Below are 144,179 nucleotides of genomic sequence, written 5' to 3' on the forward strand. Positions count from 1 at the left end.
GGGAAACCAGTGCAGATTTGGCATGAGATCGACCGACCATCCGGCCATAGGCATGCAGGCCCGGAAAAGGTACCATTGCGCCGGGTTTTAAAGTTTGGTAATTCTGAGGAGGTGATTGACGGCTTTGCACGCATGGGATTCCCCTACTGTACTGGGGCAACCGATGGGAGTCGTGTGCCTACTGTTCAGTTCCTCCCTCCCCAAAACGAAGGCTCAGAATTCATAAACAGAACGGGATGTTTCTCCACGGTGCTCCGACAGTTTGTAGACCACCACGGCAAATTTACGGACATAAATGCTGGTGCTCTGAAAGGGTCCATGATGCTAGGATCGTTTGGAACTGAGCTCTGTTTGAATGAATGGAGAAAGGACTGTTTGCCCCCAGGGACACCAGATATTAATGGTGCAGACATTGCTCCAGTTATCCTGGGGGACCTGGCTTAACCTCTGCTTCCCTGATTAATGAAGCCATTCACAGTCCTCTTGAACAGAGGGAAGAAACTGTCTAACTACTGCTTCCATAGCTGCAGAATGACAGTGGAGTGTGCATGTGGCTGTTTGAAAGGGCGATGGACTGTTTGTGGAATAGGTTGGAAGCAGCAGAAAAAGACACCCCAAAGGTTATAGCAGCATGTTGTGTTTTGCACAATATTTGAGAGAGGAAGAGAGAGAGCTTTAGTGACGGGTGGAAGACTGAGGTGCTGAGACTTGTTCAGCGGTTTGAGCAGCCCACAAGGTGTCCAATACAAAATGCAAACCGCTGGGGCAAGGTTGTCAGGGATGCCTATTCTGCGTCTCAGGTCTGAAACTGTGCAGCTGTTCATCCAGTTATTAATCAGGGGAGAGGAGATGGGGGGAGTGGCTTTTAGTTATGAAACAACATATTTAAAATCTACTAACTACAAGGAACTCTTCCATTAAACCAGCAGTGAAACAAAACAGCAAAGTGCAACAGTGCAGGACAGCATGCAAGGGGCAGGGGGGAGCCTTAAAGTCAGGCGAGGTATGTCTTGGCTCTGCTCTGCCTCTTTTGGTTCATGGGCATTCTGGTGCTTAGTGCTGAAACTGTCAAAGATACTGGGAGCAATAGAGGACTCAAAAGAGCTGTGGTCCCAGGTACCACTGTTCTCAGTGTCCTGAGCTGGGCTCTGGGAGGGGAATGGCATCTGGGAGTACAGCAGGGAGGAGGAGGAGTTGTTTCCAGTACCCTGTATTGTCCAGGGGCTGCATAGCATGGCTGGCTGCTGCCCTAATAGCAACGTGCTGCTACAGGGCATTTTGGCTTTGTATTGCCTCCAGGATGCCTCTGCATCTCCCTGTCTTTTTCCATACTATCTTTGGCCATGATAATGCTTTCCCTGGCAACTGCCATACTGTCCTTTGTCACTGCAATGATCTTCAAACAAAAACTGAGCAATTTCTTAGCTTTAGATTTTGCTTTATCTCCCCTGCCGACATATTGAAAGTGCAGAGAAAAATAGATAGGGGTCTGCAATGATTTCCTGGAGCACAGTGTTACCATCTGCAAGAATGCCTGTTACAGGACATTTACAGGGGTGCTGTACTCTCTGTGGCTTTACGTGCCTGCAGTGTCTCTCTACCCCATGTAAAGTCAGAACGCTAACCAAGCTTCTTTGCCTGTAACCACTGTCCCAAACTTGTGCAGTTCTTACAAAATAATTTTTGACTTATTTGGCGGTGTGCCTGCTTATAAATGCGGGAGGGAGCATCCAGTCAGTCTGACCCCAGAGCCGAGGCGGGCACACAGGCAAACAGGTCAGTAATGGTCTCCTGCAAAACCGTATGGGGAAGGTGCTCGAAGACTGCCAAAATAATTCACAGCAGCATTGTGTGCACACGAATGATTGATCAGACTAACTAACTCACTTCACAGCAGTTAGATCACTTTGAGAGAAGATGCCAGAGTGTGATAAATGTGAAGTCAGTGCACCACAATGAATTGTGTTGTGTGTGTATATAAACCTTTTCAAAGTGATTAACTCAAAAAGCTGCAGATTAACCCCATCCCAGCTCCCCCGTGTAGACAATCCCTTAGTGCCCAGTGTGGTGGCGAGTTTTGAGGTGCAGAACTCTGCTTGCTAAAACTGAGATGATACCAACATTTTTTGCAAGTCACCAAACACTGTTGGAAGCATGCTATATGGCAAATGTCTGTCTGGTAGATGCCCTCTGTCCCAGAGATGGCTGCTTTCAGTGATGAAGTTGTATGAATAAAGTGTGTTTGTGAAATACCTCAGGTACAAAGGCACTGTATGAATGTAAAAGTAATAATATTTGCATATATGTGGCACTTTCATTCCAAATATAGTTTTTCTAATCCAGTGATAACCTCTGTCAGTGCAGTCTCCCTTCCCATTTGCAAAAGAATTTATGTCCTGACCCAATCTCAAGCAAGCACCAGTGGCATCAATTTCCCATCAGTACAGCCCCCAGTGAAGGGACAATATTGCCACTAGAATACTGCAGTTGATAATGACCACTTAATAGTTCTTCATCCACTAAATTTAAATGAGGGGATTGACTTGCAAACCAGATACATGCTCCTACGTGATTGCACCTAATGGAAAGTGAAAGTGCAGGCGCCTGAAATAAATGAACGATGTGAGCTAATACAAGATTCCAACAATCCATGGAAGCTCATTGGATGTAGCAATGGACAATACTCTGAGTCAGGGGTTTTAAAACTAATCTGTGCCCGGCTGGTCCCAAGAATGCAATCCGTGCAGTAGGGGTATTGAGTTTGGCAGGGGCAGTAGAGGGAGTCTCTCTCTAACACTCTGGGCCACAAACTAGAAAAGCTGCAGAATCCCTACCGTCCATTGTTATCGGCTTCCTCCATACTCCATGGCAATCTTTTTCACTTCAATTAATTTCACAGATTAAGAAGATATTCTGAACATATGTCTGTCTAGGTATGTTTATGGTCCCATAAACCCTAGTATCTGAGCACCCCACAACTATTAATGGAGTATCTATTCCCATAGTATAGATGGGAAACTTGAATCACAGACAGGTTTAAATGACTTGCTCAAGGTCACGGGGTAGCTGTAGCAGAGACACAAACTGGATTTAGGAGGTATAGGTTCAAGTCCAGTGGCCAACCATCCATCTTTCACAACAAAGGATTGGATTAATTTACACATCTCAAAATAAAAGCAACAATCCGCTCCGTCCATGGAAGTCATAGCACTGTATCCTGTCCCTATTTCTGGACTGGGAATGGGGGAGAAACGACCTCCCTGCACTTTCTGAATGGGCGACAACAGTAGTGCTCATGCCTGTAAAGGGGAGGGAGTTACGGGTATCTGAAATGTGTTCCTTCCTCTCCCCCTAGCTGGGTGTTATTTCTCCACACCATATTTCCAATTAGCGTGGCACTCCTGGTATCCGGATTCATTCCCCAGCGCCTGCCTGCACCGCTTCACACCAGACAGATGGGATCAATCAGGGCTCTCAGTGCCGCTGTGTTTGCTTTGGGAATGCGGACAGGCTGAGCACGCTGGGGGCTCTGGTGCCCTGGAATCCAGTCAGCAAGAACTTGAGCCCAGGGGAGGAGAGAGACAGGAGAAGAGCCGCTGATCTCACCTGCCCCCTTCCCTTTCACCCCTCAGTAGGCAGCAAGAGGCAGAGAGTGAGCATATACCCACAGCGGTGGTCCCTGCCTCAAAGGGCTCAGTCTGAATATACTAGGGGGGTCAGACAGAGGAAACTGAGGCACAGAGCAGGAAGGTGACTTGCCCAAGGTGACTGGCAGACTGAGGACTCAAACCCAAGTTCTCCTGACTCCTAGCCCAGTGCACTGCTCTCCAGATCTAGCTGTCCCCTTCCTGCCTCTCCCCAGAGCGGTATTTTCAGCCCGCCCTGGAGCCAGACCCTTCTGAGGCTGGAGAAGGGTGGAGGGGGCGGGCACTTCTCTCCTAGCACAGGGACAAGGGGTCAGGTCAGCAAATTTGGAAGGGGGCAAATTGAAAAGTGATCCAAGTTTTTACTCTTTTGCACCAGGCCCAGCTGGTCTGTGGGACATACTGCCACATGATAGAGAGGGCAAGAGCTGAGCAGCGTTCAGAAAACATCTGACATCTACTGCATAAGGAGACTGTGACAGGTTCCCCCTGGGGTGCCACCTAGAACTGAGGTACTACTGAGCCCCCTAACCCACCAGCCTGGGCTCCCTCTCACACTGTGTTGCTGTGACAAGCTGCAAAGCCTTCCAGCCTGCACTTTCACCAGCATTCATACATGTAGGGACACACCCAGCTGCAGCTATATGCAGGCTCTCTAACCACCAGCTTCCCAGCCTGGGACCCTAGAGCAGTACCATCCTGCCCAGGTCAAATCTGGACAGTACACGGGTTTAATACCTAGTCCGCCTCTCCCTCAATGTGAAGAGAACAATGCACATCTGTGGTAACCAAGCAGAGATTTTCCCCAGGCACTCCAGTCAATGCTCACTGGTTTAGATTAAAACATAAGTTTATTAACTACAAAAGGATAGATTTTAAGTGATCATAAGTGATCGAAAACAGATCAAAGCAGATTACCTAGTAAGATTACCTAGGAAATAAACATACCCACATAGGGCCGTATAGGAGTGTTACATACACTTTCAAAAAAAAGAACAGGAGTACTTGTGGCACCTTAGCGACTAACAAATTTATTAGAGCATAAGTTTTCATGGGCTACAGCCCACTTCATCGGATGCATAGAATGGAAAATATAGAAAGAAAGAAAGAAGATATATATATATATACATACAGATAGTTGGAAGTTGCCATACAAACTGTGAGAGGTTAATTAGTTAAGATGAGCTATTATCAGCAGGAGAAAAAAACTTTTGTAGTGATAATCCAGATGGCCCATCTAGACAGTTGACAAGAAGGTGTGAGGATACTTAGGGAAATGGATTCAATATGTGTAATGACCAAGCCACTCCCAGTCTCTATTCAAACCCAAGTTAATGGTATCTAGTTTGCATATTAATTCAAGCTCAGCAGTTTCTCACTGGAGTCTGTTTTTGAAGCTTTTCTGTTGCAAAATTGCCACCCTTAAGTCTTTCACTGAATGGCCAGAGAGGTTGAAGTGTTCTCCTACCAGTTTTAGAATGTTTTATGATTCCTGATGTCAGATTTGTGTCCATTTATTCTTTTGCGTAGAGACTGTCCGATTTGGCCAATGTACATGGCAGAGGGGCATTGCTGGCACATGATGGCATATATCACATTGGTAGATGTGCAGGTGAACGAGCCCCTGATGGCGTGGCTAATGTGATTAGGTCCTATGATGGTGTGATTAGGTCCTATGATTGAATAAATATGTGGACAGAGTTGGCATCAGACTTTGTTGCAAGGATAGGTTTCTGGGTTAGTGTTTTTACTTCTTCAATAGGGATTTTGCCTGCTTGTGGTGCCACTGTGGTGCAAAGAAGCAACATGGAAGTCTCAGTGTCTACTAGCATTCGCTGCTGTATACTGCCAAATCTCCCTGTCAACATGATAGTAGTAGTTGGCCTCCCCTACTTATTGTTTCCTAATGGGGCTACAAAACCTGGGGGGGAGAGAGCTTGGCCTCCTCAGAACGCACGTTGAGAAGATGGTGACCGTTGATTACATTGAGCACCACTCCCTGGTAGCTATCCACCTTTCTCATGCCTTGAGAGCCATTGGAAGAGCTCATCAGTCAGCAGCCCATCTATTTGAGCTCTTGGCTCATAATTCAAGAGTTTTCTCCAGAGCACTTTGCAAAATGACTAGAGCTCCTGTGGAGTGCCCTGAAACAAACTGCTTGTTTCCTCATACACAGGCTTTGTAGGCCCTCCCTTCTTGAAGAACCTTTTCCCTTTATAATTTAAACTAAAACCACAGTTGTTATTTGCATATCCATTTTTAAAGTCATTTGGTTTAGTTACAGGATTTAAAGCTGCCAGTTTCTTTTTGTTACCAGTCCCACATCCTGGATGAGCTTCCCAGTTTAGCTCAAATGCCTCACAGGCTCTAGCCTCTAGCTCTTTGAGGTTTACCGCCTGGATGTTTACCGGTCCCATGGATAACCTGAAAGCCGGTAGTAAACCCTTCATATAAATGTCCTGAAACTCTGGTGTGTCATAACTTACTATACCATTTCCAATGGAAGCAAGTCCAGTGAGCCAGTATAGGAGTCACTTCCTGGCGAGGTACCTCTTGGGGCATTCAGGGTCCTTTTGCCTTTCCGACTATACCTTTCCCATGAGATTATCATACAGGAAATATAATTTTTACACACACAGGTATATATCCACCAACTCGTTAACATTACCCATAGGTATTTCATGGGGTAGCATGTTAAATTCATCATTGTACAGACATTCTCTCATGATTGCCACCATATCTTCTTTATTAAGACCAGGGTACTACTTAGGTGGGCCAGCCAGTCAAGCGCACTCTCTTTCGTGAGAGGACCCATCTGCTTACCCATTGCCCTTATCTGCTTGGGAAACAGAGTCTTAAATTCATATTTAGTCTCTGGCGGCCTATCTGGACCGTACTGGACTATAGTGGTGTTTATTGGTGCAAATGGGGGGTACTGCCTCCCCTCCTGGCTCTCCTCATGGCTGTTGGGTGCCAATGGAATAGAGCCAACATACAGAGAATTGCTGGGTGGATTTTACTATTACATTTTGCATGGCTTAAACCAGACTTATTATTTTTCCTAGCTTCCTTAAGCAGCTCTCTAAGCCTGAAACTCCTCTAATCTCTTATTTCAGAGTAGCAGCCGTGTTAGTCTGTATTCGCAAAAAGAAAAGGAGTACTTGTGGCACCTTAGAGACTAACTAATTTATTTGAGCATGAGCTTTCGTGAGCTACAGCTCACTTCATTGGTATGCATCCGATGAAGTGAGCTGTAGCTCACGGAAGCTTATGCTTAAATAAATTGGTTAGTCTCTAAGGTGCCACTAGTACTCCTTTTCTTTTTTCTAATCTCTTAGTTAACACAATAGACTCTTTCTGCTTTTTATTAAACTCTGTGGTTACTTCTTGAAGCTGCTGCTCCAGCTGACTAACCTGCATAGATTGAGTTAACAACTGTGCTGACAAAGCCTTTTTCCCAGCAGTCAGTTTCTCAGTATCATCTCTCTGTTGCCATATTTGGCAGTTACTGTCCCAGATGCTGGCCCCAAGGAGGGCAAAAAGGAAAAAGGGAAAAAGAATGGAGACAGGCCCTTCAAGGGTCGCGTCAAAGCTCTTAATTCCTGGTGGATGGACATTTGGAGACGGCTCCTAAGGTATGAGTCGAAAGAGAAAATAGATCGGCTGCCCACTTCTTAATTATTGTTAAAGCTGGCTGAGCACGAAGGGAAAACCCCGAGTATGCCACTACCACTGCCACCAGTTGCCTCCCTACAGGGAGGCTGGGGGCCCTCAGCTCCCCCAATAATGGCACATTTAGACACCGATGGGTGGGGGGGAGGTTCATTGTTTATGTAGAGTTTGAAGGAGGGACATTTGGACAAAATTTGTTGCCACTTATTCCCTGATTATTACCCAGAATAAGATCCTGTTTGGCCCTCCGTCTGGAGTTAAGACATTACAGGGGTTCAATGAGGCAGAGAGTATTGTTCCTTTCTGTGGAATGTTTTGTATCAGGAAGGGAAGAGGAGAAATTTGACTTAATGGATCTGGGAGAAGGGATTTTGGGAATTGATGTCTTAAGAGAATTAAGAGTGTTAGGGGATATTGGGGATTTGTCAAGCATTTGGGATTAAGCAGAGATTGAATATAGCAAGACACTCTCAAACTTCAGGCCAGATAGAATGGTCTAACTGCACTCTTTCTCTTTGAAAAAAGTAGTGAACTAGCAGGGTAAGGATTGGGACCAGAGACTGCTGTTTATTCTTATGGTCATAAGGGGCTCTGTGGCCTCCCATGGAGTTACTTCATTCAAGGCAATAACTGGAAGAGACATGTACCTTCCAGAACAATGGTGGGTAGATGTGACAGTGCCTGATAACCTGCAACTCCATGTCCTTATACACCAGTGGATGCAATAGCTGTTAAAAGCTGTTGCTAGTACTCGTAGGCAAGTTACTGTGGCCCTAGGAGCCAATGTTTAAAAAATGGATCAAAGAATGAGTCCAATCTTGAATCCCCAGGAGTGGCAGATAGGGAATATGGTTATGTCCCGACTGGTTAAAGAGAGAGCCCATACTCTAAGTCCACTCTGGGTAGGACCTGTGAGAATTTGCAATAAAGCAAGTCCCACTGATTATCAAATCCGTTTGGGGAAGAAAACCACATTAAAATGGTTTCACTCCTCACAGCTGAAATGCTGGAAAAGGAATAGCCCTGACCAACTCCAAACAAATTAAGATAATTGCACATACTGTACCCCAAGAGAGTGCTTGGAGCACAGTGAAAATTTCAAGAGCCCAATCCTGAGAAGTGGGGCGGGGGGGAAAGGAGGTAGGAGGGGAGGGGACACAGGGGACTCAGGCCCGGCTGGGTCTGAGTACAAGTTATAAGTTTAGTTTTAAATGTTCATGTACAACTCCTGCTGTATAAGGAGGGCACATTTTTTGTTTTGGATTGTGTTTCAGATTACTAATCACGTGGATGCTGGAAGATTTTGGAGACGATGCAGTCCTGTGTGCTGTTTCTGCTGGCGTTTGGATTGCAGATCTGGTCCTTTGATGGTGTGAATCCAGAACCTGTTGTATTCAAGGTGTAGGGAGCCTTTCTGTGGATGGCAGTGGAATATAAAGTTAACAACACCCTCGACATTACTACTGATCCCAATGTCCTGGGAGAATGAATCACTCTTTTAGGCCCCTTGGACTGATATGATCCCACTTCAGTAAAACTGAAAGACTTGGACAAAGTAAAAATTAGTGTGGGAATGAGCGAGTACTGGCAATATATCATGGTTTGGATTGCAAAGGATCTACATTGGCGACTACCAGAATCCCTACCACTTTGGTGGCAACATCACAGGGGTTTGGTGGAGGAGCAGATTTGTTAGTGGGAGGAATTGGAGGCTACCCGGGTGGGTATGGTTGTCACTGGGTGGGAACTGACAGATTGTTATTTAATTGTAGTAAGCCCAAGTGTGTTCACTTGTGGAATGACATCTCTAAGCGGACAGCTCCAAGGGGAAAAAAGACAATTCTTTTTAGGCTGAAACACTCCTACTGGATGAGAAGATTTGGGGGAGGCAAAATTATAGACAGTGACACTAGGAGAGGAATGGGAAATTCTTTTGCCTTGCACTTGGGAGGCCCCGGGTTCTCAGGAAATTTACAGTAGGGACAAAGGATGTTTGGATAATAGGGTAGTTAAATGATGCCTTGGTAAAATAGTTATTAACATGCAAATCAATAAGACAGGGAAATGGCTCCTTCAGGGACCGCATAGAGTAAAAGGCATAGAGGTGTGGATTCTGGAACCACCTGTAATTAATTTGATTGGAGAATATGTGGTTCAAACCAAAGTAAAGAAGCAGTTGGTGACTAATTCAACTCATACCCTGAAACAGGTTATTGTGAACCTCACCTTAGCAAACATTTTGGTAATAGAACCCCATTGTGGAAAGTTGTCCAACCATTATATAAGGGCTGGAGGAATTGGATGAATCTTCATGATATTCCCACACCCCACAAGGACTGAAAGAAAAGAGATATTCTGGGAACAATTGGTACCTGGGTAGGAGTTGTTAATAGCATAAATGAGGAGGTGGTTGCAAATAAACTGAACGTAATGGGTCAACACCTAAAGGATTTAGCAGCTCCTCTGAAGGTATCCTTAGATCAGCTAAGCTCCATAGAGAATGGGGTGGCACAGGTTTTAGAGAAATGGGAGCAATCCCAAGAAGAGGACCACTCCACCTTTTGCAGGCTGTTGGTGTCCTCAAGAGCAGGGATCTCAAACTCAAATCACCACAAGGGTCACATGAGGACTAGTACATTGGCCCGAGGGCCGCATCACTGAAACCTTTTCATACAAAGATGAAGGGATGAAAGAATACTTTCTATCCCTGGCCCTGCAGCACTCTCCTCTGATTAGCTTGTTTACTCAGGAAGTTTTCAGGGACTGAGATTTTGGCCACTGGCAGGTCTAGGTAGTGAGCTAGCAGAGGGACTTTGTTATTATTTGATTTCATGAGCAGCTGCAACAGAACTGCACAGAACCTGTCCCAGTGACAATCTGAACAGTAGCTAATGTGAATCACAGACTCCTTGTTTCTAACTGGGCCCATGAGCAGATTAACTCCTATCCCGATCTCTCTAGCCCAGTGTCATATTTTGACTCCCAAATATCTATTTCCTCCCCAGTATATCCTGCAGAAGAGTTTTACTTTCACACTTTATGGAGATACAGGCCTTTATGAAACCTCTTGGGAAGGAGGCAAAGGCCATTATCAGAAGGCACAGGATATTAAATATAGTTCCCATGAAAACAAACCACAAAGTAGTTAGGGCCTCATCCAAAGACCATCAAAAACTATGGGAGTCTTTCCACTGATTTTAGTGGGCTTTGGATCAGCCCTTACTTGAATTTGCTTCATTAACCCACAGATGGAACTTCACAAAAAATATACATACCTAGGCCTTTCCTACACCATTACATTTGTTTACATCAGTGGTTTGAATCTCAGGGTCACATAGGTGTTTTCTGGGGATGGGGGTACAACATTTTATGTGAAAGAGGGGAAGTGACTTTAGCCTTTATTACTATTAATTATTATTATGTAGCCCTAAGTGTGTGCCATGCCCTTTACAGACAAATGCAAAGACAAGGTACCTGCCTAGAAGAGGCTGAAAATTTAACTTTCCAAGTGTACATTGCTGACTGAATTAGTTGTATTTAATTTACAGTACAGCATGTTATTTCATGGACTTGCAGATAGACCATATTTTAGAATGGGTAAAAACTATAGGTATACGCGCCAAAAGCTCTGGCACCTCTGGGCTTACCACATCAGATATGAAAGTAAAAAAATTGCGTGAGCCCCAGCACCTAATTGCTTTAACCCCTGGCACCTCTTTCATTACAAATTAGGCTCTGGTTACAATTCCCCCTTCCGCTCCCCGGGGGGCAGTACAGCTACCCTTATATTCAGGCCAGTGACTAAATGCTGAAATTGGGTCCTGAATGCACCTGGAAACCTAATTGTCTTTCAAGATCTATAAGTTGTCCCTCCAGATCAGAGTGGAGGCTCATGAACAAGACAGCATAATGGGGCTTGCAGTGCTGCTGACGGTATCCGTGTTCTGTAGATAAAGGAAGGAATGCAACCTCCTAGTCTGTCAATCTATGCCTAAAAGAAGATTGTAAAAAGAGGAGGATGGTGCGAGCTGGAGAGGATGACTGCAGTCAAAGCTGACAGTGAGATATGGAGAGAGACACAGAGGCGATTCAGAATGTGCAGAAGTCTAAATATTTTGGCAGCATGCACTGACAGTTAGCAAGCAGGCATGACAGTTGGCTTCCTAATAGTTTGGTTAATACTATCGGTGTGTGGGTTCAGTGCGTCCACACTTTCAGGGGTGTTTGGAATCTGAATGAGGATGATTTCACAGCTATCTCCTACTTCCATACCCAGCCAAGTCAGAGCCCTTGGTCTGAACACCTCTGAACTTTGTGGGTGGTTAGTAATCTGGATCTGGATTCTGCAGCATGGGACTGCACCCTCCAACTCAAAGCAATGATTTGGTTGCCTTGCATTGAACTCTATGCACTGAGTTTCCAAAAGGTTTTCAACCAGTCAACTATAGATTTTTTTCATCCTTCCCATCCCCCCTGATATGTTATCTCTGTGACAAATAAGGCAATCTCCTGGATAAACCTTACTGAATTAAGTTTAATACCGGTGGTGTCCATTGTATTAAAGATGTAATTGTTTATGTGTTACTGTATGTAACTTTTCTAGGATACATGGCTAATGTAAACCTTGGTAAATGATAAGATCTATAAAGGACTTTTTGAAACAAGGTGAACTTTTAAAATTAAGTGGGTTTCTTAGGAAATCTCTAAGACAGTGGTCCCCAAACTGTAGGGTGCACCCCCGTAGGGGGTGTGGAGGAACATTTAGGAGGGCCTGGCAGGGCCCGGGCCAGCCCCCACGCAGGGCAGAGAGGGAACGCCACCCAACTCCACTCCAGCCCTGCCCCAGCTCCTGGCCCCAACCATGGCTTCACTCCTAGCCTTGGCCCCAAGTTCCTGGACCCAGCTGCAGCCCCACCCCCAACCACGGCTCCCATCTCCCAGCCCGGCCATGGCCCCTGGCCCCAGCTGCATGACTGATAACTACTCTCTGGAACAGTTTTCTAACCAATTGTGCACCCACCTTATAGTAGCTCCATCTAGGTTGCATTTCTCTAGTTTCTTCATGAGGTCATGTGAGACAGTATTGAAAGCTTTACTATAGTCAAGATATACCTCGTCTACTGCTTCCCCCCATCCACAAGGCTTGTTACCCTGTCAAAGAAAGCTATCAGGTTGGTATGGCACGATTTGTTCTTGACAAATCCATGCTGACTGTTACTTATCACCTTATCATCTTCTAAATGTTTGCAAATTGATTGCTTAATTATTTGCTTCGTTTTCTTTCCAGGTACAGAAATTAAGCTGCCTGGTCTGTAATTCCCCAGGTTGTCCTTTTTTCCCTTTTTATAGATTTGCACTATATTTGCCCTTTTTCAGTCTTCTGGAATCTCTCCCGTCTTCCATGACTTTTCAAAGATAATCGTTAATGGCTCAGATATCTCCTGAGTCAGCCCTTTGAGTATTCTAGGATGCATTTAATCAGGTCCTGGTGATTTGAAGACATCTAACTTATTTCATTTTCAACAGAACCCTGCCTGCTGGTCAGGTTTTGAAACCAGCTTGGTTTTCACTGAAATTTCATCACAGTTGACACTTTACCACAGAATATTTGATTTTCACAGATGAACATTTTCTGACAGAAAAATATTCCGTCCAAAAATTTCTGACCAGCTCTAAAAATTTGGTTTCTGTGATTGCTCTCATGAGCAACTTTGAACTTGACCATTCAAGCGAGTGCATCTTGAATTTTTGAAGCAAAGGGAATACAAGGGACAGAAACACAGAAACACACTTGACCAAATAGTGGAACATTATTACAGTATTCTCCCGGCTCCAAGATTTACCAATTGCTGTAAAAAAATGTCATATACCAAAACCAGATTGTGGCTATGTAATTGTCCTCCAGACATGACACCGGTGCTCATTTCCTTTAACTAAAAATCAGAATTTGGGGGGTTGGGCTGCTTGAGTTTAATTGTTTTCTATAAAGTTTGGCAACACTATTTGGTGATACAGAATTGTAGGATTGTTATAAGATTGAATAAGAATTGATCTGGGGGTCAGAGTGGACCATAAGCTGGCAGGGCATAACGAGTGGTGTCTCACAGGGATCAGTTCTGGATCTAGCTCTGTTCAATATCTTCATCAATGATTTAGATAATAGTATAGAGAGTACACTTATAAAGTTTGTGTATGATACCAAGCTGGGAGAGGTTGCAAATGCTTTGGGGGATAACATTAAAATTCAAAATGATCTGGACAAACTGGAGAAATGGTCTGAAGTAAATAGGATGACATTCAATAAGAACAAATGCAAAGTACTCCATTTAGGAAGGAACAATCAGTTGCACACATACAAAATGGGAAATGACTGCCTAGGAAGGAGTACTGCGGAAAGGGATCTGAGGGCCATAGTGGACCATAAGCTAAATATGAGTCAACAGTGTAACACTGTTGGAAAACAAGCGAACATCATTTTGGGATATATTAGCAGGAGTGTTGTAAGTAAGACATGAGAAGTAATTCTTCCGCTCTACTCCGTGCTGATTAGGCCTCAACTGGAATATTGTGTCGATTTCTGGATGCCACATTTCAGGTAAGATGTGAACAAATTGGAGAAAGTCCAGAGAAGAGCAACAAAAAATGATTAAAGGTCTAGAAAACATGACCTATGAGGGAAGATTGAAAAAACTGGGTTTGTTTAGTCTGGAAAAGAGAAGACTGAGGGGACAAGATAACAGTTTTCAAGTACATAAAAGGTTGTTACAAGGAGGAGGGAGAAAAATTGTTCTTCTTAGCCTCTGAGAATAGGACTTAAATTGCAGCAAGGGAGGTTTAGGTTGGACATAAGGAAAAACTTCCTAACTGTCAGGGTGGTTAAGCAATGGAATAAATTGCCTAGGGAGGTTGTGGAATCTCCATCACTGGAGATTTTTAAGAGCAGGTTACACAAACACCTGTTAGGAATGGTCCAGATAATACCTAGTCCTGCCAGGAGTACAGGGGACTGGACTAGATAATCTCTTGAGGTCCCTTCCAGTCTTATGATTCTATGAGTTGTTCCATTTCATAACAATTTTTGTTGGAAATTTGAGAATTCCCCTCTAAATGGGAATGCCAGTTTCTGGACAGCTCTTCAGATTTTATATTTGCAACAGCAGTGTTGGTATTTTTATCCAATCAGGAAACAGAATCAATAACATGTGACTTATTCATCCAAGTCCAATGAACTGCCACAGCTCACATGGGGCTTGATCCAAAGCCCATTGAAAACAATGGAAACATTCTCATTGCCATCCAAGGACTTTAGATCACTCACAACCATAGTAAATACTCAGAGAAAAGTTCCACAGTCTACAAAGTAAAAATAAATAATCAACAAAACTGTGAGATGTTATTAATTGTGGGTACTTAGGAGGAAATACTGATCTCTTCAGCAATATTCATGAGCAGGAAAGGGGGCTAAATTTGAATACATAATTTAATAGGAATTATTTTCTCAGCTACCAAAAGAAACATTTCAGTGTGAAATAGTGCCCATTTTCATCATGGTTATTTTAATTCTGGAAAGAATCTCCTGACTTTAGCTTTAAAAAGCATAGAGAGGGGTGTTTTCCCTTCATTTTTAAAGTAACATAACCAGAAGGGAGTGAGCTGGATAAAGCAGGTAGATCCCTGGCCCTTTAAGACAAACTCCTGGTGTCATGATGGTGAATGATCTCACTCACTTCTCAGCTCTTGGCACATTCTTTAAAGCACTTTTGGGTGGGTGGGTAGGGGTTATTTTATGTGTAAAAATTATTATAAAACTTAATTTTAGTAGTACTGATATATTTTAATTTCAAGATTTTTGAACATTTGTATTTCCACTGGCATATAACACAGATACAAATTTACAGAAGTGCAGATTGGGCCAAGTCTATTATTATTTATTTGTATTGTAGTAGCACTTCAGAGCCCCAGTTGTTGACCATTGTGCTAGGTGCTGTAAAAACATACACAAAAAATGATCCTCTGTCCCAAAGAACTTACAATGTACATTTCTACAAAGATATGTCAGTCTATGTGAGCAAAAAGGAAAGGGTGGGACAGTTTAAAAGGGAAATGTTTCATGTTTCAATTTGGTCTCAGGTGGTTTTTATTGTTTAGGGAGATAAAAATAGAAAGTGACAGAATAAAAACAGGTAAAGTATCTGTGATGTTACTGACATGAACTGTGACCGTACAGATCATTGTTGCAACCAGGGTCCTATGGTTGCACCAGGTCTTGTACAGAGGAGGTCAAGTGGGGTGTCTATGGAAAGGTTGTAGTTTGCTGTTTATGATTATGCTGTCTTTATGTGTGTATCATTTTTGTATTTGAAGTATGAATATTGGCTATGCACTTGTATCTCAATGTGTTTGATACTAAATAGCCTCAGTGAAGCATTTGGTCAGCTTCTTTAGAAAGGACTATTCTCAGTAAGTGCGCAATCAAGAAACACTTAATTGACAATGGACTTTGGGCAACTCCAATCCACATCTGAGCTTTCGTGGGAATGTTCAAACTAACATGTAAACAATGGCGTCGGTCTATAAAAGCTGAATCATTCATGGACATGTGACTTGCCCAGGTGGCTCCAAACTCCATCTTGTTGCTGTGACTTTGCACAGAAGAACAAAGGGGTTTCCGCCCACAAGAGAGAGAATATAAAAGGCCCTGGAAGCCTCTCCATTTTGTCTTCAGCTGGCTCAAGAGATGGCCTCTCCACCCCAAATAGATGCTGGAAAAAAACTGGAACAAAGGACAGTAACTATGGGGGTGTGAGTGATTGCTGGACCCAGACTAGGAAGGAGTCCTGTCTGTGAAAGAAGCTTATTGGAACATCTCTGGGGTGAGATTTCATCTATAATCAGTTTCTTAATGTATTAGGCTTAGATTTGCGTGTTTTGTTTTATTTTGCTTGGTAATTTACTTTGTTCTGTCTGTTATTACTTGGAACCACTTAAATTCTACTTTTTATGCTTAATAAAATCACTTTTGCTTATTAATTAACCCTGAGTAAGTAATTAATACCTGGGGGAGCAAACAGCTGTGCATATCTCTCTATCAGTGTTATAGAGGGCGGAAAATTTATGAGTTTACCCTGTATAAGCTTTATAAAGAGTAAAACAGATATATTTGGGGTTTGGATCCCATTGGAAGCTGAGTGCATGGGTGCTAGAGACAGAAGCACTTCTTAAGGTGTTTTCCGTTAAGTCTGCAGCTTTGGGACACATGGTTCAGACCATGTCTAGCTCAACAAGACAGGGTTCTGGAGCCCCAAACCAGCAGAGAAAATGGGCTTAGAGGTAGTCTCAGCATATCAGGTGACAGTCTAAAGGGGGTTTCTGTGACCCAACCTGTCACAGTATCGTTGTACTGGAGTGACACAGGTTAATGATATTCAGTTAACACTTTATGGGTCTATCTGACAAAAATGCAGAGGAGGAAAGATAAGATGACACTGAGATTCAGAAAGGAAAGAGAGTGAGAGAGGAGAAAGACGCAGAGTGGGAGGGTGATGAGCCACCAAGGAAGGGTCAATTTTATCTGAGCGATGAGGAGCTACAATAAAATGGAATTATAAAGAGCCTTTATGGCACGAAAATATCTTGCAAGTATTTCCCAGGACTAGGTGGTTGCCTGTCTCAGAGAGGGTGATTTTTTTTTCCAGGAAGAAGATAGGTTCCCAAGTTCATTCATAGGGATTCCCTATCTGGCACTATGTGAAATGCAATTAATATTTGCTTTGGGTCACATGTGGATTGGCCAAAGTATTGGACAGATTCCGTGGGACGCCAGCCAGTTACAGGGTGTGAGTTTCACAGGACCTGCAAATTGCTGTAGTTCACATGAATCACTATCACACCTCCTTCGGTCCTGCCAGAAAACAGACCCTACATGGACAGCCCTGTGCACCCATATTTGAGAAACACTAAACTACTCCATTATCCCATCCTTTACACTCTGCATCCTTGGCTTTGATGAGGGAGGTCCCATACTACAGAATCATAGAAATGTAGGGCTGGAAGGGACGTCAAGATAGCATCTGGTCCATCTTGCATGGAGGAAAAATGCACCCTCTTACTAAGCAGTGTGGCCTTACAGACGGAGCACTCAGCTGGGATTCAGGAGACATGGGTTTTATTCACAGCCTTGCCACTGGCCTACAGGGTGACATTGGGCAAGTCATTTCGCTTCTCTGTGCCTCAGTGTTCCCATCTGTAAAATGGGTATAATGACCCTGGCCTCCCTTTGTAAAGCACTTTGAGATCTACTGATGAAAAGCACTATGTGTAGTATTATTATCATTGTACAAAACACTAGTACTGAGACATCAGATAGATCCACAACACAGCCAGGAAGTCAGACTCATCATCCAACCCCAGACTAGTTTTGTTTTCAAAGCTTTAAACACTGTTCTTATTGACACTCAATAAATCAGAGCTAGACTTCAAAAAGGAAGTTCCTTCACTATAAAATATACACTGACATTTCCAGAGCTTTAAAGGAATTAGGGGCAGCACAGTTCAGAAGGTCTTTTCTGGCCTCATACTCTCATGGAAGAGTGTATGATTTTCCTTCATCAACAGACAGTAAGCCTGATAAATGGAATTTGGAGAACTTTTCAGGGCTTCTCATTTTACCATGGCCTGGAGTGTTTGCCTTAATCTCTTTCCCACCTCCACCGCATTCATGCTTTTCAAGCTCTCATTTCCTTTTAGGGGCAATATCTTTTCTTCTCTTGAAGTGCCAATTAAATTCATCTGTATACATGAAGAAGAGCCTATCCCCATTCTATCACAACTTTGGGGGTGGGGAAGTGTTAAACTCTCTGATCTTTTAAAAAACAACAACTACAAATTGAATCCAATATAAGGACCTTTGGGAATTTGTACAAGTTTTTAAAAAGCACAGCATAAATCCATTGGCACTAAATGAACAAACAAACAGCCGCCCTCTTCGCTGAGTAAAACAAACACCAGTCTCACACAGACCCATCCTCTCCATCAGGCAAAACCCTGAGAAGGAATGGGCCTTACGTCTGTTTGTTTGCCTATCCACAGTACTTATATTACCCCCCATCACTGTGGTGTCCAAGTGCCTCAATCTGCAGCATATTTATCCTCACAACTCACCTGTTTCTTAGGTGCTAAGAAATTCCATTATCTTCATTTTACAGATGGGGAAGTGGGGCACAGAGAGAGTAAGGCCCAGATCCACAAAGGAATTTAGTCACTTAATTCCCATTTAAGTATCTGGGCCTAAGTGATTTGCCCAGGGTCACACAGAAACTCTGTAGCAGAGCAGAGAATTGAATCTGGGTCTCCCCAGAAGGCCAAGATAGCACCTTAACCTATCGGCCTAACTTTCCACCCATCATTTGCCAACAATCAACAGACTTGGGGAAAGTGAATTTCAGACCTGCACTCTCAAGACTGAGCTGAATTGAAACACTTGAGTTCATCTGTGATGGTGGTGAATGGGGAGAAAGGCAACCTCTCAGACAGCCAGGCATGAGCCACTTATGTTGGCCGAGTTAATTGCTTTGAATTGGGTTTGCTAGAGAAGAGGAAGTTGATGCCATTGACAGAGGACTGGTCTAATACATTCCCAGCAGCTAATGCGCCAAGGGAACAGGCAGGGAACTGCAATCTGGCCCAAGTAAAGCTTGCAAAGGGTCTCCAGGCAGACTGATGAAGAGAACCTTGCAGTGATCCTTTCTAAAACAATTTCTTGAAGATCTGCTCGAGCACAACCAGAAGTTATGGGGCTTGATGCAGAAATCACAAACCTAACGCTCGTGTTATTTAGGAGGTCAGACTAGTTCAGGGGTAGTCAATTATTTTTTGTCAAGGTCAAAATTTCTTGGTCAAGGTATAGTCAAGGTCCAGAGTCCAGAGAAACATTTTTCACACCACAATGACAATATGTAAATAAAAAGATTTTGCAGTCCGTTCAAAGTATCTGGTGGTCCGGACTTGGCCTGCGATCCACCTATTGACTACCTCTGGACTAGATGATCAAAATGGCTCCTTCTGGCCTTAAAACCTATGAATGTAAAAGTCACAAAAGCATGGGTAAGTGTGGCATGATGCAGATCCAAGGAAAATGGTCACAACTGTTTTACCAGATGTAGATGAGTAAAGATGCTTTGGGTCAACAAATCCACCAGGAAACCTGGAGCAGATGGGGAATCCTAGAGTGCCCCAAATAGCAACTCTCTAGGGCAAAGTGCAGGCAAACACCTTACCAGAAAGTAAAACACTATCCCCACTCCATGTCCTCAGTTGTGCCAACATCATTTCCTTGGAACTCCATTTCAGTGCAGCCCAGCTAATGTGAACCACTACTCCAGCTGTGTCCAGAATCACCGAGGCCTTGTCTAGATCAGGGATTTGCCCCAATTACAGCAATTGGTATAGTAATAGCTGTGCCACTGCAAATAGCAGCTTTGCCTGCCTACACTAGGCATTGCACCAGCATAACTATCACAATGCCTACAGTCAGGGAAATCCGCAGACTAGACAATGCATTAGTAAGCCTCTCTATTCAGTATCTTCATCCCCTTAGGGTCAATTGCAGTGGAAAAGCACACACTAATATTTGCAGACCAGTCAAGCCAGCTGAGAGACTCAAGTATGTGCAATATAACCTACTATTCAGTCCATGGGATATCTTTTAGTCGCATCTACAATATGGCTGCTTTATAATGCAAGTATCTGGAAAGTCTAAGATCAAAGCGGCAAGATGGTGCTGGAGCATTGCCCCTACTTTTCAGCAAGATCTCCGTCTTGAAGTAAAATGACTTTCAGAAGAGAAAAACCCGTTTCATGCTCAGTACTTTTTAAGTCCCCACCAACACCATACATTTTGTTTCTTATCCTTAGGGGGCAGTGGGAAGAGGGAAAATAGAAGTTTTGTTATAAGTGGCCCTCAGATAACACTCCAGCCTCCCAGGGAAGTGATCTGTTATTAAGCAGATGTGATGTAACTGATTATTTCAGTTGCTGTTGCCTTGTAAGGTATCCAGAACACTGTGTACCATGTGAGCAACATCCCCTGGCATCCCCATTTTGGCAATAAGCCACTTCTGCTCTTGATGCCAGCCCTGCCCTCGCTTTGCCAATTTTAGCCCTATTGTGAATTGAGACCAAGAAATTAATTTGATTAGCAGAGCCTATTATCTTTCTCATTTTCACTTGAGAATGATCAGGCTGGCAAGTGATGATTGATAGGGCCAATAGTAATAGTAAGATAATGACAATACTTTGCCCTTCTATAGCGTTGGTCATTTGAGGATTACAAATATTAATTTGTTAAGCCGCACAACAATCCTCTGAGTTAGACGAGGAATATATAAGGATCACTTCATGCACCACTGAAATGTACTCACCTTTGGGGGAATGGAGCAGCTGTTTAATAGTGCACTGCAGAACAAATTTAGGTTAAGAACTGAAGAACACCTTAATTAATTCAATCTTTGGGGGAATTTAGGAAGGCAGAAAGTAATTACCTGAGTTCAAATCTGTCCAGCGGACTAAGCAATAACCCTATTCTTGCAGAAAGTACAATGACATCTTTCATCACCATGAATGATTGATTATGAAAATTTTAATCAGTGACAAAAGCACCTCAAGTGTTGGGTTGGTGCTTTTTGTATGGTTATTATACATCAACATGAATAAATGGCCAGGAACTCACTTTTCTGTTTCATTGAAACCATGATGCTGCATATTTCACACGAATGAGCTGGATCTGTGGATGGTGCAGATCAGTATAGCTCCATTGACTTCACTGGGTGAATTCAACCAGCTGAGGATCTGGTCTATGCATGTTTACAATTTGCTTATAACTTCTTAGTGTTCTTTCAAAGGATTGAGTACTAGTCCCTTAGAGGTTTTGAGTAACCTAAGAGTATTTGGGTAATTATCATCTGATAATTACTTGGTGGCCTATGAGTCTTGAGGTCTCAATCCAGTAGCTAATGAGCACAGATCCTCTTAAATACCATCCCCACGTGTGGCACTATTTGGCACCTTTGTGACAATCTTATTAGAAGGACCTGGGACTGAAAACTAGTTTACACACAAATTTGGACCAGTTTAAATTAAGGAGGGTTTAATTAAACTAGTGCCACTTTGTGCTTAGACTCTCTTATTAGAGTTTAAGAGTGGTTTATTCTGATTGAACTTAATCTGATTAAAACGTAAATGAAATAAGCCATTCTTAAACCAAAGGAAGAATGTCTACATGCAAACTTACACAAGTTCAACTAAATCAGTTTAAAAACGGATACAAGTTACACCAGTACAACTTATGTGTAGACAAGATCTGCTGACTTGGCACAAAGGCTAAAGTACCAATTCCACCCTAGACCTTCCAGGTCAAGGAATGTTAGTGAGACACTGTCGGGAAGCATGTGGTGCTTGTTCATGCTGTGCCTATTCTTATCAACATTTCTTTGGGAGCATGGCAGTTCAGTAGCTTCAGATTTGGCTCTAAATGCACTTGAAGATTTTTAAAAAATAGTTTTGAACACCAGAAAGGTCAATAATAGAAAGCCCAGCAGAGTATGGCAAGATCTGGAGCAGCCAGGTATAAGATGGTCCTTGGTCTGACTTTGCAAGAACCTAAGGTGAGTGGCTAAAATCTAAAATAAGCTAAAACTAGTTAGCATTCCAGGCGAAACTAAAACTTTGTTCCCAAAAGAGAGAGAGATTTGCTCAAGCTCATCACTAGGACAAACAAACTGTGTTCTACTGTCCTTGTGAGCTGCCTCTGGTGTAGCCTTCATCCTATGTCTTTCTACCATCTTGTTCCTCTTCAGCAATGAAGGCTGCCTCTTCATACCTGAACTCCGTGTCATCACGGTCTGGACTTTTCTCTATGTACGTTCAAAGAAAGAGATATATCTGTGAGAATTTCTAACCTGCTTTCCACCAGACTCCATTCACATGCTAGCAAGTAACTTGATTGTTTGAGACTAGAGACAAACCAAAACCACACAGGTTCACTTTTCTAGAGTTCAGAAGTGTGAAGATCAGAGTGTGTGTCTGTGTGTGTGTGAAAGGGGGTGAGGGTGGAGTTGGGGGTCCGCCCCTATTGGAGATCATTATTTAGCAGCAAGACAGAGCCATAATCCTGTGCAGGGAACTTTTGGGCTGGGATATATCAGATGCTGATAGTTTTATCTTTAAGCCTCACTAGGGCAACTTATTCCTGTACTTAAACTTGCTCCTTCTGCACAAGCCAATTTCTGTCATTAAGCATGCTGGCATTTCCCTCACCATAGCTAGTCCTTCATTTTTCTGAGCACAGGAGCAGAACCTGACAACAATACGTTGGTATAAAACTATATGCACAAATTGCCACGGCTACTGAGGAATAATGTTGGTCAGTCACACGACGTGGATTCTAGCAGGGCTATGAAATGATCCCTCATTAGAGGGCTGCTATCTGTTGAATGCTTGAAATTAATAGGAATTTTAGGCTTATGTTAATGACTTCTGCCACATTTTGTTTTTAACACAAATGGATGTCCCATTCATTATTTCAAATCTCAAATGCACATTTAACTGGATCAAAGCTTTTAAATATACATGATCCAGGAAACGTTTCCCTGGGATGTATGTGTTAACAAAGCTGAGGACACTGTCCTAAATTGTCTCAGTGGCAGTGGGGGGCAGCTGTTACACAACACAGCACAGAAAGCCGATCTTGTTTCCTCTGCCGCCAGCCAGGGACTTGCCTGACCCCAGAACATTCCAGTGAAGAGGACTTTGGATTGCAGCCAAAGGAAATGAGAAGGTGATTGGCATGGAGATACAGATCCTTTTAGGTTTTATAGAGGATGATGGAATGAATATAAACACAGAGATAGCTCTTTATGCAAAAGCCTTGCTTTCATGAATGACTAGGCATTTTCTCCCCAAAGCAAACCTCTGACAGGCAATTTACATTTCCCATGGTTCACCCCACACAGAAAATTATGCGATTTATCTATGGTATGTTTGAAATACTGGGCAAAATTCTGTTCTGGCATAATGTAGCGAAGCGACAATTTCCATTGACACAATGATTGCACCTGCTTAGCCCAGGGCTGAATTTGGCCCACTGTCTCAAGAAATGGCATTACTGGCATTTTTTTCAAGAACACAGCAGTCTTGTGACATATTCCTTTTGCTAGCCTGAAGTAAAGACCAAAAAAAAATCCATCATACAGACAAACAGAAAGTCCTATAGAAATAAAATGGAAAAAATAGAATGTAGAAAATTCAACTTAAGGTTCCACTTAAAAAATAAAACCCAAACATTATAAGATATGGAAATGCTCAATTAAGATCACCCAAACAACCTTTACTCTGCACCCTTTATTACCACAACCTTCATTGTCCAATCAGTGTGCATTTTGTTCTTAGTTTCTAGTACGGAGAGGTGAGTAAATACTACAAGAAGTGATCCATGGATAAATGTAGCAAGTTCACTCTGTTGTTATCCTGGGGATCGTATTATGTTATTTGTCAGGGTGAGGTACAGGCAGGGCCATAGCACGATCCTGGCCCACACCTCACCCTGGCTCACAGAACTGGTCATTGCCGGGAAGCAGGCAGCAAGTGCTCTTCCATGCACCAAAGAGGAGGAGGAGGCAGGAATTTTGCATTCACCAGCACAATCCCTCTTGCGGCATCCCTTGGGGTGGAAGAGAAAGGAAGCAGGAACCAACAACCTTTTTGGAGAATAACAGTTAAGGGGGACCCTGTCCCAGAATGTCTCAGGCCAAGCCCAAGCCCCATGCTCTGTGCACATCTCCGAGAGCAATTCACTTTCTCTTTTGGCCACAGTCTGCTCTGCTCTCAAGGTGATGGCATCCTCTCATTTCATTAGAGGTAGCCACAAAGTGCTTAATAAACTGAACACAAGTGCCAGGAGCTATGATATAGAACATCCCAATTATCTGTGAGTTATCCCTAAGAGATGCTCAGAGAGAGGACAACGCTGCATAATTATGAAGAGTACATTATTGTTGTTTTTTAGAGTCTTATACAAACATATGCCTGTGAGAGGCCTTGAAAAACCCTGAGGCATCCACTGTGCTTTGGTGGCTCAGGGGCTTCCTAGGGAAGGGTGATAGATATCCTAGAGTGCAAGCATACCCTGTACTCAGGTATCAAATCCATCAACATCTCTTAGCACAAAGGAGGAGACAATTTACATTTCTGGATTTAAGCACACACTGGAAGCTATTCAGCATTCCGGAAAGCATCTCTTTCATGTGGCAATAAGACAGCTGATTCTTTTCATAGCAGAGTGGAGTACTGCTGTACTGGCCACATGCAAAGTCCGGGCTGAAGAAATGTGCCTTGAGCTCACCTGCTGGATGCAATCAGCTTGTAAATTTAGCTAAGCAGTGTGAGGTCAATAGGGTGGAGCTGAAGGAAGCCAGGACTGACTAGGCAAAGATTACAAGGTGAGCCACATTGCTGTGCCACAGATTAGTTATTTAAGGGTTGCTCATAGAAAATGTCATTGAGAGGAACGCCTTGATTTATTAGGAGCCTGGGAGGCTTCAGGGCAAAACACAGGGACAGATCCTCAGGTGGTGTAAATCAGAGTCTCTCCATTGAGGTCAGTGGAGCTGTAACAGCTCTGGTTTTGAAAGCACATTTTGTTTCACAAGCTATTATTGAAGCATCTGCTCAGAATTGCACGGTATGCATTGCGGCACAATTGCTTTAAACCTTTGCTGCCTTCTGGCTACTAGCACTCCACTTAAAAAAGAATACTTGTCTGTGCAGCTATCCTATGCTCCATGATGCCTTTAGCTTGAGGAAATGAGTCACCAGTGTCCCAAAGTCCAGCCATAAAGAAAGTCATAAGTAGCTTTAAGAAAGAAAAAAGAGAAAAGACAGCTGTGTCCACAGACAAAAGCAGCATTTGATGTCCATGGAGGCTGCTGACATCTGAAATAAGACAGGCAGAATTGTTAAGTAAAAGCACCTACTTTGCCAATATACAGCAGGTGGCAAAGATCACAATGTATCCTACTCCGAGGAGCCTCCACAACACAGCACTGTTACCATGGAACAAGGAAACTATTTCAGCTCCCAGTGAAGGGCGACTGCTAGAAAAGCAAAGGCCGGAGAAGGGTAGACGCAGTAATTCCACTGTGGCTTTTGCAGCTCTAGAAAGTGAGTTTAGACCAGCAGATTTTGCATCCTAGCTCATAGGCAATGTTTCAAGAAGGAAAGTGTGGACATGTTCCTCTTTCACAACAAATATAAACTAGCTGGACAGTGACCTTTGAGGATTCTCAGTGGAGCAGCCTTAATTCCAATATATTTTCAGTTAAATGGTGCTTAGCAGCTAGCTGAAAACTATATAGCTGGTTTTTTACTACTGCTATGGATGGATCGATTTCCACTACAGACCTTCCAATTTATGCTGTTGGTTATTCTCCCTCTCACTTCTTCAGACACTAAATTTCTCTCTCTGCTCTCTGTTCTATTATTTCAAACCTCTCTCAGCTATAGTGCTCTCCCATTATATTTCCAGCTCTTATTTTATCTGTAATATTCAAATATTTATTAGCTCCTCACTGTGCAACCAACTTAATGCAAGGGTTTTCATGAAGGAGGGCAGAATTTGCCCCAAGGTATTTCCTAACTTGTGTTTGCCCACTAGTGCCAGATACTCAAGCTGACTCAATCAATGAGTGGAATCCCACATCCAGTGACTAAACTCCCTGCATGTGCATATCACGCTTTACCGTGGCTAAGTCTCAATCTAGGACTCCTGTGACTATTATCACATAATCCTAAAGGGGAATGTCACACACCCACAGTATTTCCCTAGCTTCATACTTGACATTTCAAAGTTAACTTGTGGGGGAAGCAAGGTCTAATGGTGAGAACACTGGACTCAGATCAAAGAGATCTGGGATCCTCTCCTGGTTTTATTACAGACATCATGCATAACCTTGGGCAAGTCACTTAACCATGCTGCCAGTCAGTTCCCTCAATCTGCAAAACAACAATGATAATACTTCACACCTGCATGGGGTTGGCATGAGACTTCATTCTTAAATGTTTGTAAAAGTGCTTTGAGAGCCCCAATTGGCAGATACTATAGAAGGACAATTTGTAGGCCAGATTATGCCACCCTTACTCAAATTGAGGAGCACCTTACCCTGCAAATAGCTCCACTGATTTGAATGATACTCTTCAAGCTGTAAGGTATTACTCAAGGTGAATAAAGGTATCAGAATCTGGCCCTGTAATCCTTTGCTAAAAATCATGTTTTTCATTGTCACCTTCATCAGTTTTCAAAGTCCCTGGAACTGGACTAAACGATTATGTGAGTCAATACCATGGCACCAGGCTTAGAAGGAAGCAAGTGTTTTCCCCTGATACAATTCTAGCACTCTAAAGCAATATCGTTTTGGCACTAAGTAGCTGAAAATTTGAAATGTCTGTTCAAGCTCCTGTGATTTCTCCCACAAATTACTGTAATTAGTCCCCGGTGAAACAAACTACTTAAAAAGCCATTGTTAATTTGTTCCAAAGTAAATGATTATCTGAAATATACACAGTAGAGGTTCTTAATTAGCCTGTCATCAGCTGGGACAGTAAGTGCCCATGGCAGCGAGAGCCTAATTAATTACTCATATCGCCACATTGCAGCTTTTTGTCTCGCCATAGATGCTCTTCAGTCTGCATAGACAGTCTGTAGTTCTTTATGGAACAGCCTTGAGAATAGCACACAATAGGTTTTCCTGATCCTGCACTCAGCAGGGTTGCCTCATCATTGCTACGCATGCCTGGAATGAGATCCCTTCCAGGTTACCGGGCTCACAGCAAGGATGAATTTAGCTCCCGCAGGACAAGATGCCCTGATTGTGCCTATGGAAGGCAACCCTTTGTACTGCTGTGCTGGAACTTGGCATTTGACAACTGTTCACTGAGCTGGATGGAAAATAAGGAGGCCTGGGAAGTGGGTACTCAAGGTCAGCTTTAAGCACAAGCCAGCATCTGCCTAAAGCTCCACATCTCATGCAGAATTCATAGAGTTTAAGGCTTGAAGGGACCATTAGATCATCTAGTCTGACCTGTATACCACAGGCCCTTAAATTTCAGCCAGTTACCCTTGTAATTAGTCCAATAACTAGTGTCCAACCAAAACATGGAAAGGAAGCCAGTCTTGATCTAAAGACATCAAGAGATGGAAAATCCACCACTCCCCTAGATAGTTTTGCCCAATGGTTAATCACCCTCACTGTTAAAATGGTGCCTTATTTCCAATTTGAATTATCTGGCTTCAGCTTCCAGCCATTGGTTCTTGATATGCATTTCTCCTCTAGATTAAAGAACACTTTAGTACTCAGTTTCTTTCCCTGTGAAGGTACTCCTACACATAATCAAATAATTAGGTCCCTACCAAATCCACGGTCCATTCTGGTCAATTTCATAGGATTTTAAAAATCAAATTTCATGATTTCAGATATTTAAATCTGAAATTTCACGGTGTTGTAATTCTAGGGGTCCTGACCAAAAAGGTGTTCTGGGGGGTTGCAAGGTTATTGTAGGGGGGTTGCGGTACTGCTACCCTTACTTCTGTGTCACTGCTGATGGCAGCACGGCTTTCATAGCTGGGTGGCCAGAGAGCAGCAGCTGCTGGCTTGGAGCCCATCTCTGAAGGCTGAGCCGCCACCAGCAGCAGCGCAGAAGTGAGGATGGCCTGGTATGATACTGCCGCCCTGACTTCTGCGCTGCTGCCTTCAGAACTGGGCCCTCAGTGAGCAGCCAGCACTCTCCGGCTCCCCAGCTGTGAAGCCAGTAGCGCAGAAGTAAGGGTGGTATGGCATGGTTTTGCCACCCTTACTTCTGCACTGCTGCTGGCGGGGCTCTGCCTTCAGAGCTGGGTGCCTGGCCAACAGCCACTGCCCTCTGGCCACCCAGCTCTGAAGGCATCACAGAAATAGGGTGGCAATACCACGACCCCCATAAAATAACCTTGCGACTCCCCCCTGCAACTCCCTTTTGGGTCAGGGCACCCAATTTGAGAAATACTGGTCTCCCCCCATGAAATCTCTAACGTATAAGGTAAAAGCACACAAAAGACCAGATTTCACGGCGTGACGCGTTTTTCATGGCTGTGAATTTGGTAGGGCCCTACAGATAATCTCTCAATCTTTATTCTGACAAACTAAACAGATTGAGCGCATTAATGGTCTCCCTATAAGGCATTGTCTAGGCCCTTGAATAATTTTTATGGTTCTTTTAGGCACCCTCTCCAATTTTTCAACATCCTTTTAAAAACATTGACACCAGAGCTGTACTCAGTATTCCAGTATCTCTCTCACTAATGCCATATACACAGGTTAAATCACCTCCCTAATTCTACTCACTACACCCCAGTTTACACATCCAAGGCTCATATTAGTCCCTCTTAGCCAGTGAGATACTGAAAGCTCATGTTCAGTTGTTCGTCACTGTGACCCTGTGATAGGGTGTCTACCCCATACTCACCCTACAGGATTTAATGCAGGCCAGATGGACCAATTAACCAATTAGGATGCTAATTAAGGAGGCTGAGCTGGACAGGAATAGGCAGGGCCTATAAAACCCAGGAGCTGACAGCAGAAGGGCTTGCTGGGAAAAGGCAGGCACTCCCAGGAGAAAGGGAGGCGTGAGTAGAGACTGCAGGCTGCAGTCATAGATTCATAGATATTTAGGTCAGAAGGGACCATTATGATCATCTAGTCTGACCTCCTGCACAACGCAGGCCACAGAATTTCACCCACCGTTCCTGCAAAAAACCTCACACCTATATCTGTGCTATTGAAGTCCTCAAATTGTAGTTTAAAGACTTCAAGGAGCAGAGAATCCTCCAGCAAGTGACCCGTGCCCCATGCTACAGAGGAAGGCGAAAAACCTCCACGGCCTCTTCCAATCTGCCCTGGAGGAAAATTCCTTCCCGACCCCAAATATGGCGATCAGCTAAACCCTGAGCATATGGGCAAGATTCATCAGCCAGATACTACAGAAAATTCTTTCCTGGGTAACTCAGATCCCACCCCATCTAATAGCCCATCACAGGCCATTGGGCCTATTTACCATGAATATTTAATTACCAAAACCATGTTATCCCATCATACCATCTCCTCCATAAACTTATCGAGTTTAATCTTAAAGCCAGATAGATCTTTTGCCCCCACTGCTTCCCTTGGAAGGTTATTCCAAAACTTCACTCCTCTGATGGTTAGAAACCTTCGTCTAATTTCTAGTCTAAATTTCCTGGTGGCCAGTTTATATCCATTTGTTCTTGTGTCCACATTGGTACTGAGATTAAAGAATTCCTCTCCCTCTCCGGTATTTATCCCTCTGATATATTTATAGAGAGCAATCATATCTCCCCTCAACCTCCTTTTAGTTAGGCTAAACAAGCCAAGCTCCTTGAGTCCCCTTTCATAAGACAAGTTTTCCATTCCTCGGATCATCTTAGTAGCCCTTCTCTGTACCTGTTCCAGTTTGAATTCATCCTTCTTAAACATGGGAGACCAGACCTGCACACAGTATTCCAGGTGAGGTCTCACCAGTGCCTTGTATAACGGTACTAAAACCTCCTTATCCCTACTGGAAATACCTCTCCTGATGCATCCCAAGACTTCATTAGCTTTTTTCACGGCCACATCACATTGGCGGCTCATAGTCATCCTATGATCAACCAATACTCCAAGGTCCTTTTCCTCCTCTTTTACTTCTAATTGATGCGTCCCTAGCTTATAACTTAAATTCTTGTTATTAATCCCTAAATGCATGACCTTACACTTCTCACTATTAAATTGCATCCTATTACTATTACTCCAGTTTACAAGGTCATCCAGATCCTCCTGTAGGGTATCCCTATCCTTCTCTAAATTGGCAATACCTCCCAGCTTTGTATCATCCGCAAACTTTATTAGCACACTCCCACTTTTTGTGCCAAGATCAGTAATAAAAAGATTAAATAAGATTGGTCCCAAAACCAATCCTTGAGGAACTCCACTGGTAACCTCCCTCCAGCCTAACAGTTCACCATTCACTAGGACCCGTTGTAGTCTCCCCTTTAACCAATTCCTTATCCACCTTTCAATTTTCCTATTGATCCCCATCTTATCCAATTTAACTAATAAGTCCCCATGTGGCACGGTATCAAATGCCTTATTAAAATCTAGGTAAATTAGACCCACTGCGTTTCTTTTGTCTAAAAAATCTGTTACTTTCTCAAAGAAGGAGATCAGGTTGGTTTGGCACGATCTACCTTTTGTAAAACCATGTTGTATTTTGTCCCATTTACCATTGACTTCAATGTCCTTTACCTTCTGCTTCAAAATTTTTTCCAAGACCTTGCATACTACAGATGTCAAACTAACAGGCCTATAATTACCCGGATCACTTTTTTTCCCTTTCTTAAAAATAGGAACTATGTTAGCAATTCTCCAATCATATGGTACAACCCCTGAGTTTACAGATTCATTAAAAATTCTTGCTAATGGACTTGCAATTCATGTGCCAATTCCTTTAATATTCTTGGATGAAGATTATCTGGGCCCCCCGATTTAGTCCCATTAAGCTGTTTGAGTTTCACTTCTACCTCAAATATGGTAATGTCTACCTCCATATCCTCATTCCCATTTGTCATGCTACCATTATCCCTAAGATCCTCTTTAGTCTTATCAAAGACTGAAGCAAAGTATTTGTTTAGATATTGGGCCATGCCTAGATTATCCTTGACCTCCACTCCATCCTCAGTGTTTAGTGGTCCCACTTCTTCTTTCTTTGTTTTCTTCCTATTTATATGACTATAGAACCTTTTACTATTGGTTTTAATTCCCTTTGCAAGGTCCAACTCTACTTGACTTTTAGCCTGTCTCACTTTATCCCTACATGTTCTGACCTCAATAAGGTAGCTTTCCTTGCTGATCCCTCCCTTCTTCTACTCCCTGTATGCTTTCTGCTTTTTCTTAATCACCTTTCTGAGATGCTTGCTCATCCAGCTTGGTCTACAACTCCTGCCTATGAATTTTTTCCCCTTTCTTGAGATGCAGGCTTCCGATAGCTTCTGCAGCTTTAATTTAAAATAATCCCAGGCCTCCTCTACCTTTAGATCCATAAATTCTTCAGTCCAATCCACTTCCCTAACGAATTTCCTTAATTTTTGAAAGTCAGCCCTTTTGAAATCAAAAACCTTAGTTGCAGATTTATTTTTGTTAATCCTTCTGTTCAGTTTGAACTGAATTAGCTCATGATCACTTGAGCCAAGATTATCCCCTACAACCATTTCTTCTATGAGGTCCTCACTACCCACCAAAACCAAATCTACACTGGCATCCCCTCTAGTCGGTTCAGCAACTACTTGATGAAGGAATCCATCAGCTATCGCATCTAGGAAAATCTGAGCCCTATTATTATTACTAGCACTTGTCCTCCAGTCTATATCTGGGAAGTTAAAGTCTCCCATGATCACACAGTTTCCATTAGTATTTATTAAAAAGGGCTCTATCCATACCCAAATTAGATCCCGGCGGTCTATAGCACACCCCAAGCACTATCCCAGGGGAGGCTCTAATAGTTTTCTTCCCCAATTTAATTTTTGCCCAGATGGACTCAGTCATATCCATTTCATCGCTTCTTATTTCTTTACGTTCTACCTCATCATTCATATACAATGCTACTCCACCACCTTTACCTTTATTTTGGTCTTTCCTAAACAGCACAAACCCTTCAATACCTGTAGTCCAGTCATGACTACTATTCCACCATGTTTCTGTTATCCCTATAATACCTGGTTTCACTTCCTGCACCAGTAGCTCTAGTTCCTCCATTTTGTTGCCTAGGCTCCTCGCATTAGTGTACAAACATCTTAATTTTTGCTGTTTGTCCTCACTCACATTCTGTACCCTATTAGGCACAGTCATTTTACTGCCAGTGTAACCTATTAGACTTGTATCTACACTGCCCTTCCTTCTACCCACGACTGTATCCCCTTTTACTTCATTTTCTTTCCTCTCAATGCTAAATTCCAGCGTGGAGATTACCTGGACATCTCCCAACCATCTCCCCCAAATTCCTAGTTTAAAGCTCTCTTAATCAGTTGTGCCAGCCTCCATCCTAGAAGTCTATTTCCTTCTCTACTCAGATGAAGTCCATCCCGAGAGAACTGTCCTCTATCCATGAATGCCTCCCAGTGGCCATACATCCCAAAGCCCTCCTTATAGCACCACTGCCTAAGCCATCTGTTGATAGTCATAATCTTGTCACACCTTTGTTGCCCTTCTCTAGGAACAGGAAGAATCCCACTAAAGATCACCTGAGCCTCAATTTCCTTAAGTGTCTTCCCCAGCCTAGCATACTCTCCCTTAATACTTTCCAGCGAGAATCTAGCCGTATCATTTGTTCCCACATGAAGGATAATTAGGAGATTCTTTCCTGCTCCCTTTAGAATCCTTTTCAACCTCAGATCTACATCCCGTATCTTAGCACCTAGAAGGCAGCACACCCTTCTATTCTCTGGATCAGCTCTGGTTACAGGCCTATCTATTCTTCTCAGTAAAGAGTCCCCAATCACATAGACCAGCCTTTTCCTGGTGACGGTGCTATTCTCCAATCTATTCCCTGTTCCCTCTGGCTGCAAGTTCTTTCCATTCCTATTCTCCCTTGTAATCCTCTTTAACCCATCCTGTATCCTCCTGGGGATCATATTTGGTGTAATCTCCATTAACTCTTCCCCTTTTCCTATAGGACTAGCCGCTCTTCTCTTCTTCCTTGCCCTTCCACCTTCAGTGACTACCTGCTGAGCCCCTTCTTCATTTTCCAACTCTGCAAACCTATTCTTGAGCTCTATTTTTCCTTCATTAGCCCGTCTTTTCCTCTGCCTGGTTCTTTTAGTCGCATGCTTCCACTGACCACTTTCCTCACCCAGTCTCCCCTCAGAATTCCCCAGTCCTGCTTCCATCTGCAAGTCTGAGCTTTTCCCTTCAGATACCTCATGTCTTTGCTCCATAATCTGCTCAAACCCCTTCCTAAACTCAACCAGACTTCCCACCTGCATCTCCAAACCTCGGATCTTTTCCTCCATCAGCTCTATCAGACGGCATTTCACACAGACAAAACTCTTAACAGGTGCCCCTTCCAGGATCATGTACATACCACAGCTTCCACAACCAGTCATCTTCATTGTGTCTTCCACTACATGGGTCACTCCCACTGCTGCCTCTGTATCTGTCATCGCCTTCCTACCTAAATCCTGTTAATCTGGGAAACACAAACCACACCCAAAACACCACCCCCTACAGCAAAAAAAAAAAAAAAATAAAGGAGAAAAGAGAGGAGGCTTTGGGAACTGGTAGTCTCAGGAAGCAAAGGGGAACCAATAGTAGGAAGCAGCCCAGGGATAGAGCAGTGATGCCAGAGAGAGACGGATCAGACTGCTGAGTTGAGGGTCTCTGGGCTGGACCCCAGAGAAGAGGGCAGGCCCAGGTTCCCCTACCAGCCACTGGTACACGGATAGTGCTTTGCCCTGTGATATACCTCTAGATCTTTTTTAGTGTCACTGCTTTTCAAGATTCATTCCTCCATTCTGCAAGCTTTGCAACACATGAGCTATGCCTATCTACATCTGGCATTAGGAAGAGAGGAGGCAGCTAATAATTTCTCCCCCAGCTGCTTGCAGTCCCACAAATTGTAAGGACAGTCATGAAGATGACAGCTGCCCTGCTATAATAAAAACTTCTCGATCTGATGTATAGTACAGTACATGGGTAGTACATTGGGTAAAAGGAGTGTTTAAAAGGTTTGTTTAGGGTTTTTCTTCTGAGGAAAAAGAAAAGATTGATGATAAAATCAACTGTTATACATCATTGTGTAACCCAGAGAGGGTTGGCGTATACGGTAATGAATTATATTTTGATGAAGGTACTTTAGTATATTCATGCAGTTTTTTGGCTAAAATTCTCAAATTTTATAACTGACTGGTCTCTATATAGCAACATGGAAAATGCTACATATACCAACAACCTTCCCTACAGCCTGAACAACCTTAGATCTCAGGTGTAACCACAAGATGGGGTTTCTTATACCTGGATGGCAGTGCAAACTTTGATTTAGGCCTATAGCCTTTTGGGGAATTTAATCTATTAATTTGGGAGCCAATTTTTTATTTCACTAAGGGAAAGTGTGTAGTGAAGGCTGCTGAGGAGCAGCTACGTGGTCTTTTTGGAATGCATTTGAATTAAATAGTTTTTCCTTTTTAATGGAGTAGAAGATTTAAAATCTTCTGGTTAGGGGATTATAGGGAATCTCCTGATATAGAGGTCTGATTTGAACAGCCAGAGGCTGCATCTTCTAGCAGAGTTCATGCAGTGCTAAAGGTGATATAAAGACACCAAGAAGACTCGCTTTAGCTGTGAGATCTAGGCCAAGAGTAAGAATGCTTGATTATGCTGTAATTTAAACTCCTTCGAGCTGACTGCAGTTGTTCATTTTTGTATTTCAACCATTTCCCCCACTTTTTACATTTTAACATAACTAGAAGCTAATATGACAGGTTTCAGAGTAACAGCTGTGTTAGTCTGTATTCGCAAAAAGAAAAGGAGTACTTGTGGCACCTTAGAGACTAACCAATTTATTTGAGCATGAGCTTTCATGAGCTACAGCTCACTTCATCGGATACAACATCCAATGAAGTGAGCTGTAGCTCACGAAAGCTTATGCTCAAATAAATTCGTTAGTCTCTAAGGTGCCACAAGTACTCCTTTTCTTTTTAGAAGCTAATATAAAATCCTTCTGCATTTCTTATATAAGATAGCCTCTCCCCTTTCTTCAGTGTCTGAACAGCCCGCATACACACTCAGGAATGATAGTGTGTCTTGTGATGGATACCTAAGATTTTGCCAGTTGTGAGTAATGCAGTCATCCTGAACATGCAGCAACATAAACCTTACAGCATACTTTTAGTACAGAATACTTTTGATACATGTCTCTGCACAATGTCTACTTAAATGGAGGCCGTCTAACAGCCCATTTGTTTTTCGTTTCCAATAAATTATTCTTTTACTAGTAATTATTACAGTGCAACCAGCTTTCCTTTCTAAATTCAATAGCGATACTTGCATTTCCAGTAATAAACACAAGTAACCCTTTCCTATTTGGACCTGTATACAGAGACATGTATAACATAATATAGCATGACTGATTTTTCAGAGTCCTTATGGATATTGTTTAATGAAATGCTCTTCCATTATTTGGCTTTTTAACAGACCTGTAGATAAGGATTTAAGAAAATCATGTTAATTTCCTAATGAGGAAACATTACATTCAAAGAGGACATACTCTTAAATCTTAGTCCATTGTAGACTAGTTAGATGATCTCAGAAGCATATTTTAGCTCCTCTAAAGTGAGAGCAAAGATAGGTTTGCACGGGATAAGATTTTATATATTTGCTGTGAAAAGCTAGAGTGTACATCAGCCACAGTGTGGGAAGCTTCTGAGAGACTGATTTTTCCCTTGAGTATCTGATCCTCTCCTTGTTATTCCCAGGCTTGTTTCTGTGCAGTTCTCCAAACAACCATGCCCTACCCCCATGTTCCATATATATATTATCCATACCGGGGAAGAAAAGTAAAGAAAGGACAGACATCCTTATATCTTACCAAGAACAGCCTCCCAAGGCAAGGGCTGGAAGACTGAATGCTTGAGACATTTAAAGCTAGAATAGAAAACACACTATTAAATCTCCGCTGGGCCAGGTCCCTCAGATGATGTCAGTGTAGCTCATTTACTCCAATGGAGTTGCACCAATTTACACCAGCTGAGTATCTGGCCCATTGGAGGGATGAATCCAGAGTTTGCAGGGGAATGAACTGCATGCCATAGGTAGTGGTGCAAGTAGAATTCATTTCTTACCGGTACATTGCAATCATGGGAGGGACACGAAGGGGGGACACATGACCTCCCCACATGACTCCTCCCTGCCCCTGCACTCTCCCCATCCCCTCCCCATGATCCATCCCATGTTACTGGAGGGAGAGAGGGGCTCTGCCCTCCTCCCGCTGTGCCAGAGACTTCTGAACCGCAAGGCTCTCCCGAACTGCAGCGGCGAAAGGAGCAGAACATGGGGTCGCTGGGCAGCCCCACACCAGCAGCTCCTCTGGCATGGCTGTACCGCCCCCAGCCCTTCCATGCAGCTGCGTCTCCTGAGTCGTGCCTGGGGTCTGCACAGCAGCCCCACCGGAGGACAGGGCTGGGGGAGGTACAACCACGCCAGAGGAGCTGCACATTCTGCTCCTTTCGCCGCTGTGGTTCCCGGGAGAGCCCTAAAATTCAAAAAGGTAATAGAAGCTTCTATAATAAGCAAGCTCTATATGTCTTTTAGGGTTAACCCTGGCCAATCACTGGGGAACTCTTGCTTATGCTTAGAAAACTTCGCTCCTCAGCATTCAAGCAGCATAGAGATAATTTCTTCTTGACTGTGATCTTTATTCCTTTTTCGCAGCATTCAAGCTGATGGGAGAACTGCTTGTGGATGTTTCCTCTTCATGAATGTGGGGGTGCGGTGGGGGGGGAGGAGGAGAGCAATCAACAAGGTCTTTTGCCCTCTGGTGTTCCAAAATGGTTCATCTGGTGTCTAAGGGACTTCTTTTATGGGCAGGAGATAACATCTCTTATGGCAAGCTAGTATTACATCAGAATGGCCACACTGGGTCAGACCAATGGTCCATCTAGCCCAGTGTCCTGTCTGCCGACCCTGATGCCTCAGAGAAAACTAACAGAACAGGCAATAGTCAAGTCATCCATCCCCTGTCATCCACTCCCAGCTTCTGGCAAACAGAGGCTAGGGACCCTCAGAGCATGGTGGTGCATCCCGGCCCATCCTGTCTAAGGTCCATTGATGGACCTGTCCTCCATGAGCTTATCTAGTTCTTTTTTGAACCCTTGCTATAGTCTTGGCCTTCATAACATCCTCTGGCAAAGCGTTCCACAGGTTGACTGTGCGTTGTGTGATGAAGTATTTCCTTTTGTTTGTTTTAAACCTGCTGCCTATTCATTTCATTGGATGACTCCTAATTCTTGTTCTATGTAAAGGATTAAATAACATTTCCTTATTCACTTTCTCCACACTAGTCGTGATTTTATAGACCATCTATCATCTATCTATCTATCATATCCTTCCTTAGTCGTCTCTTTTCCAAGCTTAAAAGTCCCAGTCTTTTTAATCTCTCCTCATACGAAAGTTGTTCCACACCCCTAATCATTTTGTTGCCCTTCTTTGTACCTTTTCCAATTCCAATATATCGTTTTGAGATGGGATGACCAGATCTGCATACAGTATTCAAGATATAGGCAGACCATAAATTTACAGAGAGACATTATGATATTTTCTGCCTTGTTACCTATCCCTTCCCTAATGGCTCCTAATGTTCTATTAGCTTTTTTGACTGCTGCTGCACCATTGAATGGATGTTTCAGAGAACTATCCACAATGACTCCAAGATCTCTTTCTTGAGTGGTAACAGCTAATTTAGACCCCATCATTTTGTATGTATAGTTGGGCTTATGTTTTTCAATGAGCATTACTTTGCATTTATCAACATTGAATTTCATCTGCCATTTTGTCGCCCAGTCACCCTGTTGTGTGAGATCCCTTTATAACTCTTCACAGTCTGCTTTGGACTTAACAATTTCACACTTGTTAACGTGTCTCTCCTGATTGTGGGGATTTACAGTTTCAGAGCAAACACTTGTAGTTATAGAGCAAATACTTAAATATTATCTTACAACATGTGATAGAGATATTATAAATGAGATTAATGCAATGCAGCAATTTACAAGCATTGCAGAGTCTAAATACATTTTATAAATCTAATACCTATTTTACCAATACTAACCCACAGATGAACCAGGCTTATTTACAGCTGTGCATTTGTCAGTATTCATTGAGGCCTAGGGGCTTTGGCATGAGCTGGCACCTGGTCAGCCCGAGTCACAGACTGCATCTGCACAGCATCTATCTAATCCCACTGGCTGCCCACACATCTGAGGATCCCACAGGACCTGTGGGGCTTCGTCCTTGGCAATCAATCAGTTGGGGACAATGAATGGCCACCATGACTGAAGAGCAATGTTCAGCTAACAAGTCTGATTTGAAGCTGTCATGCAGGGCCTGTTTCAGAGCAAGGTATTACACAACATAAGTAAGGGTGTCAGAATCTGTCCCAATATGATGATCCCTGCAAATATGTGGTGATTTAAACTATGAGCAGGTATAGTCTCCCTATGGCTAGCACCTTACCAAATTCACACTCCATTTTGGTCAATTTCTTGGTCATAGGATTTTAAAAATAATAAATGTCATGATTTCAGCTATTTAAATCTGAAATGACATGGTGTTGTAATTGTAGGGGTTCTGACCCAAAAAGGAGTTGTGGGTCACAAGGTTATTGTAAGGGGGGTTGCAATATTGCCACCCTTACTTCTGCACTGCTGCTGGTAGCGGCGGTGCCTTCAGAGCTGGGCAGCTAGAGCGTGGCAGCTGCTGGCCGGGAGCCCATCTCTGAAGGCCGAGCCGCCGTCAGCAGCAGCACAGAAGTAAGGATGACATGGTATGGTATTTGCCACCCTTACTTCTGCGCTGTGGCCTGCAGAGCTGGGCCCTCAGTCAGCAGCTGCCACTCTCCAGCCGCCCAGCTCTGAAGGCCGCAGCACAGAAGTAAGGGTGGCATAATATGGTATTGCAGTCCTTATTTCTGCACTGCTGCTGGCGGGATGCTGCCTTCAGAGCTGGGTGCCCGGCCAACAGCTGCCACTCTCCAGCCACCCAGCTCTGAAGGCAGCGCAGAAGTAGGAGTGGCAATACCGCAAGCCCCCTAAAATAACCTTGCAACCCCCTGCAACTTCCTTTTGGATCAGGACCCCCAATTTGAGAAATGCTGGTCTCCCCCATAAAATCTGTATAGTATAGGGTAAAAGCACACAAAAGACCAGCTTTCACGGGGGGAGACCAGATTTCACAGTCCGTGACATGTTTTTTCTTGGCTGTGAATTGGTAGGGCCCTACATATGGCACACTGTGGATACAGGCACCCTATTCAATGTGGGATGGGTGGCAAGGGAGGTAGGTTGCCAGGAAGGTGATGAAATAACGTGCAAGATAAGCAAAGAGGGAATGAGACCCAATGAGTGCTGAAATGAAGAAGGGAAGGAAAGAGGGTCAGAAGAAAAGATGATGCTCTGAGAGAAAGCCAGTGAAACAGAGAGATGCACATGTCAGAGGATTAAGGAAACAGAGGCTTTCTGGAGGAGCTGGGGAAATCAGGCAAGATCCATTTTGATCTGTGATTGGAGGAGCAGAGAGATGCAGGCAGATGAAATGGCAGATACATCCAGAGATGAAGAGGAAGTGGTGCACAGAAAGCCAGAGGAGCTGTAAGAGATGTGGCTGGAAGCTATGGGAGCCATAGCTAGAAGAGCTGCGAGAGATGCATTGGAAGAGCAGACAATAGCAGACCTGATGACAGACACAGCTAACACAAACCAGACTCACTGCAACAGTGACAGATGGGAAGATTTGACAGATACAGTCAGACAAGGTATCTCTTTGAAAACAACTTCCAAATTAATTAGGAATACAACTGCAAAGTTAGTCATGATTATGCCTCAATTGCTTCAAATTATCATCCAGAACAAAATGAGCACTCTTCTCTTTTCAATACATTCTGTGCTTGCCTGCTCTCTCCCAGACAGACATACACTCATGCACTGCTGTTGCTCGTCCCTCCAGTACTACACATATTATGAGGCTACCTTCCCCCTCCACTCATACCAGTGGAGCCTTGCACTCATATGGACAAATACTCTTCCTGTGCCCTTCCCGCACAGAGAGAAAGAACAGAGAAGCCCTGGGGGTGGCCCTGTCCAACTCCCACTACACAATTATCTCACTGACAGCTGCTAATGGAGGAATGAAGGTAGACATTTTACTGTTAACTGTTGCAAACACATCAGAAGTACAGAAACCAGGCCTGCAGCTCTTCAGACCTTGAGGGTCTGCCTTCAGATCAATGCAAGTAGTGATATCATTGTTGAAAAAAATCTGATGAATATGAATGGTATCAGAAAGAAGACATCTTTGCAGTGTTAAATTAACAGAATTCTTGATTGTTTACATTAATCCAGAAGATTAATTGAGAGTCACTGCTTTTTATTTTCTGTGTTCAGTGTGCTGTATTGGTTACACTCAATAATTCTTACCAGCATCTTCATTTGCTTTATGCTTAATTGGTTTTGGAAGCTCTGATCTTCCAAAGCTTCTACGTAAAATGAGTTATTTAGACTCTTTAAATCATAATCATTCACGTTATTGCTAATTTTCCCCATCAGACATGAAGAGAACAAACAACAGTGATCCCAGAGTCACCAGGCTCAGAAATGATTAGTGATTTTGGATGCCTCCATATTTGAGGACACCCCCCTGCCCACTCTTAAAATCAGATCCCTTTAAAGGTGTCTCAAACTTGGGTCTCCAAAGTCACTAGCCCTTTCTGAAAACTTAGACCAAGGCATCTTGAGCTGGGCTCTCAAACACTAAAATTAGTGACCATTTTAGAAAGTTTGAGCCTAAGTTTGTAAAACTCTTTGGGTTGAAATGTACTGTGTTAATGTCAGATACTGCTTAACAATTCATTACTATTCTATCATAGACCTTGCATGTTATTTCCATATAATTGCTACATTTTTGTATGAATAATGTTGAACAAAAAATTGGCTTTTTCTGTTACATGCAGTGTATGACGGGCCAGGTGCAGCATGGCAGACTCCTGGGGAGAAATCCTGCTCTTATTGAAGTCAATGACAAACTCTCCTATTGAGTTCAATGCAGCCAGGATTGAGGCTCGAGTGCAAGTTTAAGGCCAGATTCTGACACAACTCATTTGGGTAATATCTTCTCCACAAGTAGCTCTACTGAAATCAATGAGGTCACTTGAAGAGTAAAGTATCACTCAATATCAGGGTATCAGAATCTGGTTCCTGGAGTGGACAACCTATTCTTAAACTTGTTCTGCAGAACCTGTAAGCTAAGCAGGACTCAGTTGTGTACATTTTGTCATTGGTTTGTTGCAAGGATTTTCATCAGAAAATTACTTTAATCAACAACACTTCTTCATGTCCTGCCTCAAGGACACTGTGCCAGCAAACAGCAGTCAAGCTCAGTTGATTTGTGGTGAAGATTCAGACTGAAGGGAGCTATTAAACTGTAAAGCCCTGAACATTTCTCCCCAGGTTGAACTCAGGAAGCGTCAGAATCAGATGAAGTCTTCAGAGGCAAGCCCAGGTCTCTTGAAAGAATTGCAGAGCCACAGAGTTAGAATAGAAGTCATAAACAATGCAGGTATGGGCATTTCTATGACCTGGAACATCAGCTGAATGGGTCACTGCTTTTTCAAATGGAGGAAGAGCCTGATAGACTGAAGAACATAAGGATGGAACCTGTATCCTTGCAATACATCAAGGGACACCAGTGAGCACTTTCCTTTTTAGTCATGGCTGAGACACCATGAAAGAAGAGTGAACTGGAAGATGGATGCTGCAGTCTGCATTCGCCTCCAGGGATGAGATGAAGGCTACGAAGAAAAACTTTCTGAGACAAATCTTCAGCTGGTGTAAACTGGCATAGTTCCGCTGACTTCAGCTGCGTTGATCTGTGTTTGACAAAATCATCAACCCACATACCAAATCTAGGAATAGCTTGCAATCTAGACTTCCCAACACACAGAGAGTGCCACAAGATCAGCCAACATGCTAAACCTCCTAATTGGACAAAGAAATGGAATTTCACCAGCACAAGGCCTATGCGCCACTTAAGCCCCATCTTGAGGGCGGAAATGTGTGTTTGCTAGGATAGATTTCACTCAGACCAAACGGAGTGGCAAGATGTGTCAAATTGTATTGATTTTGCTGACCTCCGCTGGGTACCTTTAGAAGTTGGAAAAGCATATTCAGTGTCATCCATGCTAACTTTGATAAGTACTGTGAATTTGGCTTATGGAGTCTTGATACTTGTGGGGGCGATGTGAGATGCTGTATCTGGGCCCACTGCCAATTGCAACAGCATAGCTTAAAACTTCATCTATTATAACTGCTTCTCATCAGGGACTTGTGGAAACACATTAAGCTGAGTACAGTTGGTTTACATGGTTTTGCCAAGTCAGCGGTATATGGGGGTTATTAATTCCATTTTCATAATATCCTAATGAGATTCAGTAGTAGCTAAAATTGAAATCAGAACTGTGAAACAAAGGTTAAGATGAGGAAAAAGCATGCAGGAGGAGATAGGAAAAGGTAAACAAATCCTTCACTCAACCAATATCCCTTTTCATTACATCTACTTCTTTTTCCCCATGTACCATAAACCGAGCATACTAGTGCAGTCAAAAATATGAGCAGTGCAACATTTATAAAGAGAATATTGGTGTTTCCTGTAGACAGCTTGAATCAAATAATTAAGAAGCAGTTTGCCATTTGGTCCAGTGCACAAGTTAAAATTGAAACAATAATGATTTGGAGCTGATTACTCTGTTCAGTTCCTCAGTGTTTCAGTAAGGTTATAGTTGACGAGAAAATGTACTTTTGATAAAATGTGTATGTTTATTCATCTGGGAACTGACAACAGTGCACTGTATATTATATAAGAGTATGTGGTCCCTGCCTCAAGAATCTTATAATCTAGATAAAAAAAAAAAAAGAGGCAAATCAAACACAAATTACTCTGGTCCAGGCTCTCAGTACCTTGCAGGACTGACTCCTCAGATGATTGTAAGGTCCTTGTCATCCTCAGATAGGTGTCCAAAAGCTTTTATTTTAGGTGGGTCAACTTTGGTAGACCAAAAGCAGTATCCCAAGATGGAATTTACTCAGAACACAAGAGCTAATATCTCCACCAGAGCAAAACATCTATGGGGTCTTTAAGGACCGCAAGTGTCAAGACCTTAGTTTTACTTCTCCAAAAGCAATTTTCTTCGAATGGCGTACTGGGACATTGCTGCACTGAACCACCAATACCACTTCCTGCAGAACTCTGGGTTTTCTTTGGACATCTGTCTTCCAAGCACAGACCCAGTCCAACCTGACTTAGTCTGGAAGAGCTGGCAAGATCACAGTCTGAAGTATGAACTTTTATTTCTGTAATGTCCCATTTCATTTTTTCCCTGTGGCTCCCTCTAATAATAAGCAACAATCAATTACTTGTATTGCAGGATGACAAGCCCCTGTAATGCCATGGGACCCGAAGGTGCTAGGATTTGTACAAAAAATGAACAAAAAGACAGTCCCTACCCCAAAGAGCTTACTTTTCTTCTTAGGTGTAACCCCAAGAGTAATTTAATAAACAATCTCAGTTACTGTCACTTGTGTGAGAGATCAATGAGCCCTCCCCCCAATTTCTAGGTTAAAAATTCTTGGATAAATTTAGCAATTTGATCAGGGATGGTTTCTGAACAGTCTTTTGGGTCTCCCTCTCTACCCCATCTGGGAAAGCTATGATCTTTATGCTGTTGTCCCTTCTTTGAACTGTATTCTGAATTAAATTTGTCCTGCTTAGTTCCATCTTTGTTCTGACACTTTCTATAAGGGTTTTTCTGCTAAAAGGATCCTTGTCCTCTAAAGTGGCTATTCTCTTTCCATCTCAGTAACCCTGTCCCTTAAATTTGAAGGGTCAATTTTGTTTGTTTCATCTTCTGACATCCTCTGCATTTCTTGCAGTATTCTGATAACATTTTTTTTTTGCTGAGATCACTAATAGTGTCTAGATTTCTGCAAGTCTTCTGCTCCTTTGATGCAGTTTTTCAGTTTTCCCTTTTTAAGAATCCCAGCCAAGTGGGTAGATAGGATAGGATCATGGCCAAGTTGTCATTCACAGAGAGTTTTGTTTTGCTTTGTGTTAGTATTTTCTACATTAGGTGCTTTCAGCTCTGGCGACTAATAACCGTGAAATCTTAACAGCCATTCAATATATATATTGTATATAATACTGGGCCACATTCCCAACAACTGTATATGGGTACAGCTCCATGCATAATGTATTGGCTTCAAGTCAATGGGACTGCTTGCATGCTAAAAGGTAACTATGTGCTTGTTTTTTATGTGTCTCTATTGGTTTTAACAATGAAGTAAAAGTTCTGTGTAAGAATACTATAGGATACAAACAAGTAACAAATACGTGCTTTGCAAAAATGTGAGCGAAGGGATTGGGTTCTTGTTTACAGTGCCAGAGGTTCAAATCCCGTGAAACTCCTGGTAGCAGAAGTGAAAATTAACTTACCTTGATACATGGTAGATTCTCCATCATTCGAAGGCTCTGAATGAACACTGATGTCTTCCTAAAAGATATGCTCTAGCTCAGCCAGAAGTTACCAGCTAGCTCTAAGAACTACTGAGTGAGATTCCATGGCCTGTGTTATGCAGGTCAGACTAGATGTTCAGAATGGTCCATTCTGGACTTACAATCTATGAAAAACAAAGTTCTGGATCACTGCATGAGTTTCCTCCATAGAGATCTCATGAACCTCTCACTTGTAATCCATGTTTCCTTTAGATAAGAGAAAAGTTCTTCCCATGTCATGTGAAATTCTTCTGCTTCATCAACCCTATACAGAAGATATTCACATGATCAAATCAGGTATAATAATGAACTACTTTGATGGGTGCAAACCATGTGGAAGAATTTTGTAATTAATGTATGTTTCACACAAGCCTATAATCTCAGTTTTGTCTACACTATATCACAGAATCATAGAAGATTAGGGTTGGAAGAGACCTTAGGAGGTCATCTAGTCCAGCCCCCTGCTCAAAGCAGGACCAACACCAACTAAATCATCCCAGCCAGGGCTTTATCAAGCCGGGCCTTAAAAACCTCTGAGGATGGAGATTCCACCACCTCCCTAGGTAACCCATTCCAGTGCTTCACCACCCTCCTAGTGAAATAGTGTTTCCTAATATCCAACCTAGACCTCCCACACTGCAACTTGAGACCATTGCTCCTTGTTCTGTTAGCTGCCACCGCTGAGAACAGCCGAGCTCCATCCTCTTTGAAACCCCCCTTCAGGTAGTGGAAGGCTGCTATCAAATCCCCCTTCACTCTTCTCTTCTGCAGACTAAATAAGCCCAGTTTCTTCAGCCTCTCCTCGTAAGTCATGTGCCCCAGTCCCCTAACCATTTTCGTTGCCCTCCGCTGGACTTTCTCCAATTTGTCCACAGCCTTTCTGTAGTGGGGGGCCCAAAACTGGACTCACTATCCAGATGTGGCCTCACCAGTGTCAAATTGAGGGAAGTGATTATTCCCCTCTATCTGCTGGCAATGCTCCTACTAGTGCAGACCAATATGCCGTTAGCCTTCTTGGCAACAAGGGCACACTGTTGACTCATATCCAGGTAGTGTCTAAATTTTGTTTCTTCATACACATCTCCAGGAGCCTTTCTTTCAGCTCTACCCACACTGTGTAAGTCCTAATCATCTTACGCTTTGAATACATTGATATCTTCCTGCCTGACCTCGATATCTGAAAATCTGCCCCTGTCAATTCAATTCAAAATGCTGCTGCCACTATCATCTTCCACCCTTGCTATGTTAATCCCTCTTCAAGTCTTTCCACTGAGTCCCCCTCTTCTAATGCATCATACACAACCTTCTCGTCCTAGCCTTCAAAGACAGCCACAGTTTAGGCCTGAGCTATCTATCCTATTAGCTTAGCACTGCCAACCTTTGCTCTGCCAGTGATACTAGCCCAATCCCGCATTTGTCCACATTTCTTACAAGCACTTTCATGCTTTCTCCCATGCTGCCCTTTGCACGCCAGACAAACTCCAAGTCATTTCTTACCAAGTACTACTTTCTTTATGGCCCTATGTCACAGTACGTAGAGAAGACTGCCATCTGATAATGGCTGGGCAGGTGGTGAGTTGCGGTTCCTACTACAGCCTGGCTAAGCACAGCAGCCATAAGCTTGTGTGGGCCAAAAATCAGCCTTTTATCTTGTTTTATCTTGTCCTGTCCTCCCCACCCCCACCTTCTTGTTTGTCTCATCCACCTAGAGTTGCCAGGTGTCTGGTTTTCAACTGGAACACCCAGTTGAAAAGGGACTCTCCCCAGCCTGGTGAAAATGAGCAAGTGAGGGTGGGGGAGAGCGAGCGACAAATAATCATACCGCTGGGTGGGCTTTTCAAAAGCCTTCAGCCTTGACACAGTATCTGCTCCCATTGAAGTCCACGGCAAGACTCCCACTGATTGTCATGGGATCAGTGTTCAGTCAGTGCTGTGTGCTTTTGCAAAATCACACCAGGCGTTTTCAGGGAAGGAGGTTCACTCAGCCATGGGGGTGGTGGGAGGGAGATATGCCCAGCCATTGTGGCACCAGCCTGGAAGCTGAGATGGTGCATCTATGCAGCAAAGTCAGGCTGGCCTCGCAGCATGATCGAACAATATTAATGCCAATCTAGTTCTAGCAGCATAAGGAGGCACAACTGTTGCCAAAGCCAGTACATTAAAGGCCACGGAGGTCCCAGGCCGTTGTACCCAAGTAAAGACTGCCCGGTTGGACCCCCCCAGTCCCATGAATTCCTCAGGGGGCTCCCTTGACAGAAGTGGGTCAGCACGGAGGGAGGGGGGATCCCACAGCCAGGCTGTATCAGGAGCTCATTGGGATCACTGCCTATTGTACTGGTAGCTCCCCTGGCCCCACTTGGCTGTGTTTTGCAGAGTTCTGAGCCACCCACCAAAGCAGGCAGGAGCCAGCCCCCCACAGGCAGGCGGGACGCCCCCAGGGAAAGTGACTAAGGGTGCCTCTGGGACTAGAGCCTCCATTGTCTGTGCTGGTGGGGAGAGGGGGCAGAGCTGAAGAGCTCTGTGGGGCTGGAAAGCTTCTCCCTCTCTCTCTCTCCATCAAATTGGTCCAAGGGAAGATACCAGCGCATCCCCCTTGCCTCTCTCATACCCCTTGGCACAGGGCTGAAGCAAGTGCCCCTCCCCCATTTTCTTTGTGGGGGGGTTCATGCTTCAGAGGAGACTGAGGATGGAATTCGGGGGGTGGTGGGGGGTACAGCCCCAACTCCCCCCTCAGCGCATACCTTCGTCCCGTCCCTTCCCTCCCCCAGTTCCCCCCGCAGGCAGCCTGCGCTGAGCGCTGCACCAGACCTCAGTCTCTGCCATGGCCGGGGCACCTGGCGGAGGTGAGCCCTGCACGCGCAGGGCGCGCGGGGCCGGGGGGGGGGGGAGGGGCAGGCACGCGCCTTGTCACTGACACACCTGCGCTGGGGCTCCGGGGCTGCGCCCCGCGCCGCTGCCCTGCCGCTGAGCCGGTCTCGCGGCGGCGGGGGCCGGGCAGCGCCCCGGGCCGCCCCGCTGGCTGGGCAGGCGGGATTCCCCGGCTGCATTTCGGGTCGCTGAGCTGGGGCTCCCACCCCAGCAGTGCCACGAGGCAGCGCTTCCCGGGGAGAGAGGCGTGCGGGGCGGGCTGTCCTTCGTCTCCCGCTCCCTCCCTCCCTCCGGCGCGTTTGCCACCCCCCTGAGCCCGCGGGCGGGCAGCACCTAACCTCTGGGTGGGGGCGAGGGGGACACGTGGAGGGCAGCGGAGCGACCCCTTGGCTCCTGCCGTCGCTCGCTGCTCGTTGGTTTGAAAACTAACCAGCTTGGGGGGGAATCTCGGATCTTGAGCTGCACTTAATGAAACAGGCTGGGGGAGGGGGGAATCCTACTCAAGCAAAGCTCCCAGACTCTAGTGGGAATTTGCAGGGTCTCACCCACACACACACCCCTCTAGTGGGAACTTGCAGGAACCCCCCCCCCCCACCGCCAGTGGGAATTTGCAGAGACACACAAACACACAACCCAGTGGGCATTTGCAGGGATTCCCCCCTCCAGTGGGAATTTGCAGGGACACACACACACACACAACCCAGTGGGCATTTGCATGGACACCCCCCCGCCCCCCAAGTGGGAATTTGCAGGGACACACACACACACAGTGGGAATTTGCAGGGACACACACGCACACACACACACACACACACACACAGTGGGAATTTGCAGGGACACCCTCCCGGTGGGAACTTGAAGGGACACAGGAGCGCGAGCTCAGGGTGCCCAGGGCGCCGCGCGGCTAGCAGGCTGCAAAGGTCACATGCCCGTCCGCTGCCCCATTGTGGGTGCGTTGGCTCGGAAAGGGCAGCGATCATCTCTCTCTCAACGGGATCGTGGCACCCGCGGACAGCCCGGCTCCCCCCTTTGGAAAAGCAAAGCTTTGGGAGGAATTCGCAGTGTTTTCCTTGCCGATGAGCACCTGCTCATTGCGGTACAACTCCGCTGATTTATGAACTCCCCTGAGGGGCTAGTAAGCACCCTCCCATACCCATGTGATGGAAGCTCCTGGGAGACTTCTATTTCCTGACCCATTTCTCCCAGTCCTTAGCCCGTTCCTGGGCTTTTCTTTCATCGGCTGTAACACTAGAAGCCCGGAGTCTCTGTCTCTTTCCAGGATCTAAGTCCATCCCCCTCTGTCTCTGGCATGCACGCACATATGCCCTATAACTCACTGCTTCGGTTTTTTATGCACTACAATTGCTCTTAATGCATCTCCTCTTGGTTGATCTGGCCTAGGATCCAAAAAAGAGCCTCAGAGGCCCACGGGACTGTCCGGGTAAGATTACAACGAGCCCTTTTAGCCTGGTGCAGCATCCTCACTCGGGGGAAGCCAGCCAGCCCTGCCTGGCAGAAGCGCTGGGATATTTTTAGGGGGACTGCATGGGATTTCCCCATTGACCCATTTCTCCCGGGAAGACGGTGGCGAGAGAAATAGGATCTGCTTTTGGTTTTTTATGGAAACTTTTTAATTGTGTGTTTATTGCAGCAAATCCCTCCAGAGGAAAGCTCTCAAAGGCAGGCTCATAAGCCTCATCAGCTTTGCACTGCCTTTGAAGGAGAGCGGTCGGATGATCTGCATGGTGTGAGGAGCCATGAGACCAGACGACATTAACCCTAGGACGGGACTAGTGGTGGCTTTGGTCAGCGTCTTCCTTGTTTTTGGCTTCATGTTTACCGTTTCTGGGATGAAAGGGGAGACCCTGGGAGACATCCCCCTCCTGGCAATAGGACCTGCTATTTGCTTGCCGGGCATCGCTGCCATTGCACTAACGAGGAAAACAGATGGCTGCACCAAATGGCCTGACAACAAGCGACCCTGCAGCAAGAAGGCGAAAGACAAGGAAGTGGTGGAGCTGCTGAGAACGCCCTCGGATCTGGAATCGGGCAAAAGCAGCTGCGATGAGCTAGCCAAGAAGGCATACCTGAAGGACAGGAAAGTGCCGAAGGGAGAGGACTCTGTGTCCATCTGCACCACCACCACAACCACCACCACCACGGGAGAATGCAAGAGCCTGATCAAAAGGGTGGACCAGGAGGAGATGCTGAGATACCTGGAGACCTGCTCCACGGAGATGCCAGGGAACGTGCTAGTGGGAGAGGGTCCCACTTACAGTGCCTTGGAAAAGAAGAGTTCTCCTCCCTGGGACAGTGTTGCCTGCCCTGACACAGAGGACAACATTTTTGTGGCTCCAAAAGACAGTATAATTGTCTGTTCCTACAACGAGAATAGCCCTTACGACAGATATTGTTGTTATATAAACCCTACTAGAGTCAGCTCGGACCATGAGACTATAGTTTGAATGATGCACATTTTATATATCTCTATGTATTTTTACAGACTCTACGTCTTTCAGCTCTTAATAGGGAAAAGTAGCTGATTGCACTGCATGGAACACTCCTCATACTATTACAAATGTAACCTGGTATGTGACTGATGCTCAAACCTTTTGTGCCTGAAATACTTTCTGTAAGTAAATAAGCATGTTTAAGGCTAAGAACTCCTTCTTCTTTGTGAAAATCGATTTTGATTTTTTAAAAAAATGTCAGTGCTGAATATTTTGTCTAGACACCCTCTCTCCCAAGACCCCAGCTCTTGGACAAGTTGGCAAGATGAAGGCATTGACTGTCAGCTAAAATCAAGGCAAGAATCAAAAGTCTGGAGCTCCCTGTGTAAAATAACATGCAATATGGATGAGTGGATCTTAGGAATAGTGTCACTTCCTTTATTTCTGAAGGAATTGATAGAAGCCAACATGCAGTTGAATTAGTTGCCTGTCTGATGTTAAGCTTTCAGAAAAGCTTTTCAGTTCAATCAGTCTTCAGGCAGGCAAAAACTGACTTCAGTTTTCCGCTCTTATTAGATTTTACATGACCTTGTTTTAGGAAATCAAAGAGCAACATTGTAGGCTATTACCCTGCAAGCCTCCTGAGTCGAGGAAGGGGACTAGGATAGAGAGAATTTTTGAAGGCAAATCTACCAGCAGTCATATCAAAGGTACAAGTGTTCGGCTATTTTGCTTCATTCTTATTTGTTAATGAATCCACCAAAGTCTTTCTAATAGGCGTGGCACTTACAGCTGTACTTTATAACAAGATATTGATAAAATCATTGCAGAGACTTAGCAGCAGGGGTAACTGGATTTGGGAGATTATATATATATATATACATATAATCACTTGGAGATTTAGGGCCTGATCCAACTCCCACTGAAGTCAACAGACTCCTATTGGCTGTAACAGAAGCTGGATCAGGCTCTTTGCGGGGGAGGGATAGCTCAGTGGTTTGAGCATTGGCCTGCTAAACCCAGGTTGTGAGTTCAGTCTTTGAGGGGGCCATTTGGGATCTGGGGCAAAAATTGGGGATTGGTCCTGCTTTGAGCAGGGGGTTGGACTAGATGACTTCCTGAGGTCCCTTCCAACCCTGATATTCTATGAAGTGTCATCCTCACATACCTTTTCAAAAACTCCAGATGTTTATCTATGGATCTTGAATAATGATATTTTATTCAATATTATGAAAGCCATTTTTAAGGTGGGGGAGACTAGAGAAATATGGTTGGCATGATTTTTCCACAACCATGCGGTATGTTTTGTTAACTAGTTCACTGATCACAGATGCATAATACTGGAACCATGACCTGACTGATGTGAAAGCATAGTGGTTAACCCTTCAGAACCTGCAGACTGCACACACATATATAATACAAATTACATAAACGTACTACAGATTACACATATTCTAACGTGTATATTACCATATGAGATAGTATAGATATAATATATATATATATATATACATGTAGTCTATACAGCCAATCTAAGGGTTAAACTTTTAGAAAAAAATGTTTGCTGAAGCATAAAATAATTTGTTAGCATTTCACAGACAAAGCCTTGATTTCCATAACAAAATGCTCAACAACCGCTCTAAAAAGTCTTGCCCTGTTGGAAGTCTTAATAACAGTTCTTGCTTTAGTTATTTTTAATAAACCATAATTTGCACCAGACAGACTTATTGACCTACCAGTGTAAAAAGAAGCCATCCCTGGCTAACAGGACCCTGGGAATATTCTGCAGAAACTGCTCTGGAATTTTCCACTGAGAGATTGAAAGCTGAACAACTCCTCATTATGTCTGTGCAATTATTTGGAAAATGAAAGGAAACCTCAGGCATCCTGAGGGTCCATCCATTTGGAAACTGCTCTCAAATTGTTACAGACAACCAGCTCAAAGGAGATTGCCAAAGGGAGGTTTCGGAAGATTTCCCAGCATGGGCATTCTCTGCTTCTCTCTGGTGCACTAAACGTAACATTGTTTATTTTATTTACACATTTATGTACTGATTTTTCACAGATTGCCCATTGCTGTGGCATCTGGGTGCTATTCAAACAAATAAAACAAATGCAGGTTAGTCTCAGTCAAGTACAGCCAGTTAATATTAATACACCATAGGTCTTGCTGCTGTGGTGTGTAGTTCAGGGACTCATATTTGCAAAACTCGAGCTTTTGTCAGAGTAAATGAGTCCCACAGAGAGAGACCCTCAACTGAATATGTTCAACTTCCAGCCCTAGACAAAGACATTCCAGGGATTGTCTCCAAGAATAGCTCAAGAGATCTTAATCACCATAACAGAATATAGGGCCTGATCTTGCAAGGTGCTGAGCATCTCCTGGATGGTGCTGAAAGCCAGATCCTGCTCCCATTAAAGTCAATAGCTAAAATCCAACTGACTCCCATGGTGCAGAATATGGCATTCTGAGTGCCTTCAGCCCCCATCAGTGGTAGTTGAGGATGTTCAATATAGTGCAAGAGGTGCTTAGCACCACTTGAGATCAGGCCCAGCAGCAGAAAGGCAACCTCTCAGATAACTGAGTCCTGAATTGTAGAGACTACAATGTAAACAACCTTTTGCATTGTGTTTGGTAGCAAATAAGTAGCCCATGCAGAACACCGATTAGGACAGTTCTGCAAATATGTATGAAGAAGAGGTTGAATGTTTTTTTTTGCTTAGGTTTAAATGCTGTCTGCCAAACCACACATTTGAAACATATTAGAAAGGTCTCTCATAAGGCTAGGCAATAAATTCTAATGGCAAATGGCATGACAAAGATATAATATGCAATCAAGCAACTCTGAGTCATGAACTATATTCCATTCATACTGTTAGACCTCAGGGTTTTGCTTTTTCATTAATGAAAGCAGATTTTTATGGCAGTGAAAGTTACTCACAATTTTAAAAAATTGAATGTTAAAAATAGTGAAGATTATATGGAATCCTGGCTCCATTGAAGTCAATGGGTCCAGGATTTTACATGTTAAGTTTAAAGAGTATTTATAGGTCATTTAACATAAGCACAAATAGGAATTTGAAACCAAAGGAATATGGACAAACCTTCTCTGAAATCTCTCTACTTGAGAATCTTTCCTTTTCCCATGTTCAGTATTACTTTTAATTAACGGAATAGAGTGAAATCAGGGATAAATTGGCCATTTAAAAAAAAAGTGTCTCTAGGGTCTGATCCAAAACTCATTGGACTGACTGTGACCCTTTCCACTGACTTTGGTAAGCTTTGGTTCAAGCCCTTAGTGTCCATGAAAAGCGCCAAACTGATAATCCTGGAGATTAAAGCCCTCTGTTTACACACAAGACAAGCAGAGCATAGGCAAATTGTCTTTGTAGAGATCAGGTGATAAAGCACTCAAGACAGATTTTTAAGATTTATAAAATCTAATTTTTATTGTAGCATTTATTGTAACTTCTGCACTGATGGGTATTATTTTTTTCTGAAGTAATGTAAAAGTGATGCACAAATCAACTGTGTTCATTATATAGTCTGAAGTGTTGCTTTATTTTATTTTATTTTGTTTGTTTGCAGCATTTTTATCCACACAGATTACATTACAAAAAAAAAAATGCAGTTTCTTTAACAGAAAACCAGGAAACCTTTTCAGCAGCCATAATTCTCTATTAATTTTCTAGTCTCTGCTCAAGTGTAATTGCATTTTCACCTCATCATTGTCTAGAAAGCAAACAAAGGAAACAAAAACACAATGTGTGGCCTGATCCTAGCAAGTGCTGAGCGCCCTTCGCTCCAAGTTGACTTCAGTGGTGACAGTGCTGAGTCCTGCTCAGGACTGGATCCATACAACTGATCTGAGTTTTATAGAAATATGATGTTGTCCCAATGGCACTTTTCCCTTTCCCTTGGTGATTTTTGTTTTTGTTTGTTAATGTAATTTCTTCTCCTTCCCTCATCCCACGCCTTTGTTTTGAGCAGTCTAATTTGGCTTATTACATTAAGGACCAGTTTCTGACACTTACTCATGTTGAGTGACACCTTAGTTTGTGAACAGCCCCAGTGATTTCTAGCTGACTACTCATAGAATAAGGGACTACTCAATGTCGGGGTGGCAGAATCTGTCCCTACATCATCAGCCTAATTGAGACGGTGATATAAATCATCACTCTGGTTGAGATGGTCACTCCTTGGAGCATGGGCTTTGTATTTTCCATGTGTGTGAAGCATCATAGAATCATAGAAGATTAGGGATGGAAGAGACCTCAGGAGTCTAAGTCCAACCCCCTGCTCAAAGCAGGACCAATCCCCAACTAAATTATCCCAGCCAGGGCTTTGTCAAGCCTGACCTTAAAAACCTCTAAGGAAGGAGATTCCACTACCTCCCTAGGTAACCCATTCCAGTGCTTCACCACCCTCCTAGTGAAACAGCTTTTCCTAATATCCAACCTAAACCTCCCCCGCTGCAATTTGAGACCATTACTCCTTGTTCTGTCATTATTCACAGCGATGCTCCTATGGACATTTTAATCACAAATACTAACTAACAATCAAAATAAATAGATAAATTATGATCAGTAATTAAGTCACTTTAGGTCTCGTTTTCAAAATGGTCATAACCATGCCTCATTAGGGGCCGGATTTTATGAGGTACTGAGCACCATTTGTTAGGGTTGAGCACCTTCAGTAATCACTGAAGTCGCCTCCACGCCATGTTACTAAGCTTGAGCTACATCGTGTTGATAGAAACCATTGGCCTGAAATGATCCAGCTTTGTCCTCCCAGCTGTAAAGGGGTTTTCAAGTTGCTAATATCAGTGCTTTAAAAGAAGGGTTTTCTATCAAATGTAATAGGACTTTTTTTTAGAAAGTATTGTCTCAACTCCCTGCGTGGGGTTTTTGTCACATGCCTCATATTTCTAATCTGATTCTAATCTGCAGACACTGTACATGGAGTTCCCATGGGGACAGATATATGTTGTGTTGATGTTTGTTACTTGTCTTTCCCATGGGATTATGACACCAGGATGCTCTTGCATTCTGCATCCATTTTCAACGAGTGCAAAAATCCAGTCCAGGATTTATTTATGATATTCAGAGGCGATGTTTTTTCTAGTGATGCCTGAGGTTACCCTGAGTCTGTCAGCCCCGTAGAATGCAGAGGAGACAGAACTACATTTCCTTTACCAGCCAAGTGGATTCTAGCTCCCTTTGTTTTTAAATGCACAGAAGGTAACACACTGAGGAGCAAGCTCTGAAGGTTATGGGTATTGGCCTGATTCTGCTGTCAGATGCACTCACAGACCTTTATGCTTGCATAGAGTCCCATTGACTTCAGGGATGTTCCATACAAGTGTAAGGGTCTACACTGATGCATCTGTTTGTAAGACCAGGGTCATATGATGCAACACAGTGACATTCATTAGAGATGGGCTCAGATAACACTACCCCACCCCTTAGATCTGAACTCCCCCAAGATTTGGGGAAGTTTAAATACACATCCAGAATTCATCGCAACACTCCTGGTGCTTTAAAACCCCACTTGTCATTTAGGAAAGGAGAATCTCCTTGTAGGAATTCAAATGTTATTCAACAGCATATGCCTTGTTAGGCAGAATATCTCCTGCAAGACCTGTGGAATTTAAAGGCTGCAGGACTGTACTATTATAACCAGCGGTGAAATACTGGCCTCACTGAAGCCAATGGCAAGACTCCTGTTTTCTTCAGTGGGGCCAAGATTTCACTCAAGATCTTCTAAAGTGCTTAGCGCCCAGCAATTCCTCGGAAAACCAATCCCCACATTGCCCCATTGAGAACACTGGGAGCTGCTGAAGGTTTTGGAAAACCTGGCCACTTGATTTAGGGGCCTGAATGGGAACTGAGCTCTTTGAAAATCTGGCCTTTAATGTACTGTCCAGGTGGGCCAAAACCTGGAGCAAGCATAAATAGGGGCAACGTCCATCCACTAAGTGAAAGAAAGGGATACACGGCTTCATCATTTTTTCTATTTTCATTGTGTCGGTTTCATTGTGTTCCACTCCAGTCAGTGTATTTTTGTGTATACTTTCTATCTCTTTGCCAGATTCAGCAGCATCCGTATGCCTTTCTGGGCCGGGGCAAGGCCTTTCTTTTTGCCCTTAGGTAGAATTGGCTGGGGCAGGCCCCATTTTTCATCTATTCCCAGGGTGACAGGAAGGGTTAATACATCACAGATTGAATGTAAAATATGCATCTGATCCGCAGAAAGTGTGCCTCTTCCTTACTCCCATTTAAGTAAACTGAAATTGGGGGTGCTCAGCACCTCTAGGATCAGTCTCTAAGCCAACAACTGGTGCATCATGAAGCACCCGATGCAAAAACACACAAGAAACCAAATTCTTTTTAAAATTCAGGGGTGAAGACATTTTGTTTTTCAGAACTCATAAATACAGCAAATGGATTCCTATGCTTTAATTCAGTGTCAAAACTTAATCTGTAAAAAAAACCCCAACCCCTTGATACACTTATGGAACAGCCTGCACTGATACTCCTTCTTCTAGAGCCTTGTGGCTTTACAAAGCATTTTGCTGCTCAGGGCTTTCAAGCCAACCAAACTCACACAGCTGTTTTGAATTGATTTATAACTCCGAGGAGAAAAAGTGCATTTGATTATTTGTTTTAAACCTAGGGATCAAAGCTCATGCCAGGGGTGTCAGTTCGGGCCAGTTGCTCAGGGAGAAGAAAGGGAAAACATAGGAGGCAAGCGTACTGGGATAGCTGGAAGGAAGGAAGCAGCTATTTACAAAACAACCAATGTAGGGCTGCCGGTCCTTAGCTCTGCCAGATGTAAAGGATGCCCTGCCCCCCGAAAGGTATGCTGAGAAAAGGTTCTGAGGCAAGGACTGATAGTGACCAGGAAGTTACTGGGGAGGGAGCGAGTGAGTGATCTGCATAGCACCTCAGGTCTGACCTTCTGGCTGTCCATGTAGGGAAAGCCCACTGACTCCTGTCTCAGGAGCTATCCACACAGAAATGGGGGTCCGTCCTGCATGATTGAAGCCAATGGGAGTATTACCATGGAATAGTATGAGAGCAGGATCGGACTTGTACTGCATAATCAGGTTCAGTCTGGCTCTGTAAAGTGTCCCAGAATGGTTGGAAGGCTCTTGACATTGGGTCCCTTCCTCCTGAGCAGCTGCTTCAGCCTCCTTAGTTTGAGAGCTGCAGATCTGCTGGGGAGGCGCTCTAGGCTAGGTCTACCTACATATCCCAGGAGCTAATCTTTGATTTCATAGTACCTCTAGAAAATATAAACACAACCTTAAATGTTAGGTAGTTGCTACCAAGTCTTCAGTGGAAGCTAGGTGCTCCGTTTCAAGAAAAAAAGAAAGTTTTCCCAGTGTTAGGTTTGACTGAATAAACTCTGGGAACTACTAAACCTGGAAAATTGACTTACCAATAAAGTTACAACATTGGTGATTATTTTATAGTTTGATTGTTCCATCCAGTCTTTGGCAGTCAGACAGTTTAGTTAAATATTACATAATTTTGTAATTCTTTTTCAGCTTTGTATCATCCTATTGATTTCCGATGCCTGTGTGCATCATTACCTGTACATAGCCTGTATTGAAATGAAATTGTAATAAATAGTAACCAGAATATCAACACTTCATAAAAACAGAGTGGTATTCTTGTTGTCCACATATGCTGTTTTCCTATGACTGCAAACACTGAGGGCCCAATCCTGTGAAGGGCTGAGAGCCCCCAGTAACAATGGAGCACCTTCACCTCCCACTTGGGAGAGAGTGTGGAGGGTGCTGAGCACCTTGCAGGGGGTACTCCACCCCTCTCAGGATCAGGCCCTAACACTGGAAATACTCACTATCCACTACTACTTTCAAATTTAAAGACGGAATAGATATTTTAAAAAAGAGGAGGAAAATATCACCAATCTACATAAGTGTAACATCTATTGTATCCCCTTTCTACACAAAAGCTTCTGCACCAGCTGATTGTTCACAGATCTGTGTCATAGGAGAGCACTTAGCTCTTCAGAGCTTTACAGAGTCTCATATCCTGGTGATTGCTTGGTAATTTGAGTTCTGATTGGTCACACTGGTCCCAGGGCCTTTGAGAGAAATTTGGGGCCCTGGTACATGACATTCACTAGGGCCCCACCCCTCCCATTTCACCTCAGTTACAGATGTTTAGAGGGCCTCCCTGAGCTTGGGGCCTGGTACAATTGTCCTCCCTCTCATCAGCCCTACCTGCACTACTGCAGCCAGTGGGACATTAGCCATTGAGTTGAGTGGGAACTGGATCAAGTCCTATGGCTATACTATCTGGTGGTGTGAATCATCTTGCACAGGAGATGTTAGCTCTTTGGTGAAAGCTGTAATTGAATTACCCTGACTTTTTCTTGCAGTAACTTTACTCATGTGTTCAGCCCTATTTAACTCAATGGAAATAGAGCTAGGTTTGCGTGGTTTGCAATGAAAAATTTTGCGTGGTTTGCAATGACTTTTTAAGAAATACAAAAACTTTTATTTTTGTTTACATTTTTTTTGTGGAAAATTTTCATTGTTACAACCAATCCTAAATAGAACTACTTCATGTGTGCATGAATCTACCCAAGTTTTTACGTGTTTGCAGGATCGGGGCCCTATGAGTTTATAGTATGATTTTCCGCAATTTTGTAAAATGCTGAATGTAACATTTTCAACCAGATCATCCCAAAGCAGGATAGATCCCACAAGGCATCATGCTGCTGCCTAATTAATTTTTAATTGGCTTGAGTGCTCAGCAGCTCCATTAGTTGCTCAGCACCCTGCAGGACTGGGTCCTATGTAACTTCCAATAAAAATGTGGTCTCATATAAGATTGAATGTTACAACAGGGTCATGAGCAGCCAGGCCTAGTAGTTGGAGGCAGAGTCCACAGTCATGAGACAGGAGTCAAGAGTCAGGAGCTCGGAAGATCAAAAGCAAGAGACAAACTGGAGATCAGAACCACAAGTTGGGAACCAGAGACAGGACAGCTCAGGATATCAGGGGGTCAGAGGCAGGCGACAAACTGGAGGTCAGGAATCACAAGTCAAGCCGGGTCTGGATGCCAGGAAATCGAGCAGCAAGACCAGGAAGTGTGGGGTGAGGCGAGCCCACTTGTTCAGACAGCAGCCTGTTCCTGCTGCTGGTTTAAGCAGCGCCAGTCAACTGCTCTGGGACTCCACCAATTGGGCCTCAGGGGCAGAGCCTTACACTGGGTGAGGCTTCATGGGTCCCAGATAAGTCATTGTTAGCAGGCTACCTGGGGGAGGGTTGGAGTGTGGAGTGTTGTTTGGGTTGGAGTGTTGGGAGGGTTGGAGTGTTGTTTCCATGAACTCTGTGAATGTGCATTTGAGACCTGTCAGTCATGATAATAAAACAGATCTTTTGAGGGCGGTGAGGGGAGCTAGGTGGCAATGCAGTTTTGGCCAGATCCATTAAACATTGTTATCAAGGTATGTCTGTAAACCCCGTGTACCTGCCAAATCATCTGAGAACACTGCAACTTGTATTTCGCATAGTACTGTACATTCATTTCACAATAGACAAATACCCACTTCACCAGATCCATTTGCATAAATGACACTAATCAAGATAGGTTTCAGAGTAGCAGCCGTGTTAGTCTGTATTTGCAAAACTAGCTCACGAAAGCTTATGCTCAAATAAATTGGTTAGTCTCTAAGGTGCCACAAGTACTCCTTTTCTTTTTGCTAATCAAGATGCCATCAGCACAATTGATACTAATCAAAGCCTTTCTAGACGTCTCACCAGACATTCAACGAGCTATGGAAAACTATCACTGCAGAGATGGTCCATCCAAGATAGCGGTGAGAGCCATTGACAAAGCAACAGAGGGATGCTTACAGTGGTGTTGTCCATGATCATCTTCTTCTGCAAGTAAACAGCCCAATCCAAAGCCTTCATGAAGACACCATAACTCTCATTAACTTCATTAGGCTTTGGACCAGATCCAAAGATATGCCCTCAATAGCCACGGCCGTCAGTTCAAGAATTTTCCTAAGCACTGTCACACAAACATTTTACAAAACTAAAATGCTCATACCACTGACTTATATTTAGAATAACCTGGACTCAGAAAATGTTCATTATAATGTCCTTTAATCCTAGCAGTCTACATTAGCATAACATAGATGAGCAACAATTGCAACTTTTCTACAAATGACTATGCAATAGATAGAGCGAATGATAACAAATTCACATTTCCTAAAAGGCCTGTGATCTGTCCCTTTCTGTCATTTCTAAAACCAATTTTTAATATGTTTGAAAAATGACTGTTAATTCAGTGACAGTGTAATGCCAGATATATAATGCGTGATGCAATGGTGTAGATCAAAGTGTTTCAGGAACATACATGGTATTCAATTTGGTATGGCTGTTAGCTCCTCTTTTTTTATATTCTGTATGCGGAAAAGAAGAATGAGGGGGGATTTGATAGCTGCTTTCAACTACCTGAAAGGGGGTTCCAAAGAGGATGGATCTAGACTGTTCTCAGTGGTAGCAGATGACAGAACGAGGAGTAATGGTCTCAAGTTGCAGTGGGGGAGGTTTAGGTTGGATATTAGGAAAAACTTTTTCACTAGGAGGGTGGTGAAACACTGGAATGGGTTACCTAGGGAGGTGGTGGAATCTCCTTCCCTAGAAGTTTTTAAGGTCAGGCTTGACAAAGCCCTGGCTGGGATGATTTAATTGGGGATCGGTCCTGCTTTGAGCAGGGGGTTGGACTAGATGACCTCCTGAGGTCCCTTCCAACCCTGATATTCTATGATTCTATGATCACTGGGGGTTTAGCTGACCAGCAGAGGAACTCAATGTGCTGAAGGATGTTACAATGCTGTGGTTGACTTGGAGTTTGAGTTTATTGGTGGTTATATTATAACATTTGGAACATATGCAAATTTAACATTTAAAGTTTAGATAAATGGAAAAATAGACTTTAAAAAATGGAATTTAGTCAGACTGTAGATTGTAATCTCATCCAGTAAAGCCAGTTGCTATTCCTATTGCATGTGCTTTCCAATTAAATAAGGGATTTCAGTATCAGCAATACCTTTTAACTTTAATCTCAGTGATCACACAGTACATATTTAATATAAAAATATGCTCATTACATGGGGGCATGAGCCAGTAAATTAATCTAAATGGATGTACACTGGTTTAAGTCCACTTTCTGTAGGGTTTTGCACTGGTGTATCTAGACTGATTTGGAATAAATTTAATTACACCGGTGAAACTTTTCTAAGGCCTAATAGCCCTGACCGAGAGAAAATCTGCTGCCATTTTAAATAAATCTGCCATCTGGAAAAAAGAAAAACTGCAGCGTCCCAAACAGCATACAGCACACAGGGTTCGGCGTACTTTGCATTCAGAGAAAATAACCTCTGACGGAGCTTGAGTGAGAAGCCACTCACATAAACCCATCACCACCAGCAAACATGGAGATTTATAGCGTTTCCTCTTCGGGCTTCTCTACACTTACAGCGCAGCAGCAACGCAGATGTGCCACGGTAGCGCTTAGTGAAGACACGACCTATGACAATGGGAAAGCTTCTCCCATTGGCTTAGAGAGGTGGTAGCTATGTCAACGGGAGAAACTCTCTATGTCAACACAGCACTGTCCACACAAGGGGTTAGGTCGGTATAACTGTGTTGCTCGGGGTGTGGATTTTGACCCAAGCGTGTCAGACCAGCATTCCAGAGAGGGCCTACAGCAGCCTAAGACATGAACTGTTTAAACAGTCTTTCTCCTATTCAATAATTCCCAGCTCTTTTCATCCCTAGATCCTAAAGCACTTTACAAAGGAGGTTAGTATCATCCATGCTTTACAGATGGGGAAACCGAGGCACAGACAGGTGAACTGATTTACCCAAAGTCACTCCAATGGCTAATGACAAGAAACCAGACCCCCTGAGTTCTTTTAGTCCAATGCTTTATCCACTAGGCCAGATTGTTCCCTCCTACTCTACCTGGCCTTCAGTTCTAGCAAAGTCCACATTTCAATCCCTCTTTCAAAACGTTAAACAAATTAATCCCATGAGGCTTATCACCACCCTGGGCACTAAATAGCACGGCCTCCCCTTTCGCCTTCTCACCACGAGAGGAGTTAATATGCTGACATCTCCAGCCTGCTGCTTGTGCCAAGTCTGATAATGGGGGCTGTTTGCAGGGCTTTCCCCCCCAAAACCTAAGTGACAGCTGTACAGGTCTGATCCCGGTCTCTGGATAGCTGGTGACACAGAAGAATCCATTTAATTCCTTGGGTATCCACACATTTGTCGTCGCCAGTGATTTGTTTTACTTCTTTATTTTTGTTCCCGTCAGACTAAGGGAGAGAGCTATGATTAATGACTGTCCTTGCATCCAGATAGGCTATGGGGGAGCAGCATCTATTTCTTGCTTTGCCTCTAGGCGTGGCATGGCAATGGAAGCTTTCAAAGATCTCAGGCCCTTCTGGATCACATGAGAAGTTTGGCAGGTAGATCTAAAAGACTGAAAACAAGGAGAAACTGGAACAACGAAACATCTATCCATGCCCTTTAAGCTGGGCTTGAGAGAGGATCATTGGGCAAGACTCCTGGAATCAAACTAAAAGTAGTTCCATCAGGGTCTTGAGAGGCTGTGGTAGTGATGGGTGCTCTCTTCTGGATGGCAGTATTCTGCTTTCCTTCTAGCCAGTATGTTACCATGTCTCCTTTCCCCTAAGGAGGAAAGTAAGTCAAGATGTAATAATAATACCACCTTGCTCTTATATAGTGCTTTTCATTAGTAGATCTCAACATGCTTTATAAAGGAGGTCAGTATCATTACCTCATTCTACAGAAAGGGAAACTGAGGCATGGAGAGACAAAATGACTTGCCAAGATCCCCCAGCAGCCTATGGCAGAGCTAGAAATAGAACTCAGATCCCCTGAGTCCCAGACAAGTGCTCTAGCCACTCCTACTGCGTCTATTAATGATGGAAAAAACACTTCATCTCTGATAAAGTTTCACTAATTTTAATTATGGGTCTGTCAACACTACAAATACAAATACAAATGAATCAGGCGATGCCATTATCACAATTTTTTCTCCTGACCCACTTACAAGACAACAACAATCTATAGTGTGGATTGGATCTAATTGTGTTTTTACCATATTCCATTACTGAGGTCAAAGCCTTAGCTAAAGTCCTAAGGTCAGGCCAGAGCTTTAATCTGGTTGTGAGACATGGTTACAACATAGTGAGGTCCTACCCACAGTACAAACTGTAATTGTGTTGTCATTGGGTCAGTGGGAAATTGTGTGGTAACTGGGTCCCCGGATTCAGTTGTACATGTGGTGTAGATAGGCATGCGACTGTTTCAGAGAGTGGCCATGGAAATAAATTGTTTTCACAAAGCAAAACTGTGTGACGCTTCGGCATTGACCTGCATGCTTCACATGGCAGGACAATGAGCCAGACAGATAGGGACCCAAAATGAAAAAATGGGTTCTAGATTTCACACCCTTCAAAGTCCAGGGCCAAGTTTTCTATCAGCCCCTTACAGAGCGAGAGATGCTGCGTGCAACATTCAGTGTGAGGTCTGGCTTCAGATTCCTCCCAAATGTTGTGATTATTCAAGGTCCATTTTCACCACAAAGAAAAAAATCCCACCGAGAATGAAATTACTTCCCAAAATGTGGGCCATTAGGATTGACAGATTCCAAACACAAAGTTTGTGTTCATTTATTGTTTATCGCTATTTTAAAGTCTCGTGTTTGATTTTAAGCAGTCAAGCAGGGTGGCTTGCCAAGCTGTGAATCTGAGTGTGGATCCCATGTTTGGGCCCTCGCTCCCGGAGTTGGCTGGGCCTGGGAGCAGCTTATGTCACCCTTGAGCAAACTCCTCCAAGTGATCCTCCCATGGAACTCCATCCAGGCCCCTTCAGCTGGAGGCACCGCTCAGACTCAGTAAAGCCCTTCCCTGAGAGAGGAGGGTATGAAGGGTTAAAACAACGGTGTTCAGGAAGACAGTTCACACTTTCCCCCTCTGAAAAGCTGAGCACAAATGCTGCCTATTTACCTTGACTTGCAAATTCCCACGACACACTAATATGTACTCTCCAATATGCTCCAACAGCTGGTATGTATTTGAACTGCATTGTATTTTAAGAGCTGGATGGGGGAGAAATTGCCATATTATTGTAACCATTTATCCACTGAAGACATAGCCAGCAATGAATAGCGACTAAACTTCCATCTGCCCCCCAGGCTGCGTCATTATTATTGAATTGACACCTACCTCTTTTCATTTCTTGGCTGTCACTACCATGTTATTTTAAATGCTCACAGATGAACCAAAAGGTCCTTGGTCTCTTTGTAGGCCATCTCAGGACACGTATGTGACTGTCAACAAACACTTCACATCACATCCTGTATCCGATATTACTTTTCGGCTCTTTATAGCTGCCTGGCTGGAGTTGCTTGACAACTGACCCTTTTATCTCACATGGAAGAAATCCATATGGAGTTTTAGCCAGTGGCCACTGAACAGCCACTGCCTTCTCCGTGTACTCACTTTTGAACAAAGACTAAAGCTAAGAGAAATTTCCACCCACCCACTGCCTCCAAGCCTATAAATAAATAAAGAGAGAGGGAAGGTGCCATTTCCTGTAACTGTATAAATACTTCTACTGAATTATTCTGGCAACATGATCTTTTCTTTAACCAAGGAAGGATTTATACTCATGCAAAATGCTTATTGTCTCATCCATTGCAGGAGACTGGGAGCCAGGACTCATGGGTTCTATTCCCATTTCTGCTACTAATTCTCTGTGGGACAAGATACTTAATTTACTTTTTTGTAAAAATGGGGATGATTCGTGAGCTGGGGGGGGGGTTTCCACTGAACGATTTTTTGACAGAAAAAGCAGTTTCCTTAACATCAACATTTTCCACAGCATTTTGATTCAGAAATCTCAGAACATTTAATTTAGATTGAAAAATGCTGAAATAAAAGGTTTCCATAATTTCCAGATGAAAAATTTTCTGAACTATTTGTCCCACAAAAAGTTTTGATATTTTGACATTTCATCCTGATTTGGGACAGAAACAAATGTTATGTCCACACAGGATGGAAACTCTGGATTTCACTGAAGTTAATACTTTTAACCTATCACTGTGAGGTCCTCCGGGTTAGTTATCTACAGTATGTAAAGCTATTTGAAATCCTCAGATGAATATTTCAAAAGAAGCATGGAAAGAGGAGAGAATTAAGGTTATAAGATAAGCTTTTTCATAGCACACTGTGTTAGAAGTGTTGATAAGACATCCAGAAGGAGAGGTGAGAGATAAGCAGAGATACATGACTGAAGAGAAGATGAAATGTGAGGGATGGAGGAAAAGATTTGGGAATCATCAGCATAAAAGTTTTAGCTGAGGCTATGGTATCAAATGAGTTCACTTCAGGAGAGTGCAAAGGGAGAAGAGGAAGGGAGCAGACTGGGAGGTTGACAGAAGGCTAATGAGGTTGCACACATAACTGAGAGCATGAGTTGAGGACGATGGGGGTGAACAGATGTCACTGAGGGCATAATTTGTTCTGCAGAGTCTTCAGACTAGTGATGATGAGTGAGAAGGAAAGAACCCAGCCTGACTCTCAGACCCACAAGTGGAGTTTGCAATGCCAGCAGTTAGGATGGGGGAGGAAATACACTTTCAATTTGAAAATTGGTCAAATTTGATATGGAATCAGTAAGGCACAATGGACATATTAAACCCCATCATGACAATTTTGAGAGTCACTTTTCAGAGCGGAACAGCCCTTTAAAACATATTGAAAAATTGCCCTGTTTTAATACATTTGAAAAGCATTGTAGCCCCATCCAACAAACTATGTAACCTTCTTTCTCTTATGGATTAGAGGAACAAATATATGTCTAAAAAAAAAAGCCCAGTTTTGGCTCATTCAGCTTTTTCTGGCCCCTGGAGCTCAGATCAAATCAAATTTCAGATCCTGAGCTTTTAATTATCAGCTCGGCTAAAGATAAAGCTTGCTAACCAAACTCGGGTCCCCGTCAGTCCCTGGGAGGAGCCGAAGAAGAACTCTTCCTGAAGATTTTCTCATGAAGATTTCTCCCTAATCATTCTGCTGGACAATAGGGTTTGCTTCCCCATGCAACACACTGCCCCCACCTCCACTGACTGGGGGTGCAGCTCCAATGGAGCCAGGCTGTCAAACTTTCTGCAGTCACTAGCAGTCTCCTAGACTCCACATTTAAAGGGAAGTTACACTGAGGAGGGTGGGCCATGGAACATATTATAGTTCTTCTATAGCTCCGCTGAGTGCAGGGAAGGAGGAACAATGAACATTCCCTGCTAATCCTGTGCTGCTCCGGGGCCTGATTGCAGCCTGCCCCATCTCCTAAGGAACTCTGGACCCTTGGAGACCCCTCTCTTGGGCCTGGAGGAAGAGGGGAGGCTGTCACAAGGCAGTGGAGCCCCCTTTTTCACAAGAGGGGAAAGCCATGCATGTACATTCCCCTCTTCGTGTGTGGATCTTGGCTGCACAATTGAGCCCTCAAGTCAAAAGCCTCCTGAGGTTGGGAGTTGCACCCACTTAAGCCAGGGTTGGACTCAGAACTCAGCCTTCCACAACTCATTAAAATGTGCTAAGCATTGCCCCAGCATTTGGCTGTTCTTTACCCTCACTGGTGGACTCCATCCTGGAAGCTGTGTTGACAGTGTCTCCAAACAAGCAGTACCGGGGCATTTTGGTTCCAACGACTCCAGCTACGACTGGCCCTATTGAAGAAAAGAAAGCCAACTATTCTGGGAGATGTTTTTAACTCACACTCAGAATGGCCCTTAGGCTTATGTAATCTCCGTGGTTGCACAGGGCCCAGCACCACACACAGCTCTGGTCCAGTGTCCCCAGTTCCCAATTTGCGGTCCTGTCTGGTTGCATTGCACCATAACAAGGTATAAATGCCGATACTATCCTAACCATCCCCTGCATTTGACAAGTTGTGCTTCAGCTCCACTACTGACTTCCAGGTCTATGTAGGTGAGTCACCAGAAGCCCAAGAGCCTCATAAGAGGGGAGGGCTGGGATGGAGGGATCACAGGCAGGCAGGAGTTGCTATGGGTACATAGAAAGGTGTGGGGAGGAGGGCCTGGTCATAGGTGAGCAGAGAGCTAGATGGGTCTTTGATGGAGTGTCTGCCCTACACTGGCATGTAAGGGGTTAAAAGAGGCCGAGGGAGGCTGCGTGAGGAAGTGGCCAATAGGAGGGAGGCTGTGAGGAGCAGCCAATCCAGGCCCAGCAGGCCTATATAAGAAGGGCCAGGGAGCAGAGCAGGGTGTGTAACTATCTGGAGCTCAAGGAGGGAAGATTGTGTTCCTAGTTAGAGGAAGGAGTGCTAGTACCTGGATGGAGCAGTGCCTGAAGGCCCTGAGGGCAGAGCAGGTGCTGGGGGCCAGGGGAAGAGGCCCAGGAAAGCATAGCAGTCATAAGGGGAGTTGAGGAGATGCAGCATGTGGTTGCCATTGACAGGGTCCCTGGGCTGGGACCCGGAGTAGTGGGTGGGCCTGAGTCCCCACCACTCGCCACTGGGGAAGTGGCTGGACTACTGACAGAGATACTTCCGCCCGGAAAGGGGAAACATGGACGGTGACGTGGCCAGAGAGCCGAGTCATGAAGAGGACTCTGCAGTACTTGGATTGAGGGGGATCTGCAAGCTGAGACAACGACGGGAGAGACACCATAAGGAGAGGGCATACTGGCTGGCGGAGCTAGTCCCTGTGAGGAGGTGCCACTGTGGTAAGTGGACCCATGACAGGGTCTCCACAGGATCTGTTCAAACTAGGCCCCACAAAAAATACTTTAGGCTGGCCCTGCACACACTAAGCAGCTGGAAAAGCAAGAGCAGGAACCAAGCTCATATATTGCTGACAATAGCTGAGGAGCTTTCTATTCCTAGGCATCTCCATTGAATCTTAGCTTTGGGTCTGTGATGTCAGCCCATTCTGCTTTAAAATGAGAAGAGTTTGCTCTGCTGTTGAGATAACAAGGGCTAATGGTCTTGTTGGGGCCGCATGCCACAGTGCTGAGCATCACAACATGTGTGCTGGTCTAATCCAGACTCCGTATTGCCAACCAGGCATGTGGATGAGTCGGAAAATCAGATGGTGACCCAGATCAGGGAGCAGAGAAAGCGTAAGTGTGGGGGCTGAGTCAAGGATGTGAGAAAACGCTCTTTTGGGATCACGAACAACTAACTGGGACTAGCAATGGCAACAGAATTACCATCCCCAGCCTGTATTAGCATCAGCTTTCTCTCTCCTTCTGTGAGGCACAAGTGTGGATCTGCTCCACCCAGTCTGGTTGGTGGGGCACTCTTTGCAAAAGCATCCATGTCAGAGGGATGGTGAGGGCCCTTTAAAACTCAGCAGTTGCCACTCAGCAGTAACTGCCTTGTCACAGGATCTTGGATTCTCAGGATAAGGTGATACTGCAGCTACCTGGGGCTATGAACGTTAAATGGGATGCTCAGCCCATGGCTGAAAATTCAGCTCACTCTTTACATAGACAAGATGCTATTACAAACATTTGCCAGATGGCAGCCTACCCACATACCTGAGTGGATTCCTGCTCGTATCTTTAGCTGGGTGTTGGGTTTGTGCGGAATCCTAAATGTCTTGCACACGGCCACCAGGTCTAGAGCCATACTTGCTATTTCACTAGCGTGACGAATACCATTCTCTTTGGGTACCCCCGACACTACCATGTCTCAAAACAAAAATACAGCCTCATCAGCCTTCAACACGAGTCATTTTAAGCAGGCATTTGCTAGAAGGATGCTGGCCTTAGCTAAAAAATGCTATTTCCCTTTCACACACTGGGCTAGTTCTGAGTTTAGCGCAAAGACCTCCAGAAACAAATCCAGGACAGGAAACACAGTACAATATTTTGAGTGGTTAATTTCTAGAGCTGTGCAAAACTTTGCACTTCCCTCTTACCCTTCCCCACATTCAAGGACTCTGGAGAAGGGGCACAGGGCCTCATGAAGGGTATCAGCTCTTCTAGCTTAAGGTGCGTGTCACCAGGAAATGGCAAGGAACCACAAATCCCTCAGGAGTCTTCCCCCATTCCTTCTGAAACTGGCTCCTACACTGAGCAGCAAAGGCAGAGATAGTCTATAGACTAGCTCTCTGGCTAGGGAATCCATTTGAGTACTCTAGAAACCAAATGATAGCTAAGATGCTTGGGATCCCTAACGTGTGCAACAGCTGCTGCAGCAAGAGGCGTTTCATCACTACCATTAACATTGAAGGGTTCAGAATCCATTGCCCCCAAAATCCTGGAGGATTTGGTGCAAGAGTAGTTTTAGTGGCAGCCACCCCTTGCAAACCTACAAAATGGGGGAAAGAACCCAGAGAGAGAGCCTCCAGCCCCATACAGAGTCGGAAGGAGGATAAGGCTACCACTCCCTGCTTGAGAAGACAGCAATGATAACATTTAGGAGAAGGAGTCTTGGGCAGAAGGTGTGGGGATGGGATGGGTTGCTGGCATTGGTTCATCTGAGAGTCACACATTTCTGTAAAGCGCAAGCCATCAAGTGAACCAGCCACGATTGGTCTGTTGCCAACATCTAAGACTGGACCCTGCAGGGCACAGAAATCAAACACAGAAGGATTTGTTCATCTCCACCTACTTCTCTCCTTTCATTGAGTTTAATGGAATACTATGAACATGTAGGGGGGGAAATGAACCGTCTTCATTAGGGCAGTGTTAGGACTCTCCCCTCTCAGAATGTAATTATTCTGGTCCTTAATGTGGTAATGAGCTATTCATATCCCCTGGACTGGTTATTCTTATGCTTTGAGCCCTTCTTCTCCTAAGCCTCTTATGAAATCCCCACTTGCCCACAGCACAGGGAACTTACAGGCATCTCCTATCGTCTCCACCTTGTAGACATCATAGTTGTCTATGATTTCATCAAAGGTAGTGTAGAGTTTGTTTAAGAAGTCCACTACTTGGTAAGGTGTGCTGGTGCTGGATAGCTGAGTGAAGCCAACAATGTCACTGGTAAGGCACAACAAGAGAACAAACACTGTCCAGTCAGGTTTTTGGCTAAACACCATCCAGTCAGGTGTTCTGGTTAAACATGAACACAATGACACATCTTCCCATGCAGTACTATTTTCTCAGCTGGAGGTATTGACCCCACCACAACCACAACCCATCCCTGAATTTGTTTTTTCAGTTTGTTTTGAAGTCTCTCTTTCTGGCTGGGGATCTTCCTCTTTAAAACATTTGCTTGGGCTGAGAAGAGATCCCTTCAGTACCAAAGACCGGATAAAACTAAGTCAGCTTCACTTTCCAACGGAGCAGACAATTTTTCATTTGTGGATAAAAGGTCCTTGGTTTTAGACTATGCACACAAGAAAAAGTGGATGTAATATCCTACCTCTGTCATGGATTGAGCAGCTGGCTCTTTAAATTGTTGGACAGCGACTCACCTCTGTACCTTTTACCATGCTGTTCAATGGCGAAAGCCAAATAAAGTCTGTAAAAACATGTTTGATGTATGTATTGTTTTTCCACCTTAGGGACCAATCCTGATGTCTTTACTTGGGCACTAAATATTTCTTTTAACTGCTAGAGGTGATGTATTACCGAGTGTTAGACTTCCAGCCATGTGATAGTCTCACTTTCCACTTCATTCATTTTAACATAAAAAGGGCAATTTTGTGACCTTTCATAGAAATTCACAAATTTGCCCTGAGGAAAATTTTGCCATTTTTCCACCAGTGATCACAGCTTTGACAGAAATTATGTGCCTGGAACAAAGGTTTTATCCACTGCATTTTAACAGCACTCCTTTCCACAGGTGGAAATTCGCAAACGTCCATTATGGTCTCACTCAAATAAAAAGTTTAATGTTTGTGTTTCATGGACATTATTTGCCTCCTCTCTAAAAGTGACTTGACCACAATTGTTTTGTGCAGGTAAGTTATAGTCCTAAATCCACCCATTCCCACTTACCTGAAAAAGATGGTGGCAATTACGTAACTTTGGGCTTGTGAAGGTTTTCCTTGCCTCAGATCATCTGCTACTTGCTTGGGTAACATACCTATTTTAGAGCACAAAGCGAGATTGTCAACTATTATTGTAGGGTGAGAAATGCATGAAAAGGATAAAATTAGCTTAATCTGATTTTTCCCCACTCAGATATAGAAAGCAAAAGAAATGTTTATGAATGTAAAATGCTTTGACATTGGAAAAAACGTAGGGATAAAATCTGCCCTCACTTACAGCCTGGTAAATCCAGAGTAACTCTGTGGAAATCAATGAAGTTATAGCAGTTTGACACCAGTGTAACTTATGTCAGAACTTGTCCATATGTGCTGCTTGTTATGAATTCTAATTATTATTACAACTAGTGTTACTATTATAGGCTTGAATTGGAATCACACATCCTATCTGAATCCTAGTGTAGCTGGCCCATGGATCGATACAGGGCTAGAAGAAAGCTTGGGAGCTAAACATTCCAAAGTCAGGGGAAGTCTAGATGTAACCAGGCCCATCTCTGATTCTGTCTGTCTTTACCTCTCTTTTGTTTTCCTCTGTCTTTTCTTTCCTGCCTTCTGTCTCCTCTCCTCCTCTGTGTTTCATCTCTGGTCTTTTCTCTTCTCCCTCATTTCTCTCTCCTTTCCCCTTTCTCTCCTTCCTGATTTCTCTCCCTTGTTGTCTCTGTCTTTCCTCTCATTCCCATCCTCTTGTGGAATTCTATAGTGCACAATCTACAAAAGAACCCAACTCCTCTATGAGCTCCGCAGGATCCTCCAGCATGCCTAGAACTGCACAAGATGACATTCTCAGCAACAGAAGAGGGTCTCAGAACGTTGAGGAAGCTGGAATATTAACTAGTCAATGTAAAAGTATTTATTTTCTGGGGCGGGGGGGAGAACTATGAAGAAATGATAAATATCTATTGAATCTTGCATGGAGGAACTATATTAAAGGATGACCTATAAAAAGGTAGTTTCTTCCATTGCTTGCCCCTAGGAAAGCTAAATTGCAATTACTACTGCTCAGAATATCCTATATTTTCTGTAATATGATTGACTTACTATATAATAAACGATCAGTCTTCTGCTTTTCATGCATTAAGTCCTGGGTTCGTTCTGCAACTACTACTTCCAGGTGTTTGCTGTATTTCTCCATCTAAGCAGGACAAACAGATTCCATAATATAATCCATTCACTAAGGTGTTCATGTTTATAAACAGCAGGGAGTTCAGCATTTTGCTGGTTCTGGTTTGGTAACATTTAGATGGGCACAGGTCAAAAGTTGGTCTAGATTATTTTTTTCTAGACCAAATTCAGTCCTTAGGTACATTCATGGCTCCCACAGGAAATCAGTAAGATCTCATGCTTCTGAAGGCAGAATTTGCCCCATTGCTTTCGAATTCTACATAATCATTGGGAGCCAAGTCCTGGATATCAGTGCACAGTACCAGTTGTGGAGATGTGCATTGAGACCCTCTCCAGGGACCACATAAGAATCCAAGTCTCAAGCCTCCACCAACAGATCACAGAGCTGCATTAGGCCATGCTGTGGCTTGTGCACCCCTACTCTGAGTGGCACTAGATGATGGAACCACAAGCCCCATTCCCACCACCAAAGCCTTGCACAATAGCACTCAAGATGCCTCTGGAGAGCTGTGCTCTTGATATATAGTAAACTCGGCTTCAACTGCAGCTGCACCTGGGAAGCCGTGCACCCGAGGAGGGAGGACAGGATTTCCACCACCTGCATTTTTAAGAAACAATTGTTATCACATTATTTTTTTTAATTCAGCCCTAAACAAAATTGAGAACTGAACTGAAGGAAAGGGGCTAGATTGGAACCTGGGACTCAAAGTTAACTATAGCTTCCACAAAAACAACAAGGAGTCTGGCTAATTCTACTAGAGGTCAATGAGTATTTGTTATTCGTCTTGGCAAACAATGGGCATGACATCAAAGGACAAGACCATTCCAAGTGATTAGAAGGGAGAGCTGGCAGCAGGTGGGTATGTTAAGTCCTGCCTGGCTTGTTTTCTGGTTTGATTAAGAATCTATTAAGCTTACCAGAGTCATCATCATGTCGACTGGACTAACTTTGTTCGGATTCATCTTGTACAATAACTTCTTGACTTGCTCAAATGTAGGCCTTTGGGTTGGGTTGGTTTTCCTGCACCTCCTGATTAGCTGAAACAGGGAAAGGGAGAAAGAAAGCAAATGGCCCTTAATAGTTCAAGGTACAGATAGGTTTTCCTTCGAGTTGTATATCTTGGACCATTTGTGAACTTGGAGCCAGATTATCAACTGGCGTAAAATGACATAGCTACGTTGAAGTCTCTGGAGCTACACTGATTTACACTGACTGATAATCTGGCCCATGTAATTCAATAGCATTAGTAAATGAATGTGCTACTGGGAGAAACACTGGAATGTTCAAAAGCGATGCTTGGTTTCCTCTGTCAAATACTTTTGAAACTTTGGGCCCAATTCTTATTTACAGTAGGCCACTTTACGCTGCCGGAGTGGTAGAAATTGGCTTTAGGGCTTATCTATTCACAGAAGTTGTGCTGGTTTAACTTAACTTGGTTTAAAAACTGATTTTGTTAAATCGATGTAAAACTCAGTGTAGACAATCTTATTTCCGTTTAAGGGTAGCTTGGTTTTATTTACGTTGGGAAGCTAAGCTATGACGCTCTTAAAGTGAACTAAGAGTGCCTGCACAAAAGCTTGAACCAGTTTAACTAAATTGGTTTAAAGACACATTTTTTAGTAAACCGGCGCAATTGTGCGGGCAGACCAGCACTTAGTGTCAACGAGACTCAGGCCTTTAATCTCATTGAAAAAACAGACATTGCCCCAGACACATACTGTAATTTACTAACTGACTTTCAAATGCTAACAATAAAGCTTCACTGATATTAAATATGTAGATGGACTTGACACTTGATAACAAAATTAAAAGCCATACAATTCCAGTGACTGAATATTGAAACATTACTGCCCTGAAACTTTTGGGGGACAAACTGAAATTTTCCATTTGGCAGAATAATGGCTCCTTCATAGGGCTGGTCACACTGAAAGCTTACATCAGCATAGCTCCATTTCTCAAGGGTGTGAAAAATACACACCTTTGAGAGATGTAACTATGCCGACCTAACCTCTGGTGTAGACAGGGCTAGGTTGATGAAAGAATTATTCCACCGAGCTAGCTACCACCTACTGGGGAGCTGGATTAACTACAGTGATGGGAAAACTCCTCCCGTTACGGGCGTGAGTGTGTACACCGAAGTACTGCAGCTGTGCCACGATAGCATTGTAAGTGTAGACATACCTGTAGTGGCTATTAAAGCTAAAGAGCATTTTATGGTGCCATGCTTAAAAAGTACACTCTTAACTCTGCATTTCCTGGGCTTCTAAGTTAAAAATAATGTTTACATTCCTCAAAGGAATATTGCACTGAAACCACTGTCATGTGCCTGCAATCTGAAGTTCACCTCAATGAAGATTTTTGTGGGAGAGACTATATAACCTTATTTACCTCCACATAGTCTGTAGGGCATGGACAGGAATTCTCAGACTTTCCTGAAATTAATTCTGTCAGAGGCAGGCACGATGAATATTCCGCTGAATGAGAATCATCCTTGAGAAAACAATGTTGGGAGAACAGGAATGGGGACAGCAGTGAAAAGAAATCCATAATAACGATGTAAAGCACTGAATACACCAATCAAGGAAAGAGAGAATAGCTGGTAGTTTTCTCATCCACCATGTTGAAAATACACCCCTATTGTCATGTTTGGGACATATTCTTGCCTATCGCTTCCTGTACAGATGCCTTCCTTTTATCTCTCCATTGGAAATATTCCAGATTAGGGCTTTTATGTCTGAGTACAGAAGAGGCCTACATATCTCACTGTGCCACAGACAGCTGTCTCCAAGCTCTCACTCAGCTGACAAGATCTGAGCTCAGCCTATATTGAAGGGGAGCAGCTCTTGAAATTATGGAAAACATCAGACACAGCAAGAGCCCCCTGTGAAGCTGAAGGACCACATTGGGCCACTGGCATGAACAGTTAACAGTAGAAGAACCATAATCATAAGTGCAGGTCACTAGAGTTATTTTTAAGCCAAATTGTTTTATGGAGCCAGAGTTGTTACACGGGTTTTTTTCAGGTCACTTTATGTTGATTTTGATGCACATAGAATCATAGACCTCAGGAGGTCATCTAGTCCAACCCCCTGCTCAAAGCAGGGCCCATACCCACCCCCAACTCGTCATCCCAATTCCCCCTCCCCCATTTCCCCCAGATCTCTAAATGGCCCCTTCAACGACTGAACTCACAACTCTAGGTTTAGCAGGCCAATGCTCAAACCACTGAGCTATCCCTCCCCATCATTTATGCAAACAGTTTCGCATAGATCATTTACCCTGAATCCATGTATAGACAACACCTTCCCCATAGATGGAGGTTCAACAGCTACCCCATCACTGTCCCCCCAGCTTTGGATCCTATCAAGGTGCTTTGTGGGTCTGGGGCTGTATTGTGGGAGGACTGGAAACTGAGCAGGCCACAGGACGGGTGGGCAGGCCAATGGTAAGGCTGGGAGTGACATACCTCATCCTCACTCCAGCCCCACAGAGCGTACCCAGAAAAAAAGAATAGAGCAGAAGCTGTATTATCTTTTCCACTGCATTTCTCTCGGGGATCCCAGGGGTTGGTGGGGCCAGGAGGAATCTTACACTGGTAACGTGGCTCCACTGGAACTGGCTTTAAACCAATGTAATCAAAATAAAGATCCAGCCCTGAGTAAGCACTGAAGATTTTGATCCATGATGGGAATATATACCCTTGTGAACACAGTACTGTGAGCCCAGTCCGGCTCCCACTGAAGTCAACTGGAGTTTTGAGAATAACTTCAATGGCAGCAGAATCAAAATTATGAGGAACTTCACAAATAGCTCTTCAACTCTTACCTGCACAGGGTCACTTCTTGTTGCGATCGCTAATAAAATGATGGAATAACTGCAATATTACAGACAAATAATTGGAGTGAATATATTGCAAACGGAGCCTTTTGAAGAACAGGATGACATTTTTGCACATCTCCCTCACTCCCTGCTTTTTTTTTTTCTTTTTCTTCTTTTTCCCCCCAGTCACTAATCCATCCTTATTTGGGACACATTCTCAGGAAAATCAATGGACCTTTTGAATGCCTAAGGACTGCAGGATTGGGCCCAGGGTGTTTTGGCCAGCAATACACACGGTCACATGCTGGGGTGGCTAAGGGCCTTCTCATAGTGTCAAACACCAGGTCTATTACAGCATAGATGCCAAGCACTAGTGAACCCGGGCTAGATGGACAGCGCTCGCAGTCTCTTTTGGAGGAACTCTCCTGCTGGGTTGCTTGGGATCTCTGGTGCTACGTTCCTCTATCTGATTTCACCGGTTGCCGTGTATTTGCCAAGGAAGGGTTGTCTGCCCTGTAGCACAGACAGACTTTGCAGGCACTTCGGGTTGGCAGGTTGAGCTGTAACAGGGATCTCAGTAACCTTTTAAGTTCAGTGCAGTGTTCAGTTGCCGAAGGCATGAACAATGTACCCCCCGGCACTCTGTTTTAAGGAAATGTCTTGGCAAGATGTGGCTCCAAGAGGCAAGCTCAGTCACAAATTTACAGCTACGAAGCCTAAACCTGTGCACTTTGCCCGCTGCAAGCTGAAAGCATATCAAACTAAGGCAGCATTACTGGGAAACGTGATGCTGTTTGGATGGGAGGCAGTGACGAAACAAAAGGCATGAGACACGGCTGCGAAACAGCGGCTTGCGTGGAGCACCATAACTCAAGGAGCACTGGCGCTCAAGCACTCAATCGCTCTGTAGTCAGGCCCAGCACAGAAATAGAACAGCACAGGTGGGTTCAATCTTCAGACAGCCAAGCCATTTTGGGCCAGATTTGTAAAGGTATTTAGGCACTTAAAAATGCAGAGAGGCAGCTAGTGGGATTTTCAAAAGCACCTAACTCCCACTGAAGTTAAAAATCTGGCTTGAAATGGCTAATGGTCATTAGCAGCGTCCTGGCAGGTCTCAGCGTAATACATGTATGATTCTGCAGAAGACAGTAATACACATGAATCCAAGAGATAAACTAACAAACCTCTCTGCAGAATATTTCCTTTTTGGTGGGTGTTTAGTGATAACAGGGGGAAGAATTTATTGAAATCATTTGATGTTAGCGTGCTTCCCCACACTGGCCCTGCAAAAGATAAGTTAGGCCAGGTAGACCAAATCAGCTAATTAGGCTGCAAACAGGGGATCTTGAGTTGGAGGCAGCTAATTAGAGAGACGCTCACCTGTGAGGGACAGGTGGGGCTTCTACAAAAGACAGGAAATTGAGAGCAGAGGAGACAGAAGGGTGAAGTCTATAGTTACTCCCTGGGAGAAATGTTTGGGGGGCTTCAGAGACAAGTTGCCTACAATTACTTGCTGGGAGGAGGGAGTGAAGAGACTGGCAAATCTCAAAGAGTAGGGAAGGCCCTAGCAAACCCCTAGCAGGTGTGGGATTGGCTCAGGGAAAGGCAGCAAGGGAACAGACCTCGGCTGCTGTGTAGAGGGTGTCTGAGTTGGAACCTGGAGTAGAGGGTGGGCCCAGGTTCTCCTGCTCGCTGCTGTGGGAGTGGCACTGTGCGGCAGTGAAGCAGAGGACTGGTCTGGGGAGCAAGCACCTCAATGCATGGCCCCCCCACACACACACAGCCCCCTGGAATGGGAAACCACAATAGTGACCTGGCTGGAGGGCTGAGTCACGAAAAGGATGCTATTGTTCCTGTAGTGAGAGAGGGGCTGCATAGGAGAAACTGACTGGGTGTAAGTGCTGGAAGGGGTGTTGGCCTGACTGAACTAATCCCGAAAATCGCCAAGAGGCAGCGTCATCTAGCAGTGAGTAGCACAACCCTGTCGTCGTTAACAATGAATTCATAAAAATGTCCCCAAACAGCCATCAGAAGGTATTGCAAGGTATTTACATGCCAGATATGCTAAACATTCGTATGCCCCTTCATGCTTCAGCCACCATTCCAGAGGACATGCTTCCATGCTGATGACGCTTGTTAAAAAAATGTGTTAATTAAATTTGTGACTGAACTCCTTGGGGCAGAATTGTATGTCCCCTGCTCTGTTTTACCCGCATTCTGCCATGTATTTCGTGTTATAGCAGACTCAGATGGGAACCCAGCACATGTTGTTCATTTTAAGAACACTTTCACTGCAGCTTTCACAAAACGCAAAGAGTGAGATTTCTAAAGATAACTACAGCACTCGACCCAAGGTTTAAGAATCTGAAGTGCCTTCCAAAATCTGAGAGGGACGAGGTGTGGAGCATGCTTTCAGATGTTTTAAAAGAGCAACATTCTGATGTGGAAACTACAGAAGTCGAACCACCAAAGAAGAAAATCAACCTTCTGTTGGTGGCATCTGACTCAGATAATGAACATGCGTCAGTCTGCACTGCTTTGGATCATTATCAGCATGGACGCATGTCCCCTGGAATGGTGGTTGAAGCATGAATGGACATATGAATCTTTAGTTCATCTGGAGCATAAATATCTTGTGATGCTGGCTACAACAGTGCCATGTGAACACCTGTTCTCACTTTCAGGAGACATTGTAAACAAGAAGCAGGCAGCATTATCTCCTGCAAATGTAAACAGACTTGTTTGTCTGAGCAATTGGCTGAACAAGAAGTAGGACTGAGTGGACTTGTAGGCTCTAAAATTGTACATTGTTTTGTTTTTTGAATGCAGTTATGAAACAAAAAATCTACATTTGTAAATTGTATTTTCATGATAAAGGGATTGCACTACAGTACTTGTATGAGGTGAATTGAAAAAATACTATTTTTGAGGTTTTTACAGTGCAAATACTTGTAATAAAAAATAAATATAAAGTGAGCACTGTACACTTCAGCATTGTAATTGAAATCAATATATTTGAAAATGTAGAAAATATAAAAACATTTAAACGGTATTCTATTTAACAGTGCGATTAATTGCACTATAAATGTTTTTAATCGTGCAATATTGTGGATAGCTTTCTTCCACTGTGGGAGTGCATTTGGCTGTTTTGTCTCTTAAAAATTCCTTGTTGCTCAAATGCTCTGGCTGGGTCAAAGAGATGGAAATACAAAAGCAGACCTCTGCACACCACAGCCTTTATTCCTTCACTACCCCTAATTATTTATTATTCCAGTAGCCCCTAGAAGGCCCAACCAAGATCAGGGCCCCATTGTGCTAAGCACTGTACAAAGACTAGGTAAGAGACCATCTCTGCCACAGAGCTCTCACAGTCCAAAAAGACTAAATAGTACTGTCATTTACTCATGGGATACAGAGGGAATAAATGACTTGCCTAAGGCTACACAGGAATTCTGTGATAGAACAAGGGAGTAAACCTAGGTTTCCAGATTCCTAATCCAGTTCCTGAACCACAGAACCGTTCTTCTCCTTGCAACCCTCCTAGTAAACCCCTGTACATGTTTGAATAGGAGGAGGGGTAGACTAGAACCTGGCATGAGAGCATCCTCTGGGCAGATGAGTGATTGTGAAGTATTGCCCTCTGGGTTCTCTCAGAAAGAAAGGCACAGAGTTTACTCAAGAGCATTCTTCTCCTCGAAGTAGCTGTTTTTTCTCTCCATATAAAATATAGCCATCCAGTGTATTCAGCAAAACCACTCTGTTCTCATTGCATATGGAAATATACTATGGATGAGTTTTGCTGACCCACTGGAAAACTGCTCCATTTTAAGTCTTAGAATATTGCCATTAGCTAAGTAGTAATTTTTTTTCAACAGGGAAAACACAAGGGAGGAAGTGATTTAAAAAAAAAACACCATAGACCCAGGGCTAGTTTTTTATATCCATTTACCTGGATTCAAATCCAGAATAGCTCCATAAAAACAAATGGAGTTACTCTGGATTTACACCAGCATTACCGAGCTGAGATTTTGGCTCCCAATCTTGGAAGGGTAGATCCTGGCATCTAAATTATTCTCTAAATAAGAATCAATTTTTAATCACAATCCACCAAATTCACCCTGGTATAGCTTTGGAATTTAGCTAAACTATTTATTTGGTCACCTGAGAGAGAAAGAGACTGGAAGTTTATCGTCACCTGTACACATCTGCCATGGAAGTGGGGACATAGTCTGACAATGAATGGGCCTCAGGAGCCAAGTAGATCTGCATCAAACGCTGCTGATATGTGCTAGCACCCTCACAAGAATCCTCTTTTCGGTAGGACTGTAATCCATAGTCTTGATGGAAGAAAGAAGGAAACAGGTACTCAGTAAGGGTTATGTTCACTCCTGAAACTCTTCCATTATTAAGTAGCAATATTAATGGTTTAAAGGCGTTTGCTCTGTATGGGGAGATGAGACTTGGTTTAAAAAATAGCACTATGTTGCTCTGATTTGTACCCAAGTATAGTTGTGTATACTGGAATGGTAGCTTGAATATTGGGAGAGAGTGTCTGGTGAAGTATGACTGCTTCTTGGTACCCCTGTGGTGGTGGTTCTGGCCCAGCGTATCCAGCCACAGTAGGCTCATGGCAGTGCAAGACAGAGCCAGCATACTTGCTTCTTTTCTGCACCTCCCTGCTGCTAGTGTGGGGGTGTGCCCAAAGAAAGGGGGGTGTGGTTGGGACACCCCGCAGCTGTGATGATCTCCAGCTGTGGTTTCAGTGTCTTGGAGTACATAGATGCCAGGGTAAGTCAGAGCAGCTCTCAGGCTCCTCCAATTTACACTGGGGCCTGGACCTACACACAGAGGCCACAATATTGTGGGAGTGTAAAGCGGAAGTTTCCACCAGCTTTGTACCCCCCCTTCCAACCTGCTTTGTATGAAGCTCGTCTGGACTCCCGGATCTGACCCAGTGTCCAGGTGCTGAGCTGTGTTCAGAGAACAGCATGATAAAAATTCTCTGACTTCTATTTCCTAGATCCAGACAGCACTGAAATTTGGTGTGTGGAGGCAGGGGTTCAGGTTTGGGGTTTTGGTTCAGACCAGTCTCTAATTGGGACACTCCAAGGATCTCATTCTTTAGACTGGAAGCCCATCTTTTCACCTAGCTGTGAAAGGGCACTGTGTTTATTGTCTGAAAGGAGGATTTGACTTATGTCAAAGAATGGCATCAGGCAAAGAATTCATAGGTAATGACATGGATACTGCTAGGTCTGATTGACGCCATCATTTGTGTCAGATAATTGGTAAAAGGTAACGCATGTTAAATTGTAGGATAGACGGGATAATGTAATGGGATGTTTGCTCTGGCATAGTTTCCTTTTAATGAAGGCTGCTGCAGTTAGCATTTCCACCTGAAAACGTTGGCTCACAGTCCTGCTGGAGCAGTGAAGGATGTGAAATCAACTTGCATTAGTAGTTGGCCATGTTTCAGATTTCCATCTCTCTTCATTACCTGAAATTTTACAGACCCAGCGGTCGTCTATCACACAGTTATTAGACTTTAAGCATCCATGATAGATTTTATGCTGGTGAAGATAAGCCATTCCATGGGCAATGTCTCCAGCAAAGGAAAACCTGAAAGGCACACAATCATTATGAAGAGGTTAGTATTCCACTGAACCAGACACTCAGGAAGGGATTCATCCAAAGACTATTGAAATCAGTGGAAAGACTCCCACTGACTTAAATGGCCTTTGAATCAGTCCTCAGGGACTCAATCCTGCAAAGTGCTGAGGACTCCCGTGAGTTGCTGAATGCCCTCAGTTCCCATGCAGTTGGATGGGAGTGGAGGGTCCTGGGCCCCTTGCAGGAATGCACAGCGTCTTGTGGGAGTTCTCAGCGATTTGCAGGATTGAGCCGTGTGTGCAGATATTTACGAGATGAGCAAAGTACTCAACTTTCTTAGTCTGTGTGGCGTGTCGACTTGGACCATTTTTTGTTGTTGCCTAGAAGCAAGGCAAATATAAGGCAGAGACAGAAGGGATAAGGGACAATTTGCAATTATACATGATGAAGTAGTTCATATGGGAGTTCCTTTGAAATCCTGAGCCAGTTTTGTGTACATCTGTTTTTATGGGTAACGCTAATGATGGACTTCTAGTTGTACTAATCTTTTCATGGTTGGCCTACCATGAATGTGGCCGTGCTGCTCTTTTACTCATCTTAAACCAGAACATCAAAGTGTACTAAGTACAGATGGCCACTGTGGGGCCGGCGGGGGGGAAGGCGGCTGAAGAGGAGCCAAGGTTTAAAATGGTGTTGCAGCATACTAGAGATGGGATGAAAAGGTTTGGGTGTTACATGGGGAGTGCTAAATTCAGGGGTGTCAGGATGTCCATGGGACAGGCCAAATCAGAAACTTGGATCCTCTTAACCAATGGGTCTCTCTCTTTCTCCTTGTGTCTCAGAAGCATGGTATCCTCTGGTATACATCACAGCACTGTTGCGTCTACCAATGACTTTGTCTGAAGAGGGATGTTAATTGTAGATAAAGTGTCACCTGGGATGCTACGTGTATCTTATTTCACAGGTCTGTTTTTTTTTGTTTTGTTTTTTTTACCTGAAGCCCCAGTTGAGAGGAATGTCTTCATTGAGCAGCACATCACTCAGGCTACCTTTCGGACAGTATTCTGTCACAATGGCAACGTTTGGCATCTCTGTACAACCTCCGATGAATTTGCAGAGGTTGGGATGATCGAGTTCTCTGTGAAAATGAACAGGAATCACATCCTTTCTAAGTCTTCCCTCTACACCTTTTGGAACTGGAAAGTTTAGGGCTTTTGCCACTGGGTTGAGAGGAAAAGCTAAATATGCATAGAAACATGTTCAGACAGGTTCAAAGAAATGTTTTCGGCAGTGTTTGGGAGAGAAAAACATGGAAACAAGTAACGATGGGGCAGGTTCCATTACACTGGTGTAAATGTGGAATGGCACCCAATGTGCAGGTTTTGTTGTTTACCTGACTTGCTTTACTTCCTTGCGTATGGATTTGGACAAGGTGAATGTCATCTTCCTTATTTTCTTGATGGCGACTGTTCTACCATCACTGCAACAAGACAAAGACTTTTCTAAGTGCTGGAATCCCACATGGTGAGTATGCAGTATTCTCTATATAGGAGCTTTGGCTCTCTGGGAAAGGTGCATAGATGTGGATTTTGTCAAAATCTGGATGGGAACCTGGGTCTGAATCATGAAACTGTGGGGATGCAGGGAATGAAAACCCAAAGATCACTACAAATTGTGCAGCTCAGGTCAATTTATCTCTGTGTATATTAGGATGTTCCCCAATCAAAGAAGTGAAGTCTTCTGTTTTCTGCAGGGGAGCACCAGACTAGTATGGAGTAGATGAGAGTGGTGTGGGCAGGGGAAAGAACCAGTGGGGGTAGAGAAAGCTGCAAACCCCTAATAAAAGGGCAAGACAAAATAGCAGGTGATTCCTTGGATCCCTCCCTTTCCCTCCCTCCACCTGGAGCAACTTTGAATGCAGCCAGCTGGGGAGTAGCTCATGTGTACAGGGCTGCAGTTTTAAGGCAACAGCCTGCCAGTCCAAGGTCTCCTCTGTGCTTCCATGTGGCACTCAGCTAAGTTGTATAAGCATAACAGTGTAGCCACACAAAGCCATCGGTGGATTCTTGCCTCCGGCCAGAGCACGGCCTTCCAGTGAGTGAGAGTACAGGGGAAGGGGAGCCATTGTGGAAAGGGGATGACCCACCTTAGTAGGAGGAGCAAAAAACAAGAAGGAAAGTAAAAGGAAATAAGGAGAGAGAACAAAAGAAGAATGGGTGGGGCAAGAAAGAAGAAAGAAAAGCTCTGCTGGACAAAGGGGAGATGGCAGCAACTTTCCTGGGACATGAGGGGACTTTGTGGAGGGGGTTGAAGTGTCCATCAATCTGTTAGGAGCCATGGATACATCTATGTGTACAAGTAGGTCACTACCAGCTAGGGGTGTATTCCAAACCAGTGATCTAGAGAGGAAATGAGCCATTCCTAGTCTTGTGAGCTGGTTTAAGGGCATAGATCATAATGGGCTGTTGTACAGTACATAATTTTCTGTGCCAAAGAGCTTATTTGTGTTTTACATTCATATTAGAGATGGGCCTGATTCAAAACCTAGCTCCAAATAAGCTTGAATGCTGTGGATGTTCGGAGGCAGAGCCAAGTTTGCAGCTCAGTCCCATGAGCATTGAAATCTCAGCACGAGAAGGAAAAGGGGCATCCAAATATAGAAAACATCTGAGAATCTTTCAGCCTGAGTGTGCTAGGAAGGCCAAGTTAGTCCCCTAGCATTCCTGGCCCTGGCCCAAGCAGAGGAAAACTAGCCTTCACATTATTTCTAGGTGATAATACAGCAAGAACTGAAAGTCTCCCTCTTGCACGGGTGTGACTACAATACACAACATAACACAAAGACTGACTGATAGATAAGCCTACTATATCCCTGTCTGGGTGAAGTGCTGTTTCCTGGACGAGTTGACAGCTGCTGTGCAAGAACTCAAGGCAGTGATACAGCTGGCATTGGAGTCACTGGGTGCATGGGCCACGCTAACGATGCTGCCCATTGCAGTCCGTAGCAAGCGATCTAGTAAAAAAAAGCCATTGAGATGCACATTATAGGCGGGTGCCCATGTAGAAGACTCCTGAATCATATAAGCATAGGAAGCTCTGCTGCTCATGGCACCAGAGCGCAGGCTCATTTATGCTTGCAGTAGGGATGCTTTACTTTAGGATTCAGCTGTTAAAATGGAACCTCGTGACTGTGGCTGACAGCCACAGCCAGTGGCCTCTCCCACTAACATCAGTAGCTGAAGTCAGTTTTGAAAGCAAAGGCAAACTGTCAGCCCTCAATGGAACAATTTCTAACACAGTGAGTGTCATTTTATGCAAGGGACAAAGCCAATAAGGGAAGAGACAGTACAAAAAACTCCCAAACCTATGATGTTACAAATCTATTTAGGACTCCTTGAAGAATTTAAATTTATTATTGTGGGAAGTGATTCTGACATTAAAGGGAATTCAAAGCAAAGCAACAATCCAGCTGGTTGAAAAATCTAGAATATCAACATTTGTCATGTCTTTTTTGGGGGGGGGGGGAGGAAGGTGATGCCTTTTGTCCAGCTCAAAGCAACGAAACTACATATGGGGCAGATTAGACTGACTCATGGAAAAATGTACACAGATTGGATCCTATGTTGATGAGAGCTGTAGAGATAGTTAGAGAGAGGGATTATAAGTAGATATGAATTCTGCCCTACAATACCTGAATCTAGAAATGGAAGAGACCTGTTAGGTTTCCAGTTAATTTGCATGCCAATGCAGGAATGTTCTCTAGTGTGTCTTTACTAGCATTCTGCCAAGTTTCATTTTAAATGTGCCCGTGCAATGGGTGATTATTCCACTGCCTGATAGATCTGTCACAAAGTTTTTCCTGGTATTCAACCTAAATATTCCCTTCCTTGATTTCATTGTTACTGTAACAGCCTTCTTGCCGTGATGTTTACACTCCAAGTCTGTCTGTTAGACATATGGCCTCACTTAGACATCATTCTACCCTTCTCTCAATATATCTCTAACGCTTCAAATATTTCCAAAAAAAGTCAGTCTATCCTGCCACCTAGTTGCTTTTGTTTCTCTTCTCTGAACTCTGTCTAGTGCTAATCTTTCTAGTCAAGGGTTACACAGAAATGAACTCAGTATCCCAGCTGAGGTCACCTCAGAGCTATAGAGAGAGACACTTTTATGCAGAAGCATAATGCCATGGAACAGGGACATAACTCAGAACTGCATTGGCATTTTGTTGCTATATCCCATTGCAAACTCAGGCCATCTCACTTTAATCGGCTATCCATTATTAGCTCTAGATCTCTTTCAGCTTGATTTCCCTCCAGGCTTCTTTCTCCCACTGAATACCTGTTTCCATTTCTGCATTCTTCCAGGCTGATTCTAATTTTGTTTTTTTCTGCCCATGCTTCTAATCACTCTGTCCCTTTGCATTGTTTCTCTGCCTTCTGTGGAGTTCATAACTCCTCCCAATTTAGTACCAGTTGTGAATTTCATTGACATGCTGTTTTACTATACTCATTTTAAAATATTAGTTCTCTGAACACTTACTGTCTGTCTCAATAAATTTTATTTTGTGTGTCTCTCCCCCCTCCCCAACTATCTTGGCTGCTTTTAGTAAATTAGACTCCTTATTAACCTGATATCTGTTCCTTAAGACCATGAAGGTATCTCATTACACTACTTAGAAATGAACACAGAGCTCCAAGTATCTGTACTAAATTAATGCAATAGAGTCTTATCCCATTTACTTGTACTGAACATGATATTATATATTTAAAGCAGATGGGACCTTTTCGGCAATACCTTATGGAGGCAGAACTACAATTATAAAGGCAGATCCTCAGCTAGTGTAAATCAATGTAGTTCCAATGACTTCAGTGGAGCTACATTAATCTATACCAGCCAGTGATCTGGCCCATATATTTCTCTAGAATATGATAGCAATAAATGACATGGTAAATACAGCAAATGTACATACTGTATGATAAACTGTACAGTAATGCTCCAATGTTAAAATGTCCAGGTGGAAAACGAATATAATTACAGTTTTGCACATTAGATAAATTGAAGAAAATTCAAGTCATGATGAATTACTTCAGCTACGGATAACACACAATGGGACAAATTAAGCTCTCGGTTACATCTATGCAAATCCAACGTAGCTCCATTGAAGTCACTTAAAAAGAGCATGCTGGATCAAAAAGCAACTCGGGCCACCACCATCTGTTGTTCCCCTTTTCACATAAATCCCATCTGGAAATATGTAGTTTTGATCCGTTCCTTTGTCTTTTATTTGTAAATCACCATAAATTATAGGAAAAAAGCCCCCAAACCGTGTGTGTGGAGGGGGGTGTAGGGGGGGAAACCCTGACCTTTACGCTATGTCTACACGACTACTTATGTTGGTATAATTTATGTCACTCGGGGGGTGAATAAGCCACCCTCCCACCCCCGAGTGACATACATTACACCGACCTAAGCACCAGTGTGGACAGCGCTGTGTCGGCAGGAGAGCTCTGTCTCCTGTCCGTGTAGAGCAGCTACACTAGAAGCGCTGTAGGAGTCAGTGCAGCTGCACCCTGTAAGCTCTCAAGTGTAGCCAAAGCCAAAGGGTTCAAGTTAAAATAACACCCTTAAAGGAAAACTCCAGTGATCAGCTCACAGACGCTGTGGTGACAGGCACCTATCAAAGATAGATCCTCCTCCTTCAGGTCAGACCCTTATGAAATATGGATATATTTCCACGTGTGCTTCATTTACACAACAGGATAAGAGCATCAGAATTACAGCATTTACTAACCTTGTTTGATGCGGGAGAAGTCTATAATCCAGCTTTCATCCCAAAACATCTTTTGCTTCTGGTATTGAAACCACTGCAGAAAGCATAACAGGCCAAATTCATTCCTGGGGCAACTCTATTGGCTTCAGTGGAGTTGCACTAGGGATGAGGGTAGCCAATCAATGATTAGTTGTATGGATATTTTCAAATAGAAAATCTACAGGTGTCTGAACAAGAATCACCATTTTAGCCTCCATCCTCTCTCAACGTCTTACTGACTGACTCAGAGGTAACGGATCTGGATCAAACACCAAAATACAAACATCAGTAATTCTGAAGACTAAAGAACATGACATTTTGTAGTAGACAGTCTGATAGTTTCAGTCCATGTTTGCATTTTTGTGCACTGCACTTAGAACCCAGCTCTTACCCAGCGATGTGGTGAACATCACTTCACATCTTGGAAACATCCAATGTGTAAACAAATGTCATTCTCCCCTCCCTCCCACCCCCACCCCCAACCCCACCGGATCAGACCATATGAGAGAGAGGATCATTGGAGCATTATGATCTTGCTGTATGCTGAAAACTGGATACAAGTGACCTTTCCAGCTCTGTTTGTAAAAACAAGTTTATACATGGACTAAGCAACAAGCAGCAGAGAATGCTAAGTAGCATCTACCTGCAGAAGCTAGGTAGATGCTACTTAGCATGCACTCCAGCATAAGAGGAAAAACAACATAATCCCTGCAAAACAAAGAATATCTGAGACAATAGGTAAATTAGGTTTATTCTGGAGACTCACAGCTAATACATGCATAAGTGAGAAGGGGGCTAGCTGTTTCCCTAACTGGTATGATGACTTTAAAGTTATCCACGGAAATCTGGAGCTTGATTGAACTCCAGCCTGTCTTGCAAAGAAGTGGGAAATGGAAGGTGAAGTCGCCTGATGTGTATTATGTTGGAAGATCCTCAATAAAAATGTTTGAGTAACAAACCGACATTGAATCAACATGTGGGGTCAGATCCTCCTGGTGGATCTCTGCAATGCCTATTTGCACCACCAGGAGAACTGGCCCACTGTAATGGGCTTAGGAAACCTCAAGATGCTCATCTAGTTGCAATAGTTCAAGGGTCCAATGCTGTACTCCACATACCGACCCTCTCACTGTGATAAGAGTTTTGTCCAAGGAAGGCATGCAGGATCAAGTCTACTTGATGTTAATACATTTGATACTGCAACATGTAAAGAGGCTTAACAGCTGTGTAACTGATACTTTTCTATTATTTAATTAATTCATTACATTGGGGTGTTTTATCTTAGGAAGTAAAATATTCCACTGTCCACCAGAGACTCTGGACACATTTACACGGAACAACAATTTCCTTCCGTGAAAATGCCCTTCAGAAAAGTAGTCACAATTCTCCAGTTCCCATCCAGAGTCTCTCAATGCTCTTCCCAGCAATTTCTCTCTTGCCCCTAGAAAAAGCTGGCAAGAACAAAGAGGTCTTGCATTGTAACTGGAAAGGTAACAGATCTGGGCTGTGGCAATCTGAAGCAGGAAGCTAATTCCACAGTTTTATCTAATTATATGGCCTTCAGCATGGTAGTATCTAAGTGTCTCCCAGGGCTGTGACTTTAGATTTATTCTCACAAGAGCTCTATGAAATAGGTACCTATTATCCCTATTTTACAAGTAGGGAACTGAGGCACACAGAGACTGTGACTTGCCCAAGTTCGCATAGGAAGTGTATGATAGGAGGAACTGAATCCCAACCCAGTGCCTTAACCATAAGATCATCCTTCTTCCTCTGAGCAAGAGCATTCTGTCTTCATTCCCTTGCAATTAACCAGGAGGTGTTAGATTGAGCGCTCCAGATATCTCAACCACAGCAGTGTGACATGAGGAGAGACGTGATCCTTGCCATAACAAAGAGCCAATGCTCATATGGGTTAAAACCAAGCAAGTTATTCATAATGTACACAATCAATACCATGACTATACATCTGAAAATATTTCCCTGGGAACAGCTTTCCATAATGTTCAGAAATTAATTTATGTACCTTCAGATACAAAGGAATCTATATGAATGCAAACAATAGAAAGGCCTATTCTGCAGAAATATAGTAAAAGAGTAAGTAAAAATAATACATCCTCTTTTCTTTATCCAGCACTTTCCATCCCAAAGGATCACAAAGCATTTTCCTTATATTGATCTATCCTTGTGAGCCATTCTCCAGCAATGTGGGCCTGCTCTAAACTATACCAGGACTGGTGTAGAATGGGCCCCAGAATCAAGATGCAAGTTTTCCTCCCATTTCTCTTCTTCCCCCTTGGATCTACCCAGGGGGTTCTCTGTCTAGCAGAGAACCTATTCTTATGCTTGTAAAAAGCTGTGTTGTAAACAATAAAATAATGAAGAAACCATGATGGAAATAAAAGAAGAGAAAGAAGATTTCATTTGACACTTACCACTATTGTCAGAATGAAGCCAGCACAGACTAAACATATTGGTAAGGCAATTGCTATCCTCGCGTCAGCTGTCAGTGGGCATTCCCCACAGTCAGCTGGACATGTGGAACAGCCTTCACCATCTTCACAAACACCATCTCCGCAGACTGGGCAAAAAGGGATGTAGAGAGCAAAATACTTGAAAATAGCTCTATCCACTCTTAGGACTCAATTCAGTAACAAATACATATGGCTCCTGAGCTGGGGATCCCCATGAGAGGCCACAAAATATCTGAAGGAACAGGTTTTGAGGAATTCTAGGATCTTTGTGCTGCAGTTGAAAGATGTGGATTTTAAATGTAATCTAGGGACCCAAAAAATACACTGACCTTAGACTAACTGTGGACATCAGTGCTTTTGCCATGTTGTTGCAGATGGGTTGCTTGGTTGTTACCTTTTGTCTATTTATTTCTCGTTGCCTGTCTTGCCTGTTTAGACTGTATGTTCTTGAAGACAGGGACTGTCCCTTACTCTGTATACTCAGCCTAACCCTTGGGAGACCTAGGGGTCAGGAGAACAGAAAGCCATCTTTTCCCCCTTTCCTTTCAATCAGCAGGACTGGTATTCACTAGTGTGAATAACTTCAGGCAAAATGAACAAACCAACCCATGCTAGGAGGTGTTTCAAACAAATGCTCATGAAAATTAGAACCGATATCAGATGTAATGTAATCTATATGGAAGTGTCTCTGTTTGAGAAGCCAAACATCAGCAAATGCTCACAAAGTTGAAAAGTATCCCTGAAAGACATGATTTTTACAGATGAGATGTTCAAAGAGATGAAAGATCGGTAATAGCTGTCTGTTTTGTTTTGTAGGCAATAAGGCCAATGGCAAATGGTAACTTCATTAAAAAAATCACTGTTTTCTCATTTCATTTACTAAAACATAATCCCAGTGGGAATTTCTTTAGATACTTTAGAGTGAAAGTCAATGGCAAAACTTCCATTAATTCCAATGGGGTCTGTATTTCACTCATGGATCTTCACTACTAGAATGCTGTACCTCAGCCACGTCTACACTACCCGCCGGATCGGCGGGTTGTGATTGATCTATTGGGGATCGATTTATCGCGTCTAGCGTGGACACAAAGTAAGTGATTCTAAGTCAATCTAAGATACGTCGACTTCAGCTACGCTATTCTCATAGCTGAAGTTGCATATCTTAGATCGATCCCCCCCACAGTGTAGACCAGGCTTCAGATTCTCAAGCAAGAGAAAACTTAGTGCCACTGAGATGAGCAAAAGCACAGATCTCCTAAATACCAAAATGTTTTGGAAAAAAATTGGTAATAATTCTGCCTGCTTCAGGTCTATTCCATTGTAATCTGCATTCCAGTACCATGCCCATCACAGAGGTCTCTGAATGCCTAACAATGATATTAAAATGAACACAAGAGTACTACATTGGGCAGTGTTTTTAAGGTTTATATGAACAGTAGCACCAGGCTCAAGGATCACTTGTGTTTGCAAGTTAGCTGTCATGCCTCAGGCTAGCCTGCTTCATGTCTGATGATGAATGTCCATATACTAGAAAGAAACCATGTGGTAGAACAGTTTTGCATCCCTATGACACCCCAATAAGCCTTGTAGTGCCTGAAGCTGCTGGTTCTGGCATTTGATTTCAGCTGTTTGACCAAGTGCAGCCTTTTACGGTTCTCATTTCCTACACAGGCAACGAGAAGCTGGAGAAACTTTAGAGATTTCAAATGGTTTGAAAAAGAATTGTAGAAACATTTGATGGGATATATTCACTTGTAAAGGGGCTATGAGTGCTTTTTCTAGCCTATCAATACAATTGGAAGGGCTGTGAAATTCCTGTCTAACATACGAGAAGTCTTTATTTCATACCATACCTACTGCAGGGAGCACAGTGGTTTTGGCTTCCAGAGCAACTTGCATTTTCCCAACCCTGATGTGTGCGATGAGAGAGGTCACACCCACATGAACCAAAACTACCTGCCAAACAAACAGCCATTGCTTTAAATTTCATACATTGGACTTTTTTCAATACCAATAATCTAATCTCTTTTCCCCTAGATTTATTTTCACCTTCTTCCTATTCGCAGGCAATAGAGGTCTTATAATCTTCCTGTCAGCCCATGTGGTAACAAGATCAATTGTCTCCAAACCTCATGAGATATTGTTACCAGAATGGATGCTAAATGGCCGCTCAAGACCTCTGTCTCTCTATGAGGGAATCTGTAACTCCACCCAACCCTACTGCAGCACATACAATTCTGTTGAATAGGTCAGCCTCTGGGAGAGGCAAAGTCTATGTTCTTCCAAGGCTTTTGGGGGGCAGATAGCCTCAGCTATTTCCATAAATGTTTTCGATACATGTTGGCAACCCTCACGGAGCTGTCATGAAGTGAGTGAAGTGAGACAAACCGAAGTATCATCCAGTCCTCTGGAAACAAGATGCTAGGTGCACTCAGTTCCCAGTAACATCAGTTGGGAGCTGAAAGCACTCAGCACCTCGCAGTATCAGGCCTTTATCCTGCAGCCTTTATATGCACATAACGCTGAATGAAATAAGTGGGTGGATTTCCTATATAAGGACTGCAGGATCTGGCCTGCTAGTAAAAAGGTCTAGAGCATAGTATGCCGTAAATGTACTATACCTTGGCAGTCCAGTTTGCCTGACTCATTTTGCCAGCTGTAGATAAGGTGTGAGTAAATATCTGGCCATCATCCGGAATCCACGGACCACATATTCCACCTTTCCCCTTTACCAAACAGAGCAGTTATTTCAATAGATAATAAAACAAGGAAAATTCCAGGCCTTAATACTCTTAAATTTAGTACTCTTTGGGGGCCTTGTGCTTTATTCCAATAACTAGCAACATATTATTCATTATGACAATGCTCAATCATAAATGACACTATTGTGTGCTAAAATAAAACACAAACAAATAGAAGGGAGCACCTGGACTGATAGTCCAGTTTAAAATTCCACAAAACTCTCACTCACTTAAAGTCCATGAGCCATATTCTGTCCTCATCTCATTTAGGCACCTAAATCTGGAATAACTCTATTGAAGTTAATGGAGTTATTCTGTATTTATTTCACTGTAACTAAAAGTAGAATTTCGTCCACAAGTTTTTATTCTCTACATGGTAGATTCACTGCAGCTCTGCTTTTGACAACTATGGGGTATGGTGTTTCTTTCATGAAAGTTCCTATTTCCAGAGCATTTCTCATTAAGATTGAATAGACTTTAATTTCCCAGCAGCTGCAGCACTGCGAATTATAATGGCTGTCTGAGGATCATGGGTTTTTAAATGGCATAATCCTGATTGCTAAATTTCAGATATGTATTCACGCATTTCTATTCACGCACTTTAAAATACAGTACACAAAAAAGAAATGGATTGCTCATGCTAGCTGAGGTAAAACCGACCTGAAAAGATGACACCATATTGAAAGCTACTGCTTAATGGAAAGAGCTTTATTTGTAACTATCCATTCAGTAGCACGAACCCACTTTCCTGCAGCAATTTTGCTCTATGGGGGCTACTTTATAGAGGCTTGCCTTGTCTAAGCAGGAAAGCTCAAAAATATTTCCAACTTTAAAAGCGAGAGGCGGGGTGGTGCCTTTGCGCTAGAATCACTCACTGATCTCACCCTCCCCACAAGGATCTGGGGGTAGAACACCTCCACAACAGCGTACCCTCTCTCTTCCCACAGAGGGTGGTGTGCGGACACAGGAGTGATCCTGAGGGACGTGGCAGCCAGTGGGCAGACTGAGGGAGGACTGGGCATGCTGGCAGGATGCATATTGTGCTGTGCCGTGCCAGTGGAGATTCCAGCCAAAAGATTACACAGCCACAGGCTGGATGATATTTCTGTAGCCCCCTTCCTTCAAGGGGAAGTTCTGAGGTCAGCCGGGGAACCCCTAACAGAGTGGCTCCAATGGAGCTGTCCTGGCAAGGAGCAGGGCTGCAGCTGCTGTGAAGACACAAGATGCAGCTGGGTGAGATGAACGTGATTCATGGGCTAGACATGTGCTTTCCCCTGTGAAGCCTTCTCTCCTGCTGAAAGAATACATTAAAAATGTCATGAGTGGAATCTTGTAGAACTTCCTGTCCTTTCAGGTCCTATGGGTACTATCTGGCCCTCCGTAAATACAAACAGACTAAACTGTTCTAACACGTCATTCCAGTGCCACCATTTTAAATATGTTAAGTACACAAAGTGAAGAGGAACAGACTGTCCCCCTCTGCAATTTAGCACAAACACCCTCCTTGACTTCCGTGAGCTAGGATTTCACCCAGTATGTTTGAGTACAAGTACTCTAACAGAGTCCAGAAGAAATGGATGGATTCTGCTTCCAGTGCAAAGTCAGCCATCAGGAGCTTATTGTCTGGCCTTTGAATTCTTTTCTACCTTGATCAAATATGATAAAACCAGTTCATATACTGCCCAACTCTGCAAGTCACTGAGCAACTCCCATTGATTTTAATGGAAACAGCTGAATGTTCAGAACTTCTGGAAATCAGGCTCTTCGTTTGGTCTCTAGCAGCCTGCTCCAAAGCCTGCTGAAATCAATGGGAGTCCTTCTGTTGGCTTTAATGAACTTTGGATCAGGCCCTAATATGGACTTAGGGGCCTAATTTTAGGCCTCCATTTTTCATTATTTTGATCCTGGCTATTAAAGTGTCTCATCTAGCATGCAGAACAGACACACCAATTGTACTAACCATGAAGGCCAAAGGGCAGGAGTGGATGTTAGCGTGATGGACACAGCAGTTCTCTCCATTTGCATCTTTCCAGTTGGAAGGGCACTCTTGTTCTTCACAGAACTTCTTGGCTGCTGCAGCATTGCTAACCATTTTTTTAAAATACAAAGATAATTTTATATTCATTTCTCATTCCTAAAAAAATTTAACGGGCATGTAATGAAGTCCTGTTTTTTACACTGCACAGATATACACAGCAGGAGACACATTGCTATTTCTTTATATTGTTTTGCTGTGTGTGGAAATAACCCCACAGCGATGGATCTCTGCTATCAACTGGGCCATCGTCTGGTCCAGAAAAGGTCTGGCAGCTGTTAATCCTCCAGCAGTTGCCAACACCTCAACCTGGCCCTCCACCCTGACAACACCACCAGATGGGGTATCTTGGCCGCACAACCCTGGCTCAGATCCTAATGCCACTTCTGATGATGTCCATCTTACTTATAGTCTCTGCACCATCTCAAATGAGTGATTGTCTGTCTGAACTTCAAGGCATTCCATTGTAAACATTCTTTACTTCAAAATAACGTAACTGATTGTTTTCAAGTGTGGCTTACTTTGTAGATATGACTGAGACTTAAAATCTAAAGACTTTATATAGTGTACTGTTACTGGATTCAAAGCTCTATTTAAAAGAACAGTTTTTATCCTATTGCAAATTGTATTAACTGACAAGTAATTAGTAGTGTTATAAAAGGAGAATACATTTTAAAGAGACAGAGTTAAGGTTCACCTAGGGTAAATTTTTCAAGAGTGTCTTAAGGGCAGATTTACAAAGGGGTTTAGGCACCTAAAGATGCAGTTAGGTGGCTAGTAGCATTCATAAAAGTGCTGAAGCACCTAACTCACATTGACTTCCCCTAGCTCCAAACTTGGAGTTAGGCGCCTGACCTGCTTAGGCACTTATGAAAATCCCACTAGCCACCTATCTGTGTTTTCAGGCACCTAAATACTTTTGAAAATCTTGCGCATTTTTTAACATTTTACCCCTAAACTCTAAGATCTCCATTCAGCGAAGCGCTTAAGTACTTGTCTCATTTTGGGCCCAATCCAAAGCCCTGGGAATTCTATAGAATGACTCCTGTTGACTCCAATGGCCTTGGGATCAGGTACTTTAAGCAAGGCAGCATCCCACTGATGCTAATCGGACTACTTCCCTATTTAAAAAGAGGCGTCTTGTTGAACTGGTGCCTAAGGGTCCTGTCTTCGAGTGTTTGATACCTGTGTGTATTATTAATGCATTCAGAGTGAGATTTTCAAGCGTTCCTAAATGATATAGGAGCACAAGTCCCATTGGAAAGACTGTAGCAATAATCCTATTTCCAGCTATTGAAGAAAGTTTATTTTATGGCTATATAATCACAATGCTATAATTTACTGCTATGACATTATAGCTATGAATATTTTGGGGAAAATGAAGAAAAGTTTTACCATTATTATTACAGATCATTACTAAAGTTTATGCAAAAGCCCTCAGTACCCACATGAACAAAATACAACTTCATGATTAAAGCCGCCTATGCTGTCAAAATTCCTCCCCACCTAACAATCTTGAATATCAGCTTTAAATATTAAAGAACATGTAAAAACTATTCTCTCTGAAGAACTACTCTCACAAATCGGATCTTGTAAAAATGAACACGTAGGAGGGCACGGGAACATTTTCTGTGTAATTTGAATTTTTGCATTTACCATCTTTTTTAATCCACCAAATACCTAAAAACAACATAGAAAATGGTGAAATGAGGTTAAGGCCCCAATCCTACATTGCTCTGCATGGATCATAGTACATGATTGGGGCCTAAATATGCATCTCAGTGATCCAATGTCACAAGCTGCTTAGCTTTAATACTTGTCATTACAATGGCATCATGTTAATCCCTCGATTTTGCCTTATTATACAAAGTTACATTTGTAGAAGTTTCTGTAAGTGTGTTGATCTAGATACACTAGGAAAATTCTGGCCCCATTGAAGTCAATCAGAAATTTGTCATTGACTTCAACAGGCACAGGCCTGGGTCCATACTGTAGTTAATGTGTGTGTTGTGCATTAACAATTATTATTGGTATTATTATTCATATTGAGACCTATAGGCCACAACCAAGCTGGGTCCCAGTGTGCTAGACACTGAACAAACATATCCATGCCCCAGTGATCTCAGTATGTAAAAGGTAAGACGTAATAGTGGGATGAAACAAGCAGTCTGGGTTGAGGATGGGAGAGATGAATAACAAATATTATAGCCTGTGCACCACCCAACTATTCAGCAGCAGTGATTATTATTACTAATACAAATTATTGTTTGTAGTACCATAGCATGTTTGAGCCCCAGTCATGGACCAAGGCCCCATTGTGCTAGGCACTGTACAAACACAGAACAAAAAGGTCGTCCCTGCTCCAGAGAACTTGCAATATGAATACAAGACAAGAAACAGCAGATGGACATAGAGAACGCAAAGGGGGAGTACAAGTAAACAATGGGACAATATTGGTCAACGTGATCGGCAGTGGTCTCAGTACACCAGTGGCCTACCCATTCCCAGGAGCTTAATCCATTGACACCTTGTCTACACACAAACCTGCACCAGGAGGTGGTACCTGTAAGAGAGGATTCCGTTTTGCACAGCATAGTGGTAAAAGTGATCTGAAGCAAAGACTGCATAAGTTACATTGAAGAATTCCCCACTCACAGCCTTCTCTGGAGGTCTTTGGACCCAGGCCATCTCAAGACCTAGAAATAACACACAGTTATGGGTCAACATGTTTGGTTTAACCTACTACAGCTACATGCAACTGGACAGATTGTTCTGGAGTAGAAATCCAATTGAAATGTAAATGTTTTTACAAATATTCTTCCGGTCATTACTGCTGGCCAAAGGATTTCCCCATGTATAGTGTACAGGTAGTTCCAAAATAACACCTATTGGAGAAGAATGTTTTTCTTTTAAAAAAAATCCCTACAGTGTGCAAGCTAACTAATCAGAGCACTTGGAAATTTAGGACCAAACCCTACTCACTTTGCTCAGGTGGGCCTGATCCTCTTCTGACTTGTATCAATTTCACTCCAGTGTAACGCAGCTGACTGCAGTGCAGTTATTCCTGATTTACACTGTTTTCCTGCTAGTAACAGTTAAGAACATAAGAACGGCCATACTGGGTCAGACCAAAGGTCCATCTAGCCCAGTATCCTGTCTTCTGACAGTGGCCAATGCCAGATGCCCATCCCCTGTTGCCCATTCTCAGCTTCTGGCAAACAGAGACTAGGGACACCATCCCTGCCCATCCTGGCTAATACCCATTGATGGACCTATCCTCCATGAACTTATCTAGTTCTTTTTTGAACCCTGTTATGGTCCTGGCCTTCACAACATCCTCTGACAATGAGTTCCACAGGTTGACTGCGTGTTGTGTGAAGAAGTACTTCCTTTTGTTTGTTTTAAATCTGCTGCCTATTAATTTCATTTGGTGACCCCTAGTTCTTGTGTTATGAGGAGTAAATAACACTTCCTTATTTACTTTCTCCACACCAGTCGTGATTTTATAGACCTCTATCATATCTCTCCTTAGTCTCTTTTCCAAGCTGGAAAGTCCCAGTCTTATTAATCTCTTGGTTATGTCAAGCCATAAATACAGTCCTCCTTTCTCAGAGGGTATATCACTGAACAAAGCATAGGAATCAGTACACACAGAGCCAATTCCTGAAAACCCTTAATCACATGAGTAGTCCTTACTTAAGCAAGTAGTCTTCTTAAACACGACTACTCATGTGAGTAAGTGTTACTATTCAGTAGTGATTTCCTTTTCCTTATAATTAGATGTGATTAGAACTTCTCTTCTATTACACTGGAGTTTTCCTTTATCAGAATATTCTTCATTTGGATACCGTATGGTAATCTAAACGATTTGTTTCTGCACATAATTCCCTTTTCAGATATAAAAGGGTTAATTATAAAAGAAACAATCCTTTTGGGTCAACAGCATTAGAAGAACAATCATAACAAATCATTAAAAGGTAAAATAATTGTTTAGGTTGAGAGTATTTCATGGCAGCTAGGTGAGCGGTCAAAATAAATTTCTTAGAGCAAAAGGCTTTATTTCCTTGAAAAGGATTCACAACAGCAGCAAATCCCTTTATTTAAGTCTATTCACTAATAGATACATATGCACACCAAAGGAATCGTGGATAACAGAGATGTGAAATCCAGTTTATAGTCAATACTCTTTGAACTTCACCATTTGATCTGAACTTTGAGGCAATGTTAACATTATTATGTTACATTCTGAGCCTGAGCCTTCAGTCTGTACCCAGACTTCAATGGAAGTTTTACCAGTTTATAGCTTGTCGTATTGGGTCCTGTTATTTCTCTTTGCAGCAGTACGTCAGAAGTTGTTGCATTTCATCCCTAACCTTTTCCAGCATTTATATAACTGCTTATTTGAATTCATCATTTCGATTCTTATTTCTGATTACTTCTAAACGCTTTAAAAAAACACTTTGAGTTTCAAACAAGTAGCCTTTACATTTCTGATTCTTTTGCACTAGAAACTCATCTTTCGAAGTATTATTTGTAGGTGTATAAAGATCTAAGATTCATTATTTGTGTCTATTGAATAGAGGTGGGGGGGGAATCAAAGCATGAAAATACATATGGAGAGGCTCCACTTTTTGACTTAGTGTTTAAATAAATCCCATCCAATCTGAAACAGGCATGGTAAAATTGAAGCAAGTACTAAATACTATCTGGCTGCAATGCAGGGCTGATTGTTTGTTTTGTTTAGGCTGTTTGTTTATTTTTTTTCTAATGTCAAACAAAATTCCTTGCTTGAAGACAATGATTTCATTCTTTTTTAATCATTCTAATTATGTTCCCTTTGGAACAGATGTGCTCCAGACAAATATTTATTCTGAAGTACATGTGTGCTGGCCACTTTCCTTGACTTAATTCATCTGGAAAGAGATGTTGCTGCTGACTGAAATATTTTCCACTAGGATTGAGACCTGAGATGTATTAGGAATTATTCTCATTACTTAAATTTTCACATTCTCATCCATTTCCTTAGCAGGCAGAGATGATCTTCCCTGAGCAACTATGGAACCCACTCACCTCCACAGTCAAGCATGTTATACTCATCCGGTTTTTCCAGGGGCCAGCAATCATAGTCGCTGTTATCCAGGTCGTGCCACCCGTCAACTAATATCACCTGCCATGGAAAAAAACATACCAATAATCCTGTAAAACAGAGGAATTTTTGTCTACAAAGTCTGGTCTCTTAAAATAGAAAGTCTCTCCAACTTTCTGGACCAAAGATCACAGCCAGGAATAACCTAAATGCTCAAAAACTAGATTACGGGTTCATTATACTCCCACATGACCCCCCAGAAATTATTTCTAAAACAATAAGAGGAACTCAGCTAATCCAGTTGTGCTCTGGGTTTAAACAGAACTCAGCTTGTGTGCTTTTTAAATGTCATTCTCCAGCCAAATCTTCTCTTCCTTTTCTTTTTAATTTTAAATCATTTTTATATAAAATAGCCTTAATAAATACATATAAACATGTTTTATAACATGTAAAAGTTATACTGAATTTTTTTAGAATTTCTTTTTTCTTAATAGTATTTTATTAATGCATACTATGTTCTATTAATAAAAGTAGAATATATTAATCACAACTGATGGGACACAAAGTATATAGCAGAAAAACAGCAGGATATATTATAAGATATATTATACTTTGTAAACAAGAATAGAATAGTCCGCTTTTTTCTAGGTATTAGTAAAAGAATATGATAGAACATGTTCTTCTAATGTATTCTGCTATTCTATATATTGGAAGAATAGAATAAAATACAATATGATATATTCTTCTTATGTATTCTATTATATTCTGCATATTAGTAAAACAGTAAATAGAATACAATATAGTCTTCTAATGTGTTCTCTAATGATTGTTCCATACATTTAGTGGAATAGAATGCAACATATTCTCCTAATTAGTTTCCTATATATTAGCAGAATAGAATATTTTCTTCCAATAGATTCTGCCATTTGTCTTCTGCATACGAGTGGAGGAGAGTAGAACCAACTGTTCCTATCTATATTAGTGAAATAGAATATATTAGGAACAATCCGTAATTCAGAAGTAGTAATAGCAACCACTGCAATACAATATCATTAATTCTTGACTACGCACCATATAGGAGAAGGATCTATGCAGTTTACCTACCAGTAAACTGAGGAGGCTTCGGAGCCCAGGGGCAGGTGTTTTGGCAGCTCCCATGGTCCCAAATAGGCATCAAGCCCAGTTAGCTTCAGGGCTGCTGCTGCTGCAGCTCAGCTGGGTTCTCCCCTCCCCACAGGTTGCCAGCCAGCCAGGGTTGATCACAGCTCTAGCTGCTGCAGTTATTTGTCCTCCTTCCTTTCCCCTTCCCTTTGTGCAGTGGGAATCTCCCCACTATCCCAAGCAAAGCACCTGTGAGGAGGCACCAGATTGTTATCTCAGCCACAGAGCCGCTCCCCTCCAAGTACCCAGGCGCTGCGGGAAGGAAACAGCGCCGGGAAGGAACAGGAGTGTGAAGACTTTAGCCCCTCGCCCATGTGGCTCCTGACCCTCAGGTCTTCTCTTGTTCCCTGTTGGGAAATTTCCCCGAAGGCCTGCTAAGAGAGTTGCAGAAGAATGCAGGCTCGGTGTGGGGTAAAATGGATTCATAGATTCTAAGCACAGAAGGGAGCATTTTGATCTAGTCTCACCTCCTGTATAACCCCGGCCATAGAGTTCCACCCGGTTACCTCTGCATTCAGCACGATAACTTGTGTTGGATCGCGAACACACTGCCTCTGCACATGCAGTATTGCTGTCTATTGGTTTGGTAGGCCGCAGGCTGTATTAAAGCTCATTTCTGCTGTACTCAGTTTCACTCTGTGTTTCACTTTAAATTCTGTTTGCAAGCCCAATAGCTCAGAATGAAATCTGGTCATCTAAGGTTTGAAAATTCTTAAAAGAAAATTTTTGTGAGCAATCTCAGAATTCAAATCCATACTTGAAGGTGAAAAGAAAAAAGGGCCTTGAGAGAAATCTCAACAACATGCTTCACACATCATTCTATTTATCTTTTAAAAAAACCAGAGAGACAGAGAGACGTGTACACAGTAGGATTGTCTATCCAATGTGTTTTGCTCCTTATTCTGGTTGTAAATAATCTGTAAAGAGACTGATTTTTGTTAACTTGTTCAAGTTGTTTGACTCAAAGCTGTTTGATTATCATTAGCAGAGCCAGCTCCTCTGCTGGTGTGAATCAGCAGAGAACCATTGACTTCATTTAGTGACACCAGTCACTACTATACTGTAATGCAGTTAAGGTGACCAGATGTCCCAATTTTACAGGTACAGTCCCGATATTTGGGGCTTTTTCTTATATAGACTCCTATTGCCCCCCACCCTCTGTCCCGATTTTTCACACGTGCTATGTGGTCACCCTAAATGTAGTCATTCAGCTCGGTCCGTTTAAAGGGCCTCTGAATGATTCAATGGAAAAAGATACTTAGAGTGACTTCAATGGAATTACACCGATTCACACCAGCTGACCTCTATGTTGACATATTTATGTCTATGGGTTGTTTGCAAACTGCTTGCTGTGTCTTTGGGTATTAACTATTCATTATTTGTGGAATGCAGCTGGTCACTTAGGTCACATGGCACTGCTTCAGTTTCCTAATTGGATGGCTAACTTTTCGAATCAAACAGAAGGTAATTAAAGAGATTTCAAGATTGAAGTCTGAGTAAGTCCTTGTAAATCTTTGTGTGGACACATTCACATCAGTATTCATGGGACTCAGAATATTCTTGTGAACAAAGCGACATGCATACAAATGTTTGCAAAAAAACAATAAAAAGGGTTATCAACATTGCTGAAGGAAGTTTGTGATGTATTTTAACACACACATTGTGCTTCCTTAGAAGATTTATCTTAGAGGATTCAGTTGAAATAAGACATGCTATACTGGTACATTCAAATTTTGGAATATTTGTAATTCTACAGGTATCAACATTTAGTCTGCAGCTTGCAATGTTGCAGTCACATGTAAAAGAGAGGGTAAGTACTCCCGCCTAGTGGCTTTAGACCAGAACAACAGCATACAGAAAAGTACAGTTTGACTTGGGTATAGATTAGAGCTTCCTGCTGCTTCAGATGCCAGGCAAATGGAATGATTAGAACTTCAGCTGCAGGCAAGTGATAAGCGCTATGCATCAGCTGGACTGTGTGGATTCAGGAAGGCTGTGTTTAGGGGTTGCATAGCACCCATTTGAGAGAGACAGTGTGGTCCAGTGCAGAGGGCTGGAGACCTAAGGTAACATTTTAGTCACCTAAGTGATTTGGGAGACCAAAGGTAACATTTTAGTCACTTAAGTGATTTAGGAATGTACAGTCCATTTTCCAGATTTAGGAGCCTGTCTAATTGGAAGTCAATGGGACTTAGGGTCCTAGGTGCCTAAGTCCCTTTGGAAAATGGGATTTAGGATTCCAAATCCCTTAAGTATTTTTGAAATTTGTACCCTGGGACACTATTCCTGGCTCAGCCTCTAAGCTTGTGCAAGTCCATCCAGCTCTCTGTGCCTCTGTTTCCCCTCCAATCCTTTATCTGTCCTGTCGATCTAGACTGCAGATTGCTCAGGTCAAGGACCTTCTCTCACTATGGGCAATGCCTGGCAGAATGGTATTCTTGGCTGGGACCTCTAGATGCTGTTGAAACACAAAAAATAGTGACAGCTAGAGCCACAAATGTGATTAGATTTCTTACATGTTTCTTGGCAGATACATTTTTTAAAGACTTAATAGATTGGGGTAAATTACATATTAAATGGATAAATGAGGTCTTGCTCCTGGGGGAGGGACATTGGGGGACTCAAGTGCTCTCCCCCCCCCCAGATTGGCCTGCCGGGGATGGGGAGGGAGAAGGGCTCTACCTTCTATCCCTGCACTCCTCCCCCGCCCCCCATCTTTGGCTAAATTGGCTGCTCTCCCTGGCAGCCGGGCGGGGAGCAGGACAGAGCCACATCTGCCTGAGACAGCCTGGCTGGGAGGCAGCGGTGGCCCGCTCCCTGCCTGGGCTCAGCTGTGGAGAAAGGGGACTCTAGCTCACTCGGCTCCTGTCCCCACAGCAGGGCCCAGGCAGGGGGCAGCCTGCTGCCACCCCAGCTGCCAGGGACAGGGGCCGAGCGAGCCAGAAACATGCTGGGGAGGGGGAGAGGGGACTCTGGCTCGCTCACCCCTATCCCTGGCAACTGGGGTGGCAGTGAGTCACCCCCGATCCGGGTCCTGTTGCAGGGAAAGGGCCGAGCGAGCTGGAGCCCCACTCCCTCCCCCCAGCAGCTGAGCCCAGGCTGCCTCCTAGCCAGGCTCTCTCACCTCAGCCTGCAGGAGGTGCTGAGCAGCTCACAGGATTAGGCACCAAGCGCACTGTGGGATAGCAGCCATCCTCATAAACCGCATTAAAGCACTGTTGGGCCCAGATCCACAAGAGGACTTTAATCCCCACTTTTAAGTCCAAAATGTAGGTGCCACTGAGATCATCAAAACACCTGTTCAGTTGCCATGTAACTCTGGAGGCACCTAAATTTTGCCATAAAGGTCCCCTCCATGTCTGTAATTCCATTGCTGGGCATGCACACAACACGTCAGTCAAGGCATCTATCTCAGTCCTAAGCCCCAGTGCCCATCTTCCCCTGGTGTGAGGAACGCGCTACCCCATCTATCTCACCTGCGGGGCCTGACCGGCCGGCGTTCTCAAAACATGCCGAACTCCACACAAAGCAGCAGCAGCAGCTGCCCTCCCTTATAACCTCTAGCCCGACAATTAGCTCACTCACCGTGAACATGGGAAAGCCTGACAATTCCTCCCTCTTCCTTATGGGGAGAAGGAATCTGAACATGGGTTTTTCACCTCTCAGGTGAGTGCCCTAACCACGGGACTACAAAAACATATTCACTCTCTCTGCCCCACCCCATATTATTTCAGTATTTATAGACAGTGGAACAGCTTTAACACATGAGATTGCAAGAGGCCTATATCAGACTACCCCAGAGCAGAGTGGTTCGGGCACTCACCTGAGAGGCGGAAAACCCATGCTGAAATCCCTTCCCTTTAGGTAGAGGACGGAAATGAACTGGGGTTTCCCACATCATTGGTGAGTGACCTAACCACTAGGCGAAAGTTATAAGGGAGAAGGAGGCATGTGTCACTACCTCTCCCCCACATCCTCTTATTTATTTTGTGAAGAGTTAGGCGTGAGCTGCCACCGTTCATGCAAGAAGCAGTCTGACTCCAGGAGAGCATTCCCAGCTGTGGATCCCAACCAGAGATAGGTGCTTCCCTCCTGCCTGGACTCAGGTGCCTAACTCCCTGAGGCTACGTCTACACTACCGCGGTAAGTTGACCTACACTACGCAACTCCAGCTACGTGAATAACGTAGCTGGAGTTGACGTACCTTAGGTCGAGTTACCACAGGGTCTACACAGCGGCGGGTTGATGGGAGAAAATCTCCCATCAACTTACCTTATTCTTCTCATCGGGGGTAGAGTACAGGGGTCGACTGGAGAGCGATCTGCTGTCCATTCTTCACTAGACGTGCTAAATCAACCGCCGGTGGATCCATCTCAGAGTGTCGATCCCGGCTGTAGTGTAGACCTGCCCTGAGAGGGGCAAGGTCTAGGAAACACCCTTCTCAACAACCTCTGTTTTTGGCTAGGCTTAGACAGCTCCTGTCCCAGCATGTGGCTTCAGTGGATCCCATTCTTTGGCCCTTATCTCTCTCCATGCATTGTATAGGGAGCCTGGGCACCTAACTCAGGCTTTGTGGATTTGGCTGGGTGCCTAAAGGTTAGGCATTGTGATACTCCGTCCTAAATCTGCAACGCCAAGGTGCTTGTGTGGATTTGGGCTTTGAACACTTAAACTTGCAGCTTATTTATTTCTCTCTCTCAAATGTGTGTATATGGGGGGAAGGCGGTTGCCCTGGGGAAGCTCAAAGGAAAGAAGCAACCATACCTTAAGAATGAGAAATAAAAACACACCCACAAACGCTCCCAGTTGTTCCAAGAGATCTGAAATCTTGGTTTTAGCTGATGAATGTTTGATGACAGTTTAACTCAACTGTAGCAGAAGGAACTGAGTACTTAATCAAGCTTGCAAATAGTACATGTTTTACACAAAGGAATAAAGCTGACAGGCAGTAAGCCAACATGACAGCTCAAAATAAGGGCTTGTGAAGAGATAATTAAAGAAATTCAAGATTGTGGGAAACCTGAACTAAGCAAAACAAAGCAAGGAAGGTAAATATGCAGTATGGCACCCAGGATATCATATATATAAATATAATGTGTAGTTATAGACTTCAGAACGATTCAGACTTGGACCTGCATTGGTATGCTGCACCAACAATTAACAACAACAATAACAATAATAATATCTAGCTCTGATCCAGCATTTTTTTTTTGTTCATTGATCTCAAAGTGCTTCACAAAGAAGGTAAGTATCATTATCCTCATTTTACAGATGGAGAACTGAGACACGGGGAGGTGAAACAACTTGCCCAAGATCACCCATAAATCCAATGGCAGAGCTAGTCCTAACAGATTTGTGCCCCATTGTGCCAGGCACTGTACAACACATGGTAAGAGACAGTCCCAGCCCTGAAAAGCTTGCAGTCTAAATACACAAGACAAACTTAAGGGTAGGAGAATAAGATCCCACAGGGTGTCTGTGGCAGAGCCACAAACAGAGCCTTGATCTTCCAAAACCCACTCAAGTGTCTTAACCACAAGACTATTCTTCCTCTTCACCTCCAGTTTGGTAGAACAAATTCAATCCTAGGTGCTGGTGGCGGGAGGATATTTCAGTCTAACAGTTCTTTGCTCATGTACATATGTGACACATGACCAGAAACAGCGTCTTGCAGGATGAATGACTCAAATTCAACCCTTAAGACATGTAAGGAGATAACGTTTGTGGTTTTCTGTATTTACATATATATGGGTAGTGGTCAACAATGTAATCAAAAGTCCCTGTCTGTGCTGTATTCTGTTAAGTCAGAGATCGAAAGAACATCCTAGCATTTAAATGAACAGTAAACACAGGATATCGCTGTATTCATCTGTCTTTGAAAGGTATAGCCAATCATCTGCGAATGGTGGAAAAACAGGCAATTGCCCCATGTTAATTGGTGTAGCTAATTACCAGTGATGGACCTACTTTAAAGTTATCCTGATTGCCCATTGTAAGCTGAGGGACGCGGGCTGCTCAAAGAAGGCCTGAAATTGTATAAAATATCCTTGGGTCCTGATCCTGTCATCTCAGATCTGCTTGAGGCTTCATACACAGGAAGCTTAAGCCATAAGGCCTGAGATCCCAGTCCTAAACTGGAATGCCCTGAAATGATATTGGACATTGGACTATAACCTATGGACTAAATTCTAATAGAACTCTTTGCAGCTAAAAAGCTCACCATCTCTGCTATGAATCTGAACCTCAAGAATTGAACTCACGTCTGTGTGTATATTGATCTTTTAACCATACTCTCTCTTTTCTTTTTAAATAAATTTTAGGTTAGCTAATAAGAATCGGCGGTAAGTGTCTATTTGGGTAATATCTGGAATATTTAGTAACCTGGGAGGTAATGTGTCTGATCCTTCGGGATTGGTAGAACTTTTTTATATGATGAATAAGATGTTCAGTAATCTTCATCATACCTGATTTAGGTATCTGGGTGGAGGCCTGAGGCTGGGTTACTTTAAGGGAACTGTGTTGTTGACTTCTGAGTAACCAGTGAGGTAATAAAGAAGCTGTTTTGTGCTGGCTTGGTAAATCTAAGTACTGGAATATCCACCAGCTTTGAGGATTGTCTGCCCCATTCTTTACAGTTCACCCTAATTGAGTGACCTCAGCTGGCTCCCCTGGGATTCGGGTCACAACATAAAATAAATATGTGGCCTAAATCTATTCCCTCACCTACATCACAAAACTGTGACCACAGCTGGTACTCTCTGGCATCCTTGTAGGCAGTCTTAGCCAGGCACTGAATTTGCCAAGGATACTGAACTACTTTCTCACTGTTCCAGCTGGTTTCTCATATTAGTGAGGCATTGTGTGGAAGTTGGTCCTGATACTACAGTAGGGGACTTTAGTCTCCAGGATGGTCTATCCATTCCTTTGACACAGCATTTAACTCACTAAAAAAAATTAGAAAAAAACCACACCAAACCCTGAATATTAATTTATAGTGTGAGACGCTGAGTAGGAAGAAGGAATGTCCTTAGGAAGAAACTTCTTCTGTAGGGAACACACACTGAAATTCTCTGCCTGTGTAGGGATTACCAGATTAATCTCTGGCATGGAAGGAATAGATTCCAGGATTTTCATGGTTTAACAGGAAATAGCTGTGATTTTTGTCATTTTGGAGCTCTTTACATGTTGATAGTTGGAGTTCTGGTAACCGTTAAACTAATCTGACTGAGAATACTGACAGCCTAACACCCGGGCTCCGTGGGAGGCTAATTGATAGCAAGACTGCTCATGATCAGGGGTGGCAGTGTGGCAGAAGGCATGGGGTGTCATGAAAAGGAGAAAGGGGCTGTGTTCTTACTAATCTGGTTTAAGATGTGTCTGCACCATGGTGTTGGTGCTGCAAAGACTGAGGCAGAAAAGTGGGTGAATACTCAGTGAGGGGCCCTGTACTGAGCTGCTGCTGCTGAGCTGCTGAGGTCTTTCAGCTCCCATTGAGGCCAATGAGCGCTTTACTGTTGACTTCAAAGGGAGCAGAGTGAGGCTTTTGAAAATCCTCAGTGGCTGTGGTACATTCTAGTAATAATCCAGTGTTGATTTTAAATCCACCTGCTTATCCAAATCCCTGATTTAAGAGCAGCATCTAGGCTCAAATGTGTAACAGCTAATCATTGACTCAGCGGCTGTTTCTGGAATTGTATAGCATATGAAAAATTCCCAGCAGAAAAATCATCAATCATTTGAATTAAAAATTGGAACCCAGATCTCTGACAAGACTCGATGTTAAACAATTAACATTCCTTCTGTGTCTTTTTGTACTAGCAATAAGTACCTAAATGATTAAACATGAACACAAGGGTCACACTGGGCTCTGGAAATCCCAATCCATTCGCAGAGTCTATATGTGAAGTACATCTAACCAGTATCTCATAACAAAGGCAGAGAATTTGTTTTGGTAAATTGTAGGAAAATCGCCGATGTGTGTCAAGACCGATTCTCCTCCGGGTAAGAGCTGAGAAACAAAAACAAAGGAAATCAGTCATTGCCACCAGCTAATTAAACAACATGTGCACAAACCTCTTAGGACACAAAAAGCCAATCTTATTCTTAAAAATGGTAAATTTTATTAAAACCAAAAAGAAAGAAAATACATCTGGAAATTTAGGTATTTGCTAGATTTTAAAAAAACCACTTACAAGGACTAATCGTCAAGAATAAGTTTATTGAGGTCCAGTTTAAAGGTTACAAGCAAAACAAAAGCATTTGTGGTTACTGCAGAGGAATCCACAAACCATAAGGAAATAAAAAGAAATAAACTTAATCGCGTCTTCCTAGACATTTCCTGATCTACTTATGTATCTGGGGGTTTCAAATGAGTAGTTTCTAGGTATGATTCAGATGATTTTTCATACCTGGCCCAAAGCTTCTTACAGCATAGTTGCAGCTCTGTCTGCCTCTCTCCGAGAACAACAACAGAGACAGACAAAAGGGGAGTCTTGTTTCAATATTAAAAAGTTTTAGCCTTTCCATTGGCTCTTTTGGCCAGGTGCCCTCTCCCTTCCTTTTACCTATGCATCGTCGGGAGGCTTTTTAACCCTTTACAGGTAAAGCAAGTAGAGAACAGCTACTAAGAGGGATTTTGTAGCTAATTGGCTGGCTGGGTGTCCATAAAATGGAGCTACCCCCATCTCTTCCATTTATCACGGTGTGTTTAGTGGGGAAAAGGTCAAAAAAATCACAAATGGCTTGGAAAAGATACTTCTAGATGCTATAACTATACATTTCAGATCTTGATCCAAACATTCCCAAAGGTTGGCTGGTGTTTGGGTTCAAGGTGTTAGTTTAAATAAACCTATTTATGGGTTTAACTTTAGGAAAAGGAGTTCTCCCATTCCTACAAAGTTCAGGTAAGAAATATCCAACCTTCGTCTTCAAATCCTTGCACTCTTTTAAATGGTCTTTAGCCTTGTCTAAAATCCATCACACGGGTCTCAGCAGATTTGGCAATTTCTGCTGGAGGGTCTGCTGCCTTCAAATCTTGTTATGACTTGGGTTTGAGAAGGATGTGAAGGCAGAAAAAGATGAACATTGAAGGTCATACATGGATGAGAAGAATAAAGTTTCCAAACTAGAGAAGGGTCTGAACCAAATCCTCAGAGTTAAATCCCAAATTCATGCCTCTTTAATGGAAAAAAACAAAATCCTACTTCCAAACTCTACAATTCAGCGGTTTGAAATTTGGATGTGACTGTGAACATTCCCAACGGTGAGGGTGTTTAGATTTGACCCAGTCTGGAGATGAACTCCTTACTTCGACCTGGAACCCAGATCTGGGGTTCAGATCAAGGTTTTGGTTTTGGCTCATCTTTAATATTATTATTATTATAATAATTTGTCTGATGCCCCAAAGTGTTATGCACTTCACAGAGCAAATAAAAGGCACAATCCTTATCCCAAAGACCATATCACCTAAAAATGGACAGGAAATGGCAGATAATAGGTCAGAGAGTAAGGAAATGGGAGGACAGTGTTACATGGTTATCTTGGTAAGATGTGCAAGTTGCCTGGTCACTGAATAATTCTAACTATGTTATTTAATTTTTTTTAATGGGGACAGCAGATGAGAGATCAAAGGGAAATGGTGAAAAGAGGGAGGGGTGAGATCACACTAGTGAAAGATCCGGAGGGTCTGCTCTATCTTGCATCAGAGGATAACATCTGTTAACAGGCCAGGCTGGCTGCAGCACTTCAGGCTCCAGCCTCACCTCCTGTGCTCCCCTTATGCCCGTTCCATTAGTTCTGGATTCCTCTATGCAAGGGGAGTCCTCAGCTGTTGCCCTAAGGGGGCTCAGTAAGGTCAGAGTATTGCCTGAGAGGGGACTGAGTAAAACTGAGTAAGGATTTCAGGACTGACCTAAGATATTGTCAATGAGAATCTCACTGGAGTGACTTTACCTTTGGCAAAATAAAGACTCGTAGCATCTTTGAATCATGGATCTAAAAACATAGGGCCTGATTCACTACTGCGTTACCCCAGTTTTATGCCAGTGTAACTCCACGAATGGCAATGAAGTTAACTCCACCTCAAACAAAGGTGGTGAATCAAACCCGTAGTGAGACCATACTCTCCTGAGCCTTTCATTGTCGTCTGGTTTCAGAATCTCTAACTCAACCATCCACCAAATGTACTCATGTGTAGCAGCAGCCACACCCTCTAAATCAGTAGTTCTTAAACCGTGGATTGGAACCCCAAAGTGGGTGCCGACCAGTGTTCCCTCTAATCTTTCCCACCCGTGTGTGGAATGAATTTTGTTATGTGCGCCAATATGGAGGTGAGGTGTGACACATCACCTTCATATTGGTGCATATAACAAAATTCACGTGATGGGGTGAGGCCGAGGGGTTTGGAGTGTGGGAGGGGGCTCAGGGCTGGGGTGCAGGGGTGTGAAGGCTCCGGCTGGGGATGTGGGCTCTGGGGTGGGGCTGGGGATGAAGGGCTCAGAGCTGGGGCAGAGGGTTGAGTGCAGGGGGTGAGGGCTCCATCTGGCGGTGCAGGCTCTGGGGTGGGACTGGGGATGAGGGGTTTGGGGTGCAGGAGGGAGCTCTGGGGCTATGACAGGGAGAGAGGACTCCCCCAGCTCTCTCTTCCTGCAGCAGCACCTGGGCTGGGGGTGAGAGGTGCCTCTTCCCACTGCGGGAGCTCTGGGACTAGGGCTGCAGGATAGGTGCCACACCCCCAGCCCTCAGCAGGTCCGGGCCAGGAGAGGGCCGCCCAGGCCACTCTGGCTGTGCCCGGGTCTGGGCCGGGCTGCGCCGCTCTGGCCGCAGCTCGTTCCAGGCCACTCCAGAGTCGGGCAGCGCTGCGCGGGGCTGGCCCGGGCCGTGCCACCCTGGCTGCGGAAAGTCAGGGCCGCAGGTTGACTGAGTTGGGGCTGGGGCAGGGGCGCCCCTCAAGCAGCAGGTTGGGGGCCGAGCTAGGTGGGGGGAGAGGGGTGCCTGCATGGTGCTAAGTTTACAGGGAACTTAGGTCGCTTCCCTGTTTTAATGGGGTTGCCAGAGCTAGCGTTAGACTTGCTGGGGCCTGGGGCTGAAGCCTGAGTCCCACTGCTTGGGGCTCAGGTTACAGGCCCTCTGCACAGGGCTGAAGCCCTTGGGCTTCGGCTTTGGCCTGGGCTTGGGTGGGCACAGGCTTTGTTCCCCTCTCCTGGGATCATGTAGTAATTTTTGTTGTCAGATGGAGGTCACAGCGCAATGAAGTTTGAGAACCCCTGCTCTAAATGCTTTTGCGTGATCTTGGAGTAGGCAAATGAGATGGGTGATCTGGCATAGGGCATAGTCATTGCAGATCAGTGATTGCATGCCTTGCATGTTTTCCACTAGTTATTACATAACCTTTCCCTGTGAGGCCACAATGCTAGATTTCCCTCAAACCTTATCTTCAGAAGGATTTCACTGTGGGCTAAAGGCACTCAGCACCTCCCAGGCCACCATCAGAACCTTGCATGATTGGGCCATATAGTGCTTGGATTCAATGGCACATCATAAGACTGGGATTTTCAAAGGAGCCTAAGGGAATTAGGTATCCAAATAGCACTGGCAATTCAATGAGAGTTGAGCATCTAACGCCATTAGATTTCTTTGGCTACCACAAGCCAAATCATTAAGGACTTGATTCTGCAACTCCTTGTGCAGAACTCCCATGGAAGAGAAAACAGAGAGAAAACGTAGAATGAAGTCGAAAGTTTTCAGGAACATTTAAGTGTATTTTGCAATTGCATTTGTTGTTATTGCTCTTAAAGGTGACCGGCAAAGGATTTTTTAAAATTATGGGCCTCTGAAACCATTCTCCCATTAGTTTCATCAGTTTTATTACAGTCATCAAATGCATTGGACTGAGTGGAATTACACGGGCCTCAAATCTACAAAAGTGAGTGGCGAATCAGGCCCGTTTGAGCGTGTACCTCTTTTTGTTTCTTTATAATGAGATGAAAGACATTGTTTCTTTCTGCTTGTGTTTTACCTTAGAAATATCAGGCATATCCAGTCTGATCTTTCCAGGTTTTGCTGGAGGCCTTTTGGCGTGGTCTCAGAGATGTGCATTGTGAACTTACAATGTAATTGAAGGGATGGGACTGTTGAAGCTTAAAAAACAAACACATTCTTTCACCTAAGGGTCTATTAGGCATTGCAGTTCAATAGGTGTTAACAAAACCAAAGAATAAACAAATCAGCCACATCCTCAACTGAAGTAAATCAGCATCGCTCCTCTGAAGTCAATGGAACTACACGGATTTATATGAGGTGCAGATCTGGCTATAATCATAGTAACACTGAAGGAGAAGTAGAGCTTCCAGGACCCTGGGACAGATGAAGAGCGGAATCTTCTATTGAGCTCTCAGTGGACAACACTGTGCAAATCTAAATGACCACTGTAGATATGCCAGTGATGAATGCTAGAGGAATAGCTAAAATAGACAGATTATCGAGAAAAGAGATCTGGGAACAGTGTAGACATCCGTCTTATCTGCTATTTACGCAGCATGGTTCTACAGGTTTCAGTGGTATATTACAATCAGGAACAGACAAGAGTCCAGATCATCAGCTGGTGTAAATAGGCATAGCTCCACTCAAGTCAATGGAGCTATACTTATTTGCACCAGATGGTTCCAACTCCCTCCCTTCATCGCGTGGACAATGAAGGCTCTGTACCTGCGAGCTGCTCTGCACGGATGGAGCTCTGCACTTGTCAAGAGCCTCATCCATTTCAAGGCGGTTCTATGGGGCCTTAAGAGCCTGTCTGCACTGAGCAGCTTGTAGGATCATGACCTAATTCTGCTCCCATGGGCAGATAACACAAGACACAATGTGGCAGCACAGGGAATGGGAAGGAGAAGGATGGCAAACCACTTGATCCGGAGCTGAAATGTTAACGTGTAGGTATGTAAAATAAAGTTTCCACGAAAGGGAAGCTGCTAGTGGGATTTAGCTAGTAGGCCAGGCCAGCTGGTTGGTTCAACTATTATACTGTCAGTAGAAGAGCTGTTCCTTTAAGAAACTTACCACTACTTACATAGTTTTGTTGTCAGGGTGGGTCCTCATTCTATATAGGGAGCATTTCTGTACCTGTATAGTACTCTCCTGTTGAATGCTTGTAAGTCTGAACTGTAGATCTTTACAGGTAAAGGTATTCCCTGTTTATTCAGAATGGAAAGCAAGTTTATCTTTACATCCTTTCTTAAATCTGGTTTTAAGAAGGATGTTTTTGTATTTAATATTATTATTAGTCACCTATACCATGCTACAAACATGGATTGCTTGACAGACACAGAGAAAATCAAGCCTGTGAAATTATTCCATGCATGGATTTGACCCAGCGTTCATGGCCCAAAGATCTCACAGACAAATATTAGGTGACAACTGTTAAATAAGCTCAGTTCAGTCCATGACATACTTTAACACAGACAATTCCTTTGGAACAATTCTGTAATTCGATTACACTGGTTCTTTAATTATTTTATTTTTCTAATGTGGATTTTGGAGCACTTTGATTAATGAGTTATAAGATCTATATATTGAAATTTAAGTATAAGCATATGTGTTGGATACACTTTTGGCCCAGCAAAATGGGGAATTTAGATCTGCATAACTTTAATCTGTGTCATGCTGTTATAATGGTTAAAGTACCCTGCAGAATATATTTAAGCAGCACTATATATTTTGTGTTTTAAGGGTCATTGCTTCTCCCTTTTAGTGCATTGCCTTGGCTTAATTTGGGGGTTTGCTGCTTTTTTAGAACATGTGTTGTGATCCTCCAAGTCTGGTATGTCAGATTATGCTGACTCATGGACTTTACTCCAACCAGTGGCGTATGTGATATATGGGGAATATAACATGAACCTGTAATAGGAGGGTTTTATACATGAAAATTTAGATACCACTGCTCTTTACTGCTTGCTACAACGTAGTAAGTAATTTTTGCTGTTAAATGCATACCATGGGCCTGATTTAGAATCGAGGGGCGGGGGATGGGGAGTAACATCATTGCAGCCAGTGAAATTACACCAAAGTGAGAGCAGAATCAGGCAATACGCTTCTCTGACACCCTCATTTTATACTTGAATGACATCAGTGGAATTACTCCTGATTTACACCAGTATAACTGAAAAGAGAATCAGGCCCCTTAACTTTAGGGTGCTTAATGTCTCACAATGAATACAGCCCCCCCAAAGAGGTTCTGCATTCAATATATTGTGCCTTTTCTAAAGGTGGGGGGAGAGAGAAATTCAGCATGGCATGCCTCCCTGCCTACACTGCAGAGACAATTTACTTCTGTAACTCTTTTATATTGTCCTAGCACTATTGCACTGTTGTGAATGCCTACGAACTCTTAACCTGATACAAACAGCTCCATCTTCAGGGTGCTGGAGCAGCCTCAGCGGTGAGGCATGGGCAGAGGTAGCTTTCTACCACCTTTCCAGCTCCCCGGTCCTCAGGTCAGCCACTGGGTTAATTTAGAACAGCATCGGAGCTGATTTAAATAACCTTGGCCCATGAAAGCTTTCTACAGGTCATTACGCTGCCTGGGGACTGCTCACTCTGGTCGTACCATTTCCCCTATGCCCCCAGCCTCTCCACCTCAGCTAGTGCTTTAGCACAAATGCTCTTCTCTGTAACTCTGACGGTTGTGGAATGATTTCCCCTTTTGATTAAGAGTGTTGTGTAAAGAAAGGTGCGCTCTGCTGATGTCGCTGTTAAAGTACTGTTCAGCCACTGAGGTCACAGCAGCTGATTGCATTCTTTTCCTCTGCAGGTGAGGCAGAATGGTATGAACCCAGTCTTGGATACTGAAGAAGCACTCGGAGGGCTTCCCTAGAATGAGTGACCTTGAGCTGAAGGAAGTAGTGCCGCCGAAGATGAAGGAGGGAAGTAAGACAAACATTACTGGAGGCTAAATTCTTCCGATCCTGACAATCTACTCATATAAGCAGGATGTTCTGCAGTTGTCTGCAGTGCACAGGAACAATGTAACTTAGCTGGCATGCTGCCCTTGCTTTTAGGGAAATCTGCTTTGGCAGATCTGGCTGTAGGTGCCAGATGTGGAGTGAGGGATAATTCCATGTCTCGGTGGATTAAGCTAGTTAGCTCCGATTGGCCAAATTCATCCCTGATGTAACTCCCTTCACTTCAGTGGCATTACCTCAGGGATGAATTTGGTTCGATGTATCCATTTAAATCCATACTTTGCCCTAATGTGTCTTTTCCCCTCTGTATATTGTATGCCTCATTCTGGCTTCAGACACTGAATGGGTTTTCTAGTGACCCAAAGTAGCACTGGACTTCTCTGAGAAAAGAAAATGCATCTGGCATTTCACTGAAAACCAAGACTCAAAGCTTCCTTGAGTATGCTACGTTCATTCCTATGGCAGGCACATTTGCCTTCTGTCAAATGCCATTTGTTTGTCTACAGTTTCTTTTCCTATCAGATCTAGCACCCCAGAGGAGACCACACACTCTATTAGCTGGACAATAATTTTGATGGCAGAAGCAATGGCTCAGAGGCGGACTGCTAATACTTAGTGTGGATGATTAGTAAGATTGGGCTAGAGATGGTAAGGTACAGCCTACACTGAAGGGGTTCCACTTGCATTTAGGGGCTGATTCAAATTCTGCTGAAATCAGTGGAAGGATTCCCAGTGATTTCAATGAGCACTGGATCAGGCCCTTACCCCTGTCAGTAGGAGGTTGTGATTTGATAACTCAACTCTTAAGAGGGGATTTTTATTTTCCATCAGATCACAATGGTACTGTCCTATAATCCACTCTTTCCACTGCCCTGTGATGTCTTTCTCTCTTCAGTGATTATTGAGCCCAATGTCAACATTAATGCTCTCCTTTGAGGATATGCTTTGTCAGTGGTGAGCCTTACTTGAGCTGTTTCTTTCTTCCTGTAATGGGGTGGTCACCCCGCTCCTGCCGGAAGGGGATAAAGAAGCTCCGGAGACGGCTGCAGCGAGGAAAGCTGGGCTAATTGGGAAAGCAGCCACAACTGTAGCCAGTGCAATCAGAGCCCAGCTGACCCTTATAAGAGGGCGGTGGGCCAGAAGGACCCAGTCTCTCTCTGGCTCTAGAGAGGGAAGGACTAGGCTGCTGGGGAAGCTCAGAAGGGCATCTAGGGTGGAGCAGTGCTGGGGAAGGGCAGAGGGAGCTCCAACCTAGCAAAACCCCAGGCTGAGTTAAGGGCTCACGAAAGGTACTGGTGCAACCCAGAGATAGGCATCTGGTCCAACCCCCCTTGCTGATGATGAGTGGTTTATAGACTGCAGTCCGCCCCAGGGAGTGGGGGCTAGATGGTGACTGGCAGTAGCCGCTGAGGTAAGGTGGGGATAGAGGGTTGGGGGTTCCCCTGGGTGGGGAGACCCTGATTGTGGGTTGTTTCAGGGGGGCAGAACCCAGATGTAGAGCGGGCACCGGGGTTTGGGAGGGACACGTCTCGCCCACCCCTGGCCTCCATTGGCCTGCAGAGGGTGCTCTGTGCTGAAAGAGCTGGTTCCCTAGATGACCAGCAGGAGGCGCTGTGCCGGTGAGGCATGCCCTGTCACACCTCCTTCTAACAAATATCACTTAATGTGTCCAAAAAGTTAAATGTTGTTTATTCATTTGAATTTTGTTTACACTTTCAAACTGCTAACAGGTCCTAAAAGTCCTTTTTAAGTCACTGACCTGTTCAGACTGTAAACTCTTTGAGATGGGGATGTTGGGGGAGGCTTTCAAAGGCACAAATGGGAATCTATTGACAATGAGGGTCAGTCACCTAACTCCCATTTGTGCCTTTAAGATCTCCCCCCTCTTCTAGCTACGTGTTTGCAGTGCCAACACACTGGGACTGCAGTCCTGATGGAGACCCCAGGGCTTTACTGCAGTACTTATTAAAAAACATTCCAGGGAGTAATCCTGTCCTGGCAGAGAGATGGACTACTTTACCTAACAGGTCATTTCCATCTCTATGGGCAGTGATTTCTATCTCTTCCATCAGCAGTGCCATGATACTCTCACCACACCGCTTCTATTCACTAGTAAAGATGAGGGCAAGGACACTTGAGACACACAAGTAACTGCACCCTTTCCTATCAGTACACCAGCACTCCACTGCCAGTGGCTAAACTAAAGTTCACTTTCTCTGTCTTAAGGAGTCTTCCCTCTTGCTGCCCATGGTACCACATCCTCAGTGGCTAGCAGGGGAACCAGCTCCATCCTGTACTCCAGGTTCTGGCTCAGGCACCCTCTAGTCCACTGCCAAGGTCTGTTTCCTTCTAGACCTTACTCCTTTCCCTGAGCCCTTTCCTTACCTTCTGGCACTTCCCTCACCCTGCCTCCCAGCTCACTCCTCCAAGGGAGTAACGATAGACTACCTGTCTCTGGAACCTCCAAACACGCCTCTCATGCAGTGACTGTAGACTTTCCCAGCCCCCCACTCTGCTTCCAATTTTCTGTCTTTATACATCCAGCCCAGTTCATTCCTCCCCAGCTGAGCTCCCTCACTGCGCCAGGGGATTGCTTAGCCACCTGATTCCTCTTAGCTGTGACCCATCAGGTTAGTTAGCCCCCTTCTCAGTCTACAACAGCTTGTGGAGCAAGAGGAGGGCTGCAGACCCAGAGAGAGAGACAGAAGGAGAGAGATGGCGTGCAACTATGCAAAGGGACATTCACCTCAAGAAGGTAATCTTCAGAATGGCCAGTAGGAGGCGCCATCCTAGTGGTGAGTTAAGCACCCCCCATCATACCCTGGTGACTGTGACCATCAGCACCATGTCATGTTGATACCATATTTGCACCTAAATTATGCATAGAGCACAGATCCCAGGACTGGAGCTTGGTCTGGGGTGTGGGTGGTTGATGTGTCTAGGGGGTACACTTTGACTAGCTCTAATATGCCTGTAAAGAGGAAGTAAGGCTCCAGTCCCATTCCCATGTGTAGCTTCCCTGCATTACGATTACACGTGCGATGAGGAGGAGCAGGTTCTAAACAGCTGTCCTCTGCATGCTGGTAGGGTGGACAGGAAAGATTTGGAGAGGGGCAGGGTGAGCTAAGCCTTGATTCTGTACCCTCTAAGGCACAAGCCAGAGTAGGCTGTTTGGTGCTTGGTAAGGGGCGTCGTCTTAGCGAATGCGCAATGTGCCTCAGGTGGCACATGACCAGGATGCATCACCAAATTTGGTCCACTGGTTGGATCATTAGCTTGCCTGGCCTGGGCCAGATACTGATGGGAATTGCGATGTGAATGCTGATCCATCCCCTGTAAAAGGGGCTGTGGAAAATTTCTGTCTGACCCAACCCTGGAGCAAGGGAGGAGATGGAGGGGGAAATGTGACCCTAAGGGTCTCTTGTAAGTGTGGTGCAGCTATTCACCACCCCTTCTTAGGTTTGCCAGGCATTCTGTTTTCCACCGGAACACCCGGTCAAAGAGCGACCTTGGGAGCTTTGGTCAGCACCGCTGACTAGGCTGTTAGAAGTCCGGTTGGCAGTGTAGCGGGGCTACGGCAGGCTCCCTGCCTGCCGTGGCTCTGCAGAGCTCCCAGAAGTGGCTGGCATGTCTCTGTGGCCCCTAAGTTCAGGGCGATCAGGGAAGCTCCGCGTGCTGCCCCTTCCCCCAGTGCTGTCTCCTCAGCTCCCATTGGCCGGGAACCATGGCTAATGGGAGCTGCAGAGGGTGTGCAGAGCTGCCTGGCCACACCTCTGCCTAGGGGCCGGACATGCCAGCTGCTTCCAGGAGTTGTGCGGAGCCAGGGCAGGCAGGGAGCCTGCCTTAGCCCCACTGTGCTGCCAACTGGGAGCCACCTGAGGTAAATGCTGCCCAGCTGGAGCCCATACCCCAACCCCCCTCCTGCATCCCAACCCCCTACCTGAGCCCCCTTCCATACCCTGAACCCTTCATTTCTGGCCCCACCTCAGAACCCACACCCCCAGCTGCAGCCCTTATGGCCTCCTGCACTTAGTGTGACCAGACAGCAAGTGTAAAAAATCGGGACGGGGGGTAATAGGCACCTGTATACGACAAAGCCCCAAATATTGGGACTGTCCCTATAAAATCAGGATATCTGGTCATCTTATCTGCACTCCAACCCCCTGCCCTAGTCCAGTGAAAGTGAGTGAGGTAGGGGAGAGTGAGTGACTGAGGTAGTGGGGCTGGAGTGAGTGGGGGTGGGGTGTCAGAGAGGGGGCCAGGCCGGGATAGGGCAAGGGTGTTCAGTTTTCTGCAGTTAGAAAGTTGGCAACCCTACCCCTTCTATAGGGCTGTGCCTAAAGATACGACCTAGCCCTGTATATTTTTTGTGAACCTATTTGTGCTCCTAGCCCCCTTAAGAGTTTTTGAAAATCCTACCCTTAACTATGGCTCTGTGGCAGGGCTGCAAAGTGGTTGCTGCACTGGCTGAGATGAAAAGATTGCTTACCTAAAACCGACTGGTTCTAGTACCTATAAATGGGCCCAGTGCAACCACCAGTTCAAACTGGCATTATCAAAGTATCAGTCATAGCCATCAGGGGAGGCCTTCCTCGGTGTTTCTTCCAAGGATCCTACAGTCTCCTAGGTTAAAGGCTTTGACAAAGCCAAACTGCCAAATTATAATGAAAATTATATTAACTATTGATTCTTTGTATTATGGCAGCACCTAAAGGCCCCAGTCAGGACCAGGCCCCATTGTACAGAACCTAGCACACTCTCAAAGCAAGAGACAGTCTCTGCTCTGGAAAAGTTAGTCTAATCTGAGCCAAGTTGCAACAAGTCTCAGTGACAGAGGGGAGGCAGGAGAAGAGAACTGAAGATAAGATCACACAGCTATATAAATAGCTATTGCATAACTTGTGGTCCCTGATGTTTTGTCTTGGGGATTTTTTAATTGGCTACCCCCGGCTGATCTAGTACCAACCCGACATGAGCTGGATGATTTCTTGTAGGTGTCACAGCAGAGGTAGAACATGAGGATGTGAAGGAGGGGGTCATGGTCTAGTGTAGTAATTCAGAGGCACTGTGTAATTCATGGGCACTATGGAAGGAAGGACAGAGGTGACTCTGGGAGAACATAACAAATGGATGGACTGTTGAAGGAGCAGAGGAAACAGGCAATAAGGGAAAACGTGGATAAGGGAGGAAGGGCAGAGGTGTAGAGGGCCTTGAAGAGGTCAGGAAGCTTCAGCTCGACTCACTGAAGATAAGAGATAGTGGAGGGATTCAAAGAGGGGAGTGTGGTCAGAGCAAGACCCAAAGGAAGATGATGCTAGCCGCCATGTTTGGAGTAGCCTAGAGGGGAGTAATAAAGGCCAGAGAAAAGAAGGGTTCATTAGTCAGATGGGAGAAGGTGAGGCCCTGAACTAGAGTATTAATGTTGTGGATAGAAAAGCAAGATTGAATTTAGGAAATGCCCTGGAGGGGGAAGAAACAGGAATTGTACTATGCCTGGATGCATTGGGCAAGGGAAAAGAGATCCTGCAGGTTATGGGCCTGAGCGACCGGCAGGATGGTGGTGCTGAGACCAGTTACAGAAAGTGAAAGACAGGGCAAGGGAAAGAACATAAGTTCAGTTTGGGTCACATTAAGGTTAAATTACAGCAGGACATCTGGCAGGAGATTGCAGAAAGAAAATGAAATGGAGACATGTCTGGAGTTAAGCCTGCTTATAGAAATGTATGCCAGACTGCATGGGGCATTCAGTACAGCAAAAACTTTCAAGTAACCTTTCACAAAATAGTTTTCTCCTCTGTGAAATGCCCTGGCCCTTCCTGGTTTATCAAAGAGATTCCAAAATTCATCTTTCTGTGTCATGCTGGCTTGATCAGTTCTGGGACACTTTATTAAAGACTTCAAAAAAGTTAGCCCTTGTTGCTGTGTTGAATTATGGAGGGTTGTAGTCGGCCAGCTCTCCGCCTGCGCTTGGCTGCCGTCTGTCCCTTCAGAACACCCACTCCTGCTCAAGCTCAGTAGTTGAGCTCACTCCTGGAGTCCTTTCTGAGTCTAATTATCTCCTGTCCTTGGCACTGGGCACCGGAGAGCAGATATCCGGAGCCTCCTCTCAAGGCTGCAATGTCTGTCTGCTGGAAACCAAGAAGGTGGAGGGGAGGAGAGGAGGGAAGGAAAGGTTAGTCACTGCCTTGGGCTAGGTTCCTCTGGATACTGGGCTTTGTCACAGTCTCTAGCAGCCTCTCTTCTTGGGCCAACTTTTCTTCCTTGCTCTGTGGCCAGCTTCAACTTTTTAAGCTCCCCTCCTCCAGGCAGAACTTGCGCTACAAGTACAGGTAACTGGCACGGCCTGAGTGCAGGGGTGCTCGCTGTCAGCGGGAAAGGAGGTGTGCCCCATCACAAGGGCACTTTTCTGTCACTAGCATTAACTCAATTGTCTTTGTTAATTTTGCTTTTACCTTCAATTCGGATTTGGTTGAATACTGGACCAAAATATTTGTTGAAATTATTCATCAACTAGTATCTGTCCACCTCTAATGTCCTTTTCTCTGCAGGACAGTACCACATTTTAAAATTATTTCTCAGCCTGGCTTCATGAATTGAACTTAAATCTTGCGTTAGCAATGTCAGTTGTGGCTGAGATTTCCAATGCCCTAAGAGTCTCATAACTGTATTTCCCACAGCAATGGCAGACACATCCCTCAAGTACTGGGGGACAAATTCACTGCTGGGCCTTCAAACTTCTGCAGACAGAGACCTCACTAGAGGGCCAAAGAAATAGTCCACTGGGAGCAGAGAAGTTCCGATGGGGTAAAGTGGCCACAATCCCCACTCCATTTGAATGGGGCCTATAGCAGCCAATACAGCCCACAAAGTCCCTTGGCGTGGCTAGGAATGGAGGGCCACCAAGGAGGAGATGGGAGGTATTGATTCAGTGCAACCCTTCAACAGCGTGTTCGGACAAGCTCCTAGGATGAGGGAGATGAAAACTATTGCATTTTTGCTAGTGTGGAAAACCCAGGGAGAGTGAGGAGCTGGAAGCAACCTGGCCTGCCTTCTGACTGGATGAGTCACCCCATCCCTGAGGCTGCAGGGAGGTCAGTCTGAGGTTGAATTTACAGCTCATGCTCTGGTTTCAGGTTTCATGTCCCTGCGACGTTAAAGGGAATAGTATACAGAAACACAACACTACACTTGTATAGAGGGGCTGGAGGGGTTGATGCTGAGGTTGCTATTGAAACTATTACTTGGAATTTACTGTCTTTTCTGCATGCTTAGTGAAGTCTCAACTACAGTGTTGCATTAGCTCTTTGCTAAGACCATTCTCCAAGGCATAGTGGGTTAAATACATTTCATAATGGTTGATCTTGCTTCAGAATAAAATCTTTGCCCAATTTTTCTGTAATGGGTGGGGTGCCTAAAATCAGGACCCTACATGCTTAATCATAGTCAATGATATGTTTGTCAGTGGGAACTGCTGGACACTCATCACTTTTGAAAATTTGCTCAGGTACCTCAATATGTGGGTTAAGGAGATTAATTTGAGGTGTCCAGATTGTAAGAGCTTGGCATTTCATCTTTTTGTAACTAATTCCAATTTCTAATTAAACTTTCCTATGTTGCAACCAATAGCTGGCCTTTTAAAAATTCTAGTCAGAAAATTTCATGCCCTATCTGTTCTGGAGATCCTTGGTTTCTGTTGATATATGGTATAGAGAAGGACTGGGTTCAGTGGAACCCAGGTCAATGCAAACGTGCGTGTGCAGAATAAAGCATTGCTATGAACCTGTGCTGTATAAAGATAATGTTTTAGCTCTGACTTTTTTAGGTGGGTGGTGAGTTTTCAAGTGTTGCTATCTGTCAAATGAAGAGATTTGGGAGGGTTGCTGCAGATGGAACCATCGCCACATAAAATATACAGTCCCTCATAAAGGTATTTATATGCTTATTTGTTTAATCACTAGTGACAATGAGAGAGAAAGAGTTAGAATTTTTAGTGACAGTATTAACCAATATCAGTACTAATTCTGCAGAATGGCTATCCCCATTTACAAATGCACTTTAAAGAATTCCTGATGTGTACTATCTCTGCAGAGACTTGCCCAAAGTTTGAAATGACAGCATTTATTCTTATATATATTTATAGCAAATACAATAAAAAAAAATCTTTCTGCGGCAATTTAGTATCCTTTTATCTGTAATCACAAAGCAACCCCTTTGACATGACTGAGTAGGGCAGTTACTGTGTAATCCTATGAAAACTTCTCAATCAATGATAAATAGTGCCCTACCAAATTCACAGTCCATTTTGGTAAATTTCATGGTCATAGGATTTTAAAAATCTTAATTTTCCTGGTTTCAGCTGGCTGGGGGTGGGTTAGGGTTAGGGTCAGTGAGCCTGATTCTCATTTACACTAAGGCCACACTATACCATTCTGTTAGTTTAAAGGGGACCTAAAGAGCACAAACATAATTCTCATCCATCTAAAGGCCCCTTTACGCTGCCAGAATGGCAAAAGGAGCCTTAGCGTAAATGAGACACTGGACAAATATGTGGATTCATTTTGCACGCTCCTTCTAAGGGCTTCCTGACCAAAGGTTCAGCCTGCTAAAAAGTGAGCAGAAGAGGAGTGACAAGCATACTAGTCACAGTAGCTGTGTGTGTGTGTGACTTGCAAGGGGGGCTGCAGTATTGTGACACATGCTGTCACATCCTAGTAATGAAACCCAGAGTCCCTTACAGCATCGAGTTGTCAGCTACCAAGCAGTGGATTGTTCCGGCAGCTAGGGATCACTGGGGTATAGCAGCACTCAAGCCACGCCCCCTATGCTGAAGGGCAGCGAGGAGGATCAGCTCCAAAATACCTGAGGATTCTCCCAGGCTGGAGACTTCTTCCTGTGGGCCATTTAACCCGGCTTTATGGCCTCTTTACATCACTGGTGCAACACAGAGGCCACAGCTAGGCCAATGGGCTGGCCATATGCTTTTAGTTCTTCTAAGCTGCACTTCTGAAGACTATTTGGGAAACTTCCCATTCCTAGCAATATCTCCTAATCCTTTATTTTAAGGGGTTCAAAACCAATTGCTGATTCCACATTTCCTAGTCCTTCCTTTTGTTGGAAGGCAGCAAGGTCTAGTCTGGTGATTCAAGAACAGAACTGTGAGTCAGGAGACTTGAAAACAAGTCCTGGGCCTGCCATATACTTGGCAAATCTGGGTAACTCACTGAATTTCTCTGTGCTTCAGATTTCCCAATCTAAGAAATAAAAATAAAAATACCCACCAGTACAAAGATCTAAAGATTGGGTTGCCCTAGTCATGTGGTTTAGAGCTAAAATGACCTACCATGCAAAATACAGAGATGCATATTTGTGCAGTGGAAGATTTTTCAAGGGGTACTGAATCTTTAGAACTCAGCACCATGCCTATTAAACAATCCTCTGGAGAGAAAGTTGAACAAGCCCCTGGAAGTGGCCCTGCACTTGACTACATGCAGAGACTTTTAAAATAAATCCGTCACTGAGATGATCAGAGCTTCCCCCAAAGAGCACTGAGTCACTTCTTTGGACTGGGGCTTGCTGTACTCTGCCTCTGATCTGACAAGAGAGATACCAGAGCAGCAGTGCAGCATGCTGCTAAGTTTCATGCTGTTACCTCAAAGCTCATGAAAAGTTGTGTTGGGATCCAAAAAGGCACATTTCCTATTGTAACAAGAACCACTTGTCAAAGTTTCGTACATGTTAGTTTCTTTCGCATGAGCTATTAACAGTGATACAATAATAAAAAGCACCGATTTGTATATATAATATTCAGAGAGAGCATGCACCAGATTCTCCTCAGACATGGCCCGAATCTCCTCAGCCAGTGTAAATTGGTCCATTACAAGAATCTGGCCCACATTTTTTATTTCTTAAATTTCTACTAATGTCTAGAGGCAAGGCCCTTATCCTTTGTTTTGGGCATCTTTGCCACAAATTACAAATGTAATCAATCAAAATAAAACCAGCAGCCAACTCCATAATGAGAAAATTCAGCCAACAAAACTCCCCACTCCTGCAAACATCAGCCTTATCAAGTGCCTCCATCTTTAAAGGCACCCGTAAATAGATGTCTCTTGTAAGGATGTAGACAAATTGGAGAAAGTCTAGAGAAGAGCAACAAAATTAAAGGTCTGAAAACCATAACCTGTGAGGAAAGACTGGAAAAATTGAGTTTGTTTAGTCTGGAGAAGAGAAGACTGAGAGGGGACATAACAGTTTTTAACTACATAAAACACTGTTACAAGGAAGAGGGAGAAAAATTGTTCTCCTTAATCTCTGCAGATAGGACAAGAAGCAATGGGCTTAAATTGCAGCAAGGGAGGTTTAGGTTGGACATTAGGAAAAACTTCCAAACTGTCAGGATGGTTAAGCACTGGAATAAATTGCCCAGGGAGGTTGTGGAATCTCCATCACTGGAGATTTTTAAGAGCAGGTTAGATGAACGCTGTCCAGGATGGTCTACTCTAGATAATACTTAGTCTTGCCTTCAGTGCAGGGGACTGGACTAGATGACCTCTGGAGGTCCTTTCCAGTCCTGTGATTCTATGCTGCGATAGAGTGCAGGGAGTTAACAGGTGAGCCTGCACTCTGACACCCATTAGTTTCCCCGAGAAAGATGACTGGGATAATCTAAAGGTAAGTATTTAAACCGACCAGTAACTGCATGAGCTAATTAGCCCATCAACTCAAGACCAATAAAGAGGCACAGGAAGGGAGTTCCAAAGGGAGGGGAACATGGCTAGCTGAGGTTCAGGTCCTGAGGAGAGGACTGACTGCACGGCGGGTATTGTAAATAGTACTGTTACACAGGACTGTGGAGGGAACTCCAATAAATGGCACAGTGGATACACAGCCAGTGCAGTGTAAGCTGGTTCATGTGGGATTAAAAGGAAGGAGTGGACTGTGATGGGTAAGACCCTTTGGGAAGCCACCTGATGTGCTGAGATACCAGAGAGTCTACCTGTTCTGCCAGCATAGGCCCCCTTTAACCTGTCTTGCTGAGCCAGGCTGTTAAAACTTCCTCTAATACACACAGGCAGGGCCACACCTAGCTGCAGATCAGCTCTGGGAAGACTCAGTTTAAGGGACTTGCTCCAGCACTCAGATGTCCACCTCCCTTGGAGTACAGACCCAAATGTATATTATGAAAGCCGCCCACTCAATGTGGAGAGAGGTGTGCACACTCCCCCCCCCCCCCCGCCCCGACCAGTTAGAAATTACAGAAACTGGGTTTAATAATAAACAAAACAAATTTTATTAACTATAAAAAGTAGATTTTAAGTGGTAAAAGGAGTAAGAAACAGAACATAGCAGATTACTAAGTAAATTAAATCAAACTCGCAAACTAAGCTAGTTTTGCTGAAGAAATTGGTTACAAATAGTATTTCTCCCCTTAGATCAGGGATCAGCAACCTTTGGCAGGGAAATCCTGGGAAATCAGGGAAATCCGCTGGCAGGATGGGTCAGTTAGTTTACCTGCAGCATCCACAGGTTCAGCCGATTGCAGCTCCCCCTGGCCATGGTTTGCCATTCCAGGGCAATGGGGGGTGCGGGAAGTGGCATGGGCTGAAGGACATGCTGGCTGCCGCTTCCCACAGCCCCCATTGGTCTGGAACGGCAAACTGATCCCTGCCCTAGATATTGTTGCAGGCAGTTTGCAAAGTTTCTGTGGTTCAGAGTTCCAGTTATATTCCTTTTCAGACTGGACCCCTGTCTCAGTCTGGACTCCCCTCTTGCCTTCCCTTTTGCAATCTTTTTTCTTGGACAGACAGGCCATGGAGAGGAAGAGTCCTGTTTGCCTTCCTCCCCACCCTTAAATAGGATTTACATAAAGCAGGAATCCTTTGTCAGCGTCCATGAGTTAGTGGCAGTAGGGAGTGTCCACAGGAAGGCCAAGCTTTTCACAGTCCATTGTCCTCGCTGACTGGCCATTCGCCCTGTCTGGCTTTTCCACTGTTGTACCTAAAGTGTTAGCACTGGGTATCACCCAAAGTAGCAAAGTTGAAATACAGATACATAGTCAATATTCCTAACTTCAGATACAGAAATGATACAGGCATACATATTGGATAATCACATTCAGTAAATCATAACCTTTCCAATGATACCTCACATAAGCCATCTTGTGTAAAGTAGACCTCAGTTATGTCACATTCATATCATAAGCATACTTCATGAAGAATATGGAATGACACTTCACAAGTACCACACCCTGCTTCACGTGCCCTCAGGGGCAACAGACCTGGGCTGATTTATGATGTAAGTGTGGAGTAGGTTCCAAAGTAAAAGGCCCCTTATATACAATGCTCTGCTGATTGTAGAAGTATAACATTGTATAAGTATAACGTTGTATAAGGGGACATGCTGGATACATTGTATATGAGAGGGCATGCCAAAACATGTTACAAAGTATCTGAGGGAGCACACGTAGGGACAGTTAGCTTTTGAATGGAGAAGCAATTAAGATAGAGCCAGCACGTCTAAGAAGCAGGCATCAGAATGGAAGGTGTGAAGGGCAATTAGTTCAGTTAACTGGAAGCTGTTAAAGGAGATTGTTAAGGGTGGCAGGTAATTGAAGATACGTGACTGGTTTCAGGGGTCTCGAAGGGTGGTGACTAAAATCTTTTTCTTCTTTTGTCTGTAACTTCTCTGTAACTTGTTCTCCAAAAAACTGTATAAAATAAAAGACACAAGCCCCACTCGGGGGGCTCACTTCTAAATGTATTAGCAGAGCAGCTGTGCTAATAAAACAGAGTGGTCTGATAAATTGTGAGTCTGAGTCAAACTTTGACATAGACCCCCTCTATTTTAAATCCAGTTCAAGTGCCTGTACTCACTGCAACTCTGGAAGTGTGACCCAGGACAGAGGTGGCCCCTCAAACAGGAAGGTCCTAAGCCACTTGCGGTTTTATAGGTCGATGCACATTAAATGACACCTGCACACTAATAGACAGCCAGTGTGGATACCAGAGAAGCGGTGCCTCTGATCATCCTAAAATGCACATCTTAATATTCTGTACAAGCCAAAATCTTCAGGTTGTCCGCTCTGGGGCCCTACTCCACTTTGACGCCCAAAATAACCCACATGGAGTGCTTTAGAAAAGTGGATGATGTTATTGCACTTTACAGATGGGAAACTGAGGCACAGAAGTGTTCAGTGACTTGCTAAAGGTCACCGTATCTGCGCAGGGGATCTGTCAAACTCCCTACTCTGGACCTTGGTCAAGGAGTGCTTTGCTTGTACTTGTGAAGGCTCCAATCCTGTACATCTGGCACACTCAAAACATGAGTTGACTAACAGTATGGGGTTCTGCACAATCTGGCCCCACCAGCACTTCTGGGTTTTGAGTCTCCTGACTATATTACTTTCTTCCTCAACAATTCATTCTTTCTGGAGACATGAACGTAGTAAAAATGGTGAGAGCTTGTTTTGGTTTTTGCTAGCTTATTTAATGATTTTTTTAATTACATGTATACAGAGAATTCAAGGGGAAGAAGTCTCGTGGATAGGGAAGGGGGCTAGAAGTCAGGAATTTTGAGTTCTATTTTAATCTCTGCTATTGGCATGTTTTGTGAACATGGGTCAATCATTCAAATCTCTGTACCTGAATTTATGCATTGGTACAAGTGGTATAAAATAATACCTGCAACAGAGGGATGCTATGAAACTTAACTAATCTCTGCAAAGTAGTTTTAGGTCCTTGGAGCTGTATAATTACAAAAAAACCCAAAATGACATTACAGCCTTGAGAGAGTATATACACAGGATCTATCCAGACTTATGGAAAATAAATGTGTACAATATGATGCATTGGGTTTTGTTTACCCAAGGCAATACCAGCACTGGTGACCCATTATAATTAAAGGGTTTAGAAAAAATGGCACCAGCTTTCTTAGGAATACTGAAAGGAGAAAATATTGGAAAAGCAATAATAAAAATTTAAAGAGATACATGGTTCTGTCACTCTAAATATGCCCGCCATTTTGCACTTAGCCACTGACCTCGGAAGAGTAACATTTTCACCTACTCAGATACACCAGAGCCACTCTTAAAGTTTAGACTCTTAGGTGAGACAGAACAAAACTCAGATACGCAGATGCTTCTTTAGTTTGTTAGAGATATTTATCAATGTAAGATATTGGGTTAGAGGTTATATTCAAGTAGTGTGGTGTATCTAAGCGGCCCTTGGCTCAGCTGAAGTGGGTGAAGGAAAAATGGCTTTAAGCAATCTTTAGGTGGAACTGATGGTGGGGCTAAAAACATACTGTAGTATACTGAAAGGATTTCCCATTAAAAGGGTAATTATACTTCATGTACTGTAAGTTCTTTCTCCTTTTAAAAAAGCGAAGGTTATGTTAATATGATAAACATCAGGATGGGAATGTAGGATGTTCTGTACAGTGCTTTTCAGACATGGGGAAGATAAATGTATGTGGACATACCAACTCCATTTCTCCCTGATCTAGTGGTGTTTGAAGACAAACTTTTATGATATGGAAAAATCTTATGGCACCTTAGCATGCTTGCTGCAGTGCGTGTATGTCTACTGAAGTGTCAAAACTACCAGATGGCTGGGAGCATACAGTTAAAGTAATCAAAGAACTGACAAGGCAAGTGATCTCAGTTTAACCAAAACAAACAAGCCAGACTGGCTAATCAAGACTAAAGGATTCCTACATACAAAGGAGGGATAAGCTGTCCTGTGAAGTTCTCGGTGTCATATTTTGCTACAGTGGCAAAGGTAGAACATTTTAAAAGGTGTGAGGCCTAGAACCTCTTGTGTTTATGCCAGTCAGATTTTGCTGCCTAATGTAGCAGGGGCATGGGAATTGATGAGAAACTGAATTTGAGGGTTGGGGGAGGGAAATCACAGGTTGCTACAGGACTGGTGGCAATCATGATTGCTTTGGGCATTTTTTTTTTTTTAGTGGGTGAGCGGAGAATGATAGCTATAATCAGATTTTGCTAGCAGAAATTAATTCTAGGTGGAAAGCGAGAAACTTGTAGTAGTTCAATTCCATGGCATGGTTATTAATGGTTGAATTATTTTGTTGCTGCCATCTAGTGATTATAGGCTAAAGTAACAGAATGGAGAATGCAGACATTTCACTTTAATTGAGGCAACCTTGTTCACAAATTCAATTTTTATCAAGTTTGAAACTGCCTTCTGATTAACAAACAGGTGTAACATATAGGCAATAAGGGTGATAACTGTTATACTTAGATCTATGGATAAAACAAATCTAATAAAAAAAGAGGACTAACTATAAATACAGCATAGTTTCAATCCATACTGCACATGATTTGCACACACAAGTAGCAGTCTGCCCATTTTTCAGCAGCATTGCAACGGCAAAGACAGTGCCACAGTAAAGTCTTATATCACTAAGACTTCATTACTGTTTTAAAATATACCTACAGAAAACATACCATCATACTATCTCTTAAAATTATCAAAGTGAATCAAAGCACATTTGGGGATGCATTATCCTCACTGCTTTTGTTTTGCTTGTTCACTTGCTTAGTTGCAAAGTGTCTCATTGTCAATACAGCTCCCTCAGTGCAAATTACCAAGGTCCCACTTAAACCAACAACTGAAAAATAAGTGGACAGCTCTTGACGAATACAGAAGTGGATAGACTTTGGACTCTGAGGATCACATTTAACCCTATTGGGGTCCAAGAAGGAAGGAAGCAGTGACCTTTTGCCCATTATGCACTGTACAGATACTCTTATGGAACTGTCCTATCAAATTTAATACAAAATGGTAAGTTTTCCATAGGTTTGGCACCATCCTATAGAATGTAATAGAGAATTTTATCCCTGCTGCAGAGTTCCATAGATGGTTCAAATAGCTATAGAAAAGATATAATTTCTTAAACTTGATACTCTTTTAGAGTAATTTCACGGAGCTTAGTTTCATCCCTGTTAAGTTTCATAGCACACTTCCAGAAGACACGTTATAGTGTTCTCCTAGTTCAACCATCTTATTAAAGGCTTTGTGTTCAGAGTACCCCCAAAAGTACAAAAAGGACTTTATATAAAATAGACAAAGACCTTCATATGGTCAGACTTTTCCTCTGATCTCAAAGGGGCAGAGTCACATGGGAAGAGCGAACTTGAAGCCTTCTTACTGGGCAACTGACACAGAAAGAAAAAATGAATGTTTTAACAGTAAGTGCTGGCAATGCTGTCTTTTTGCTACTGTGGAGATGTAAGACCTTCTTGCCCCATCCTTGTGGAATAAGAGGTGTGTGTGTTGGATTCCACAGGGCTAAAGAACCCGGGGGGTGGGGGGGGAACTGAAGCAAGAATATATCACAATGCTGGAGTGGTAAAGAACCCTCCAGCTGAACTAAAAGCTCCAGTCTTTCTAGGCTAACAAATGTGTCCCTCCCCCCCCCCCCCCGCCCCCAGCAAAATGGAAGTCCATAAACCTTCACCCAGGCTTTCACAGTTGAGTTCTCCCTCAAGGATCTTCTGCCTTCTGTGGGGTAGAGCAATGAGTGCTAAACTGTAGAAGAGATCATGCTATCCCTCTTCTGTGAGCTCAAGCCTTGGTGTCCCAGACCAAGCAGTCCTTTGCTCTACCAGCAGAATATCCTCCTCCCACTTCTCCATCCTCCTAGGGCCATTTCTCATGCTCTTCCCCTCTTCAGTGTACTCCAAGAAACCCTCCAGATGCCAGCCCCAGCTCTGTCTGCCTGAGGGCTCAGTCTACATAAACTTCCCCCTTCTGGGGGTTCCTCAGCTTTCGATCTAGAAACTTCTTCCCAGTCCCTCCCCTGTGCAGCCTTCTTCCAAAACCCCTTTTATATGCATCTTTCATTTTAATTAAATGGAAGATAATTATCTAAGTGTCCTAAGCAGCTTTGGAAATCTCAGTGATTATGCAATTAGTATTTATTTGACTCATACCAGTGAAGCAAGAACTAATATAGCAGAAAATATTCTTAGGACAGACAAACTAAAAAGCTAGTATAATTTAATTAAAAATAAAATCCAGATGACAACATATTTTACTAGAGTTGGCTGAAAATTTTCCATCAAAATGTTTGAGGAAAAATGGCTTTTTGACAAAATGGAAATATTCATGGGAACACTTCTAGTTTAATTTAAACATTTCAGGTTTTTGGCTAAACAGTTTTTGTTCTCCCAGGCTTTGCTTGCCAAAATGTTTTGGGGATTTTTGTTTTTTTTCTGATGACACCCTAGAAATTTTTTTGACAAAATATTGTCATTTTCATTAAAATTTTTAACAGGCTAAAAAGGCCCAACCAGTTCTAATTTTTAAATATAGTTCAGTGTAAAAGACTACAATTGTATGTCATATGAAAGCTAGTATGATTTCATTCAAAAGTCATTTGTTGTATGTGACAGTTGTTTGTGTACTTCAGTTCAAATAAGTATGCAGTTTTATGTAATAAATCATGTTGTATTTAAAATAGATCATGTTTGGGGGGGGCGCAGTTGGTTTGGTTTTGGTTTTTATGATTAACAAAAAAAGAAACCTCAGCTACAGAGATCTAAAAATGTGGTGTTGTTTTGTAAAGTCACTCCAGTTTTTAATGGACAAATGTTCATATCCAGAAACTGCCAACTAACTAGAACTAACCAGGTTGTGGATGGGAGGTCAAGGACTGAATAGTTCACGGAGGGTGAACAATTCTCTCCCCTCCGAGAGGTGGACCCTCTGGGTCAGAACTGAGGTACACTGGTGGGAAAGGTTTGCCTTGCTACAGCCTGTGCTCTACCTTTTCCAGGGTTTGACAGTACCTGAAATGAACATTTTCAGCCTGACCCCTCTCACATTCATTAAAATCTCTTCTTTAATACCCTAGTCAGAAAGGGGAAACTCGTACCTTGCCAGCCAAATTGGCTTTAAGACTGCTTTAAGGCAGCCTTAGAGGGACTGAGGACCTACCCCATTATCTCTGATATATTCAAACAAGAATGTACAAAAAGGCCAGACTTGTCCATTTTGATGATCTTAACACTGCAGCTTTTTCCCTGGTATTCACCAACAGATGGCAGACACGCATAACATATTAGTTGAAAGGATGCTATTTGGCCCATTGAAAACCCTCCTTCTCCAACAACACTTGAAGTGTGGGACTGTAAATCTCTCTGTTTCACAGTTTCCTTGCTGAAAAGCAGGTGCTTTTCGCAGCGGTAAATTACAATATATTCCCTCACGTGTTAATACTCCAATTGGTATCACTTCCTCCAGTGGGCAGATACAATAAGGAAACAAATGGATGCTGCAGGCAGGGGAATTAAAGGACTCAAACTCCGTGAGGAGAACCTGAGCTGCGCCCACAGAAACTAGGAGCAGACAGGGGTTGGGGGGGAGAGTTTCATCACGAAAGCAAGAGCATCCCAGGGGAAGTGGGAGATTTAATGACTCTGGGTGTAGCATTAACTGAGGTGAAACTATGCATTCAGGGGGTGGGTAAACCAGTGCTTCATTTGTGCCAGGGCTTACAAAGGCCTAAGTCCCAGCACCTCAGGGCTTACCGTGTCCGTTAGGAAAGTAAAAAAAAAAAATTGTTTGAACTCTGGCACCTCTTACATTACAAATTAAGTACTGGGGCAAACCTCACCAGAGGGGTGAGTACGCAATGCAGCGGTCCCAGTTCAGGGCGTCTATATGTTTGCAATGCTGCTGTGGTACATTAATGTGTAATTAAATGTACAACTGACCGAGCACGCTCAGGTTTGCTGAGTGGCCTCCACTCCCAGGCTCCATCCTCTTGCATCTGCTCCTCTCCTTTCACACCCCTGCCTGCACTACTGCTGGGCTCTCAAATGTGCTGGCTCAGCTCTCAGGCAGCCTGTTACCTGGCCTTCCTGCTGTAGCCAGCTCCAAGGCTGCTGCTCTGCCTCACACACAGAGCTCTGGCCCTCAGCCTGATCCCCTCTCGCCCAGGACAGCACTTTCCTTTGCCAATTCTCTAAGCACCAAGGAACCCTCTATTAGGTGAAGGCAAAACAGTCTCCCTGCCTCTCTCCGTCCCAGAGTGACCTATGGTTTAGTCCTTCCCCTTCAGCTCAGTCTAGGGGATTGGCTACCTTGTCATTACATTGTGAGGCAGGTTCTCTGGCCTACCCCAACCTCTTTGTGCCATTCCTGGATGGAGAATTTCCCTGTGGGCACAGGGGTTAGGGAGGTGTGTGCCTGTGGCAGCAAGGAGAGGAGGTGTGCACTTTTACTCTGACACTCTATTTTCCATATATGTTAGGTACTGGTGTGGCCACCATTACCCTCCCCACACCTTTGTGAAGTAGGGTGTTCTCACCATTTTACACAGGGGGAACTGAGGTATAGAAAGACCAGGTAACCTGCCCAAGGTCGCACAAAATGTCTCTTGTAGAGAAGGGTCTCCTGAGTCCAGAGCTTCTGCTCCAACCCCTGGATCGTGCAGCCTTGCAGGGCCATTGACAGCTGGTGCAACTGAGGGTAACAAGCTGCATTAACCTGTGCCAGGGCTGGGGCAGAAAATCAGGGACTGCTCTGCTGTGCTCCTAAAATTTGGCCCTCTGATAATTTCCTCAGCTTCAGACACCTCAAGCCCTGGAAGCTTTGCAGGTAGCTTATAGTACAAAAGTGAGTGTCAAAGTGCACTCGGGTCAGGCAGCTTTAGAAGCTGTGCTCACGTACCCAGAAGGAAAGAGGAAAAAATTGCATTCTTTTTCTATGACCTTCTCAGGCTGGAGGGAGAGATGCAGTGATGAGAGGGGATGCCCCCGAGATACACACTATTACAATACAATAAAATATTATTGTGTTCTCATCCCTGTATACTATCTGGCCAATATATGCAAAAATATATGCTTTGCACTGCAGTCCATCATGTAAGAGTCTTCTCTGGACAAAAAAAGTCCACTGGTTCTAAAGCTCCTATTCTGGAATCCCAGGAGTCTTATCAAATGCTACAACTCCAGCTGAACAAACCAAACAGCCAAGACAATATCAAATATAGATTGTGTCGTTTATAGACTAAGGTACGAATGTAACTGCAGTACCAGTGTACAATAACTGATCTGTGGTGGTGACGGGGAGTTCAAGTAAAATAGCATGATAAAAATAGCAGTATGATCTATCCAATTCTCTTATAAAGGCATTTTTAACTATCTCCACAGTTGGACAGTCGTCTGGCTCTCTGTTGCTGGGAATTTTCCAGACAAATGTCCCATAAGAAGAAAAAAGATTACTCAATGAAACAAACCACTAAACCTCATCTCTGAAATAGAGCCTTTTGGACTATCTTGTAAGGCAAGGGACCGCAGTGGTAAAAGAGCTCTACAGTTCACATTGTTAAGGCAGTGGCGTGGGACTCAGGTGATCCGGCATCACTTCCACTCTCTGTCAGAGACTTTCTGATTCACCTTGGCCAAGTCATTTAGGCCCAAGTCCTCAAAGGTGTTTAAGATTTCAATGGAAGTTAGGAGACTACACACCTCTGAGGTGCTCAGTTCCCTATTCTGTAAAATCAGGATCATAATACTTCTCTTCCTCACAAGAGGTTTTTGAGGGTAAATTCTTAAGTGTGAGGCCCTTAGATTTCATTTGCTTGTACAAAAATCTTACGTACTCAAGTGGTTTTGGGTGGAGGCTCGGATAAGACCTCCTTTTGAAAATTTGGAACCAAAAAAAAAAAAATTCAAGAAAAATAAATATTTTATAACTGCAACAGTGAACCATTTAGTATTATGTATCGGCCATGGAAGGCAGTTTAGCATAGTGGTTAGAGCACTAGACTAAGATGTAGGAGACCTGGTGTAAGCCACTGGCTTGTCTCCACGGTCCTGGAAAGACTACTGTGAGGCCCGGAGTCATTTCAGGCCCCTCCTTCAGGGCACAGCTTTATTCTTCAAACATAAGACTCAAAGTAACACCAAAACAAAGCTATTCTGTGGACCTAAGCAGGCTGCAGAGGCCCAGAGGCTTTGGCTTGCAACAGAAGCCTACCCGCATCCTACTATGCTCGCTCAGGTGAGCTCTTTCTGCCCTTTATAGGAATTATCTGACCCCTTCACAACAGTGTCCGATACTCTCTTCTCTCACGAGCCTACATCTGTTCTAAAAAAGGCTATGCCTGGCTGACCATTGGAGGAAATACCCCCTCAGTACACTTAGCTTATATTCCTGGCTCTGTCATTGGCCTGCTGGGTGACCCTGGGCAAGTCACTTCACTGCTCCATGCCTCCGTTTCCCCATCAGTAAAATGGGGATAATGATAACGACCTAATTTGTAAAGTGCTTTGAAATCTATTGAAGAAAAAACACAGTATGGGAGCTAGGTATTATTAATAATGATGAACGTTCTAGAATACTAAATGTTCTTACCTAGCTGTAGTGGGGCAGTTGCCTCACTTTGGCAGAGGAGGGGTTAAAGCAGGCTGGAGGGAACCTGTGCAGAACCCAGCCAATCAGAGAAGGGCAGAAAGGCCGCTAGTCAGGGCCAGGCTGGGCCCTATATAAAGGCTGTAAAGCAGAAGAGACAGGAGTCTCTCCCTGACCAGCAAGAGAGGAGGATGGGCTCCCAGGGATAGCATCTTTGATAAGAGCAGTGCTGGGCAGGCTCAGGGGAGCGGAGGGAAAGCTCCAGCCTGATACCTGCCAGGCCGAGTCCCCTGAAAGAAAGGGCCGAGAAGGTGCAAGGGCCAAAGGGAAGTGGCCCTGGGAGCATGAGCAGTAGAGGGGAGAGAAGGAGGGCAGGACATGGCTGCCACCAGAGGGTCCCTGGGCCAGGACCCAGAGTAGGGTCCCTTCCTCCCCCTTACACTTCACCTGGCTGTGGAGGAGCGTGGCCTGATACAGACTGTGGCTTGCCCCTGAGGCAAGGGGCTAGACTCCAGGGCTGAAGTTGGCCACAAGGGCAAGTGCAGACTGAGGACTGTGGATACCCCCGGAAGGGGGGAGAACCGAGTGGTACACAGCCGGAGGGCTGTGTCCAGAAGAGGACGCCGCAAGCCAGGAAACAACACGGGTCCCGAACAGCACAGCAGAGCAGACAATGGGTGAAACACCACCTGCAGAGGGCATTCCACAGCTGGACAGAGCTAATTCCTGAAGCAACCAGCAGGAGGTGTCGCGATGGTGAGTCTGCAACCTGTATGCTAGCCCTGAGTGTATCAACTCTCCTAGACAATTTAATGATGGATTAAAACTTCCAAACCTGTTGTTGTTGATCCAAAAGGAATTTTAAAGCTTAATTCTATACACAGACAATTGCAGATTGCACCCTTTTTCTTCAAAGGGCAATCTACCTTCTGTTGCAATTTGCACAGAAGGTAGATTAAGAAATTTTACATATAGTTCATGTGTAACCTGTGGGTCCCAAACTGTGGATGTAGTGTTGCCTGCACATGATACAACTAAGGCGTACTTAAGGGAATGGCAGAAATGCCCTGTGGTTGTGGAGAAGTCCTAAAGGCCTTTTCTGGAAATTCTGTGACAGTAGGGTGCTGAATCAGGCCTAGGTTTAATCATATTTGTCAGTGCTGTTTGACTCCACTAAGCTCTCCATGTTCATCTTGGAGTCATTTCTACTCTGATGCCTTATGTTACAATATACGCTAACTCTTAAACCATTGGCACTTTCCAGAGTGACAGCTGAACGCTTACAAACGCACATGTATGCATGCACATCTATATGTACAGATTAGTGCTTAGTAAATTAATAAGCAAATTATTTTAAAATATAGCAACATTTTTTTCTCATCTGCATGCAGCTGATGGGCAGTTCAAATTCATTTGTGTAGAATTTGATAACGTTCTGTTCCATCTATATATCAAAGGGTCCAGCAGAGCCATGAAAACACAGGTGTCTTATTGATTCCTCTATTGGCCATTTGTTGTGCTTATGGCTTCAGATTTTACAGCCTCACAGCATGGCTTGCATTGCATTGTAACTCGGTGCCAGTTGTTACATAACTTCAGAGCTGTGAGCAATAGGAGTAATGTTATGCACTGAAACGTATCCGGCTATCTGTATTGCCCTTTCAAGTTGAATAATATAAATCCCAATAGAATGAAGTTAGGAAGCTGACTATGAAATCTGGCCAAGTAAGAGTAAAGATTTGATATCCTGCCTTATATCCTGTTTTCCCTTTTGGCAAATTCTGATCATTTGAGATATAAAGAGAATGCAAAACAGATTGCATGCTGCATGCAGAATACTCAGCTCCTCTTTGAAGGCTTGCTAAATGCGTATGCTCAGGCTGTCCCGAGTTTGTCTGAATCACTAAATGGAACAAAGAAACCCCATAGTGAGAAGAATACTTTCCTTGTTCCCTAGTAGATGCTCTTAGAACAAAGCAAGACTAATTGTGAGTAAACTTTGCACCATGGTACCAGCACAAGCAGAGAGTTCACTGTACTTTTAGGTAGGTGGCATGCTATGAAATTCATTAAATGCTCTGTAGCCCTCAGTGATACCATTCATAAAATACCATTCAAGTCAAATTCTTTTCTTTGTCATCTGAAAGGCTTAAAACCATTCTGGAAAATCTGCTGCAAGAACTGCAGTGGAAAATCTGTTACTGAATACGATAATTGCTTTTAGATAAAGGATCCCAAAGAGTGAATTTCCAGCATATTACTACTGTGCATTTTGGCCTTTTCCCTGAATACTCAAAAAGCCTAATATTGTTTCTCTTTGTGCCTTTTCTATAGGTGAAAAGGTAGTTCAGTTTGCATGGCCCATTCAGTCCTGGTCTCTCTGGGGAGACTGCCAAAAAGAGTGCCAATTAATGATAAACTTTGGCAGTTCATTTCACATGGATCAACAGAAAGCCATTAGATGATAACAGCTTTCACTCTCCAACGGGCTGGGCTGGACTCCAACTGGCACCGTTGAAGTGAAATGGCCTTTTTAAAATGCTACTTTGAATCTGTTCACCAGAATTGTTTTAGCCATATTGGACTTCATTTTCCACAGTTGTACTTAATTATTGCCACAAATGTTTGTATCCGATTTTGCATGTGTAAGTCTGTATTTGCACATACAGAGGTCCACTTAGGTGTGAAGCTGCTGAATTTGCACATCCAAATATGGGGGGATTGTTTTGGTTAACAATCTAGACAATAATGCTATGAATTAATAGTTTGGACATTGTGAGTTTGACAACTTTATCAGAAGGAATGTCAAAAATAACATTTTTCAGAGTAACAGCCGTGTTAGTCTGTATTTGCAAAAAGAAAAGGAGTACTTGTGGCACCTTAGAGACTGACAAATTTATTTGAGCATAGGCTTTCGTGAGCTACAGCTCACTTCATCGGATGCATACTGTGGAAAATACAGAAGATGTTTTTATACACACAGACCATGAAAAAATGGGTGTTTATCACTACAAAAGGTTGTCTCCCCCCCACCCCACTCTCCTGCTGGTAATAGCTTATCTAAAGTGATCACTCTCCTTACAATGTGTATGATAATCAAGGTGGGCCATTTCCAGCACAAATCCAGGTTTTTCTCCCCCCCCCCCCACCTCCTCAAAACCCATTCTCCTGTTGGTAATAACTTATCTAAAGTGATCATAAAATCTAAAATAACATTGTGGGCTCAATCCTTTGAACCTCTGCATACAGAACTCCCACAGACATCAGTGGGAGATAATCGTGAACCATCTTGGATTACACATTAGGGCTAGAATCGGGGGGGTCTCAGGAGTTATGAGCTCTTACATCTTGAGCTATGGTGCCAAGGTCTTCTAGGTGGGGCTATACCAGACTCATATGTTCTGCAGAACCTGTAACACACTCACTAACACACAGAGGAACTGACCTTTGATTTAAGTTTTTAATCTGAAGAGCAGGCACATCACCATGGAGATACTGTGGAGCTGCAGAGGTGCTTAAGGTGGCTCCTTGTGTGTGTGGAGGCATTAGCTGTAGGACCCTTCCCTTTGAAACGAGCCACTTCCCTTAGTTTTTGTGGTAGGAAATAGCCTGCATGTGTTGGTCTTCAGGGCATGAAGAAGTAAGTATTCACAGGGGGAATGGGAGTTTGATTATTTTCCACTGCCTGGCCAATTAGTTCAAGTTTTCAGAGAGCTCAGCTAGTTGGGGGCTGAGCACTTGAAAATCTGGTCTGTAGTGACATTGTGTGTTCTAGAGTTGCTGTTTGTTTCAACATATTAATTTGCTGTGTGTTGAGGTATATGTCAGGGAACTAGAGTGTTCAGATAGGCCTTCCTGGTCATTTCACAAATCCAAATAAATAAATATATATCACTCTTCATTTGCTTGTATGTGCAGCAAACTACTTCTGTAGTTCTCATTCAGTTCACACCTTTAGTGTCATTTGGGTTCCGTTTTTCGGGGGTTGTAGAAACTTCCAAAAATGTTGGTTTTGAATTTTAAAATATAAGTAGGTTTCATGACTTTATCCAGCACTTTAAGAAGCGGGCTTGCAGGATGTAAATGTACTCAAGTCAAGGGCACTGCATAGTACTTGGCTGAGATATTTCTGATGTTGCAAATCTCACTGTCTTACCAGCCCACTGCTTTTCTTGTTGGGTTGCATTACAGGCAGAGACAGGATAAATTAATCTGAAGATGGATTTGTCAGTCGGACTACAGCTTTCCTGTTATGTACATGATGCTTGCAGGAACTGGGGGTCGGAAAGTGAGCTGGGGCTGCCAGAGGCAGTCAGGGTGAAGCTGCAGCGCAGGAAGGATGAGAGAAGCCAGGAGTTGGGCTCAGAGCCACACAACCTGTGTGCCAAACTATTTCCTGCAGAACAGCATTGTCATGCCTGTCGCAGGACCAAACTATTAGTTAATATGGAAAATAATGTCAGAGCAATATTGCTTCCCCAAAGAGCAGACTACCCATATTATAGCCTTGATTCAGGAAATATTTAAGTGTAGTATGTTGAGTGGAACTGAAGAAAGATGGTCAGGTTTCAGAAAGGACATACTTTCATGTTGCACCAGGGGTTCAGGAAAGCATGCCATGGCTAGGCGGCTACCACTGAAACAGCAGTTTCAACAGCATGTAATGCTGGCTTCTCAGGGTGTTTAATAAAGATCTCTCTCCTACAACTCTCCCTGCCTTCTAATGAAATATATTAAACACTGAACTTTAAACTAGGGTTGCCAACTTTCTACTCGCACAAAACTGAACACCCTTGCCCCACCCCTTACCCTGCCCCTCCTCCAAGGCCCAACCCCTTCTCTGAGGCCCTGCCCCCTGCTCACTCCATTCCCCCTCCCTCTGTCACTCACTCATTTTCACCGGGTTGGTGCAGGGGGTTAGGTTGCAGGAGGGGGTGACAACTCTGGCTGGGTGTGCGGGCTCTGGGCTGGGGCCGAGGATGAGTAGCTCAGAGTGTGGGAGAGGGCTCCAGGCTAAGGCAGTGGGTTGGGATGAGGGAGGGGGTGAGGGTTCTGGCTGGGGATGTGGGCTTTGGGGTAGGGCTGGGGATGAGGGGTTTGGCGTCCAGGCTGGGGGTGGAGCCAAGGGGTTCAGAGAATGGGAGGGGGCTTCGGGCTTCGGCAGGAGGTTGGGGTGTTGGCTCTGGCTGGGGGTGCAGGCTCTGGTGTGGGGATGGGGCTGAGGGATTTGGGTTGCAGGAGGGGGCTCCAGGCTGGGGCAGGGGTGTGAGGTCTCTGGCTGGGTGTGCAGGTTCTGGGGTGGGGCTGGGGATGAGAGGTATGGGGTCCGTGAGGGTCCTCCAGGCTGGGACCAAGGGGTTCGTAGGATAGGAGGGGGATCAGGGCTGGGCCAAGGGGGTGCAGCATGGGAGGAGGTCAGGGATGCAGGTTCCGGGCGGTGCTCACCTCAGGCAGCTCCTGGAAGCAGCGGCATGTCCCCCCTCTGGCTCCTACATAGGGGTGCGACCAGGCAGCTCTGCATGCTGCACTGTCCGCAGGCACCGCCCCCTCAGCTCCTGTTGACTGTTGATCCAGCCAATGGGATCTGCGGAGGTGGCACTTGGGGCGGGGACAGCGCACAGAGCCCTCAGCTGCTCCCTATGCCTAGTAGCCGGAGGGGGGACGTGCTGCTGCTTCCAGGAGCCGTGCGTAGCCAGGGGAGGCAGGGAGCCTGCCTTAGCCCTGCTGCACCACTGACCGGACTTTTAATGTCCCAGTCAGCAGTGCCACCAGGTCCCTTTTTGACCCGGCATTGCAGTTGAAAACTGGACACCTGGCAACCCTACTTTAAACGCACACTACTTAAGGGCTTTCCTGAATCAGGGCCTGTACACTTTAGATGGTGTGAAAGCTGGTGTAAAGCTCCTAATAACCTGTAACAAAGAACCACCATGATTCCATAGCGAAATGTTTGGATTACCAAAGCACCAAAACTTCTGGAAATTTGTAGTAGAGAAACCCAAAACCTTAAATCATAGACACAAAAATACTAATAACAGACTCAAACGGCGGCTCCAGATTCACTCACTAAATAAATTTAAAAAAAAAAAAGTCTTTAGTAAGGTTTTTTCCTTAGGGCCAAATAAACCCAACAGTAAGTCTCTGAGGGACTGTGATAAAAGGATACGTTATAAGGTTTAATTTTAAGATTTTTGTTTATTTCATCTGGTTTTAAATAACTGTCTAGACAATATAAAACGAAGCCATGCTCAGCAATAATGAGAGACAGAGCTAACTGAATGGCAAGTGTTTATTTCCTTACCATCAAATTTCTGTCCTCCTTAAGGTGCATGATCAGGCAGGAAAACCTTACGTAAATGGGAGCTTTGCCATGAGAGCAGAATCAGGGTCCTAGTGATTACTAATTACATTTCTAAAATTATTAGAAGGTCCCAGAAGGGACTCTGATAATAACCACAAAGCAAGAGGCTGCCTTCTGGGATGAATAAGTAAGGCATTAGAGGAGAGCAAGGTGAAATAGTTTCCAAGAAACTTTTTTCTGGAGAAAAATGCAGATTTGGCAACACTGAACCATTTCATGAATTCATGTCGATTTTTGCTAAATTGCTTCATCCAAAAACAAAGCTCAGAAAAATTCCCCAAAAATCCTGTTTGCTTCGATGTTTGAGCAGGCAATGACTTTTTGATTAGAAATTGCTTTTAATTTTATTTTTTAAAAATCAAAACCTTTAAAAATGGATGGCATCAAAATGAAACATTTCGTTCTGGGTCACACACAATGTTTGATACGACCACTAATG

General features: G+C 43.8%; 2 protein-coding genes across 2 annotated transcripts; one reads left to right on the top strand and one right to left on the bottom strand.

Moving 5' to 3' along the window:
• The first annotated feature begins 49,377 nt into the window (after positions 1-49,377).
• Positions 49,378-50,085, top strand: TMEM215 (transmembrane protein 215). Its single transcript, XM_077816480.1, has one exon. The coding sequence runs from the start codon at positions 49,378-49,380 to the stop codon at positions 50,083-50,085; it is 708 nt and encodes a 235-aa protein (XP_077672606.1).
• A 12,572-nt stretch (positions 50,086-62,657) lies between these two features.
• Positions 62,658-101,036, bottom strand: LOC144265408 (atrial natriuretic peptide receptor 2-like). Its single transcript, XM_077818049.1, has 23 exons — positions 100,983-101,036; positions 99,863-99,959; positions 97,356-97,488; positions 94,718-94,841; positions 92,638-92,742; positions 91,870-91,972; positions 89,978-90,123; positions 87,525-87,597; positions 84,596-84,743; positions 83,124-83,210; positions 82,725-82,868; positions 81,618-81,739; positions 80,316-80,457; positions 76,127-76,175; positions 74,690-74,791; positions 73,219-73,338; positions 72,217-72,310; positions 71,129-71,216; positions 70,026-70,165; positions 68,717-68,869; positions 66,784-66,882; positions 64,163-64,254; positions 62,658-62,819 (listed from the first exon to the last, which is right to left on the bottom strand). The coding sequence occupies exons 1-23, from the start codon at positions 101,034-101,036 to the stop codon at positions 62,658-62,660; spliced, it is 2,577 nt and encodes an 858-aa protein (XP_077674175.1).
• Between the last annotated feature and the right edge of the window lie 43,143 nt (positions 101,037-144,179).

Source organism: Eretmochelys imbricata, chromosome 5, assembly GCF_965152235.1.
Source record: "Eretmochelys imbricata isolate rEreImb1 chromosome 5, rEreImb1.hap1, whole genome shotgun sequence".
NCBI lineage: Eukaryota > Metazoa > Chordata > Testudines > Cheloniidae > Eretmochelys > Eretmochelys imbricata.

Bases quoted from the DNA above. Each gene is read 5' to 3' on its own strand.
- TMEM215 (XM_077816480.1), top strand. From the start codon at position 49,378: ATGAGACCAGACGACATTAACCCTAGGACGGGACTAGTGGTGGCTTTG.
- LOC144265408 (XM_077818049.1), bottom strand. From the start codon at position 101,036: ATGGGAGCTGCCAAAACACCTGCCCCTGGGCTCCGAAGCCTCCTCAGT. The intron at 94,842-97,355 runs GTACCACCTCCT...AAAAATGGTTAG, and splicing joins AACGGAATCCTCTCTTACAG to CAATGCTGCAGCAGCCAAGA. The intron at 73,339-74,689 runs GTAAATAAGGTT...TCCCTGTTTCAG, and splicing joins GCCCTACAGACTATGTGGAG to CTAATCAGGAGGTGCAGGAA.